Source organism: Talpa europaea (genome assembly GCF_964194135.1).
Source record: "Talpa europaea genome assembly, chromosome: 14".
In the NCBI taxonomy this organism is placed as follows: Eukaryota; Metazoa; Chordata; class Mammalia; order Eulipotyphla; family Talpidae; genus Talpa; species Talpa europaea.
The window spans coordinates 28,014,195-28,154,720 of NC_140082.1; the positions used below are offsets into that span (position 1 = coordinate 28,014,195).

The following is a 140,526-nucleotide window of genomic DNA, read 5'->3' on the forward strand; positions in this document are numbered from 1 at the left end:
ATACAATACAATATAGTAATCTTACTGATGAAAAGTTCTGATTAATAACATTGAACATTTTTGCAAGACTCCTAAAGGACTGAGCAGAATAAGAAGATGGTAATCTCTAGAGATGGAGAAGCTTGGATTTGCTGAGTGAGTTTGGGTAAATTATTTAATCTCTCTTGCTCTCTGTTTGCTCACTGAAAATTGGGAAAGTGTAAAGTATACTTTTCAGGCTATCGTGTGAATTAAAAGTAATATGTATATAACTGCCACAGCCTGGGGACTTTCAATAAACAGTAGTTACTATTGTTGCAAATGAAAAAATCTTAATATAAAAGTCACCTTGCTTTTTGTTTTGCTTACCTTTTAATTAGGACTGTGCTAACTTTGGCAAATAACTCAGATTTTGTGGGGCCTCTTGGCTGTTCTGAGATGCCCAAGGCTGTTTACTGCAAGAGATGGTGCCAGTGTCTAGTTTGAGAGCAGATTAGATGAATTTGCGTTTGAGGAAGCCCAACCCTATGAAGTCCCGATTTGAACTTTGGCAACACTGGGCATTTCTAAGCTTTAATTGTTCATGTTCAGATAAAGGAGTGTATTTATTCCGTAGAGAGTTTTAAGGTTTGATTCACTGATTTTCATGTTTTTAGGATTTCCCCCTAACATCAGGAAAAACTTCAAACATAAAATTTTAAATAGTTGTACAGTGAACATTCAAAGATCTGCCTTTTAGATTCAAGTAATGGTTTTGCTATATGTGCTTTATCACAAATCTATCCATCTATTAATCAATGGATCAACTGATTTTTAACACATGCAGTTGCAGTGGTGTACTGTTAAATGCTTAACAACCGGCTCTTTACACAGAAAAATACCCTGATTTGTAGCATCTGTTGTCTCTGGGATGTAAATACTCCCACTCTGGCCAACACCAAGTTGCCAAGGTGACATCACTGACTCAGAGCAGGAAAGCTGCTCCGGCACTGGCTCCCCCCAGCCTGTGGGAGCCTTCTCGGGGGCACCACTGTAGAAGTTGTGCCTTTAAAAATCCTTTACCATTTTCATTTTCACTGAAGTTAGCGCAACTCTTAGAGACACTTGTCTCCCCTCCCTGCATTTCATGGAGTCCTTCACCTTTAAGACCATCCTCTGGGGACAGCTGACAATCCAGGTGTTCTTAGCAACTCAATTGGCTTGCAGCTCTGTGTTTTCCCGAGGGAACAATAAACCTGATCCCTGAGTCTGCTTCAGAGGAGGTGGTATTAGCCCATATAAAGATGAAAGGCCCTAGCAACAAGAATGAAGTCTTTCACTTTTTACAGAGCGGACCACCCTTTCATTATCTGTCACATATTTTAATTTTGAAAGATTGGGAAAGGAAATCAAGTGCTCACATATAATTTCTAGAAGAAATCCTCATTTTTATTTATTTATTTAAATTTTATTTTTATATTCCCCATACAATTGCAACCCCCTTATTTTGACCCCAATCCCTCCTTTCCCCGCCCCCACCCCCCATAGGTTCATAGTTGTTTGTCAATTTTGATATTTTCTTTCTTATAGTTATTCTTTTTCCTGTTCCCTTGTTTAAGTTTTCTAGATTCCTGCTATAAGTGAGACCATCCGGTATTTTTCCTTTTCTTTCTGGCTTATTTCGCTGAGCATGAAATCCTCATTTTTAGAAGAAACAAGTTAACCTGTACCCTAAAACTACTAAACTGCTTCCTATCACTGTATGTTAAGTTTTTATGAAAATCCACAGTAAGGGGAAATTTTGCCTGACTGCCTCTGTGAACAGACTGTTAAAAGGCGTAGGGCTTACTCAAAGGCAAAACGAGGTGGACTGGCACCTCTGGGTGATGCGGCCACAGACACGGCCAGGGGAGGACTCTCCAGGGGCTGGCAGAGTGTGCTGGGATGACGGCGGAACAGAAAAGACTCACTACTGCATGATAACAGGCACAAGCAGAGGACTCGGGAACACAAACAACTGAACAACTATCTGCTTGTGTGGGAAGCTTTACAGGGAAGGCGACATTTGGGCTGTGTCATGATGACAGATGAGAGAAAGAGGAGGAACAACAAGTGAAAAGCTGAGAAAGGACCTGATGTATCTAGAGGTTGCAGAGGGGCTTGCAGCGGCAAGAGCCAAGAGTGTGCTGATCACTGGGAGACCCTGGGAGGTGGAGACCAGAGGTGGGTGAGGCCAGCTGGTGAGAGGCCTGGAATGCAGACCTAATGGGCTCTGATTGTGTAGAAGGCAATTGGGAGCCACAGGCTTTCTAAATCAGGAGACTAATTGATTGCCACTGAAGGGTCATTCCAGCAGTGCTGTGGAAAAGATCAAAAGGCATAAGAGAAGAGAGACGGGAACAGGGCTGTGGCCTCGGGGTTGCATTCCACTGATTCCCTTCACTGCTCTTGCTTGGCCCCCATCCCACCACCCTGCTTTATTTTCTCCTCCCTTTCCTGGTCTCCCTCTCTCTCCTTCCTATCCCTTACCTACTCTTCTCACTTCTTTACTTATCCTTCCTCCTCCATGCTTTCTTCCTGAGAAGGCCAGGCAGCCCTAAACCTAGGGCAGGAATAGATCCTTCTGCCTCCTGTAGTATTTCTTCTGAAGAAAAACTTGCTGATGAGACAGTATGTTTCTGGAAGATATTGTCTGTATTAATAAAAGAAATAATGAACTCTGGCAAAGCTCTAGCCTGCAAGGCTTTGATGGACAAAGCCTGGATATATTTAAGGAGTTTGGCAAGCAGTGTTTACAGAATTAGGGCCTCTTCTAGCTCCTAAATAAATGCATGCTTCCAAGGCATGCCATGGAATCATCTTTTAATCCCCTGGCATTTTGCCTGGCATCATCCTCAAGTCCCACCTTGTCCAAGACACGCTCCACAGTAGTGAAATTCCATGATGCAAAAAGTCTGCAATATTCACTGTGGCAACTCCTTGCTGGTTTCAACAAGTATGAAAACCTTTCAGCAAAATAATAAGCAGCAGGAGGTGAAAAAGCATGCTTAGTGACCATGACCATCAGAAGTGCTTCTCACCTGTACAATTTCAAAAGGTCCAGCATAGTCCTAAGTTCCTCAACAATTAGAAATGGTATCACTTAAAAAAAAATCAAGTCCAATATGAGTGAAAAATGGGCCATCTATCATGAATAGTACAGTGAAAAAGTAATGGGCAGTGTTTTTATGAGGATAGGATGCAAAGGGCACACTGTTCATTTGGCAGGAGTCTTTTTCAGACATACCCAGGAACACAGACAGTAATCACAATTGATGATAACAAATGAAATTTTTCTACTTAGCTTTGCTTTTCTGCAGTCTGCAAGCTAGTTGTTGTTGCATAGTAAAATATTCTACAAATCAATGACTTATAACAGCGACTACATCATCAGATGATCTATCTCAGATGTCTCTGGGTCAGCTGGGAAGTTATGCTAATCTCAGCTGGACTCTCCCACATGTCTGTGGTTAGAGACATGTGATAGGGTTCATGAAGAAAGAGATGAACTAAGAAAAAACTGGCCAGCTTGCAGGTATTCTTAGTCACTTTTATTATTTCCTCAGCTATTGTCTTCTGCCCCATTTTTTCCTCCTGGAACTCATTCATTCTTTTTGGGACTCCTATTGGATGAATGTTGAAACTTTTCATTCCATCACCTATGTCTCTTTTTAATTTTATTTCTCTAAAAGCATTCTAGGTTATTTCTCAGATCTATCTTCCTATGCATCAAATCTCTCTTTGGCTGGATCAATAATTTACTAATTTCTGAAAAACTAGAGAACAGTAGGTCGGGTCCTTCATGTAGCATCCTTTCAGAATGCACCTTCATATTTCTGGTATAACAGGAGCTTGTTTGACATTTCCTTTGGAGTTCTGTTGCCTTTTTGTCAAATTCCTATCATTGCTTCTTTCTGTAATTTTGTCCACTTCCCCATCCCCACTTCCTCTTCAAATTATAGTATTCATAGATGAAAATAAGAAGAAATATTCAAATATGTCCCAAGGTCAAGTACTCTGTAGCACTTCACATAATGCATAATACTCTTCCACTGACAGACTGACTCAAGTAAGACTTTTTCATTGTAATTAAGTACCTTCAAGTTTTTCACTACATATTTGCTAATGGCTTACAGAAAATACCTTTAGTCTATCCCTTATTACATGTAGTTTTAAATTTCTTATTGCTTTGGTCTAAAAATGTACTGTATAAGCAGAAAAAAAGGATTATACATCTATTCTTGATTATATCCATAAGTGAATCACAAAGCCAAATGGTTCCATTTATATGAGGTACGTAATCAGTTCATAGCTAGATAAAGTAAAATAATGGTTGCCAGGGACTGTAGGGATGGGGAATGGGGACTCATTTAAAGGATATAATTTCAGTTATGCAAGATGAAAAAGCTTTGGGAATTGCTTGCCTAAAATATTAATATACTTAACACTATTGAACTGTATACTTAGACATGTTAAGATGGTAACACATCTTACCACAATTTTTCCCTCTTTTCTTTTTTTATATTGAAGAAATACTGCATTAGAGCACTATATACGTTTCTGGGGTGCATCATTGAGAATCAACATGTGAATATACTATATTAAGTTATCACAATTTTTTTCAAAGAAAAAGTTATAAACATTTAAATAAAAGAAGACCAATTATACATCTATGGCCTACGTAACGTAATAGGAGATGAGACAAGCAGGATAGGAAATTCTCAAGTGCCTCTTTTAACACACTGATAGCTACTTTACGGTATCCTCTTCCCACAGATAAATCTTGAATGCTAGATTCCAGAAAATACCACTTGGTTCCAATTCCTCAAACTCTGGGATTAACCAGAGAAAGCAAAAAATTTGTAGAAACTGATTTTTCTGTACATGACAATAGGATTTAGGCACCTTCAAGGTCATCTACAAATTTTTTTCTCCTTCAAACAATTAATGATGATAAACATTTGTGTTATACAATACCTCATTCGGTACTGAACAGACATCTGGGCCAACTTCTTCCATCCTGTGGAACAGATGTTCCTGGTTGTCATTGTTTTCTAGAGTTTAACTGGTTTTTGATGACCTCATTTTATTTCTCCAGCATTATTTGTTTTCTTATTCTTTTTTGAGTGACTCTTAGTCAAAGCTTCTGGAAAATTCAAATAATATATGTCTGCTGAGTTTCCTTTGCTTCATATTTTTAAAATCTTTCAGAGTGCCCTTCTGATAGGTTACAGTATGTGATTTGGTAGGCGTGCTGCTGGCCAGGATCCTGCTGGCTACCCCACTGGGCTTACTGTTACCTAATTCTTCATAGGGATGAGACATTTCTTCTTATAGGGATAAGCCACAGAAAACTCACTGATCTAGATTTACCTTTATCCTAAAATTCGAATTTGGAGGCTTCTGGAGACTTTCAATCTCAGCAATAGCTGCAGTTGGGGAAGATAGTATTGGTGTTTTGGCCCCATTTTGGACATCTTACAGAAGCTTAGCTGACCAACATCAGCTGATCACTAAAAGGCTGATGGACTTTGAAAACATACTGCATGCAATGAGATACTTTTATCTCATTGCATTTCAAGGGCAGAGTCTTCTTTACGGGGAAAAGGGCCACAAAAAGCCCACAGTAACTTCTTTTTTTGTTGTTGTTTTTGTGACTTCTTTTTTTTTTTTAATTAATAAATTTTATTTTTATATTCCCCATACAGTAACTTCTGCAGAAAAAGAAGCCTCACCAAAATTTTCAGGTGGCTTTTTGAAGTCTCTTTTTTCTCACTGAGCTTTTCTGATAGCTATCTTCCCACTGCCTTTGCAAAAGCACCTTTTAAGGCTGTCTGTGGCCTGGCGGGACTTTTGAACACTACTCATTACAGGAGAGCAAAAAAACGGACTGCTGTGTACAGACCACGACAGCAAACAGGAGTCTGAACTTCAGACTGTTTTTTATTTGACCACCTATGCTGTGCTTCCTTCCTTCCTCTTTTCAGCAGAGATAAGGGAGGCCAGGTTCAGCCCAAAGGCCACCCACCTTTGCTTGGATGGCCTAGGTCAAGACAGTCAGTCACTTGGGAAAGCCAGACTGGCTAACCTGACAGTGTCCCTTGCTTCCAAGATGGCTGTTGTGTTCTGAGGCAATTCTTGTGTTTTCTAAGGAAAACAAGGGCAACTCCAGAATTTTCTGTCAAGAGTTCTAGGGCTGTCGGAATGGCGAGGTGGGAAAGCTGGAAGCACTCTGTTTTGACTTTGGCTTTGATTTTATATTGTGTTGGACAGAGAGATGCAGATATATGAAATGGAATTTTTAAAAGTATGTGTGTGTATGTGTGTGTGTGTGGGGGGGGGGTGTCTTCTGCAAATCTGTGGCCTTGGCATCCCTACTCCTGACTAAAAACAAATCCCTGCGTAGGGTTTACATGTAAAGATGTAAAATGTAGTGGCCTATGTTCCAAAAATGAAGGCTCACAGGATTTGGAGTGCGCACGTTGCAGCGTTCAGATTCGAGCCCTGAGCCGAGGAGGTCTCAGGCTTGGAGCTTTTCAGGCTCGCGGGGTGCGCGGGGCGCAGGCCCGCGACCCCCCAACGCCCCTCCCCGAACCCAGGCGAGGGGAGGCGCGCGGACCCCTCTCGCTCTCCTCAGCCCTCCCAGCCGCGGTGGGCGGGCCGCGGCGGGGCGGGGCGGGGCGGGGCGGGGCGGGGCGGGCCGCGCGGGCCGGGGCTCCGGGCTGAGACCGCTGGCGGCACTAGGGGGAGCTGCTCGCGCCGCCTTCGCCGCCGGCCCCCCACGCCCGCGGCCCGGAGCGCCGCCTCCCCAGCCCGCGCCGCCGCGATGGCGGAGGATAGCGAGTCTGCGGCCAGCCAGCAGAGCCTGGAGCTGGACGACCAGGACACGTGCGGCATAGACGGGGACAATGAGGAGGAGGCCGAGCACGCCAAAGGGTAGGCGGGCGGCGCGCGGAGGGGCGCGCAGGGGCGCGGGCAGCGCGCGCGCCGGGGCTCCGCTGGGGTGCCGGATCGCGGGGCGCGGGAGGGGCCGGGGCCCGGGCGTGGGCTGCGGCCGGCGCCCAGCCGGTGGCGGGGTTCGGCCCGCGGGGGAGCGGCGCGGTGCGGTGCGGGCGAGGCCCCGGGGTGGGCGGGGAGGCGCGGGGCCCGGGGACGCCGCTGTCACCTGCCGCGCGCCCGGCCCCGCGCGCCCCCACCCGCGCCCGCGCCGCGCCGCCCTGGCCGGCGTGGGACTCGGGGCACCGAGGGCGGCCGCGCGCCGGCCCTTTGTGACGGCCGGGGCTGTGGGAGCCCCCCTCCTGCGCTCCTGGCGTCCCCCAAGTCCTGCCAGACCCTCCCCCCTCCCCCCCGCCGCCTCTCCCGGAGAGGAAGGGCTGGTGTGGGGAGCGGTGTGCGAGCAGCCCCCGGTGGCTCTGGGCTGCTGGCGGGGACCTGCGGAAAGTTGTGTTTCCCGGGCGGCGGCCCCATCCCCGCCCCGCGCCGCGGGGGGTAGGGGGCGCGCAGGGGGTCCCCCGCCCTGCAGCTGCTGGGGGCGCGCTGCCCTGCACCGCGGAGCGGGTCTGCCGGGCTCTCCGGAGCAGGTCCCATCCCCTGATGGAGACTGTCTGGGGAGGCAGCTCGTGCAGACCTGAGCGGAGCCTGCTTGCAAAGCCGGCGTCTGAGCTCCGGAGCTGCATGCGCCAAACCTTTAACCCCTGATCAGGTTTCTTATTCCCTATCACTGGCTCCCATTCGCCCCCGCAGACTTGATCTACTCTCCCCTTGGAAAAGGGATTGCTTCCGGTGAAGGGTGGCATTGAAGTTCTGTTTTTAGAAGCGTAGTGGGGTGAGGGTCATTTTGAATGAAGACTGGTGTCCTTGAAGCTGGGGTTTGCATTTGTGTTTTGACCCCGTTGGGTTTAAACTGTGCACTGGCACAGAGCTTATGGCTGCCCCCTTCGAAGTGAAATTTTGCAGACCATGGTGGACTGATGAAGAAGTGGGTCAGCTCAAAAACATGATAGGGAGGCCCTACACAGATGGCTTATTATTCAGTTCATGGAGAAGGTTCTGTAAATGATTGATGATTTCAAGTGTAAAGCATTTGCAATTTGTTTAAAGTCTACTTGAAGATTTAAGGAAGGAACTTTAAATGAGCTTATAATATGTTATAAAATATTAAAGAGAGGAAGGAAAAGAAAAGCTGACTAAAGGTATCTCCCGTTTGCGATTGCTTTCTTTTATTATTATTATTATTTTTGCAGTGAGTACTTCCGTGGCAGCTGCAAGTCCCGACTGTTGTTATCATTCCAGTCTAGGATATATTTTTAAAGGAAGGAAAGGAAATTCTCCAGAAATCTGAGCCTGAGGCCGGTTCATGTAGTGATGGAAATTTACCTATGATGGATAGCTAAATAGGGATTTTTTTGTTTGTGTTTTAAACAATAGCACTAATGCTAGAATTGGGCTCTGATGCAGAGGTGACAGATCACCCCGATAACTTAAGGACTTGTCCCTCATGTTTTTTGGAGAGACCATGGACTTCTGTCTTCATCTACTGTAATTTTTATTTATTGTTCTTCATTCTTTTGACCGTTTGATTAGCACGTCTTTGCTTACATGATCAAGAATGTGCATGGCACAAAGAATTACTCAGCTGTGTGCTCATTGATCCTGGCTTGCCCCCAGAAGCCTTGCTGTGTGAAATTCCCAAATTAACACCCAAAGGAATCTCCAAGTCCCCTTCACAGATTTTCACTTTTGTACATTAGCACATTAATTATATATTAGCACAGTTACTCACATTTTAGAGATGTCCAATGGATTGACATTTTTTAACCAAGAACAGATAACATGATAACAGCTTCTAGTGGGAAGAAGTTGATGTGATGGATTTATGGCAGTCTGTATTACACATAGAGATTAATAAAAAAACAAGTTGGTGTGCTTGTTAAACTGCTTTTTTGGATTTGAATTTAGATGATATCTGCAAAATTTGGGGAGTGGTTGTGTTTTATTTTGATTGTGTTTTGATGGTTTGCCTCAGTAGAAACCTGGATTTTTTTTTTTTAAGTAGCTCAAGTTTGTAAATGTTAAAACTTGAAAGACTCCTCTTTTCTACTTGTGGCCTCTTTATTCTCCACTAGTTTAAGTGAGAGTCTTTGAAAGAGTAAGTAGGTAAATGATTCAGCTTTTATTATTTTTTATTTTTATTTATATATTTTTTACATTGTCATTCATTCTGCTCTCAGGTGTAATCCCCATAAAATTACCACCACTGAGATACCTGTGAACTGTCACCACAGTCCCTTGTGCTCTTCTATCCCATGTTTTGATCCCTCTCTTCCCCCTTCCCCAACTAAAGGCCTCCAATTTATAGTTTCCCTGCTATTTCGTCTCCACCCACCCCCATCCCTTGTTTGTTTTCATTATGTTCCTCCTATTAGTGAAACCATCAGATATTTTTCTCTTTCCTTTGGACTTATTTCACTATCATAATCCCTTCCAGCTCCATCCATGTTGCTGGGAATGGTATGAGTTTTTCTTTTTTGATTGCTGTGTAGTATTCCATCGTGTACATACACCACATCTTCTTGATCCAATCATCTGTTTTTGGGCATGTAGGTTATTTCCATATCTTAGCTATTGTGAATAGTGCTGCAATAAACATAGGAGTGCAGGTTTCCTTTCGAATTAATGTTTTTTGTGACCTTTGGGTAGATTCCTAGAAGTGGAATTGCTGGGTCATATTTTTAGTAGCTTTCCATATGGTTGGACTAGTTTGCATTCCCACCAGCAGTGTTATAGAGTGCCTTTTTCTCCATATCCTTGCCAGCATTTGTTGATGCCAGTTTTTTTTAATATGTGCCGTTCTCACTGGTGTGAGGTGGTATCTTATTGTGACTTTGATTTGCATTTCCCTGATTATAAGCAACGTTGAACATTTTTTCATATATCTGTTGGCCATTTGCATTTCCGCTTTGGAGAAGCATCTTTTTAGCTCTTGTGACCATTATTTGACTGGATTGTTTGCTTTGTTTTTGTTGAGTCTTATGAGCTCTTTGTAGATCTTTGAAATCAGTTCCTTATCAGTTGTGTGGGATGTAAATATTTCCCCCCAATCGGTAGGGTGTCTCTTTGTTTTGGTTATTGTCTCCCTTGCTGTACAGAAGCCTTGTAGTTTGAAGTAATCCCAGCTGTTTATCTTTTCCTTCACTTTTGTTGCTTTGGGGGATGAGTCTTTAAAGATGTTTCCTAGATGTATGTCATGGAGTGTTTTGCCTATGTTTTCTTCTATATATTTTATGATTTACGGTCTTATGTTCAAGTCTTTTATCTATTGTGAGGTTTTTTTTTTGCACGTGGTGTGAAGTAGTAGTCTAGTTTCATTCTTTTATATGTGGCAGTCCAGTTTTCCCAGCACCATTTATTTAACAAACTGTCCTTGTTCCATTGCATATTCTTTGCTCCTTTGTCATAGATCAGTTGTCCCTATATGTATGGCTTTATTTCTGGGTTTTCAGTTCGATTCCATTGGTCTGTGTGTCTGTTTTATTCCAGTACCATACTGTTTTAATTATTATGGCTTAGTAGTATAGTTTGAAGTCTGGGCATGTGATGCCTCCATTCTTCTTTTTAGTCAGGAGAGCTTTGGCTAGTTGAGGCTTTTTGTGATTTCATATGAATTTTAGCATTGCTTGTTCTATTTATTTGAAGAATGCCATTGAATTTTTATTGGTATTGTGTTGAAACTGTAAATTGCTTTCGGTAGGGTGACAATTTTGATAATGTTAATTCTTCCAGTCCATGAACAGAGGATGTCTTTCCATTTCTTTGTGTCTTCCTTTATTTCTTTTAACTATTAAAAGCTTTACCTTTTAAAGCAGAATTGTCACTTTGAGTCCACTAGGCATGGGTCATTTTGCAGGCAATAATTTACTAAATAGTACTCTTGCGGCCTCAAAGAATTAATGTATCCCTACAGTTAAGAACAATGCATTTACTAAATGTATTAGACATGAGTTGAAACTGGGATCACAGATAAAATGAAAATACCAAATTATATTATGTAAATGTTATGGCATATGCTTTCTTTTTTCATTTTCATAGAATTTCCTTTGTGAACTTAAAAGAATATTTCATTTTTTTGGAAAATACTGAAAGTCCATGAATAAAATATATTTTATGTTCAATTAAATGCAGTGACTTACGTTTAATCAAGAGCAATGCTTTTGGATTATAAACTTGAATCTCACTATCTTATTTTTCATGGAAAATATGCTATTTGTTTAACTTTTTGGTCAGTCCAAATATGAAAGTGCCATGCCATTTAAAAAATTTAATGAATTCCAAAGAACATAGGGAAGAGGTTGTGAGTTTTAATTAGTGAAGACTGTTTAAAGAAGTATGGTTTTCGTATCTTCAAACAATATGCAGCAGTTAGACCTAGACTAGTAGAGGATTACCTAGACAGAATCTTTAAATAATTCCTTTAACACATGAATAAAGAGTTTGAGGGAACTTGAAAACTTTTGAGCAAATTCAAAATTATAAGATAGTCTTGTTTAATACTGTTATTTTCTACATAGGTAAATATTAACCTCAGTCCAAATTTTTTTTTTTTTTTGCATGAGTTGTTATAAATAGTACTGATTACTGAAAATTTCACTTCTCCTATGGGTGACGCTGACACTAAGAGGTTACTTATAGGATGACTTCCTGAGGAACTATCCCAGGTGGGTTTGAGGTTAGGTAGCTAGTCAGGGATCTTTAATAATCCTCTCCATTTGATGTATACGTGTCTTCTGTTTCTTTTTTCTGAAGGGGTTGGGAAAGCCATTGAAGGCAGGGAAAATTGTTGAAAATGTGGATGAAGTTTGCCATCTTCTTATCCTTGCCTATTAATGTGCATCTTCTCTATAAGTAAAATACACTGGATAGTGGTCATCACTTATTCTGCCTATACCCCCACATGAAGCACCGTGTTATTCAGTGTTAAAAACAGTTGACCTAAATAAAATCAGGGTTTATGTTGGTGTTTAGCGTTTGTGGACCTGAGTCCTATTGTGAATATGTGGAATATCCTTATACCAGTAAACGATTCTCTGACACCAGCTGGGTGTCCAAGAATTCATCTCAATTTGACACTGTCTACCAAGGAACAACTTCAGGTTCCTCAGGTGAAGGGCTCAGTGTCTCCTGATGGCCCTCCACCCTCAGGAGCCAGTTGCTGTTCCCTGTGCTTCTGACCATACTGCTCTAAATCAGAGGTTCCCAGTTCCCACACTCCTCAGGTTGGATTTATTTATTAGATCAGCCCACAGAATTCAGGAAACCCATTTACTCACTAGATCACTGATTTCTTAAAAAGAGAGTCAGGAATAGCCAGATGGAGAAGATACTTAGGGCAAGAATTGGGGATAGGGTATGGCACTTCCATGCCAAAGCCTTCAGGACCCTGTTCTGGGGTTTTGATGTAACCTCATCATATAGACTCCTCTGATTAACCTTGACCTTTAGCAATTAAACTCCACCTCCTCTCCCCTCCTGAGTGAGGACTGGACTGGAAATCCCAACCCTCCAAACCCTGGTAGGCTCCACTGGCACCTTAGATGCAGGCCATAAAGTCACCTTGTTCACATAACAAATGACACGCCTATCACTCTGGGCAGTAAGGAAATTGCAAGACTCTTGGGAGCTGTGAGCCTGCACTTTTGGGTAAAGACCATATAAGTATCAGAATAATTACTTTGGTCATCTAAGTGAAGAAATGCATATATATTATAAATTAAAGCACCACTTTTGGCAACAAAACCAAACCTCACCAACACTGGCTTTCAGAATGCTTCTTTACTAGACATATTGATGTTGTACATCTTGCTAAGAGAGCTTTTTTTCTCGGCATTTACTGTGATCGGAATAAGAGGCAGCTACCAAGAATATTCATATAGGAAATAAAACAAACATGAATATGTCTTTGTTGGCAGATTAATGACTAAATTATTTCCTGCAGTAGATATTAGTTTTAGTGTTTGAGAATTATTCCCAGATGTTTTTATGATTTTTTTTTCCTTGGGATAATTAAAGATCTGGTATTTGTCAAAGATTAACTTTGGAATTCTTTTAACAAAAAACATAATCTTTTTCCTTCTACTCTCTATCTAGGGAAAAAAAAATGAAATCCCTGTGTGTGATGTGACTCCTGTAGACTTTATCTGTGGCTGTGAGAGTTTGTCCTTAATCAGCTATGAGGAATCACTGAGAAAATGCAAAAAGTGACTGACTCTCAATGGATTTTTTTCTTGTGATAGAAAATGATAGAATAATTCAGAGTTGTAAAAATGGAGCTACCATACGACCCAGCAGTTCCATTCCTAGGGATCTACCCAAAGGACACAAAAACAATGATTTTAAAGAATACCTGTACCCCTGTGTTTATTGCAGCACTATTTACAATAGGTAAAACCTGGAAACAACCCAAATGCCCCAAAATAGATGACTGGCTCAAGAAGATGTGGCATATATACACAATGGAATATTATTTTTTTTATTATTTTTTATTTTTGTTTGTCTATTTTGTTTATTTTTTCAAAGAACCATACAGTGGAATATTATTCAGCAATCAAAAAAGATAAACTCATGCCATTCGCAGCAATGTGGCTGGAACTAGAAGGAATTATGCTCAGTGAAATAAGCCAGAAGGAAAAAGAAAAATACCGGATGGCTTCACTTACAGCAGGAATGTAGGGAAACCAAATAAGACATCAGTGTAAAAAAAAAATAACAGTGCAAAACACAACAAAGCAAAAACAGACAATTATAAATAGGAGACATCCTGCAGGGGAGGAGGAGGAAGAGGCATCAGAGGAAGGGAGGGTGGGAGGAGCATCAGGGACTAAGGTGATGGTACACAGGTGCATTGATGAAGGAAACTCTATGGGGACTACACCTGAGGGGGTGGGGAGAAGCAAATATTGTTTAAAAATGACCAATGATGTAAAAAATAAATAAAAATGAGAGATTTAAAAAATGAGAGAGATTTTCATTTCCTGAAAAAAGAAAAGAATAGTTCAGAGTTGTGCTTTCTGAAATTTTAATTTGTTATCAACTGTATAACTTAAATGTAAAGGTCTGTTAACAGCCCTTGCCCAAGGAGCCTCCTCTACTACCGGAAACTGACTTTGCTTACTTTGTTTGAAGTGATCTCATGTCTGCTCAGAAGTGTATCTGAAATGGTGATACCACCTTGAACCCAGACAAACTTTTTCCAGAGCTTGGCAAAGCTATAGAAAATTTCTAAGTATAGGGCACATCCTTTGCCATCTTGAAACATAAGTATTCATAATAAATACAAATTAAAAGTCATTTACTTGGTTAAATGGGGGATTAGAACCAAGTTTTGTACCAAGTTCAAGAAAGAGGTAATTGATAGGTGTGTTGTTATTTCATTTGAAGATGTAATTAGCTTTTACTCATTGTGAGAGTGCTTATTAAACATACTTATTAAAAATACAAACAATGAAGTATATAGAGAGTGAAAACACCTGGTTGTCTCTATTCTAGAGATACTACTATTGACAGTTTAATCAACTGACATTTATATACGTGTATGTGTATATAAGTGCATATTTAACGTAAATAGGATCATACTTTGCATGGACTTAGACTTTGTATTTTTCACTGTCTGCTAGAACTTTCTGTGGTGGTGGAAATGTCCAATACAGAGGTCACTAGCCATTAGAAATGTGGCTAAAAAAAGATGTAAGAATTATATAAAATAAAATATTTAAATAAAAAAAAGAAATGTGGCTAAAGGGACTAAGGACCTGAATTTTAATTAATTTCAAATTGTATAGCTCTATGGGGTTAGAGCTATTATATTGAACAATTCAGGTCATATCTTGCCTTTAAATTGTATAAGCTTTATGGGACTCAAGTATCTCTTTATTCTTTCCTTGTCTTTTGCAGAATATGTCAAGTATTCATTCTTCCTTTTTTTTTTTTTCCTCTAATGTTTAGAAGTTCTATAGCCTTCCCCCCAACCCCCTGGATGTTCTGAGTTTTCCTTCATTTGTATTTCCTAGGTTTTGTTGAAATAATCTGGAATCTTAATTCCATTTGGCTTCTTTTATTTTTGCATCTTGTTAAAACTTTTTTCTTAGTTATTACATTATATTACTATATTCACATCCATATTATCAAAAGCTTTTTAGATTTTCCTGACAACTCTACTGGTTTTATTGATTGCCATGATTCCTGGTAAGTGTCATGCTCTCCTTTTCTTCTTTTGAGTACTTGTAATGTTTTTCTTATTATGAATACAAGTATGCAGATGATATGTTTTCGGAATTCTTATATATCTGAAGATGACTTTTGTTTTATCATCTTTGCTGGCAGGCATAAACCGTGCCTGTAAATCTGTAACTCTCACTCTCCTTTAAACTTTATGGAAATAGGGCCTCCCTAGGGTGCAGAGATTTAAGGGTTTAACCTATGAAGCTATCAGCAGCCACTGCAGTATGAGTTCGATCGCCAGCCAGGAAGCTACCCACATGGCACAGCAGACCTCTCCTGTCTCACCTGCTGCTCCCCTCAGCAGTTTATTTCAGTTGATCTGCCTGTTCTATTCCCCGCTCTGTCTCTGGTGAATCCTTTCACCCCCCCCCCAAAACCTCAGGCCTGTACCCCAGTTCTTGTCTGCATAAATAAATAAATCTTTAAAAAAAATAAACTATGGAAATAAACATTGTTTTATTATTTTGTAGCACTTCAATGGTACAGATGTTTCTCTGGCAACCTACTTCTCTTTTGTAGGTAACCTTGTTATTTTTCTTTACATTGACTTGTTTTTTAGTCTAGAAGTTTGTAGGATTTTATTCCTGTCTTTCTATAACGCAGTATTTTCCATCTCCTTTTAACTGCTAGGATCATTCTTTTCTTTAATAGCGAAACAAAATGACTGAAGCGCATACATATTTATGAGAGTTTGGGGGGCCTGATGTTTCCCTGGTCCTCCAGTGTGTCCATGCTGCCCTCTGCCCCCCATCACCTAGCTTCGAATGCTTTGGACTCTTCAAATGCTTTGGGCTTTTAAACTCTCTTTTCCTTAGACCACTTGACTCTTTGTGGAATATAGTTAATCTCTTTTCTCCTTCTTCCCCCTTCATACACACACCGTTTTCTGAAGATTTTGTGAATAATAAGGGGAGGGGTTAGATGGTTGCATAGGACAGAAAACAACTTCAAATTCAACATCAAGCATCAGTGTTCACCAAAAGGGATATATTAGTGTCCGTGCCCCCCACCCCAATACACTGTAGCTTACCACAGAACCACCTTCCTTTGAGGTTGTTCTATTAATTGTCCCACCTCTGTGTCCTCTCAAAATCCAAAATCCAGCTCAAAAGTCCTTTCCTGAAGCCTTCCATGGTTGTTATAACCAGTGGTGATAACCCCTGTCAGGGGCCTGTAGCTTTCACTGAATGTCCCCTCACCTGGTTCCTCCCTGCCGGCTCCCCACAACCCCCAGTCATCTTCTCAGGCAGACCCTAGCTGGGTGACAGCATCACATGCTGAAAAGTGGGGATCAGAGTCCTTGTGTCTATTGCTTAACGTGTGGGTATAACACCTCCACACACTGCCTCAAATAAAAAGATTTTAAAACATATAGCAGGAAATAAAAAAATAAGTAAAAAAAAAAAATATCACAGGTTATCTAAAAAAAAAATATATGACCCAACTTTATTAGAGTTGGGGACCAATTCAGGAGTTCAAGATTTATCCATCTCTAGCTTTTTCTCTTCCCTCCTTTCAGGCAACTACTAACTGCCTGCCTGAAGAACCTGTTTTTAGTTCACATTTTTTACGCAGAAGGAGGAGCATGTGGGAGATCATATTGGGTTCACCCTGGTAGTGAGGCCTGTGATCAGAGGTTGTTTTCAGAGAGGGAGGTGGGAAGCAAGGCTGGCACCTTCAAACAAGTCCAGGCTGGCTGCACAGGGACACCACTTGCAGCCTCTTGCCCCTGCAGTACCTGGTATATTGCACAGTGGTAGCTTAATATAAATTTGTTGAGTGGATTCCAGTGTTCTTAATCCCCACTGACAAATTAATTTCTAATTAAAAAAAAATTCCCCGATGTGCATTATGAACATGTGAAGGGTTTTCTTTTTCTAATCCTAATTGAATGAACTTGGATTGTACAATTTCCAGTTGTATTCCATGCTGAATAGGACCGAACATGGTAAAATAAAATAATAGCTAATTTTTTTGACTCATATGTGCTTTGAACTTTGCATATACCCTTTTTTCCCCCCACTCACTAAATCATTACAATAACCTACAAAGAAACAGGCTTATCCAAGTTGAAATAACTTGCTCGAGTGACAGATCAAATTCAGAGATCTTGAACCTCTCTCTGTCTGACTGTAAACTCTTGTCTTTGTGATAAAAACTGCATAGTCTCATGGACCATGAATAGATAAGACAAAGAGTAATTTGTTTGCTAATGTTTCAAGCCCACAAAACATAGGTTACCCCTTGAGGGCCTTTGAACTCAAAACTCACTGGTGTAATGGGAACACTTGTCAATGAATTTTAAAAATAAATAAATGTATAATTTCTTTGTTTAAAAAAATATTGCACCTTGATTATAGAGACACATTTTGGGTTTCTCTTTAGGTGTGTTAAAGGACTACATTAAGTGCTTGTCCATAAGTTCTTGGGAACTGTCACTTGAAGTGAAAGGATGTATAGCGAGACCAATTTTACTATAAGCTAATGGATATAAACAAGAGTTAAGGGATATAAACAAGAGTTAAGTTTGGTGAATTTCTGCTTACAAAACACCAGCACACTCTAAAATGAAGGCTCCAAACCCTTCTAATATTAAACAATTTGTGTTCATTCTTTCATTCTCCAACCTACTCATTCCAGTTCAGGATAAGGGAGGCTGGAGCCTCTCCCAGCAACTTGGGGTGCAAGAGGACACTAGCCTTGGACAGGAAGTCTTTCATCTTGGGGTGCACCCCACGCACCCACATTCACTGGGCTTGGAATAGTTGAGACACTCTGGTGATCCTCACATGCACACCTTTGGATGTGGGAGGAAACCGAAGTTCTCACAGAAAACCCCACAGCCAGGGGAGACATGAAACTCTGCACAACAGTGACCTGGACTGGGAATGGAATTTTTTTCTCATCAGTATTATAATGTTGAACCAAACATTATTCAAAGACATGCTGCACTATTACTTGGAGCATCAGCATAATTTGCAATGAGTTATTTTTCTTTTACGTTTCTTTCATGGCTATCTCATCTCCTTTCTGGTTCAAGCTTTGTAGCTGCAGCCTCCTTCACTTGGCATCTCCCCCAGGTGCTCCCCGCCCTTCAGCACTGTGGTCCTTCAGACCTCCACAAAGTCAGTTTCCTTAAGCAGCAAAATGGGTTCAGGAATCTGTTGTTGAGCATCTCTGGATGGTAGCGCTGTGAGGGCAATCAGCTGCAGCACATGGTACCCCAGCTCTACTGCTCAGCCTGTTTTGTGTTTGAGTTGGGGTGTGCTGTGACTTCCTGTGAGTGGCCCCTCACAGCAGAAGGAGGAAACCCAGCACGTAATCACTCTCTGGGGTCCCAGACTGAGTTGGAATTTTAACTACAGTTTCTATGTTGTTACCACATTGTACTCTGTTACTGGCTTGAACACACATACCAGGGAAATACCAGCTCTTTATCCCCAAGGCTATAGTCACTCAGTGTTCAGGTTCACATAGTACTTTCCCAGAAGATGTTGATTCAGTTAATATGAAATTCAGTTAATATGATTCAATTATATGATAATATGATAGTTTCTACATTTAGGTGTTTTTTTCTTCTGGAAGGGGAAGATGCTTGTTCTTCACTACACGTTAGGTTTTCATAAAGTTTATAAAAAGCAAAGAACCAGTGAAAGTAGAAGTCTGTTTGGTTTTTCCAAATGAAATTTTTAAAATAATTCTTTTTGCAAAAGCACATAATTTTTTCATATAGAACATAGAATGTATCATCAAAAAAAAGTCAGTGCCTGATGTCTTTGTATATACATTTCCCCATTCATAGGTATTTACAGAAATGCAAATACCCTATACTTGTTCTAGAAATTCCTATAGATGACTATCTACTGCTTAGTCCCCTGTTCTTGGGCATCTATAAATACAATAAATATATTTTGAGGGAGAGAAAAACCATATATAAATTTTACTGCAGTATATTGTTTTAAGGTTTGTATTTTATTGTTATTGTTTGTTCATCTTATTTGACTTAATTTATAAATTAAACTTTATCATAGACAGGTACATACGTGTTGGAAAAATTATAGTATTTAGAAGGTTCAATATTACCTTCAATTATCAATTCAGACATCTGCTAGGGGTCTTAGAACATATCCCCCACCAGTAAGGGGGGACTCCTATATAAAAGATGAAGTAAAAAATGAAAAACTGATATATAGGGGAATTCTGAAATAGGCATATAACTTGAAAAGCACATCAAATTGTTAACTTTGCTAGCACGTATTCATATTATTCACTTTAACAATGCTAATACTGTATTGAAGTGAATGTCAGCCAGAAAAAAAAAGGTGGTTCTTTTTTTTTTTTTAACTAGTTATCTATCTTCCTTTCAAAAACTCCAGAAGGCCCAGAAATGAGAAAAACCATAAAAGTAAAAGTGGTGAATATCAGCTCTTCTATCAGAAAAACATTTGTGAGCCGGGTGATAAGAGACTGTAGGATATAGTGTAATTCTTCACTAATTTGAAACATCACGAAGATATACTTTATTAGCTCTCTCAAGTCTTTTGTTAAAATATGATTTTTCTACTTGTTTTATTCATCTTTCATCTTTTTATTCCTGAGGTACATAGAAGTAAGCCGTTAGGAGATTTATACGTTGAATAGCTCACTTATATTTGGTCTTTTAGTTATGTGATCTTAAAGATATAAAGATATATTAAATTTATTTCTTGCATTTTAAATATTCCTCATTTATTCTGATCTTCTCTATCTACAAAGATAGGTCTCACTTAATAAGCTAATGAGTTTCTGGCCAATGAGTATTGGTAAAATTTTAGTGTATGCAGTAACATTAACTCTTATTGGCAGTAGGTCTTTATGGGAAGTAGCTACCACAATTGAAATAATGAAGCAGTCATGGAAAGAGAAGGCTAAGGAGGCTCGTAGAGATTTCCCCACATTTAGATGAAATAACTAAAAACTTGGAACAACCCAGTATCTAAAAGAAAAGTGGGGGATTATCTAAGGAACTGTAGGCCAGATGCCAGCAAAGGAAATTATCTAGTCTTCTTGGGTTGAATCCAGGCTTGTTCAGCCGCTGCCTTGAGTTAGCCACTCTTTGCTGCTGACGTCCATGTAAATATTGCAATTGTTGACTGGTCCCATGGTGACCTCAACCCAAAACTTCAGAGCTTCAGGTGGCTGCTGCCACCCATCTCACTGCTGACCTTTGTAATGATCTCTGCCCTCACTGGGCATGATCTTCAGGGGCAGTTTAAGCTCTCAGTTTGCCAAGCACTTATCTATGACTTGCTGCTTTGACCAGAGATGGCATAACATTCACAAAGCTCTGATAGATATTCCTACATCAGTCCCAAGAAGAGAAGGAATTGGAATGATGCTGCTGAAGCAGTGGGGTAGCAAAACTCTTGCTCTAGGTCATGCCATGCAGAAGTCAGCTGAATTCAGCTGGTAGGTTGACTGCTTGCTCTGGGTGGTGCATTACACTGTGGGAAAAAAAGAGCGAAGTCGATGCTGAAATTGCATAGATGAGCTACTGACAATAACAGGCTCACTCATCTTCAAGAAGCTAAACTGCAGGTAAAATCCATTATTGAATTGGTGGCCACGTGATCAGTATTTCTCACTTGGATGCAGCAGTCCAGCATGTGGGCAGTTCAACTGGAGAATGTAACGGTGCCTCCCCTGGCTTCCTGCCGCTGGCGGAGTGAGTTCCTTCTGTCAGCAGGGCTGTGACACACCTTTGGGTCACCTTATTGCTTTGCATAAGCTGTACCAAAGCCTGCTCATTTATTTTTCCCCTTGTTGTGCCTTTCCTTTGATTAAAATGATTTGGTATTCTAAATAGAATACACAATACTAAAGATTACAATCCAGTAAAAGACAACTAGACTAAAAAATGTTCAAAGATAGTGAAAAAAAAATCAAAGATCAAGAATAGGTAGTTCACACACACACACACACACACACACACACAAACACCTTAAAAATTGCCAACAACCAACTAAAAAGATGTTTGGCCAGTGGAGAGGCATAAAAGAGAGGCCATCTAGTGAAGTAATTACCTGAGTTCTGGAGCCAGGAGTGCTGGGTTTGAGTCTTGGCTCTGCCATTATTGGACATGTGACTTTTAGTAAGTCACTTCTCTAAATGGGAATGACGAGGCCCCCCTAGTGGTACTGGGGGTTAATTCTCAGCACTATGAAGTTATCCACAGCCACTGCAGCATGAGTTCAATCCCCCACCAAGGAGCTAACCCACATGGCACAATAGAACTCTCCTGTCTCGTCTACTGCTCCCCTCAGCAGTGTATTTCAGTCAATCCACCTCCTGTTCTTTCCCCACTTTCTCTGGTGAATCCTCTCACCCCCTGCACCTCTGGCCTGTACCCCAGTTCTTGTATGCATAAATAAATACATTTTTAAAAAATGGGAATGAGTCTCAAAGTGACAGTTTACAAGGTGGGTTTCTGTAAGGGGGTGGTGGAGTGTCTGACACATGGTAAGTGCTCTAAATGTCAGCTGCTGGGAGGAGGGGGAGGAAGAGGAGGTTCTTCAGACTGCTTGTATGGGTTTATATTTCACCAGTAGTACTTGAGCATTCCCGTCCCTCTCCTATTCCCAATAGTAGTAAAGTTTAGAGCATTTGGCAAATCAGTAGATTAAAAAAGTAGTATCTGAAGTTTTCTTTTAATTTGCCTTACTGTTGGTGAGGTTCAGCATCTTTTGCTAAGTTTATTGATGCGTAGGGCTTCCTCTCTCATGAAGCAGTTATTCATATGCTCAGTCCATTCTTCTCTCAGTCTTTTGTCCTCTTAATATTGATTTTCCTTATTGATTTCTCATTCATGTAGCAGATATTTATTGAGGACCTTTTATATGCCAGACACTGTCCCGCATGCTAAGCATACAATGGAAAGTACATTCTCGTTAGAGGAGGACAAATAAATAATACAGTTTAGCCAAGGATAAGTTATATGAAAAAAGGTAAATCATGACAGTCGTAGTAACAGGTAACATTGATGGAGTGATATCTGTGGCCTGGCTTTTCTAATATTGCTTGTTGAAAGATTAATTTTTGCAACTATGGAAACTGAGGCACAGAGAGATTAATAGGCTCCAAGTCACACAGCTAGGAAGCAGCAGAGTCAGGTTTCAAGACCAAGTAGTCAGACTCAGCTAATGCCTGCATTCCTGGTCAGGATATTATGTTGCCTTCCTAGACTACTCTGGAGATAAAATGTGAAGGGGAAAAGAACTTTTTCTATCTACTGACTGTTAACACTTTATAATGTGTTCATGTAAATATCTTGCCTCCTTCTGTAGTTTTAGAATTTCATTGATAGTCATTTTGCCACCACATGTTTAGTTTTGATGCGGTTAAGTTATCCCCATTTTACCTTATGGCTTTGGGCGGGGGAGGTCTTTAAGAAATCCCTTCCTTTATTGGCATTATGAAGCTTTTGTTTTATTCTTTCAGTTATGCATTCAACAGATTGTCTGTTATATGCCAGATACACTATTCTAGACCCCAAGAAGACATTAACTAAAATGACAAAAAACACTGTCTTCAGTTTTAAGATTTTATTTTCCAAGCTTGGATATTAACTTACTTGTAATTTGTTTTTGTGATTTTTGAGAAGTAGCAAATAAACTTTTCTTCAATTAGGAAGTCAATTTTTCTGATGCTCATTATCAAAAAGTTCATTTTTTCCCAGTGCTGATTTATGATGTAATCTTTATCATAGATCAAATTCCTGTATGCCTTGGGTTGTTAACTTTCTATTTTATTACACTGAAATGATCTATTTGTCTGTTCTTGATCTATGTTGTATTTTAATTATGTTCTAGTTGCAAAGAGCATTGTGATTATTATAGACAGTTTAGAAAAATGTATGAAAGTGCAACAAAGATTAAGATCACCTATAATCCTACCATTTTCTGTGCAGGAAAATGGAAATCAGGGGAAAATTTTTTATAAAATAATTCCAATATCAAACTCATATTTCTTGTGGGGAGGAGCTGAGTGATTTTTGTGATGAAATCTAAATTTCCTGTCTTTGGGATTCACATACCATAAATTGAACTGCTTTGATGTTGTTCTTATGCGTTTTATTAGGTTAAGCAGCTATAGCAAATAGACCTGGACCTGTAACTGCTCAGTGCAGTGGAAGTTTTCTTCTTATTCATAAGATAGTACTGGGCAGGTGTTCAGATGGGTGGTAAGGGTCTAGCCTTCCTCTGTCAACCAGAAGCTACGTTTCTCCAACCCATGGTTCTTCCATCCTCTGGTGTCTCATCCTGCACCTGCCTCCAGTCATTAAAGGGGAAGAAAGACCCTGGAGGGGCATACCTAAGAGGCCTCAGGGCAGCAGGAAGAAGAAAACATCACCTCTATTTTGCAGGCAAGCTGGGAAGTGTAGTGAAACTGTGAGCACCAGGAGAAAGTGAATATGGATTTTGTGAACAACCAGAATTCTCTGCCTTGCTTGTTTCTCTTGGGGCAACTGCAAATCTTTACGTGATTATATTCCTTTGTTCATTCCACAATGTCTGTCAACTCCTTGAATACTTATTCAAAGAAATTAGCTGGGTGCACTTATTAAATATTTGACATTTCCATAGCTGAGGGGGAATTTATTGGTTTACACGTGGATTTGAATATGCCAGAGATTCTCTCTACACACAGCCTGAAGTATCTGCCCTAGCTGAGAGAATGAGAATTTTCCTGTGGATCTTTCATGAATGAATTCTTAGGGGAGCAGAAAATAGAACTTCTGTTCCTAACATCTAAGAGATCCTAAGAGATCTTTAAGAGGGGGGCCACATGGATTCTGTGACAAAACTTCTATGGTTTAGTACAGTTAACTCTAGAACAACATGGGGGGAGGGCTTCTGACCAGCCCCTTCCCCAGTCAACAATCCGTATATAACTTTGGACTCCCTCCAAACTTAACTACAGTCGTCCCTATTTGGGTGGACCCTGGTTTCAGGGCTCCCAAGGATACTCAATTCCCTTATAGTTGACCCTCCCTATCCTCAGGTTCCCAGTCAGCCAATGTCCAGGATTGATTGAACTCATGAATGCATAACCCGCTGATAGAAAAAGATACCATTATCAGTAGGCCCAAGCAGTCCAAACTGCTATTGTTCAGGCGTCAGCTGTAATCAACCATCATCAGAGAGTTTGAGTGAGTTTTTCTTCATTTCCAAAAACAGTCTTCTCAAGCAGCATCTCCTACCCAGGCACTGTGGTATCTCTTTCCATGGTGTGTATCTCCCTACAGAGCCCCTGGGTTCTGCAGGAAGCGGATCATAGGCAACCATAGTCCATTTTTTAATCTACTCAGGCCTCACCACCCCGAGACAAGAATTTTACCTGTTAGTTTTTGACAGTTCTGTTGAGATTCACATACCCTAAAATACACCCATTTAAAGTTTGTTATTCTGTGGTTTTTAATATATATTTACATAATTGTGCAACTGTGTCATCACAATCAATTTTAGAACATTTCCATCACCCTATACGGAAACACACTTTCTCCAATTCTCCCCAATCTGTCTAGCCTCTAACAAACAATAATCTATTTTCTAGCTCTACAGATTTGCCTATTCTAGGCATTTTATGTAAATGGAATCATGCTGTGTGACCCTTTATAACTTTTTTCACTTAGCTTGTGTTTAAGGTTCATCCATGTTTGTAACATATATGTACTTATTTTGCTGAATAATATTCCTTTATATGGATATATCACATTTTCTTTATTCATTCACCAGATGATGGACATTTGGGTGGTTTCCACTTTTTTAGGTAATGATGCCATGAACATTCTTGTGCAAGTTTTTGTGTGGATATATGCTTTCATTTCTCTTGATTATATATCTAGGAGTGGAATTGCTGGCCATGTGGTATCTTTATATTTTTTAGCATTTTTAGGAACTGCAAACTCTTCCAAAGCACCTGCACCATTTAACAGTCTCACCAGCACGGTGTGAGGATTTGGATTTGTCGACATCCTCGCCAACACTTGTTTTCGTCATTGTGCTTATTGTGATCCTAGTGAGTGGAGGTAGTATACCTGTCTGCTCTCACTCTCAGAGCCTAGTCTCTTTGAGCCTTCTGAGAAATGCACAAACAGCTCTCTCTCATTCAAGGGTTGGGAGCTCTGTTCTTATCACTATATAAATACTATCAGATATGTATGGGAATTTAGAGGAGATGATGACTGATTAATTTAGTGCCCATTTCTGTAGTTCCCTGTCAGTTTATTTTTAAAATTCAGATGAGAGAGAAACAAAACCTTTGGCAAACTAGAGTTAACAAAAAAGATTGTAGATTCTCTTTTATGCCAAGAGAAGGTAGAGTAATTTACCAGAACAGTTGTGGGTGGTTGTTTTGGTACAGTATCAGTGAACTCCCATATGTAACCTAGTGGGAAACTTCACTGCAGGTGTCTTGTTACAAATGTTAGCATTTATATTGTTATAAATGTCTTGTTATAAAATAGGTGATAGAGACATTTTTAGGGATTTTTTGTGAAAATGGTCTGGTATTTTTATTTTTTATATCTAGATCCACTCCAGTGTCATGAGTTTAATTTGTCTGGTTTTTTTGGGGGGGGAGTGAGGTTGGGGGGAAACACTTAAATGTTTCACACTTAGGGCAAAAATTCCTGGATTCTTCATTGTGGAGATAAATTTCCACCCAGTTGGATTGGCGTCATATCAGTGATAACCTCCCGGTCTATATCCATCCTGATAAAAGTTTCTTGGAAATTTGGAGATACCTTAAAAAGTAGGTATACTGGAGAGAAAAATATGTGATTTCCTGGACTCCTACTTGTTTCTAGAAAAGCCATAACCAGCAACAGTTAAAGAATTGAGGCAGGAAAGGGATAATTTCCTGGGTTGCAAGGCCACGGGCATGTCCTCTATGATTTCTTTACCACTACACTCCCTGGCACCTGCTATGATAGTGGACACTGAATAAAGATATGGTATTGGCCCAAGAGACTTTATCCTCCAGGTAGACAGTGCCGCGGACCAGCACAGCAGTAGACGATGAGGCCACCTCAGGGTTGAGAGAAGCGTGCAGGGTGGTCAGGGCGTCGGTGAAAGAAATGACAAACAGACACACTTCAAGAGTGAAAATCTGAGTGTAATTTTCTTTGAGTTTGTGACCAGTATATATGTTTTCCAAAAGCACAGGAACAACGAATATCAATGAAATCAGCTTGCTCATGGGCTCAGCCTATCACCATCCGGGTGGTGATCTACATAATAAGCAATGACCTTTATAGAAGAAAGAAGGAAGTTTAGAAAGACAATAAGGGATTAAAGTTTGTAGTTCTAGAAAGCCGGGATAAGGTTTTTTAGCATTCTTGTAGTGGTTCCTGGTGGTCGTTATCTTTTGATAAGCTTCTGTCTTTTCAGGGAACTTCCGCTGTACTTCCTCTGCTTCAGGGTGTTTTGCTGTTCTCCCCCTGCGCGCTGGTTGCCCAGCCGGACCTAGGGACCGTGGTGGAAAGCCATTCCTAAGGGTCACTGCAGGGGGAGGTGCAGGAAGACAGAAATGTAGCTTTCAGAGCTATTTTACCCTTGACAATGTGTGATTGGATCCACCTCAAGAGCCAGAATTATTCATCATTCATTCAATGAGCATTTGTTACTAATTCAAATCTGATACCAAACACTGAAGCATTAGCGATCTTAAGGATACAAGTATGACTAACTTTATCTGGTTCCTCACACACCCAACACAACTGTGATAAAGAAAGAAAAAGGAACATGGAGTCATCCTGTGTCTGGGTAATAACCAGATAGAACTAGGAGGCTTTGAGTGTCAGGTCCCAGCACATCCAGGCACCCTGGCAGGTTGGGACATATCCAGATGCACCCACAGCCAAGAAGAAAGTGAAACCACTAGCAAGCCACAACCAGTGTTGAAAATTGACCAGTCATCGCTTAACATACTTATACTAATCAGAATTACACTGACTGAAAGCCTCATTTGCATACAGCAGAGGCTAGCCCTGTACTTTTGCCTATTTAAGCAAGGGCTGGGAAAAGCACCTTGGCCTTTCAGCTCAAGTGTTCCTTGGGTCTCTGTCCCCCAGACTGCAATTCTGAAGCCCCAAATAAAAATAAACATTTGCTGTAATACAGGAGCTGTGACACTTCTACTGTAATCAAACAATAAAATGAGAAATATAACATTACTGCTGTCACGAGAGCTGTAACTCTTCTGATGTGACACCTGAGCACTAACATTTGAGCTGTAACCCAGTTACTGTAACTCAACCAGACTTTGGTATCTTGGTCAACAAATGCATAGATAAATCACAATCATAGTACAGCAGCTTGACTGCTTTGCAAGTGCCAGCCATGGGCATTTTGAGAGAGGAAAGCCCAAAATACTCAGAATCCTAAATCAGAGAATATACAAACCATACTTATCCACAGCATATTTTTTGCTGTTGTATCTGGCTGCAATATGTTTGTTTAAGTCCAATTGCTAGTTAGATATTTATGGGAATCCTTAGCCCACCAGATGATTTTAAATATAAATATCACAATAGTACAGCTTTGAGTCTACTATGAAAAAAACTGTTCTTTGATATGGGAATGCATTACTATTTTGAGACCACTAGGGTACTATTTGGTGGGGTCTTAATGTATCTCAAAAAATGAGCACTACTTTAAGATAGAAATCTATAGCTCAGACATAATGTCAAACAGTTTTTCTCGCTGTTGAATATACCTTTCATATTTTGACTTTATGGAGAAATAAATTTATTTTTAACTAAAAGTTTGATTTTAATACATGAATAATACTAATGCATGATGGAATAGAGATTAGATGACAAAACTAGCACTTTGTTGGATACTGTGTGATGTGGTTAAAACAAACGAATACACATAGTTCTGTTGCTTAAGTCAGCAACAGTTCATCTCTCACCCATACTCCATGCATGCAGGCAGGGTCCTGAAAGGTATCTGGGGTCAAAGCAGAGGAGGGGCTCCATCCCTTCTGGATTCTGTCATCTTGACATGGCTGCTGGGAAATCAGCAAAGAGGAAAGTGTCAGGTCTCAAATGCTTTCAGCCAGGAGTAATACCTGTGACTTGTACTCAAGTGACTGAGCAAATTGCCTGTCCACTGGCTTCGAGGGGACCAGGGAATGTCCCCAGGATAGCAGATTCGGAAATATTTGTGGTTTGCTTGAAACGGTCAGTGAGGCACTATCTTAGATTTCCCTGAGGTCTCAACAAAGGGTTTAAATGGCCCCACAAGTTTTTACTTTTTTTATTGTTCTAAGACTATTTTTTTTAAAGATTTATTTATGCATACAAGAGCTGGGGTACAGGCCAGAGGCACGGGGGTGGGGTGAGAGGATTCACCAGAGACAGCGTGGGAAGCAGAACAGGCAGATGTACTGAAATACACTGCTGAGGGGAGCTGTGGGCGAGACAGGCAAGGTCTGCTGTGCCATGTGGGTATCTCCCTGGCCGGGAATCAAACTTATGCTGCAGTGGTTGCAGATAGCTTCATAGGTTGCGTCTTAACCCTTGCACCACCAGGGAGCCCCTAAGACTATTTCTTAATATGTAAATTCTTTGCCTTCTTGGAAATACTGGGCATAAGGAACAGTTTTTTTTAATCTAGCAAGTACTGACTGTGTTTATATATTCTGTAGCCTCTGCTTAAAAGCTAAATAGCTCATTCTTCAATTAATCCCCCTATTTTTCATTTTATTTTAGACAGTTGAAAGAAGCCAGCTCTTTGAAACAATGACTGAGAATTTCCCCCAAATGAATGTCAGATATATGCCCAGAAATCTTGTAAGTCCTACTGGACCTGCAAGTCTAATAGTCCGATTTCTATCTATCAGTTGTCCTTGGGGACAGTTTTATAAACATTTCTCTACTACATAACCAGGGTCCTCTTCCCTCCATTTCTTTGTATATCTTTGTGATCAGTCCCTTATCAGTTGACTGGAATGCAAAGATTTTTTCCCAATCAGTGGGGTGTCTCTCTGTTTTGGTTAATGTCTCTTTGGCTGTGCAGAAGCTTTTCAGTTTGATGTAATCCCAGGTGTTTATCTTTGCCTTCACTATCACTGCTTTGGGTGATGCATCTTTAAAGATGTTTCGGAGATGTATGTCTTGTAGTGTTTTACCTATATTTTCTTCTATACATTTTATGGTTTCAGGTCTTATGTCCAGCTCTTTTATCCATTTTGAGTTGATTTTTGTGCATGGCGAGAGGTAGTGGTCTAGTTTCATTTTTTTGCATGTGGAGGTCCACTTTTCCCAGCACCCTCCATTTCTAACAACATTCCCTATCTTTTCCTCCCAGCCCTCACCAGCAGCTTCCTCTAAGCCATCAGGCTTCTGTTAACATTCTCCTCGGGGTCTTTCCACTTGGTCTTAGAGCCAGTGAAACGTGTTTTGGGTTTTTGTGACAGCAGCCCTCTGCTTTCAGTACCAAATTTCTGTTCCGGTTTTTATTGTTGTATAACAGCTCATCACAAACCTGGTGACATAAAATAACTGTCACTTTATTATACTTTCAGGTGATGTGGGTCAGGAAAAGGCAAATTCTCACCTAAGGTTGGAAGTGCAGTTGCTGTCAAATGTTGCCTTGGGCTGGAGTCATCTGCAGACTTGTCAGAGCTGAGGGCTCCTCCGCTGCCAGCTGCTGCCTAGGGTTGGCACACTACCAGCCAAGCCTGTGGTTTCAGGGCAGTCAGACTCTTTACCTGGCTCCTGGCTGCCCCCAGAGTGAGGATCAAAAATGAGCTAGGTGGAAACTGAGTGATCTTTTGGTGACATACCTTCCCAGATTCAAAGGGAGGGGAGGAGACCCCATCTTTGAATGGGCGAAGTAACAAAGAATTTGTGGACATCTTTTAAAACTGCTTGCACCTGGAGCAGCTCTGGCAAAAAGCGAAAATTACCTCACTGTGTAATTGTATCCAATATGTGAGCATGTCTGCCTCACATTATATCTGCTTGTACTGTGTGAATCCTATAATGACAAGTTATGTTGTAATGGTGCTTTCTTATATTTATGACTTTTTCTTATGTAGGGCCACAGCATTTCACAGTGTACTCATTTTATTCCTAGTGAATTAGAAAGCTAAATATTTTTTCCAAAAGCCATAGAAGTAATAGAGAAAAATGTATAGTGGGATATTAATTTAATTCTCGAATAGGGACAACTTTTCTAAGCAAGATTTAAAAGCCAAGAAGCCACAAGAGAAAAATTTTAAATAGTAGGCTCCATAAAAATTGTAAATGTCTGTATAGGAAAAGATACAATGAATAAAGATGAAAGCTTAAAAATAAACTGAACTGGTAAAGTATTTGTAATATGAATAATGTAGAGAAAGTAGGCAGTGTAACATAAGCTTAATGTAGCATCTCTCATAATTTATTAGAATTAAGGGAAATAAAGTGCCCAAAGTAAAAATACTTAATAAAAAATAGGTTCTCGCTGTGATAAAAACACCTACATGACTCAACCCCTATAACAACAGAATTAAAAACAAAAGCAGGGCCTCCCTACTGGTGCATGGGGTTAAGCAACACACTATGAAGCAAATCCGCAGCCTCTGCAGTGCGAGTTCAATTCCCGGCCAGCCAGAGAGTACCCACATGGCGCAGCAGACCTCGCCTGACTTCGCCCGCAGCTCCCCTCAGCAGTGTATGTCAGTTAATCTGCCTGTTCTGTTCCCCACTCTGACTCTGATGAATCCTCTCACCCTACCCCCCCCTCACCTCTGGCCTGAACCCCAGTTCATGTATGCATAAATAAATAAATCTTTTTTAAAAAAATACTATAAAAATGTAAGTTAATACCAGCAATAAAAATTAGGAAGTAGAGAAGAGGACGTTTTAAAAATGCTTTTAGCTACAGTGTGTCTAGAAGGATATGAAAATAACTGAAAACACCAATTACCTCTTGGAAACAGAACTGGAGGGCTTGGGGAATAGTGGAGGAGCCTCCTCTGTTCATATTATATTCTTTTGAACATTTAGGATCTTATACCACATGAACGTATTATTAAAAATAATATTTAAGTTTAAAAAAATAAAAGTGCACCCACAAATCAGGTTTTTTTAAGAATGGCTAATAGGGAGGGCCTCCCCGGTGGCGCAACGGTTGAGCGCTGGGTTGCGAAGCTGCCCGCGGCCTCGGAGGCGCCGGTTCGATCCCCGGCTGCTCCCCGGCCACCGGAGGAGGGTCCCACATGGCGCGCAGACCTCTCCTGCCGCCCGCTGCTCTCCTCAGCAGTGTACTTCGGTCCTTCTGCCTGCTCTGCTCCCCGCTCTGGCTCTGGTGAATTCTCTCACCCTCCCGCGCTTCTGACTGTACCCAGTGCATGTATAAACAAAAAACAAACAAACAAGCCAGCAAACAAATAAATAAAGCATGCGTCTATAAAAAAAAAAAAAAAAAAATTTAAAAAGAATGGCTAATAGGGAAAGGATCTAAATGAGCAACTTATGGGAGAATATGAATTATCAGTGTTGCATATGAAAAGAGGTATAACCTCACCCCTAATTAAAGAAACATTAAATCTGTCGTACAATGAGATTTCTTTTTCAAGCCTGTCAGAGATGAAAAAGAATATTTCATTTCTGGCAAAAAATGTGGCGACATTGATGTTATTTACTATTCTTTGCTCCTCTAAGGTATTTTTTCCTCTGTTTCAGGATTCTTTATCTATTTTTTTAATATTTGATTTTCAATAGTTTGAAAATGATATGCCTAGGTGTAGGTTTTTGAGTATTAATCCTGCCTGGTGTTCTCTGAGCTTTTTGGTTCTGTGGTTTAGTGTCTGATACTGACTTAAACTTGGAGAAATTCTCAGTCATTATAGTTTCAAATATTTCTTCTGTTCCTTCTCTCTTTTCCTTCTGGTATTCCCATTATATAGATGTTACACTTTTTATAGTTGTTCACAGTCCTTGGATATTCTGTTCATTTTTTTCAGTCTTTGTTTGTTGTCTTTGCTTTTTAGTTTTGGAGGTTTCTGTTAATGTTTTCATTAACAGGATAATGTTATATCCTCAAACTCAAAGATTTCCTCAACTGTGTCCAGCCTACTAATAAGCGCATCAAAAGCATTCTTCATCTCTATTACTGTGATTTTGATCTTCTGTCATTTCCTTTTTGTTTTTTTGCTTAGGATTTCCTTCTCTCAACTTACATTGCCCATCTGTTTTTGCCTGCTGTCTCCTCTATCCATTTAGAAGCCTTCGCATGTTAATCACAGTTGTTTTAAATTCCTGGTCTGATAATTTCAACATTCCTGCTATAGCTAGTTCTGATGCTTGCTCTGTTTTCTACACCCACTGTGTTTTTGACCTTTTAGTATGCCTTGTTATTTTTTCTTGATAAATGGACATAATAGTCCATGTAAACGGAACTATTATGTTTAGTTATGTATAGGAAAGGTGTGGGGGTGGGGTGGGGAAAGAGAGGCTTCAAACTTTCCGGATCCAATAGTTTTACTGAGCTCATGCCTCTGAACTATGAACTTCTCAAGTGTTCATCAGTTTTCTTCTCTCCACTTAGATGGGACAGGAAGCTAGAGCTGGCTAGAATTAGGTATTTCCTTCCCCAGGTCTGTTATGCTTTGATGATACCCTAGCAGGTAAGGCTACAACTAACTTGACAACCTTGTTAAGAAGAACAGAGTGTTTTTGGCTTAATTCAAGATGATTCCTCTTTGACTTCCCCATCTGGAAGAATAATGGGATTATTCTCTAGTATTTACTTGTAAGAATCTGGTTGAGCTCCTAGAGGTAAAACAAGTGTGGGAGAACCATGTGAGGATCCCCCTGGGAGTTTATAATTCTCAGGCTTGCCCACACTGCACCTGCAGCAGTTCAGTGACTACAGTGCAGGCTTTCCAACAAGGGCTCTGATTTCCCACTCAGGTTTCCTCTTTATGTCTCTGCTACAGGAAACCTCAGCTCCCTGTATTTATAGGGGCAGCAGTTTGCCCTATGTCCTCACCTCTTTTCGGGATCCAAGAAGAATTGTTCATTTTTCAATCTGTTCAGCTTTTTACTTCTTGTTGGAGTAGAGTGGCAACCTCCAAGCTGCTTGTATGCAGAACCAGAAACTGTCAGATTTATCTTTGGTAGAGTGGGACTTGATATAGTTTTTAATAAAACACTCAGAATTATTTATTGAGACCAAAAAATGTGCATGCCTTTTGACCTAGCATTTCAACTTTGGACACACCTGTATGAATGTACAATGATATATCAGAATATTGCTTTTATAGCAACATTTTTAATACAGAAATAGTTAAATAAAAATGATGTGTCTACCCAAGGGAGTGCTCTCCAGTTGCTGAAAAGAAAAAGACATAGTTTGGTTTATCCTGACATGGAAAGACATCCAAGGTGAATTGTAAGTGGAAGGGAATAAAAAACAAGTTTCAGAATGGTATGTTTGAAATTCAATTTTTATGTAAATTTATAGTAAAAATGAGGGCATGCTTAGAGAAGAAAGAGAGTTTTGGTAGAATATATGCCAGGAAAACTGCTTGTTGCCTTTAAAAGACAATGTTATAGGGTTGTCAATATATATTAATAACATTTGAGTCTTATTCTATTATTTTTTTTTTAATTAGGTAAAAATTCAAGAAAGTAGGTAGGGACAAATAGGACTGATTGAGAACAATAGAATGGAGCTGATAGCTTCATCATTTTTCCTTACATCTAACAATAATGCAAAAATCTCTGACTCTAGATTTTAATTTACCTTCTGTGGGAATACAGAGGAATGGGCCCGAATAAATGCAGATGTGAGATCTCCTCATGTTTCATTTGTACTTTCAGAAATTGACAGCCCTAAGATGACAAGAGTTTCGAGCAGAAATGTTCTGTCAATTAATGTTTTGGCCTTTTTTTAATGTAGAGGGTTTTTTATTGTTAATTCTTCTAGTGAAAAATCTTCCTGAGGAAAAATATCCCCCTCTGCAGAGAAAGAGTTTCTTTGGTTCAGCTGTATCAAGATTAATGGTTTGTTGTACCCAAGAGATGTTTATAAATGGAAATTTTTATAGCATGCGTCTCTAATAAGAGGCTCACTAAAAAGTAGATTATTGGAATAGTGAAAATTGTGGGAGCTGTTTCACTTCTGTTATAAAATATGGTTTATAGCTACAATTTTCCTGCTTAAATGACTTCTAAGCACCTGTGATGATTGTCAACTAATATTCTTCCAAATTACTTGTCCTGTTAACTTCCTAATCTTACTGAATTTTACCTCCCATTTATATCCTGATGGTTTTTTCTTCTTTCTACAGTGTTTTTCTAATTGATTGGCTGTATTCAATTCAAATTTTGCATGATGACTTTTTGTTGTTTTACCTTCTGTGAATTTCCTAACAGAAGTCCTGGAGGGGATTTGGGTGCCAAAAAGAAAAAGAAGAAACAGAAGAGAAAAAAGGAGAAACCAAATTCCGGAGGCACCAAGTCAGACTCAGCATCTGACTCCCAGGAGATTAAAATTCAGCAGCCTTCAAAAGTGAGAGCCCTGTGTTATTTAACCTCTGTGGTCCCCCTGCACGAGAGAGCGGGTTTGTGAGTTTAGTTCTGTTGAATCCCAAGGTAGTTAGGGTTTTGTTGTGACCATACCGAGTGGCACTAGTAACGAGGTTATTACAGCCTCCCTAAACTGGCTGTGGCACCCAGATAACTTAGAGGTACATACCGTTCTTTTGTGTGGATGTGGATTCTGCCTGTATTTTCCCCCTCTCTCAGTTTTGAATTAGTATTTAGATTGTAGTTGTAGAAGAAAGCCTCAATGTGAGTTTCTTAGGAGGTTGTTATTTTTTTGCTTTTTTTTTTTAAGTTACACTTAATATTTGATTACTTTTAGTTCAGAAGATATTCACATTTTAATTTTTCTGGGTGTCTGTCTAATTACCTGAATAGCACAACACCATCTGGCAGCAGATTTCAGCGGGAGCAGTCACGGGTAAGTCTTATGTTGACTTTGAATCAGACCAGTCTTCAGTGGCCATTCTTAAATCCATTGCCAAGGGTGGGAAATAGCTCCTGACACTCCTCCTGAAGAAACACCCGCTTTAAAGCAAACCACAAGCTGTGCGGCTGGGCCCTGTGTTGGCAGATGGCCAGCCTGCTGTGTGGTCAGTGGTGCAGATGGCAGGCGTCGCTCTCTGGGGGGCCAGCCCCAGGGCCCCTGACTATGAGCAGTCTTTTTCTGCTGCTTAGGGAAGCACAGAGCCTTCTTGATGCAAAAACACAACAAAACAAAACCCTCACAGCGCACAGGGGAAGATGGAATTAGAATTATAAGGGAAGAAATTGTCTTGAAAGTTGTAGCTCCGAGTAAGTTGTCCTGTGGTATGATGGGAAGAACTCGTCCCAGCCCATCCTGGCTCCGTGGCTCTCAAGCTCTGTGTCTTTGCACCAGGTTCTGCCCTCAGCCCATCCTCATCTGCAAAAAGGACATGATGATCCCTTTTCATCAGCTTACAGGACTGTTAGGAGGTTGCAATTAGATCATTTTATTAAATTACTTTTACAATTAAGGCACGGTACACATGGTAGTTATTACCATTATGCAAGTTTTGTGGGGTTTAATTTTTTTCCTGTACACAGTTTACACTGTCATGAATTAAGTCTTGTAGGTAGTGGTGGTGTTGTTACCTATTTAACATGTAAGGACCAGGAATCACTGAGAAGGAAAATTACTTGCCCCAATTTTCCCCCCCAACTACCTTTGTGGGGTGAGAAGAAAAGGGAGCTTTCCTCCCTAGCTTTTCAACTTGGTTCTCAGGTAATATTTTATCCACCAGATGTAATTTCTAAGGTAACGCATATAAGGTGTCCCATCAGCTTGCAAGATAATTTTCCATTTTTTAATGTTGCTCCATCAGATAAATGCGGTGTTACTTATATGCAGTTGTGGCCATTTCCTGTGCTTCTGTCATCACCATCAGCTTCACCCCATCTCTACACCCTTCATGACCTGGAGTCCTTCCCCTGCCTCTGGTCACTTAGAAGACTGTAGGAGCAACCAGGGCGGGAGACACAATTAGCATTATGTGGTAGAGAAGCTCTTTTCTTTCTAAATTAAGAGCGGGTCAAAATTGTTTTAATGTGGGCTTTTCTCCATTGTATTTTTTAAAACTAAAGCATCTTTCCCTTAAGCTGATTCCAGCTCTAGATAACATCATAAATTATAGTGAACTGTGTTTAGAGAATATTCTGGCATAGACTCAAGAACCAAAATAAAACATTTGTCTGGATTCTTGTAGACTTCTTAGTGGTAGAGGACGTGGACTTTTTTTTTTTTCCAGGCTATTAACATTGGAAAATAATGGGTAGAGTGTACAATTGTTAATATTCCCCAAGAAGCAAATGTGGGGGACTATTACCTTATAGGAATATAGAAGTAGGAAACTAATGCAGGGTTGATATACATTCTCACCTTGCCTAACACTAATTCATTTCTCCTCAGGTGGTGTCACTTCGGAAGGTGAATGGATAGGTTTAAGGATTTATCATAACTGAGTTTTCCTTGTGACTTGTCACCATGAACTCCAACCTTGTGCTTACTTAAATTTACTTTAAGAAAGCGTTTAAATAGTGAGCATTGGGATATAAATATTTCATGAATGGTTGTTCATGAATGCTGGCCAGCCTAGTGAGGCTAGCTCAGTGGGGTAGAAACCACACTAAGTCCACTTCTTGGAATTGGAATCATTGGCTCCTTTGGAGCAAAGATGCTGATTCATGTTTGTTGCAAAACAGTCTGTGTTTGGTATAATAGTATTAGAGGATCTAACTCAAGGGTCAGAAAAGGAGAATTACCATGACAAATTCAGTGCAGATGCTGTAGGTGTATTTTTGTGAGGCTGGGTTCTCTTTTGCCTTTTTAAAGACAAATAGAGACACGTTCAAGCCTTATTGTTGAAATATGCTGAGCAATTCCCATTTAAGATGTAGGTTTCCTAATAGAGTGTGTTGTTGGATATTCAGATGGTCATAAATTTCATTTTACTAAAATCAGTTACTTTTTTATTGGAGATCGAACAAGAGAAATCTAAAAAAAAAGTACTGTGTGGTAACAGCAAAAGTAGCTTGTTGAGTTAATATGTATAAGTGAGATTTGACCCTTACAATTTAGACCTTAATTCAAATATAAGCTAAGCAGTTCCCATGGCGGCAGTACTGTGTAGTCAGGACTGCTAGACTCGTCCATGGAGACAGTGAGACTTCAACCCGTGTCCCTTAGAGTCCAGCACTTGATTTCCTTGAATCATGTTAGTGGCAAGAATCCTAAGGAAATCTAGTGAGTAAAGAATCACAGGACATTCTCTATGAAATAAATCCTGTTTTCTTGATCAAGGGGGAAGCTGTCAAACTCATTATATTGTAGAAGCTGCAGTCATTGCTTTGTGCTTCTTCTAATCTTTATAAAAATCAAAAGACAAGCCAAAAAACAAACTACCAACAAACTCTGTTTTGTACTGGGTCAAATGGGCAAGCTTCCAGGTTCAAGAATCTGCTCCAGACCACAGACTTCAGATTTAAAGTTGAACTAAAGTCCAGAGCTGCTGTTTATAAATCATCGAGGGTCCCTGGTGTGTTGACTTACAGGAAACCCAAGGGCTCTGAAATTCCTCCTAGCCACCTCTACACTACAGTGAGGCACATGCTCTATGTGGCATCAAAATTATGAAATGAGGGCTTCCATGGTGGTGCAGGCGGTTGAGCACAGAGCTGTAAAGCTCTCTGCAGCCTCTGCAGTGTGGATTCGATCCCTGCTGGCCAGGGAGATACCCACATGGCGTGGCAGACCTCGCCTGTCTCGCCTGCTGCTCCCCTCAGCAGTGTATTTCAGTCAGTCTGCCTGTTCAGCTCCCCTCTCTATCTCTGGTGAATCCTCTCACCCTCCCACACATCTGGCCTGTGCCCCTGTTCTTGTATGCATGAATAAATAAATCTTTAAAAAAATTATGAAACGAATTGATTATTTCACATATTGAGAAGATACACTGATTTCCATATTCAGACATACATATTCCTCTCCCATTTCAAGTATAGTCTCATGTTCAGTGTATTATTTTGCTGCTGGAGGAATTTTTTTTTAAGCTGAGGAATCTTTATTGATGACACAAATGTTGGTTTTGAGGGGAAAACTTCAGAATTTAAAGCTGTTGTTAATTTTATAGACTGAAACTATGTTTTACATAAAAAGGAAGTTAGTTTCCAATATGTTTTGAGGAGAACAGGCTCTGGTTACCAAGGACCTGATTGATGGGGCCTGCTCACCCCTGTCCTTGGAAGGCTTGTCTCTGGAGGAGCCTGAGCTGGGGGGCAAGGTGAGGCCTCTTTTTAGGTTTCCTTTCTTGACTAACTTCCTTCCCAGTTCAGCACTAAGCACAGCTTTCTTTCTTTGTGTGTGTGTTGTTGTTTAGGAACTAAAATTTCCCTTATCTACCTAGTTTCCATTCTGGAGGTTATTTCTTTTGCTCCCCCCCCCCCAATTCCCCCCTTCACCTTCCCATTGCTGCTGCAGAGCTTCCCCCTGATAGTGACACCACGGCTGGTGGCTCGCTGGCTGCTGTGTGATAGAATGCGCGCTTTGCATGTTACTGGGGGTTGCCTTTTCACCCAGACAGTGATCAGGAGAGGGCTGTTTGCAGATGGGTGGGAAAATGAAGCCAAGGGTATTTGGATTTACTTTAAATTTCCCAAACTGTCAGTGCCCCCATTGAAACTGTAGAATAGTTGTTATCTTTATATATATACATTTATATATACATGAGCATATCCAAGTCCAAGGTGCTGGCCAGCTTATAGGAGGGTGGTTAATTTTTTCCATGCTGTAGTCTCCTAGGCAGATACACTTGTACCTGCTCCAGGTGTTGAAGCAGTGGCGACTTCCTCATCTTTTGTGTCTCTGTGTCTTTGCTGTTATAGAATCCCACCTTTCCAATGCAGAAGTTGCAGGATATCCAGAGAGCAATGGAGCTGTTATCCGCATGCCAGGGCCCCGCCAGGAACATTGATGAGGCTGCCAAACACAGATACCAGTTTTGGGATACACAGCCGGTACCCAAACTAAGTAAGCTTTTCTGCTCACCCATTCCCCTTCCAGAAAACCAAAGCTAGATTAACAGCAAACAAAAAGCCCCAAAGGGACTACTTCACTTATGTAAGTTATTTCATACCACAGATTACAAATTAACAGAAAAGTAGTATTTTTCTTCTTAAAATATAAATATTAGGCAATAATGTTGGCTTTCAGTGATTTTTTTTAGACTAATTCCTATCCCTATTTTTAAAATCCTGTTTTCCTATTTTAATATTAGTATATTAAAAATATCATGGATATAAAAAAAGAACATGTCCCCTAGCCCCTATTTTTTGGTGCTGTACTTTATGGAGTTTTTTCTATTTATACATTTTTAGCATTTTCACATCTCAGTTATTCTGAAAGACATAGCATTTGCCCTGTTAAAATCTTACTGAAATGGAAAATATTTTGTGCAACAGTAGATTCTGACACTCACAATGGTGTTAATTATTACCAGTGCAGGAATGTTCCAGTGTAATAGGGAGTTGGAACATACTGGGAAAGCCTTTGTTGTCAGGACTTGGCATAATGTAAGAATTTTGATAACTAGGCCTCTTTCTTCAGTGATTTACCTGTTCTATTTTACTTAGACTTTTATCACTTAAGTGTCTACAAATATCATTTATGGTTTTTCCTTCATGTTATGGGAAAAAAATGTTATAAATACCACAAAGTGTTTAAAAATATATTACAATCTAAACCTGTTACTGTGTTTTATGTTTATATTATTTCCATGTTTTTCTTTCGTGATTGTTTAGGTTCCAGAATCAATAGAGTATATAAAGGATCATTTGCCAGCTAAAACTCTTAATAGCCAGCTATGTACAAATAACTTTAAGAAATATAAATCAGCTTTAAGAAATATAAATCAGCAACAGTCAATCTTTGTGCCTTCCCATAATACCTTTCAAACGTCATTAAAGCTACCACTCTCTCCAACCCATGGCCACCCCAAGTAGTTTAAGAAGCCTGAGCTTCCAAGAACGAAGGAAGAAAGAAGTTATCTGGTCTTTTTTTCTTTTAGGCTTTAGAAATGTATTTGCTAGTGGAGGGAGACACTAAAATAAATTTATAGAACTTTACATAACATTAGTTGAGTGGCCATCAGCTCTAAAGAGGTACAACTCTGTGGATCTAAGTGTATGGGTTTTCTGAATACTCCTTAGCAAGCTTCTGGGGGTCTTAGGTCACTGCCCCTGGAGGAGAAGGTGCTTCCAGTGCACCTGACCCCAGTGCCCTGCTTTGGGGAGATAGCCTAAGTGCTCACTACATATTGGCCTTAGCCCTGAATTCTTCAGGATTCACCATTCCTAGAATACTTGGTAGGCACCTCAGTTAAGGCAATGGCCAGGTGTGTGGGGAAAGGCACTATGTGAAGCAGTTGCTAGGACTCTGGCCACTTGGACTAACTTGAGGAACCCTAAGCTATCATATGAAGATGAGCTGGTAGTGGAGATAAGAGGCAAATAACAAAGTCAGGGATTAGAGAAATAAACACACCTTGTGACTTCCACCTGGTCTGTGATGGTAAGAACCTATGGGGGTCATTCATTCAGATTAAATACCAGGCACCAGGTACATACAGCAAAACAGTAGTGGAAAAGTCAGATGATAAATGGTGGTGGGGGGCGGGGGCGGGGTGTGGAGAGAGGACAGAGCCCAGGCAGGAAAAATCTTTGGTCAGGAAAGATGTAGGAGGAAGCAGTGCACACACTTATAGCTGACAGAACTCAGGGACCTGCCATGGCAAGGGCAGGGAAGGGCCCCTGCAGAGGGCGATCCATGTGATTGAACTCTGGGGACCAGGGTGGGCTGGGTGTGCGAGGATGGTCAGGCAGGTAGCGGTCATGTCAAAAGCCTCAGATTTACAACAGCGCTGAGAAGCTGTGGAGAAGAAATAAGAAAAATTGCTCAAGGCTGTGATGACTTGAGGGGCACTGCCAGCAGTGCAGATGGAGAGGAGTAAACACTTCTGAAGTTAACTTTAGATTTTGGGAGGGGTCAGAGGTCACCGCAGTCTTCCATCCCCAGTTTATAGTGTTGCAGTGTAAAAAGACAGCCACTTTAAGACTGTGCTGTTAAATCCGAATTGTATACAGTGGTGCTGTCTGTATGATTAATGTGTAACCTAGTAGTTGAAACTGAGAAATCACGATCACTTCATGATGTCCACTTTGTCATCGGGTGACAAACAGGTTCTTTTCTTTCCTGATGAAATAGAAGTGATTCTCCACCACTGCTAAGCTACCCTGTTTTATTCCTTAGGTAACTGAAATAGTTACATATTTTAAACATTATATTAAGCCTGAGGGTCCTAAATATGATTCTCTTTCACATAGCTGACCAATTTAGATGGTTAGAAGACTTTATAATTGAATATTCAATCTTTTTGTGTTTTTCTCTCCCTCTCTAGATGAAGTAATAACATCCCACGGTGCGATTGAAGCAGATAAAGACAATGTGCGTCAAGAGCCATACTCCTTGCCACAGGGTTTTATGTGGGACACTTTAGATTTGGGCAATGCTGAGGTGGTGAGTCAATCTCTTAAATTCAACATCTGCATTTACAAAAATTGTTCGAGTTGGTTCTGAGCACCATAGATAGGACACTTGTTTGTTTTTGTAGCTCAAGGAGTTATACACCTTGTTGAATGAGAATTACGTAGAAGATGATGACAACATGTTCCGCTTTGATTATTCACCTGAGTTCCTGTTATGGTAAGCCCCCATAGTCAGGCCTGCCGTGGGTGGGGGCTCCAAGTTCACCTTGTGTGCGTTCCTGTTTTCTTGGGCACTAATTGGCACCTGCTCTCTCTGCCTGCATTATCTTCAGGGCTCTGCGTCCCCCTGGCTGGCTTCTTCAGTGGCACTGTGGGGTCAGAGTGTCTTCAAACAAAAAACTAGTAGGGTTCATAAGTGCCATCCCAGCAAACATTCGGATTTATGACAGGTACGCATTAAAGCTTGTCCATTTTGTGTTTAATGTGTTGTTTTTCCAAGAATTGTAATTATAATAGCCTTTAAAAATGAGTAAATGCAGACTGTTGATAGTGGTAGAGGTTGTGTGGAGCAGAGGCAGGGTGAGGGTTAAATGGGAACTCTGCTTTTTGACCACGTTGGCTTTAAACCTACAACTCCTCAAAAAAAAAAAAAATTATTCATTTTTTAAAATCTTGGATGGTGAAAAACAACAAAAGACCATCTCTCACTTTTTCTCTGTTTCTATCCATCTACTTTTCTCTTTGTCTCTCAATCTCATGCATGTGTGTACACACACACACACACACACACACACACACACACACCCCTATGTATATGTATGTACCAGAATAAACAAATTCATAAATAGGTATTTTAGCTTGATTTCAGAAAGGATAAAAAAAATTTAGGGGTAAAAGTGTTTGTATCTATGATAAATACGTTGCATTTTTGCTCTGGGCCTCCAGCTCAGAAAGTTAAAGATCAATCTATGGAAGTGAAAGATTTAATGCATAATAGGTCTATTAACATTTCACTATATTGGGTTAGCTTACTTTCTGCTGAAAACGTTTGAGCTCAGGGCATATTGTTTACCAAATTAAATGCATGCATCTCTGGAAGGAGAGCTGGAAATGGGCTGTGAAGTTCTAGAGGCTGAATATAGCTCAGAAAAGCATCAGCTCTGGTCTGGGGGAACCTTCAGGGATCCTCAGAATTGTATCTTACCAGATTTTGCATCTGGGACTCCTAATTAATGCCTTAATTGTATATATTCTAGGTAAAAATGGATACAGAAACTTTGAGGCACCTCTGATCCAGTTTCTCAATCGAAAACTTAATAAAAACCAAAATCCTGAAATTTATTTAGAACCAAAGGGCTGTGTCTTTATGGCCTAGTATTATAATCATTTTGGCAGGGGATTATAGGGAAGAGTGTATCGATCTGAATTTGTGAAATGTCTCAATAATAGAATGTTTTCCTTAAATACTGTGTTAAAGGGGGTCTTTCACTTTATTAGTCTTTGAGATTTTGTGAGTGTTGTCTTAATTTTTGAAATGTTCTCATCTCATATTTACTCTAATTTTTGACCCCTTTTTTAGTGTGAAGAAGATGGTTGAAATCAACTTCCTTTGTGTTCATAAGAAATTGAGATCAAAACGGGTGGCCCCAGTGTTAATTCGAGAAATAACCAGAAGGGTGAACCTGGAAGGGATTTTTCAAGCTGTTTATACTGCTGGAGTGGTCCTTCCTAAGCCAGTGGCCACATGCAGGTAATAGTACCACATTTTACCTGGATTAAATGTGTTGAACCGCACTGCCGGCTACCCTCCTGTGAAACTCAGAGGGATTTTGTCTTACCCCTGATTCTGTAGCAGAGATGGAGACTAGAACCAAGAACTACTGAGCCAGTATTCTTTCCAGCATGTCATACACTACTTGGTGATAAAAGTTTTTAACATTTTCCTGCTAATAATGCTGGCTCTCTGTTTCTTTTTCTCTTCATTTTGAAAGACAAGTGCTATCTCTCCTTTGGAAAAACCCAAGGCTCTGTGTGCTTGAAACATCAGGCAATGCTGCTATTTTCTTTTCTCTCCAAACGCTTACTTTTAGACCTCAGGAACTGTTCCGAAAGTTCAATATACAGCAATTGAGAAATTGTTTGCTAAGAATGAGAAGGTGGACACTCTGTTAGGATGTCTTCATCTGCTCTCACCAAGATTTCAGCGGTTAATCCAGTGAGAAAATTTTTTATCACATTGTCACTTGATTGACCTATTTTTAAAGCATCAGAATGTTTATCTCCCTCCATTTTTATTAACGCAAGATGAAACTTCTGGTAAACATAGTGTAAAAGGTAAAACTGTAAAATTACTCTTGCCTACTGAGTTATTCATAAATAGGATATATGACTTCATAGGCATATTTTAATATAAAAAATCATTCATCCTGATACTTCATCTGGAACCACTTAAGAAATTTAAGTTTCTTTCTCAGTTGTTTTCTTTTGTGTGTATTATATAAACATGAAGCCTCCACATTTAGGGAGGATGATTTCATGTTTTTATACTTTTTGTTTTGCAATCTATGGAGTTATTGATGGAAATTGGAAACTGGGCACTATGAATATTTCTTTTTTGTTTTTAAGACTCCTCTTTGTAGATAGAGATAAAAAGTCCCAAACTACAAATGAACATAACTCAGAATGCAGGATGTATGTCAGAGGTATAAAATGACTGATAAAATAATTGCTTAGAAAGAGGCTGACCATCCAGCACTGTACTAGGACAATGTAGGTGTTCATTGAGTGCTTCTATGACATTTAATGTACACTGATACCAGAAGTAAAAGCTTGTAGAATTAGAAATCAATCATATCTTTAAATCTTTATTGTATTCCAGATATTGGCATCGATCACTAAATCCCAGAAAATTGGTAGAAGTGAAATTTTCTCACTTGAGTAGAAATATGACTTTACAGAGAACAATGAAGCTATACAGACTTCCGGATGTAAGTAAGAATGATTTGCAGTTTTTTGAAGATATAACAACTGAAGTTTTTAATGTAGAAAAGAATTTTTTTGCAGGAGTCTTAAAAAACTGACTCATGTCTGAGGAAGTGAATTTGTAGCTAGAAGGATTACATAAGACTACATGGGACTCCGGGGTAGGAAAATTTGGGATGCTCATTTGGAAATACCAATTTTTTTTAAAGCTTTTTAAGATAACTTAGTTTGTGATGGGGTGAGCTTGAACCCAAGACTTTAAAGTTTTGAAATTTTGAGTATGTGTTCTATTAAGGAAGAGAGAAGAAAAGTCAGCTTTCTGATGACAGCTTAAGTAGTGGAAGTAAGGGGGAAAGCTTTATAGAAAAGATCTGGGGGAGGAAATAATGTCTCATTAAATTATCATTTTTTTTTTAAAGATTTATTTATTTATACAAGCACTGGGTAGTGTCAGAAGCGCAGGAGGGTGAGAGAATTCACCAGAGCCAGAGCTGGGAGCAGAGCAGGCAAAAGGACCGACGTACACTGCTGAGGGGAGCAGCGGGCGGCAGGAGAAGTCTGTCGCACCATGTGGGACCCTCCTCCGGTGGCCAGGGAGCAGCCGGGGATCGAACTGGCGCTGCAGAGGCTGCGGGCAGCTTTGCAACCCAGTGCTCAACCGCTGCGCCACGGGGGAGGCCCTATCATATGTTTTTAACTAGTAAATTTCCAATATGAAAAATTGTCTTTTAATATGCGAAAGCTTACATGTGCTTCCCAGCCTTGGCTTTATTTGGAGCTTGGATGATGTAAAAGTTTTTTGTTAGCATAAACACAGCTGTTGAAAATAGCACATCTGCTGTGGGACGGCATCAAAGCACGGCTTAACTGAGGCCTCTACTTCCAGGTCTCCCATGAAGTTGCTGTCAAGGTATCTGCCACAGCTGGGTCTTACCTGGAAACTCAACTAGAGATGTACCCTCTTCCCAATTCATATGCTGTGGGGCAGACTTGAGTACCTTGTGGACACTTGGACATAGGGGCTCGGCTCCTTGGAGGCTAGAGGCTGCCTTTAGACTTGGCCTTGGGGATTCTCCATGGGGCAGCTTATAACATCGCAGCTGGTTTGATCAAAGCCAGTGACGGCAAATTCTACTGCAAATCTGCTAGTAAGATGGAATTAAAAACCTTTTTGTAATCAATTCACAAAGTGAGATCTGGTCACCATTGCCATATTTCATTGGTTAGAAACAAGTCACAGATCCACTCACACGCAAGAAGAGAGCCTCCCAAGGCCGTGAACACCTGGCGGTAGCCATTGGCTGGCCTATCTTACCTGTCCACCACAGAGGGGATCTTTGGTTTTGGTTTCTTCTGGGTTCTTATAAAGTCTACCTAAAGACAGTCTCCAACTGACAGGTAGCAAGGAGTTGAGCCCCTCTTTCCAACTGTCCACAAGGGACTCAAGTGCGCCCATGGCCATGTGAGTTTGAAGTCGTCCATTCCTGGTGGAGATCCGCACCCCCCCCCCAATATTTTAAGTGATAGAGGGATTTTTGTTGATTGTAGACATGTTCCTCTGGAATGTGATGGGGACCCCACTTGTAGGCCTTTCTGGGTTCACTTCCCTGTCCCTTTTGCCTCTTCACCCAGTTGTATGTTTATCTATTGCCTGTAATCGGTGGCTAATTGGATGTCTTTTTCCTGATGACAGACAATAATCAACTAATTTCTGAACATAGCCTGAATTTAACAAGGAGATTAGTGGGGTGAAGGAAACCAGATATTAGAAATGTCAGGATCATCTTTCTTGGGCTTCACAAGCTGGCAGAAGCTTCAGAAGGCATGTTCTGTCTTAGCTGTTGCTGGAGACTCTGGGGGAATAGCACTATTGAACTCACTGCCCCTTTGTGAGACCGAGGAGAAAGAAGGGGGGTAGCTCAAAGCAGATGAAAATATAGACTCTAGGCAACAAGATGAAGAAGGGTCTGTGTGACTTGAGGAAGATGGAGCAAGACCTCAGGTGGGACCACAGAGGTGAAGGTGACCTGTGACTAAAATGGAGAAATAGGAGGATGTTAGGGAAGTCACACTTGTCATCATGATAATTAAAATTTTCTGATGAGCATTTTTTTAAAGCTAGAAACAATTTCTTATAGTGGCCAACATCAGGGCATCTCAAAGGAACAGAGGCACAAATGGCAAAGAGAAAAGGGGGTCTGTTTTAGGCTAAGATGAAACACCCCCTTTGCACACACTATGGACTGTCAGGGTCCTCCTTGCCAATTGCAAAATACTTTGTTATATGTGAGTTGAAATAACTTGAATGGTACCTACTTTTTTCACTAGCGGCCAATGTTATTTTATTGTTATTGGAAAAGTCATGATGCATTTTTTTCTGTTTTAATATGTCATGACTTTCCCAACAACCCAGTACTTTGATGGCCCCAAATTTCAGTTTTTTTGATCCTAAAGATCTCTAAATTGTGTATAAGGAAACTACCTGTTATATGTAGGTTGCCTAAAATGGAATGAAGAATAAGTAGTTTTAGTGCCTCTCATTGGTTTACTCCATGATTACAGGTTAAAGTGCTGAAAGTTGTTTTTCCTAGACTTTATCCTTTCTATTTTCATACAAGAACCAATGAACTCATAGATAACAAAGTTCGAGCCATGTTGTTGTGATGATTGCCTCTCCCTGACCCCACTAAATTGGGATGTTACAGAGCTTTCATAATTATCATTCAAAATAGATTCACAACAACCTTTTGAAGTTGGGACTTTTTTTTTTCTGCTCAAACCTCTTTTTAATGTTTTTATTATTTTTTTAGTTTTATATATTTTTTACATCATTTTTCATTTTTGCACAATGTATGCATTTTCATCTTGGTTATAGTCCCCATACAATTTCCAACCCCCCCTTGTTTTGATCCTGCTCCCTCCTCCCTTCTTAATGCCATTTTTTTTTTTTTCCTGAGAAAATAAACAATTTTATGCAGGCTGACATGTGGACAAGAGACTGGTATTCAAAAGTGGAGGACCTGGGCAGGCCTGTTCGATCCTTTGCTTCTGCCACCACAATTAACACAACCCCTGTGGGTACAGCACAGCACTACTGATTGATGTCTCGCTTGACAGTGATTAGAACGCAGGCTAAGACAGGAAGAGGCTCAAAGATGACTCACGGGGAAAGAAAGATGAAGAGTAAATCAAAATGAAATTAAAAAGAGTGACTGTAGGAAAAATGAAAGTCCCCTGTCAGAGATTTAGAAGGTGTGTCCTTAGAAGCCGGACAAGGCAGCGCTTGCCAGGCCGCCGCCTCTCACCAAAGCTCACATGGGCACTTCTCGCTCATGGCAAGCGGTTGCCTCATTTAAGAACATTTTGTACCAGGAAGCATAAAAAGAACCTTGTTGAATGTAACTTTTACCGAATAGATTGACCTCATTTTCTGATTCGTCGCTACTGTTACTGCTTCAGGTCTTCACAGACTTCTGACTATCAGAGTTAACATTGAGCGAGTTAGCGTTCTGCTAGATAAGCACATCCATAGCTTCAGGTATGATTCCTGCTCCCTGGGAGGGCAGGTTGCTTCTGTTTCACAGAAGAGGACATCTGATTTGCCTGGAGTCTTCCATTTAGGACAGAACCATCCCGGAGCCCATACCTTTAGCTTCTGTTAGCTAACATACTGACATTTTTCCAGTAGTGACATACATATACCCTTTAAACTTTTTTTTTTTTTTAATAGAGGCATGTTTTATTTATTTATTTGTTTGTTTTGTTTATGCATGCACTGGGTACAGTCAGAAGTGCGGGAGGGCGAGAGAATTCACCAGAGCCAGAGCAGGGAGCAGAGCAGGCAGAAGGACCGAAGTACACTGCTGAGGGGAGCAGCGGGCGGCAGGAGAGGTCTGCGCGCCATGCGGGACCCTCCTCCGGTGGCTGGGGAGCAGCCGGGGATTGAACCGGCGCCACAGAGGCCGCGGGCAGCTTCGCAACCCCCCACTCAACTGCTGAGCCACCGGGGAGGCCCAGTGACATATATATATACCCTTTAAATGTCGGTTTATTTTAGTTTTTGTTGAACATTTCCAAAGCTGTAATTTTCTTGCTGTCAGTACGCTCCAAGGTGAAGGATTTTGAAGTAGATAAAAAAGACTAACCTTGCATTTTCTTTCCACCGTGTAAGAAGGGTCAGCTTGCTGAGACACCCTGAGACACAGATGTTCTAGATTTAGCAGCAGTGATGATTTTTTTTTTAGTGTATGGTAGCATGATGTTCCTTTTTGAATCAGATAAATAATTTTAATTATTATCTGCAGCTCTACTCTGGAGTTTTGGCTCTAGAACAGTTCATGTCGCATAGCTTGGCACAGGTCAACACTGCTTCTATTCGTTAATAGAAGTCTAGGTCTTATTTTCTCAGGCACGGTGTAAGCAGATTTTACACAGATTACAATGTATAGCGTCTAATTAGTGCATAGTAGTTGAGTCGTGGGAAAGCATTTCTGATGGAGTACAGAATGTGCCTATTCTCAGTTATGGTAATTTTTTTTTTCTTTTTCTTGAACTCTCAGAAAATACTGCCACTTCTACTATCTTCCTGATTTTGCCAAAACTTGCCATTTTTATCTAGGCCCTAGTGTTCTTCCTGCCTCTTCCTGAAGACAACAGCTATCGATTGAGTGCTGATTTTACATTTTAAAAATTATTTCATGTCCTGTAGATTTCTTTTGGGAATGTACGTGCTTCTGATGTTAGAAACAGGCAAATGTAGGCTTTGAGATCTATAGAAGCCATTGTTAAAAATATTCTTCCAGTTTTCTAGAGGGAAAAAACCTCATTTTTTTTTAAAGGTTTATTTGTTTATGCATACAAGAACTGGGGTACAGGTCAGAGGTGTGGGGGATGAAAGGATTCGCCAAAGACAGAGTGGGAAACAGAACAGGCAGATTGACTGAAATACACTGCCAAGGGGAGCAGCGGGCGAGGCAGGAGAGGTCTGCTGCGCCATGTGAGTAACTCCCTGCCCGGGGATCCAACTCGTGCTGCAGTGGCTGCAGATAGCTCCATAGGTTGCATCTTAACCCTTGCGCCACCAGGGAGGCCCCTGAAAACCTCATATTTTTTATAGCTAATTTAGTCTGATTTTCTCTTCTGCTTTAGTGTTTCTGTAAGTTTGTTTGATGTGCTTATAAATTGACAAGCTTATATATTTTTCTCCCTGTCTGTCTGCCCAAATATACTGTTTTACTAAGTTTTCTCTATCTGAATTCCACTACCCTTAATTCTGACCTTCAGAGACTTTAAGATAGCAGTTCTCAAAGTGTGTGGTCCAGGGACCTGTGGAAGCACCCTAGCTTCTTTCAGGGGTCTGTGAAGTCTGCACTATTTTTATAGAAAGATGAAATTTGATTTTTCACTTTCATTATCTTATGAGTGTAGTGTAAAGTTTTCCAGAAGCTATAAGGAATGTATACTTGCATATTCTTCCATTTTAAAATTTCTAGTATGGTAAATATAAATAGATGTAACCCACATAAACAAATCTCTTTGGGAATACACAATAATTTTAAAGAACATAACAAACCAAGAATTCTAGACGAAAATATTTGAGAACTGCTTTAAGCATGTCTGCTGGGCAAAAGATGTTGATTTTAGTGATTTTGCCATATGAATATTCAATGAATAAGAATTGTGCTGCAGAAGAATATTTTGCTTAGAACGAAGCTGGCAAGCTTTTTATTTCTGAATGTTCTCTTTTAACATATACCATGTGTCCTGTAGCTTTCATTAATTGAGTTGCTTGATGTTGTTGATTTGTACTGAAACAGTAACAAAAGAAAAAACAGTCTAATATTGAGAAAGGCTATTTAAGATTTACCAAGGTCATCCTCATAGCAGAAAATAGTTTTTTTTAATGACTGGAGTATACATTCCAGGCAGTTTTGGACTTCCTACTAACATTTAGAAATGTATATTTATTTCAATGGAAATCACATAGGCTTTCCCTTCTCATGAATTATAGTATAGAAATGCTACCAAATGTTAAAATTGATTTGGAGGGAAACTATACATACATATATACACACACATAATTTTAATGATACACGTGTGTATGTGTATGTGTATAGTTTCACACCTACTTTGCATATAAATGCCGGGCCATAGAAGTGCCCCCTCTTCAAAGCTGACCTGACATTGACCATGTCTCAGCCTCTACCTTATTGGGTAAAATGGTAGAGGTACAAAACAAAGGAATTCAGTCATTTACTTACCACATATTGAGGCCATGGTTGGCTGGAAGCTGGGACTGGAAGACTTGTCTTTGACTTTGAGATTCACAGATAAAATGTAAGTTTGAGTTCTCTATTAAATGTTAAGAGAGGGCCTCCCTGGTGGCACAAGGGGTTAAGATGCAACCTATGAAGCTATCCACAGCCACTGTATCACGAGTTCGATCCCCAGGCAGGGAGCTACCCACATGGCGCAGCAGACCTCTTCTGACTCGCCTGCTGCTCCCTTCAGCAGTGCTTTTGGTCCATCTGCCTGTTCTGTTCCCCACTCTGTTTCTGGTGAATCCTCTCATCCTCCATACCTCTGGCCTGTACCCCAGTTCTTGCGTGCATAAATAAATAAATCTTTTTTAAAAATAAAATAAATGTTAAGAGCTTAAATTCTTTCCATTTAGAATAAACTACAGATACACTATTATGCTATAAATTACATAAATTGTAAATGAATAGCATTAGTAAATACTCAGCGAAGGATTCTTGGATCTGTAAATACAAAGAACGCATCTCCCACCTCCTCCCCCTCACTAATGAAAAATCAATCAGTAGTCTTTGTCACTGAGCCTTAGAAAACTCAGCACAACTCCTAACATCAATCAGAGCCAGAACTCAAGATGAAAACTTATTTTCTGCCTCGGGCATCTACCATACTGCTAGTGTGGGACATGCAGGAATTTTAATGATCTAATTTTACAGATACTTTCTAATTGTAAAATGCTTAGAAATAATTTAGCACAGAAATGGTAGGTAGCAATATTTATATACAAGTTGTTTATCACTTAAAATTTATCTATTATTTAAAAAAAAAACAAGAAAAGAAAAATTGTATTTCTAACTTTTTATTTGTACAAAGGAAATATTTGGGTTTTCTCATTTCTGGGCTCAAGTGCTCTGGTATCTGCATAGTTTTAGAAAGCTAAGTGACAGGCCTCCCCCGTGACGCAGCGGTTGAGCACTGGGTTGCAAGCTGCCTGCAGCCTCTGCAGCGCCAGTTCGATCCCCGGCCCCCAGGCAGGGGCCCCACATGGCGCCCAGACCTCTCCTGTCGCCCTCTGCTCCCCTCAGCAGTGTACTTCATCTGCCTGCCTGTTCTGTTTCCTGCTCTGGCTCTGGTGAATTCTCTCACCCTCCCACACTTCTGACTGTACCCAGTGCTTGTATAAATAAATAAATAAATCTTAAAAAAAAGAAAAGAAAGCTAAGTGACATCTGGAGCCGCTGTAAAGACAGGTACTTGAGCAAATCCTAATGGGGACCTGTCCTGACCTGTAGCATTTTTTTTTTTTTAATTCCTCTGGTCTAATAGTAAAAATTGTGGTGCTCTGGAGTAATGGAATCAAATGCCTATCCTGATCACCTTTTACTGAAAAAAGTGGAATGAGAGGCCAGGACCAGTGGTTAGCAGCTAACCTTTAGAAACACTTGGCCAGCGACATGCCTGCCTTTTCATTCTGACCAATATGATGTTCTTTCCTTTTATTTCTGTTGCTTATGAGAACAAAATAACTGCATTCATTTCATGGGCTGTTGAATAAAATAGGTTTCTCCACTGTTTTCAAAATGTCAGACAAGGCAGTTTTAAAACATAATATTCCAGAATGTGTGCTGAGATAGTCCTGCTGTTAAAATTCTTGGCCTTAGTACAGAGATCTATTTGGAGTGTTCCCTTTGACTTTGTTTGGGGTCATAGCAATACTGACGCAAGCCCTGGCACACACAGATGAGAAGATACAGTTCACTGTCTAGCTTATGTTCTGACCCGGGGCTTCTCCAAGTTTAATGTATATATACATCACCCAGGATTCTTGTTAAACTGCACATTCTGAATTGGAAGGTATGAGTTCTGACCATAGTGCTGGTCTCCGATCACACTTTAGCACAAAAATTGCATTCCTTTTATAGTTAAACTTACCCATTTGTTTTATTCTCACTCCAACAAGGTCACGAAGACATCAGGCTTGAGACCGATGGAACCAAGAGATGTCAAAGCAGTTCGAGAATTAACTAACAGTTACCTGAAGCAGTTTCACCTAGCTCCGGTGATGGACGAAGAGGAAGTTGCCCACTGGTTCCTCCCCCAGGAGCACATTATCGACACGTTTGTAGTGGAGGTAAAGATAAGGCGATAAGAAAATGCAGTGAAGTATGAAAATAGTGTGCAATTGAATTTATTTTCCAGAAAGATCACAGAGTGCCCATCTCCTTCCTCCGTGACGTATTTGTTTCTATGCCACATTTCTGCTTATACTGAGAGAACCAGATTTCCTTCTTAGAATTTCTGGTGCTGGATAAGAATATACTTTTACTACATATTTATGGGAAATCAGGATATTTTTCTGCTGTTACTGTGAGGATTAGTTGCTTTTCTTGGTTTGGAAAAGGCCAACTTGAATGACCTTTTCTGAGGTGAAATTGTCCCAAAGTTTAATATTCCTTTGATTTTGCAAACTGATTGGAACTGAACTACCCTTGGTTGATATAGCATATTTCAACCACTTAACTAAGTTCTTGTTCAAAGGAAGGAGGGAAAAAAAGAACAGTTTAGGTTTTCTGATTACCAATTAGGTGAATTTAAAATAGGGCTTTTACAAAAATTTTTTTTTAAGCCTGGAAAGGTTGTTCAGTGACATTTCAGCTGGATATTCTTTGTTGAGTTGGAGTTGGGTGGAAAAGTTGGGATTTAATCTGGTAAGTACCTGGAGGAAGGAAAAGAGTGAGGGGGCCAGTTAGACGCTACTGTAACAGTTTCCATCCACCATCCCTTTGTGAGCGGTGAGCCAGAAGTGTCTTTTTGGCATTTTCAGAATGTTAAGATGACAGCACAGCCAGGGCAGTAGCGGTTGGAGCAGGCAGGGTCAATACATAGGACACCTCTGGAGATCAGCTAAGTAGTCTTGCTAGAGTGGACATCTTTGTATGCAGAGCTTAAAGCATTTGTGTAAGTGTGTTCAGGGCAACCGTTTTCAAAGCTTTGATCTCAGGGCTTCTTTACTTTCTTAAGAATTATTGGGGCCCCAGTACTCCTTGTTTCTCTTGTACTTGCAGTGACAATCACGGCTCGAAAAAGGGCTCTGATGCAATACAAATGTCATCTTAAAACCTGAACTTTTTAAATAATTCCTTGCAGGTTTCCTTTAAACAGTAAACCTGGCCAGAATACTTACGTGATTATTTTAAATCAATTGACAAATAGAAACTAAAAACTTAGATGACTAGAGTCCCTGGCTAGTGATGTTTAATTATTAGGAAGATAAAGTTTACTGGGTATGTATTTGATTTCTAAAAAATTCAATTTGTAAACAACTGTTAAGAAAATAATGCAAAAAAAGTAAAAATAAAATTGGTGTGGTATGTAGAAAAAGAATTATATGATTATCTAGTCTGCAAAAAAAAAAAAAGGTCATCTTTTTGGGTGTTACCAAGATACAGTGTATAGTCATCTCATTACAAAAGCCTAGGCCAGCCACAGAATAAGAGCTTATTGTCCTAAGTTCAACCATCAAATCTCACCACATGAATTGGTGATCGGATTTTTTCTGGTGAAATGTCCACCCACAGAATGAACTATCAATTTAAATATGATTAAATTCAAACCAGATGACCTTTATAAAAGCCTCTCAGGCACTGCTGGGAGGAAAATGGTAGTGTAAGAACCTCAGCTGCCATATTCTATGCAGCAGCTGATTTCACTACTTAAAGTACTGTCTTTCAGTTTGATTTAGACATCCTCTGATGTATATCTGGGAACTTCACTTTAGCAAAGACATGGTTCTCAAAATTACCAGTAACATGTTTTCCAAATGGAACTCAAGCTAAACTTCTTTCTTGGCTTTGAAATCTCTCTGTGAAGTTAAAATCATTTAAGCAAGCCTCATGATACTACTATTGGCAACACTGGACAAGATTCTGTTTTATTATGTGATCCCTATCATAGAATAAAGTTGATTTTCTTTGCCAATAAAAAAAGAATTACTGGCCATTTCAGTTCACAAATTGGGTACAATTATTGGTTGAATTTAGTATAATAAGCTCAGCCAAGGAGCTTTTATTGTGAATATATGTACAGATATTTATTATATTCAAAATTAAAACAAAAATTTTAACATTATTTCATTTAATTGCACCATAACAATAATAAGCCCATTACTTGTTACCTAAATTACATATTTTGAATGAAAAATAATTATTTTCTAAAATAATGAAGCTGGTGAGAAGAAAAGCATTGTTTTATATTTTTGTACATCTCTTTAAATGTCTTAATAGAAGACAAATGGGTTCTCACATCTGTTTCTGCTTTCAATCTATTATGGTATATTGTTTTGGTTAGAAAATGTGAAAAAAAATCCTTCACAGAAGTATTGGATATATGGGAAATAATGAGTATTTTTAAAGCCTTTTCAGATAATTGTGGATATTCTCATATCGAAATCGTGTTAATGTATTTTTCATACTCGGTTAGATTAAAATCCATTGATGTAGCTTGTTCTTTGAGTTTTACCAACATGTGAGTTTTCAGTGTCCCTACATTGATCCTATGGAAAATATTGTTCACTGAATTACATAAATATTCCAAACATTGGTGTTTCAATATATATTAAAAAAAAATCATATTCACTAAAGAAAATACCATTGTCATCAGAAAAGTATATAATATACCTCACAGGGGTAGATGCAGGTTCTTCCAAACTTTAACTTGTTCCTGAAGGTCAAATTTTATCATTGGCAGCAAAAACCTACCTGTTTTTTTTCCTGGAAGTAACAGACTCCATTCATTTTCTAGAAAATGTGCACCTGAGTCTGAATGACCATGGTTTGCCAGTCCCACTTTAAAGTGGTCTTCCATGAAAAAAAATAGCCAGTCCAGTTCACAAATCACTGGCCTGAGAGCCTCTCCTTGGGACAACGTTTATGTTTCATTGTGTACTTCCTTCCATAACATTGTACAGATTCTAGGAAGATACGTTTTTAAGGTTTGAAAAAAAGGTTAAAAAATTTCTAAGTCTTTATTGCAGATATGCTTACGTGAAAACTTTTTAACCACTCATGTGGTATTGAAGATTAAAATGGCCACTGGCATGGTTTGGCCCTGCCTTGTCTTGTGCTGAGGCATCAACAGCTATGCCCACCACTGCTTCTGCCCTCTGTGCACATGTCCACATGGTGACAAGACACATAACTTCTCAGTGCTATCACAAAAACAGTGTGACCTCAAAGACTTCTGAAAGGTTCTTGAGTACCCACAGGGGTTCATGGACCACATTTTGAAGAGTGTAGAGTCAAACACACCTTCAACATTACTAGCCATTGCTGAGTACTCCCTGAAGTATCTCTTAGCAGTGCCAGGGAGATCCTGTGTCCTCACATTTTCACTAACACTTGAGTGACATCAGACTTTAAATTTAGGCCAATGTGGGTGGATATGAATTGGTGTCTTGTTTTAATTTTGCATTTCCTTATTACTAATGAATTTGAACATCTTATAAATCTGTTAACCACTTTTATTTCTAATATGAGTTTACTGTTTATATACCTTATCTATTTTTCTTCTGTTATCTTCTTGACTTGTAAAAGCTTTTCTGTATGCTGAATACTAATACTTTATATTGTGGTCCATTTCTGAGTTCTCCTCTGTTTCATTTATCTCTGTGAATATTCCTCAATACTACATGGTCTATATTACTTTGTTGTAAGCCTTGATATCAGATAGAATGATTCTTCTCACTTTATATTTATTTGTCAAAGTTGTTGTGGTTATTATATTTCCTTTGCCTTTCCATATAATTTAGAATTAGCTTGTCTTTGTCAATAAAATTTCTTGCTGTGATTTTGATAAAAATTACATAAAGATTAATTTGAAGACATCTGACAGGTCTTCTATCCATGAACATGGTAAGTCTCCATTTGTTTAGGTCATTCATTATTGTTTTATAGCATTCTGTAATTTTCAGTATCTAGATCCTGCATGTTTTCTAAATTATATGTAAGTACTTCGTTTTCCTTGGAGTGTTATAAATGGCATTGTATTTTTTACTTCAGTTTCTGCATGTTCATGGCGAGTATATAGAATTGATTGCTTTTTCTATATTGATTTTGTATCCTGCAACTTTGCTGAAATCACTTTTTAGTTCCAGGAATTTACTTGTAAATTTCCTGGGGGTTCTACACAGACAACCATGTCATCTGCAAATGGGACAATTTTATTTCTTCCCTCCCATCTGTATGCCTTTTCTTTCTTTTTCTTGCATTATTTCAGGGATTAGATCTTCCAGTATTTGGTGAATAGGAGTAGTGAAGGTTGACATCCTTGCCTTGTTCTTGACATGAGGGGAAAAGCATTCTGTCTTCTGCCAATAGCCTTAAACCATGATGTTAGCTCTGGGTTTTTTGTAAGTGCTCCCTATTAATTTGAGATAATTCCTAACTTGCTGATATATCCAATGTTTCTTTTGCTTCAATTGATAGGATCATGTGGTTTTTCTTCTGTAACCTGTTGATGTGGTATATTACACTGACTGATTTTTTAATGTTTGACCATACTTGCATACCTAGAAAAAAATCTATCTGGTTGTGGTATAGATAATTCTTTTAATACATTGTTGCATTTAGAGTTCTAATATTTTATTGAATATTTGTTAAGTTCACACAATGTTTTAATTTGTATTTATTCTTTGTATTGTCTTTGTCTGATTTTGCTATTAGGAGTATTCTAGCCTCAAAAGAAAAAAAAAATGAGTTGGAAGTGTTACTTCTGCTTCTGTTTTCTAGAAAAAATTGAATAGAATTGTTAATGCCTCTTTCAACATTTGTTAGCATTCTCCAGTTAAAACCATATGACCTTAGAGAATTTTTTATTAAAATAATGAATTTCTCTAATGGTTAAAGAATTATTAAGATGATTGGAATTATCCATACCATAACCACATAGATTTTTTTCTAGGTATGCAAGCACAATCATACTTTCAGAAATCAATTAAGTTCATTTTGACTGAGTGGTTTTTGAGGAATTAATCCATTTCTTCTAAATTGTCAAAGGTATAAGAGTGAAGTTGTTCATGACATTACATTATTTTTTATTGGTTTTTTAAGGGATATCTAGAATGATATCTCTTCTTTTATTCCTGATATTGACGATTTGTATGTTCTGTTTTTGTCAGTCTCACTACTGTTACACTGCTTTTGCTGATTCACCCTTCCCCGCAAAAACTAGACATTGTTTCACAGTTGTTATTGATTTCTTTTCTAATGGATATTTATTTATTTATTTCTGCTGCTTTGGGTTTATTTTGCTCTTGTTTTTCTTGTTCCTTGAGAGAAGAAATTAGATTTGAGACCTTTTCTTGTTACATTTAAGCATAAAATTCTGCTACAATGTTTTAGGTGCATCCTACCTATTTTATTTATTATTTCGCATTTTCATTCAGTTCTGTGTATTTTTTAATTTCCTTTGAGACTTCCACTTTGACTATTATATTATTTGAAGCTTTGCTATTCAAGTTTAATATATCTAGAATTGTCCTATTGATTTCTAATTTGTTTGGAAAACACACTGGGAATTCATTTCTGTTGAGGTTCTTGAGACCCATATAAGGTCTATCTTGCTGAATGTTAAAAGTGTTTTCTGTTATGTTGGGATGTAATGTTTTATCTATGTCAACTTGATCCTGTTGTCTGTGGCATTCATATTTGCTATATCCTTGCTTACTTTCCTCCTAGTGGCTTTGTCAGTTGATGAGAGGGTGTGGAAGTACATTGTTGAGGATTGGTCTGTTTTTCCTTCCAGTGCTATCAGTTTTTCTTGATGTATTTTGAGGATCTTATTTAATACTTATATATTTAAGACTTTTATGTCTCCCTAATGGATCTTTTTATCTTCATATAATGTACCTCTTTGTCTCCAATAATTTTAGCATTATTGTAACACTTGCTATATTATTTTTAGTATCTCACTTCAAAATGCTTTGCACAGTATATCTTTCTCATTCCTTCTACTTTGAAACTGTTAATGCCATTTAAAGTAAACAGCATATAATCGGACCGTATTTCTTTAGCCACTCTTCAACCTTTCTTTTGATTGCTGAATCTAGACCAATTTACCTTTGCTAATTATTAATATATTAGAGCTTAAGTCTGCCATACTAGTGTTTTTTATTTGTTCCTTCAGTCCTTTTTCTTTGCTTTGCTGTAGGCTACTTGAAATTTTCTGTATATTCTATTTTGATTTACGTGCAGTTGAGTAGTTTTTGTGATGTTCACTCTGGTTATTGTATTGTGCCTATCTGACTTTTTTGTGGTCTGATGGTCTCACATTTATCCACGTTTGACCACTTCAAGTGACTTCACTTCCACCTTGTCCCTTTGCCTTCTTGCCTTTTAAATATCTTGATATCTAATTGTGTTATAATTTTTATTTTAATATTCAAGTAGGTTTATAATCTCACAAAGAGAAGCATAGTATATAGTATATACCAGATTTCTCTTATTTTTATCTTCCTTCCTGATGGTCCAAGGTGCCTTCTTTTATTATTTCCATCCCAGTTGAACATTTCCTTTGGCTGATCTTAACAGAATGTCTGCTAATATTATCTTTTAGCTTCATTTGCCTGAGATTATCCCTATTTCCACTTCATTCCTGAAGGAAATTTTACCAGATATAGAACTCCCAGGTGATGGTTCTTTTTTTCCAGTGCTTAAATAATACTGAACCACCTCCCCTGGCTTCTGTGGCTTCAGGATAAGAAATTTGCAATCATTTGAATTAACCAATTCCCCTGACAGGGAATGGATTGCATTGTTGTGGCTACTTCCAAGATGTTTCTTTGTCTTTAGTTTTTGGAAATTTAATTTTGAGGTCTCTTGGCCAGAAATTCTTTGTGTTTACTCTGATGGCATTCACACACCACCCTGACTCTATTATGTCTGTGTGTTGCCTAACTTGAGGGTTTTTCTAGCCATTATTTCCTTTAGTACTCTTTGAGCCTTACATTTTCTCATTTTCTTCTGTGACTCCAGTGACATGAATTTTGAATCTTTTGTTATTGCCTCATAGATCCCTGAAGCTTATTATTTTTTTTTCATCTTTCTTTTTATTTAGATTGGGTGAATGTCACTGAATTCTTCTATCTTCTGTCATTTCTACTTTACTGGGCCCATCCAGTGAGGTGTTTTTGTTTTTAATTTGTTGTGGTATTTTTCAAGTTGAAAATTCTTGTTAGGGCTGAAAATATTGGTCTCTAATTCATCTGTAATCCTGAGCTACTAATACTAAGCAAAAGGAGTTACTTTAGCATAAAGTCTTTAAGTTCTTAATGTCTGAGAAAAGATTTGATGAATTAAAAGTACTTTTAAAAACCAGATATCCACCCTTTTTTGCTTCTCTGATAAAAGAAAAATGGTATGTATGTGGTCTCTTCAGCTATATAATTCGAACGTCATAGTTCGAATTACGTAATTCAAACACAAGACTGCAGCATAGGTCACCACAACTAATTAAAAAGCCCAAACAGTACTGGCTAGCTTCTTGTATTGAAAGGTATACCAATGAGAATGAAATGAATACCATCTTTTGTGTCCTTTTTAATTTTAATAGCTTCAGATTTTTTTAGTTATTCATGTTAAGTACATTTTGGTGTTTCTCTTTCAGAAACTTCCAAACTCTATCCAACTTCACTTAAAGCTGATAAAATTCTTGCCTTATGCCAAGAAAATGATAGATATAACACAGTATCTTTTAGTAGAAGGGAAGCCTCTAATCCCTAGCACTCTCATTTCTGCAAAAATAATCTACTTTTATCACTGTTCATTAAGTCTTGAAAGACTCATTAGTCAGCCATAGGAACCTGTCCTTTTACAAGAGTCTTATTTTTTAATAACTTTATGCAAATTTCCAACTTGCACTTAACATTGAAGAACAACTCTGTGCTCTTCTTGGCCTCTACCCAGCATACCATAAGGAGCCCTAAATCAAGGAGCAGTCTGAGTTGTCGCTTTTCATTCTGACAGTTACGGTACAAGTACTTTCAAAAAGTTAGCTTAAAAGCATGGCTAGAGTTTATTCAAGGAGATATTTACCTGACATTACCTTTGTTCTTTAGAACTCCACTGGTAAACTAACTGACTTCCTGAGCTTCTACACACTCCCCTCCACAGTCATGCACCACCCTGCTCACAAGAGCCTCAAGGCTGCCTACTCCTTCTATAACATTCACACGGAGACACCCCTGCTGGACCTCATGAATGATGCGCTCATTATCGCTAAATTGGTAAGCAGCTCACTCCTTTTTGTTCTGTGTGTTTCTCCAAGTATGTGTCAAAGTATATAAAATATCTTACTGTATTTTCTTTCACATGGGTAGAATTCATCTCAGATGTTTTTTACCATTAACTGTCAAAGGAAGAATTTTGATAAGCATTTGTTTTAAAAATTTCCGTAGCGTTTTTATCAATTCTATTGTAACCTAACCAAAAGGACATTTTGTACAAATTAGAAATGTTTAGCTTCATAGAATACATAAAACTCAAAAGGAATTTAAGAAAAATATATAATCCCACGACATAAGGAAAATGAGTGTTTCATTGCATAATTTGCAACAGTAAATTCCTAATTCAACTAAATAGACTGAATTTTAGAATTTTATTTTTCAAATTAAGAGGGTTATAAAAAGTAAAGGAATTTAAAATGTAAGGAATGAAATTCAAAACATGCCATACTAAATTTGCATTATTTTTCTGTTTCCTCATAGTAGCAATTGGGATAATTGTTAAATTCTTGCTACAAATAAACATTTTGCTTTAAAAAAAAAATTGAAATCAGCTGACAGATACATTTTGATGTTAATTATTAAATGAAAAAGCATTGTTCATGAGAAATTGAGAATAACACATAAAAATGATTTGTTTATATAGTATTCGATCATTAAAAACTTTTTTAAAAAATCTATTAACTTCTGGATCCCAAAACCAACATTATCCTCAGATTCATTGATCCTGTTGCTCCTTCCCCCAAAATGTTAGTACTGAGTTACTTAAGGTAAAAACCGAGAAAAAGAAATTTAAGTACTCGCTCGGTAGCACATTTTATACAGTAATAACATTTTAAAGAAATTTTACTTTTCTATTTAAATTTTACTACATTTATTTCCTAGTATCAGCTTAAAACAAATATACTATTTCAAGTCTTTGCAACTTTGGTTTCTTGGCTATAGCTTCAGGTAAATCAGAGCTTAGAAAAACTAGTAACAGTAGTGGAAATGGGACCTTCTAGATAACTCTTTCCTTTTAAAATAGGGACAAAAAGTCTCAAAGTACTAATAGATGGTTTTATGTCAGTATCAGCCATCATACCATATTTTTTGATTCACCATTTCTGGATAATTCTGCTGGCTCATTGCTACTGTAACAAGACAGTTTTGAACTGAATTCTTAACCTATACTATGTATTGCAGACATTAAATCTTACTATAAATGCACATTCAAGCTATTAATAGAGGAATTCAATGTTATGCTAAAATACATTATACAGAAAACACTAGTCCTTTGACATTTAAAAATGTAAATCCATTTTATATTGGCAGAAAGGATTTGATGTATTCAATGCACTAGATTTGATGGAAAATAAAACATTCTTGGAAAAACTCAAGTTTGGTATAGGAGATGGAAATTTACAATATTACTTGTACAACTGGAGATGTCCAGGAACAGAATCTGAAAAGGTAAGTGATGTCAATGTACCCTTTGTAACTTAATAAATAGAATATCCCATACTTACTCCCTGAGGATTGAGAGGTTTTCTCTAGTTTTGTTTTTTTTTTTAAATATAGATCTATTACACTATAATTTTGTTTACCTTTTACCTGTTCTTATTATTCCATTTCTTTCCTCCCTTTAGGTTGGACTTGTATTACAATAGATGGATATTTCTATTTCTGGGAACTCTGATGTCATCATTTGTTAATGTTCTATTTAATGATTCCTGGAACTGCCATTCCAAGGAAGAATAAAAGCACAATTTAAGTGAGACTGAAGTAGTAACAATCAGAAAAGATGGAAAAAGTCCACATGACCAGTTGTACACATTTCTAGCTAGAATGTTAACATTCGTCCTTTTCTTTTCCCACTGTTTATCCATTTGTAGGAGGAATGAAAGGGAACCAAGAACATATTCCTCTAGTTTTCAAACTTCTGACAGTCTCTTGATGAAGAGAAGGTATTTTTCCATTCTAGAAAAAGGGATTGTTTTTCTATGGACTGAACAGAAGTCACAGCATCATGTGAAAAAAATCTTTACTCGTGTGGAAATAAACTGATGCATTTCTATTTATTGATTTGTCCATGTAACAGAGCAAAGGATCCATGTGGAAAATTCTTAAATCACCTTACATGATATCATTGGGAACATGTATGGAATCAGCATTTCTGTAACTCAGTGATGAGTGATGGATGTTCAAGTAGAGAGCAGGATTAAAACATACTGGTGACTAGTACATTTCTCGAGAAACAAAATTGCCAAATCAATAAACACGCAAATCTGTACTTTGATCTTCAGCAGATTAATGGTTTGGTTCCAAAGCAAAGTTCTGTGCAGACACTGAATGCTCGCTGAAAGAGTATATACCTATGACTGACAAGACTTTGCTGCTGCTGCAGTTTCTTCTCACCATAGCAAGGTATATGAGGAGAAAAGGAAAATAAAAGCTCTGAAGTAAAAAAAAAAATGCCCAGTGGAATTTATTAGTGCCATCAGGACATTGATAGTTTGAATATTTTTATTACTTATGCAAAATTGCACATACTCCTTTATGCTGACTTTTAATTTATCATGAAGTGTCATGCTAATGGAAACTTTGTAAATAAGTATTCATAATTTTGTTACTGATGTGTTTTTACCTAGAAAATGAAAAACCAAGTTTCACTGTGTACATATATATGTATGTATATATTGCCAATAGTTCAAGGGGAAAAGATGTAAATGAGACCACATATACTGGCCTTGACTCAAATACCAGAGTAGATATTTCTTCCTGCCTTTATTGTACCAGTGCCTAGGCTGTTCAGTCCAGAAAAATGTAATTATTTTATGACAACATAATGGCTTTTCCTTTATGTTGTTAAGTAGTCAAATAAAACCAGTCGTATCTTTTATCAGGCAGGAGTTAGCAAACTATAGCCCATGAGCTAAATCCAGCCCATCACCTGTTTTTGTACAGCCCACAAGCAAAGGATGGTTTTTACATTTTTGAATGTTTGTGGGGGGGGGGGGGGTTGGTCAAAAGACTGTCATTTTGTGACACGTGAATATTGTTCAAAGCTCAAATTTCAGCATCCATGAATAAAGTTTTGTTAGAACACAGCCACACTTAACTCATTTATGTATTGCCTGTGGCTGCTTCATGCTACAAAAGGTAGAGTGAGACTGTAGTAGCCCTAAAGGCCTAACATTTATCATCTGGCCATTTACAGAAAAAAAAAAAAAAAAATGAGCCTAATTTATATAGTAAGGCATTTACTGCAGCTTCTTTATTCTGAAGACCTACCCATAGCTGATATCCCTGAGACTGCCACTAGAGGGCACACCTGCGCACAGAGTAGTGCATGCTAGGATGATTCAAACCCATCTCTACTGTTCTTACTGGAGACAGGCTTAATAAAGCCAAACAGAACCATTTCACTTAAACATTTTTTGAGACACCAGCCTTAAGTAAATGAGATTTTAACTTAGTCTGAAGTCAAAGCTCTGTTTAGGAATTATGTTCCACACATTTTTATGGCACAAAGTGTTACTCTAAGTAGGTTTACAAATAAATTGCATAATGGGTAGTCATAAATTTTGTCATGGACTTGTTTACCTCATGGTAAAACTGGCATTGTTTTACAGAATTTTACAGAATTCCAATTGTTCCATATTCTTTTGCTCACATTTAAAAATGACTAGCATATATAGCATATACAGCCTCTTTATAATTTAAGCATTACCAATGAACATTTAAAATGGAGAATTGGTAAAACTGCTTGTGTTTATAAAGTAGCTATTAGAACTAAATTTCAATGCAATATATAATGTCTCAATATATTAAAAAAAAAACTGTGCTGCATCTTTGTCAATAGTGAAAATGCATCAATAAAACTTCGAAGAGTGGAGATGGCATAATCATGAATCAGACTAAAATAAACTTGGCAATTGAATGCCTTCCCCCTAATTTGCAGAAAGTAACTTTTCCAAACATACTGTAAATAGCAGGCACTTTTAAATAGAGCATTGTTTAGGCTCCATTTCCTAAGATGAAGGACCCCTGTGATTGCACAGATTCAACCCTAAAACCCCAAGCTCCTCAGTTCATTGTTTGAATTCTCTTTCTGCTGCATTTCACCTAATCACATCTCCAAGGAAGTCAGTTATGCATGTAAAAGGGTGAATTCTGACTAGTCAAAATACCTTATCTGGCTTTTCCCAAAATATCAAACCTTTCTTTGCCCCATGGCCATGCATACGCCTTCCCACAAAGAATGCCATGTCAACAGGAAATATAAAATGTCATCTCTGAAGACAGTGTAGTGCTGGGCATTCACTATCTTTCCTGTATAACTGATGTACCTGCAGCTCAGATTCATCTACCCTGCTAGCTAGACCCAAGTGCTACCAGATACAGATGTTCTTACAAGCGACATACCAGCCTTTTAAGTGATTTATGCAAGCATGGACATTAGTTTCAATAACTTGTTTTGACATTCATACTTCTGAATAGTCTGCACTTAGTAGCAAACTTCAGTTTATCTGTGCTATATGGTCACCATGTCTTAGGCATTTGAGAGGAATGTTAACAAACTGTGGCAAGAACATGTGTAAAAGTAACTCATTTAATTAGTTTCAAGGCATCTTTATGAGGTGTCACTTTATAGCTGTATGAAATGACATGTTTATAAAAATTACTTCAAAGTAGATTTTTTACTTTTGGGTGGTTTCCTTTTCTTATTGGGGTTTGGAATCAGTTTCTTTATTTTAAGGGGTTGTAATACTGCCGCCTGCTGACCTTCAAGAAACTTTCTCTTATGTTTTGCAAGGTCTTCAAAGGAAGTTTCCAAAATCTCTTCATCTTGGCTTTCCAAAGGTTCAGTCTGTGAATCTTTGCTGAAGTCTTCAAGTCTGTCTTGAAGCCATGGTACAATCAAGCGGGGTATTCTGGGAATAATAGCTTTTACCTCATCAACAAAGTCAGTGTTGTTCTTTTTGAAGCCCAAGGCCAGGACACATTTTAAGCCAATGACAGGTGCGATTCTCTCACTGAGCCGAGGAACCTGCCCAGCAGGAACAGTTCTGCTTACACTTAACTGGATCAGGTGTGCAGTGATGAGCGCAGGTTTGACTGACTTACACACCAGCACTAAGAGCAGCTCATTCCTTTCCAGAGCCCTGGTGACCTCATTGACACCGATGGCCAGCTGCTTCCTGACATGGGCAGGAGTCCACCCAGACACCTGCTGATTATCTTCTGGCTTTTTTTCTTTCAGATCCTCATTAGTATCAACATCTATGCTAACCATGTCTCTGCTTTGTTTTTTTAAAAGAGACTGCTTTTTCTTTTTCTTCTTATCCTCAATCTTCTGAAGTCCAACTGATTTAAATCTGTCTTCAAGTGTCTGTAATATGAAATGCATATCCTCTCTTTCCAGAGCACTCCAGCAGATAGCATATGGGTTGTTCAGCGATGTCTTTACAGTTAAAGGTCTTGTCTTCCGAACAGAGCCCCTCCCTGGTGCTTGTGGAGCTACAGCCATTCTGAAAATCCTTCAGAAAACAGCAAAACAATAAACAAAAATTTATGTTAACTAGAAATGTATGTCTTAAGAACATTCCAGATGTACTCATTTGCTTGACAGCAAGCTCAGTAATATAGGACCAATTATGAGACCATATATTTAACCTGTAAGTAATTTCTATCCTACATTTTTCATGACTTTATTCACAATATGGGCAACATACAAATATTTCACGTCATTGCAATCAGTGAAATTCTATTTCATTCATTAAAAAATGTTCCATGTTTCTACTTGCTCATAATGATTTATCCTTTTATTGACTATGGTATTAATCTTATAAATTTGTTACCATTTTCTGAATTGCTCTCTGGTTAGGCTCCCAATATCCATTTAACAAATATTCACTGTGCAGAGTTCTAAGCACTGGGGTTGAGGTACGTACACCTGCACAATCTGTGAGGGCCCTCTAAGTCTCTGCCATTCAGAATTAACCAGGTATGATTTTTTTGTTTTAAGATACAGAACACTAATAATGCATATGGCTACTGATACTTTCATTCTGTCTCCTTTTCTAAGTCTGCCTTCCTCCAACATTCTGTGTATCTCGTGTAGTCCTCCTAAAACATTTACTACCCAGGTGGATATTCCCCTTTCCTATGGTTATTCCAAGCTGATTGTTCATTTGCCAGTTATGTGATGAAAACTAGGAAAATGTCATGAAATTTAAAGATACTTTATTAAGGGAAAATGGTAAAAGAGATTTCAATGGGAAAATCCTGTAAGCACTAGCTCAGATTATATCCTGCCTATCCTTCCTTGAGACAGCTGCCTTTCTCCATGCTCTCCTCGAGCTCGGAACCAAGAAGCAGCTTAACCAAAGCCAATGGAAGTGGGAAAGACTAAGAAGCAAGACAAACATGGTAATGGAGTTAGCTGTCTAAGCATTCACACAACACAGAGTAAATAGTTATTTACCAGGAAGGGAGAGCAAAGCAGGCATTAACTCCTGTCTTCAGAATCTAGTGGGTAAGAGAAGAACCAAGTAGCACATATAAGCTAAACCTTGGACCATATAATCTGAAAACATATCCAAATGCCCTATATGCCCATAGAATCAAAAGCAAACTTCTTAAGGTGCTACAGAAGGCCTGCATACTCTGGTGCCCAACAGCAAGCCTCTCTCTTCACACACAACCACTGCATCCCTTAATATTTAAGGAAGAGACATGTTTCTCATCTCCATGACTGGAAAACTCCCACACTCAGTCTCACACCACCTTCTTTCTCATTTCAAATACTTACAGTGCGCCAAAGCAAAAATTAAGTATTGAGGGCCTCCCCGGTGGCGCAGCGGTTGAGCGCTGGGTTGCAAAGCTGCCCGCAGCCTCTGCGGCTTCGGTTCGATCCCCGGCTGCTCCCCGGCCACCAAAGGAGGGTCCCACATGGCGCGCAGACCTCTCCTGCCGCCCGCTGCTCCCCTCAGCAGTGTACTTCGGTCCTTCTGCCTGCTCTGCTCCCCGCTCTGGCTCTGGTGAATTCTCTCACCCTCCCGCACTTCTGACTGTACCCAGTGCTTGTCTAAATAAATAAATAAATCTTAAAAAAAAAAAAAATTAAGTATTGAAGTAAAACCTGGTCTCAGCTTAGAACATCAGAAGGTAATACAACAAGATGCAAAGGTCAGGGAACTGTAGGGCACTCAAGGAATAGATAGCAAAAGCTTGACCTAGTGGAGGGGGTCAGGAAGGGCCTCCTGGAAAAAGTGACCTTCAGCCCTACATCTGAAGAATGCCTACCAAATGAAGCACCAAGTAGAAACGGTATCCCAGAGAACAACATTAAAGGAAACGAAAGAGGTTCACTATCGCTGGGGAAGAGATGCTAGAGAAAAGCGGGTACTGGGCCTCCCTGGTGGTGCAAGGGGTTAAGCACCGCACTATGAAGCTATCCGCAACTGCTACAGGAGTTCGATCCCCGGAAAGGGAGCATCCCACATGGTGCAGCAGACCTCTCCTGTCGCTCCCCTCAGCAGGGTTTTCAGTCTCTCTGCCTGTTCTGTTCCCCACTCTGTTCTGGTGAATCCTCTCACTCCCCCCTCCACACCTCTGGCCTGTTCTTGTATGCATAAATAAATAAATTTAAAAAAAAAAAAAAGAAGAAGAAAAGCAGATACTGGCGACGGCTAGTGATGACCCCTGCAAGCCTCACAGCCGAGAAGAGACTAACTTTTAAAGCACGGCATGGTTAGAAAGGCGTTATAAAGATCTCTGTGGCTTCAGACTAGGCATAGTCTGACAAACTGGCAGCAAAGAGGCTCCCGGAGTGGTGGGATGAGAAATCGCGGTGACACGGCACTGGAGTTGCTGCAGAGTTGGACAGAGAGACATGCCCGTTAACGTCGTTAAGGGGTAAAATCTAAACCACTTCGTTTACATTTACAGCCGGGCGCCAGCGCAGAGGAAGGGCTCGGGCGCCCCCAAGCTCCGGATCGGGCGGCACTCGGGGAGGGCAGCCCCAGGTCCCCGTGGCTGCATGCACTCCGGACTAATCTCTACCCTGTGCCGCTACCTCCTAGCGCTTACAGACTTGACCACGAAGCTGACACAAGTGCAGATGATCTGGAGGTCGCCTCCAGTTTTCAAGGGCCAGGGTGGGGTTTTATTTTACTATTTCTTGTGCCTGAAACACTCTCCACGCCACAAAGATCGCGGAGGGTGAGGCCAGGCCGGGAAGCGCGTGCTGGCGGGGGTGAGCAGACGCGGGAGGCGGGCGGGTCCGCGGGAAGCCCCGGAGACCCCGCGCGCTCCCAGGCTTCGGCCTCCGAGCCCACCCGGCCATGCCCGCGGAGGCCTCGGCGTCCCGCGCGCCCGCCCCTACTCACAGTCGCCACGGCGCCGACTCCACGGAGGCCGCGACGCGCGTGCTCAGAGCCCGCGCCTTCCAAACACGGTGGGGGGGGCGCAACCGCTCAGAGAACCTCACTTTTCAGCATTATGCGTTAGGTCACTCCCCAAATGGAAATGTCGGGCCGTCGTGTCGCACAGTCCCCAAGCGACAAAGAACAAACCTATAAACACTGTGAGGTTGGGCGCCCAATATGGCGTCACAGCAGCAGCGCGCACGCGCAGATAATCTCGCGAGAGTTCGAGGTTGCCACGGTAACCTGTCTCTTTCCCCACTCTGGCGGGGAGAGAGGGGAGCAGCCGACGCTTAGTCTCCTGGAGGCGACTTCGCTCTCCGAGGCACAGCTGCCTTCAGACGCAGTTTCTGCCTTTCTGCGCCGGGCAGGCTTAGTTTTATTTCTCTCGCTTTTCTCTTTGGGGCTGAGCTAAGGAACGCAAAACTCCAGTAACAGTGGCCCCGTCTCCATCAAATCCCAGCCGAATTCTCAGCCCCATGAAAATAAAGATAAATGGGGAATGAATGGGGTGCTTTGAGGAAACCTCATTGTTACAGACAACAATGTAGGCAATCCTGAGTCCCCCGGAAACAGACGTGGAAAGGCTGTTTTGAGTTCTCTGACAGTTCAGCAAGCTCCTCCAAATGTCTGCTATGGATATTGCAACCTATGCAGAAACTGACAGCTACGAACGGAATCACTGGGAAGGCATGGGCAATTATGAAACAACTGAAGAACATTTTCAAGCTTAGGGACCTATTGATTTTCTCTTGGCAAGAACTAGATTGCTTCCGATCTTGATGAACCTCCTCCCTTTCCAATGCACTCCTTCCTTTGCCCCTTCTGTCTTTGCTCCTTTTCTAAATCTCTTCCCTGATGGTTTGTTTTTTGTTGTTTTTTTTTTTTTTAGTTTGCTTTCTGTATTTGTCATTTTCATCACCTACGCAGTACTTAACTGGCCATAAAGTAACAACAACAACAACAAAGCAAACTGTTGCTTTGGGTCCAAGATTATTTTTGCGGGTTACACAGAGTAACATAACCAGTAGGGAGATTTTTTTTTAATCTCAGAAAGATTGAAAAGAAGGAAGTTATATCGAGTTTCAATGTGACAGTGGGTTTTTATTTCATAAAATGAATAGTATCAAAACATGGCCATGAATTTGCACATCAAAGACATCTTTACAGACACATCACCCAAAGCAGTGATAGTGAAGGCAAAGATAAACAGCTGGGACTACATCAAATTAAAGAGCTTCTGCACAGCAAAAGAGACAATAACAAAAACAAAGAGAAACCCCACCAACTGGGAGAACATTTTTGCACACAACACTAATGATAAAGGACTGATCACAAAAATCTGCAAAGAGCTGATGAGACTCAGCAACAACAAAGAAAATAATCCAGTCAAAAAATGGGCAGAAGAGCTAAAAAGAAACTTCTCTGAAGAAGAAATGCAAATGGCCAACAGACATATGAAAAAATGTTCAACATCACTTGTAATCAGGGAAATGCAAATCAAAACTACCATGAGATACCATCTCACACCAGTGAGAATGGCACATATTAAAAAAACTAGCAACAACAAATGTTGGCGAGGGTGTGGAGAAAAAGGAACTCTTCTGCACTGTTGGTGGGAGTGCAAACTGGTCCAACCACTATGGAGAGCTGTGTGGAGATTTCTGGACCTACTAAACATAGAGCTTCCCTATGATCCAGCAATTCCACTCCTAGGTATTTACCCAAAGGACACAGAAACATCAATTCCAAAGAACACCTGCACCCCTATGTTTATAGCAGCACTATTTACAATAGCTAAGCTTTGGAAACAGCCCAAATGCCCAAAAATAGATGACTGGATCAAGAAGATGTGGTACATATACACCATGGACTATTACTCAGCATTCAAAAAAGATAAACACATGCAATTTGCAGCAACATGGATGGCGTTGGAAGGGATCATGCTCAGCGAAATAAGCCAAAAAGAAAAAGAAAAATACCGGATGGTCTCACTCATAGCAGGAATCTAGAAAACTTAAATAAGGGACCAGGAAAATGAATACAAGAAAGTGAAAATCAAAATCAACAAAAAACTATGAACCAGAGACACTTTTTGGGGGGTGGGGGGCGGGAGGAGAGGGATTGGGGTCAGAATGGGGCGTTTGCAATTGTATGGGGGAATATAAAAATAAAATTTATTATTTAAATTAAAAAAAAAAAAACCAAAACATGGCCATGAACTGTTAGGGGGAAAAGGATGTCCTAAAGCTAATTCCATACAGGCTTTGTGAACTCCACCCCCACCCCAGGCCAAAGCCAAAGACACTGGGAACTCCAAATCCCAGCACCACCAAAGGGAAGGTGGCTGGGACCTGAGGGTGGGGTTAAGCAGCCACGTTGGTATAAAGCCAGACACGTGGGCTTTGGAGGGGTCCCCCATTTTGACTCTCCGCCAGCTCCCAACGTCTGGCCAGCTCGGAGAGTGCTTTTTGGGTTTCCAGGTCTGCGGATAGGGTAGGACGCATTAAAGACTTTATTTCCCTATTTTCTCCCTGAGTTGTACATTTTCCTTATTTCCTTTTCCCTTATAAATAATGTGGAACCAAGCATAAGTATTCTTAGCCATTGCTTTGTCATTTTGTGTGTAACTGCCATTTTAGAATTTCAGGTCTTGCAGGTCTTGCTGTCCCGGGAAAAGACTGCATTCCAGAGATAGTTTGGACCCTCACTCCACCCTTACTCTCTGGTCACCAATGAGGGTGAACTTGCTGTAATTGGAGCTGCAGGTTGGAGCTGCATCTTGGCCTGGCCAGTCAGCTTAGAATGATAGCCTGGCAAAGTTGGAGAACGCATCCTTGTAGCCAATGAGTAACTGCCAGCATAATTTAACCTTATTAAAAGACCCCTGCTTCCTTTGTTCGGGGCTCTCGGTATCTGCCACTGCGTTGGTAGGTGCCTTGAACCCGGACTCGAGTCTGAAATAAACTCCCTTTTGTGTTTGCATCAGCTGTCTTTGGGTTCTCGGAGGCTATGCTCGCCGAGTCCGCTAACCTTGGGCACAACAAATAAACCTTTTATTAACCTTTTGTGTATGCCTGTAGTGGAGTATTAATAAGTCCCTTGTAAGCGCGCAAGTGAGGACCCACAGCCAGGCAACCCGTTCAATATCGGGGCTGCCCTATAACAGAACCACCAATGTTCTAAAGTAGCCTCTCGTTTTTAAGCTGTAAGGCAGATAGAGACACACATGTCTAATTGAAATACCAGAGTAAGAGAAGGAAATGTGTATAAATTGTTGCCCCCCTAAGGTTTCAGATTTATCATTTAAGCAACATCTTGGTTTATGTTTGCTCTATGAAGATTACCAGCCATTACATTCCATGGATCTGGAGCCAGGCTGCCCTCCTTGAGATTCTAACTTAATCACTGACTAGGCATATGACCTTAGGCAAGTTACTTAATGCTCTCTATAAAGTGATAAAAAATAGTAGCTGTTGTTAGGATTAGAAGAGATCATCTTTGTAAGATACTTAACACGTGCCTAGCCAAGAAAGTGTTTGATACATGAAACTGTGATATATCCAATGACAACCTGAATTAAGAATTAAGTTAGAATTAACCATACCTAACTCTGATTTTAGTGTTGTGTTTTATTTTAAAACTGGCAATATAATTTCCTCAAGAATTTTGCTAAAATGAATAACTACATTTCAAAGGTAATTTCTCGACCATTTGTAGTGCACAAAGATTAAAACAAAAAAGAAAAAAAAAACTTTTCCCATGATCCAATTAACTCAAAACATGTTTCCTTTCAGTGTTGCCCTAATGAACAATTTGTATCATTAGCTGCTGGTGCTGCCTCATTTCCCAGAAATGATTATACACCTAGGGAAGCTGAAAATCAGTTGAAGATAACCCAGCAAACAAAGTACAAGTTCCATTAGCCATCTTTCCTTGAGAGACACCAGGGTATCTCCAATTTTTCAGTATGCATACCCTTAGCACCTTTGTCACAGATTAACATAGCTCACAATATCAGCATCAGCCCAAGGGAGCGAAACCCAGTATGCTGTCCTTTCCATTTCACTGGGGAACTGGCCCACTGGGAGCACTCCAGCCCCTCTGCAGTATTTCCCCTCAGTCAAGGGAGTGTTTTTCCACACAGTGCAACTCTCCCCTCCCTTGGGTCACCAGCCACTGCAGGCATGGTTTGCATGAAAGCCTCCCACCTTCAACCATGGCCTCCTGGTGTCTCTCTGCTATCGTTTCTTGTTCACTGAAGCATGAGTCTACTTCATGTCCCTTCTAAAGCCATCTGTCTAGTTTCTGATATCCAGGAGGTGTTCCAGTTTTGCCCAAGGCACAGGGCTTTCTGGGTGCAGTACTCCACAGGTTAAACTAGATGATTGTCAGGGGAGTGAAGCAATGAACCTCCCACCTTGGATCAATGTTCTATTTCTTAAACTGCTGATAGATTCCTAAGAGTGTGCCTTTTACTTTTTTTTACACATATGGGTGTATTTGTTTATAATCAATATTTAATAAACTAGTTTAAAAGTCCATTCAAATTGACTCACTCCCTAAGGGCTCCAGAAAACTGAGTTTTTAACTGTACCAAGTCTATTATCATTCTAGCTGGACAGAGGACATCAATGTTTCATTGTATCTTCTCTCTTGCTCTTAAATCAAGACACCCATGACTCTGGCATCTCAATGGGGGGCAACACAAAAGAAGAAAGTACATTGAAAAGAGGTATTCAAAGAATATTCAAGATTTAGAGAATAAAACGGAATACATTGTAACTTCCCTCTCTTCATCTCCTGATTTCTTATAATGACTACAATGCCCAAATATCTCAGCTGCAGATAAGACACTGACATTGACCCTGAGTGCAGAATTTCCCAGCTGAAACACTGATAAGACTCTCTCCAGCTGAGAAAGCACACACTATTCAGAAACTGCCACTTGCTTCTGGTGCCTCAATGTGCATTCTCCATGACCATGAACTTCAAAAATTAAAAAATCCTGTCCAGCATTTTATTGATTTTTATTTCATCTTAACGATTTCAGCATGAAAATATTTTTTCAGAGGAAATCCAATAGATTTACAAGAAAAGTAGCAACTATTCTTACGATAAAGTTTTAAGCAAAACCAAGCTAAAATGTTTTGGGCTCCTTCTCCTTCACTTGCATTGTTAAACATTGTTGCTGTGTTATAAGACTCAGATCAGTAATTTTTCTCCCTGAGTTTGTGCAGGTTCTTCCAGTTACCTTTCTCCAAGAATGCTTTTTAATAAATGAATGAATGAATGAATGAATGCATCGAAATCAACTCCTCTTATGGCCAGGAAGTGTGACTCCAGTTCTTAAATAACTTAGTCAAATGTGAATCACAATCCAGGTCTTTGGGTCTTTGGGTCTTTGATCTTTGGATGTGTGTATCTGCAGACTTGGAGTGACATTGGGTTTATTCTGGAAAACAGGATCAAACTGAACAAGCATATAGTCCTGTGCAATTACCATAATTGAAAACACGTAGGGATGGTTGCTTGTTTAGAACGAGAAGAGACGGTTCAGACTACAGGACTTCTTTTTTTTTTTTTTTCATATATGAAGAACTGTGCCAGTGATGGGTGGGGAGACAGGCGAGGACGGAATAACCGCAGGAGTTTCTGCTCTTTCTAAAGCAGAAAGATATATTAAAAGGGAATCCCAACTGAGGTCGGTGCCCGAGGGAGACCTCTCTGGATTTCCTGCAAACAACCCCTAGAGAAAGAATTGGGGAGCTGGCCAAAGCCAGAGAGGAACTCATTTAAATCCCTTTCCCTTTGCCTTTCCAGCCCCAGCAGTGCACGCCCTCCACAGCCCTCCCACCCTTGCAGCGGGACCCCAGCGGGCCCTGGGGAGGCTGGGGTACCACTCACCATCAAGCACCACCCCCCACAGCTCGCGACCAATAGGAGCAACAGGCGCGCAGCCAATGGGAAGCCGGCGGGCGGAGATGCTCTGCCCATTAAGGCACTGCGGGGTCCAGGCTTGGTGACCCAGAGCCCGGGGTGTGGCGTCCGCTGGCTGCCGACACCATGTCCCTGCAGGTAAGCGCGGGTGTGGACAGGCAGGCCGTGTGGGAGGGCAGCTACCCGGAGGGAAGCGATCAAGGGGGGCGCGGAGCTGGGGTGACTTCTGCGAGTGGCCGCGCGAGCAGAGGCGACCCCCCGGCAGCGCCAGTCTGCCAGCTGCTGCCGCCCGCGGTCCAGGCCCCTCTGAGCGGGTCGCGGTCTCTCCCAGACGCTCCCACCCTTCCCCAGGTCCCCATTATTGCAGTGTAGACTGCACGGATGCCATCTGTTGACTGCGAATCGGGGCTCCCTATGGCAACTCTTGTGAGCCCCAGGGGCTGATTAAATGCCAAGTAGGCACAAGCCCCCGGGAGGCCCGACACCGGTTGCTGCTGGGAGGATCAAACCGAGGCAAGCTAGCTGCAGAGGGTGTGCCTAACCTTGACGTCATGTATAAAGCAGCCCACAGTCTCCTAGAAGGACACTTAGAAAAATGAGGCAGGGCATGTGTCCCTTGTCACTTGCACCCATGTTTCTCAGACACCCTTAGGGATGGATAAAGGAACCTGACCTTTTTAAAGTTTATGTAGATTGGAGATCCTGATCTCCAGTTTAGGAGTGATTTTTGATCATCACAAATAGCTGTTCTAGTTGTGCTATTGTCCTGTACTTGACACTAGATGGGAATTTCATCTCATCTATTTTGCCAAGATTAGTAGGATGCTGGGTTACAATGGGGTTATCTGCTTTATCTACCAGGTTTTTGGATCTGTGGATGGAAAGTGACTCTGGCATTGGACAAGGAAAATGGGGGTGGGCTAGAATGCTTTCAGTCTCTTATTGGATACCCAGGCTCCTGAAAATAATTCCTGTTTATTCCTGATTTAAAAACAAATAACACCAGATAAAATACAATTTATGTTTTTAAAGTGTGAGAAAGAAAATTTCTGTTACGAAAAATAATCACTAAAGCCCTTTGTATACAAACTAAGAGGTTGAAGGTTAAGCTTCTAAGAGTGCCCAGGCTCCATGGAAGACTAGTGTATTGAGTGTTTTGGTCAGGCGTTCAAAGGTTCATTACTCAATATATTTGCATACAAAGTTTCTAGGCAGCCAGTTTCTTTTCACTAATCAGCTCTAAGTTGGTTAAACAACTTCTTTTTTGGGGGGAAATCAGTTGAAATAGATCTTAGGCATATTTGTCTCAATATTTAAAGGATTCTATACAAGCAGTTCAACTAAATCAGAATTGCTAGTTCAGCAATCAGAAACTAGCTAGTCCACTAAATAGGTATAAATAATACTGATGTTGAATCTGTGGGCAAAGCGGCACTGAAGACAAATGCCTGGGACAAGGATATTAATTGGCAGCAAAGCCATTGCATATAGCAAAGTATAGATTTAGGAAGAAGAGAGAACATGTCCACAAGAGTCATCAAGAGAACTGCACTGAGGGCAGTGCCATTAAAAAATATATCCATAGGTTTACTTACAAGAAAAAATGTTTTAAAATCTCTCTGATATAATTGTTTCTTTCTTTTTTTAAGAATCATTTGATGATCTTAATCCAGTTCCCCTCCCTGTACCCTCTGTGTCTTGATCCAAGATAGTGGCTGAGTTTCATTCTTTTGCTTGTGACTGTCCAGTTTTCCCAACACCATTTGTTGAAGAGACTGTCCTTTACCCCACTATAAGTTCTTGGCTCTTTTGGTGTAAATTAATAGATCTTTTACGTTAATTTCTGGGCTCTTTATTCTGTTCCTCTTGAGACAGGGCAAGCTAGGGTTATTAGGCAGTTTTAGGGACAGTGCAGGAGGGGAACTCTGAAAAAATTCAGGAAGGCTTCAGAGATAAGGACGAGCAAGGAAATGAAACCAATTCCACTGGGAAAAACAAACATCCTAGCACCACAGATAATCTTGTTAAGGATGGCTCTGGTTTTCTTCAGATGATAAAATAAAGTGTAAAGATGCTCACCGGGAGGGCTAGACCATAAAGATAAAGATGTAACAAATGGGGAAAGACAAACCTGTTAGATAAGGAATGTGAAGATCTCCCACTCAGTAGCAAATTAAGTAAAACAGCCAAAAACTGACCAATCACAAAGAGACTGGTGGAGCTTTAGAATAATCAGGGAAAGAAAGTATATATTCCCTGAGACACAACTTCACTTTGGCTTCCTTGCCCCTCCCAGGCCTGGTTCCCTGGCCTGGGAGTCCCACTTTGTTTCTGCTCTTTTTCTCCTCAATAAACTTTTTTTTCTTCTAAACAAACCTGCCTTTGCTCGCTTGCTTGCTTGCCTGAGCGTCTGCAAAGTTCCTGCTGCGGCTTTGTGAGATACCAAGCCGTGGGGGGTCTAGCGGCTGGGGCTCAGCGCTGCCCCTGCAGCCTGGAATCCGTTCCTGGCTGGGAGACTAGGCCTGACACTCTGACCTATATATCTGTATTTATGCTAATACCACTCTGTCTTGATGGCTGCAGTTTTATAATATAGTTTGAGATCAGAATGCATGAGGTTTCCAGCTTTGTTCTTCCTCGAAATAGTTTTGGCTATTTGGGGTTCTTTGTAGTTTAATACAAATTTTAGGACTACTTTTTCTATTTTCATGAAAAATATCTTTGGAATTTTGACAGGAACTTCACTGAATCTGTAGATTGTTTTGGGTGGTACATTTTTACAATATAAATTCTTCCCAATTCATGGTTTGAAATATCTTCCCACTTGTGTCTTCTTCATGTTTTAAGTATAGATAAATCGAACATTTTTGGTATTAAGAATTTCATCTATTCTTTATTTATTAGTCCTAATTTCTCCATTTCTTGTCTATAAAAGGTAAGTGCCAGGAGATAAGTCCATGAATTAAAATAAGTTAGGGTAATTCTGAGGGAACCAGGACAGTAATAGTTCACTACTTCTTTTTTTTAAAATGTGGAACGCTTCACAGATTTGCGGGTCATCTTTGTACAGGAGCCATGCTAATATTCTCTGTATCGTTCTAATTTTAGGATATGTGCTGCCGAAGCAAGCACAGTAGTTCACTTCTATTTGAAGTCTACCCCCTCCTGTTTGAGTTCAAACCGCTTGGTGGTAAATGCCTTCCCCAAAGTGGACTGGTTTGCTGAAAGTCAGCAAATGTACTATGTGCCTCTCTTTTATTTTTGTTTTAGGATGATTTTGATAGAATTGCACAAGATGTGAGGAAGCTGAAAACAAGGCCAGATGATGAAGAACTGAAAGAACTTTACGGGCTCTACAAACAGTCTATCATTGGAGACATCAACATTGGTATTCTTTCTTTTTAAAAGTAATAATACTACATTTGAACACTGCTTGTAGAAGCATACAGTTAAAGGTAAACTTGAAAATACATCTATCTTCTTTTAGCAGGGTGTCCGGTTATGATGGATCTAAAAAGAAAAGCTAAATGGGAAGCATGGAACCTCAAAAAAGGTTTTTAATTCTTAAATTAAACAAACTTACTTAATTTCCCAGTACACCAGTCAGTGAGATATCTGTTTATATCTTTCTAGGGTTGTCAAAAGAAGATGCCATGAGTGCCTATATTTCTAAAGCAAAAGAGCTGATAGAAAAATATGGAATTTAGAATTCAGCATGAGAAAGTTTTCCTGTGGAAGCCTTCGTAACAGTGTCATGACCTAACATTTAGGGGAGAAATGCACTTTTAACTCTTCACATATCATGAATGTTTTTGCTGTTTACATGAATTATACTCCTTAGAGATATGCTGAAGCTACATATTTAATGAAATTTTACTTGCTAAAACCAGATGATGTTAAAATTTCTTTTAAAAAATTATTGCTCTGGTAATGTATTTACAAAAACATTAACAATGGCTTTTTCTTTGGGCTTATCTGTTTTTCTCTAGTGAGTCCGTATTACTGGTGTAATCAAAAGTCTTACTGGTGTAAGAAGCAATAGCAAGACTTTCTTTATTGAACTGTGTAGCTTTGGGTTTACGTGATGAAGGGCCTTGGGGATCACAGACACACCTGATTCTAATGCTCACTCTATGATTTATTTATTAGATGACCCGAGGCAAATTACTGAACATTGCTCATCCTCATCTGTACAGTGGGGGGAAAATATCACTCTCACAAGAGTGTAAGAATTTAATGATATTGGGCCTCCCTGGTGGCACAAGGGGTTAAGATGCAAGCTATCCGCAGCCACTGCAGCACCAGCCCAGGAACTACCCACATGGTACAGCAGACCTCTTCTGACTCGCCCGCTGCTCCCCTCAGCAGTGTATTTCAGTCCATCTGCCTGTTCTGTTTCCCACTCTGTCTCTGGTGAATCCTCTCACCCCCCCATACCTCTGGCCTGTACCCCAATCTTATATGCCTAAATAAATAAATCTTTAAAAAAAAGAATTTAATGAGATAACTGTAATTATTCTACCTTCATTTTAAAGCAAAAGCTATATAAAACATAGCGATAAAAAAAAAACCTAAAAAATTTTAGAAATAAATTTATGAGTCTATCTATAGTTCTTCAAAGAAAAAAAAGCCACCATAGAAATGTCAACTATTGTTCTTTAAATTTTGACATTTAAGGCAAATCAAGAAGATCAAACAGAAATATATCTAGTGATAATAAACTATACAAATACTCTACCTCTTACATTTAGTTTAATAAGAGTAACAGTAGAATCTTGACTATCAGATTGGCCCAATTCTCAATCATTTTTGCCAGTATACAGACACTCTGATGGAACATAGTCTCATTTTAACATTTCTAAAATTCGTGTGAATCCCACAGGATAAAATTCAAAACAAAACAAAACAGTATGATTCTATCTCTGCCTAAGGGTTTAGGTCTGGCTTGGTTTGCTCAAAGAAGAATAGTTTGATTTCATGTGACTTTATGAAACTCTATATTGATTAGATGGATTTTCAGGGAATTATGTGGAGTGAAGCAAGGTTATATACCATATGGTCCCATTTTTGTAATATTCTTGAAATAGCTAAATTATAGACGTAGTGGACAAGTAGTGATTGCTGGGGCAGGGGTGGGTGATAACTATAAAGGCAGCAGGAGGGGTCCTGTGGATAGGGGGTGTTTTGTATCTTGACTGGATCAATGTTTCACATGGATCAATGATGTTACCATTAAGGGAAGCTCAGTAGCTCTGTATTATTCTCAGAACTACATGTGAATGTACAATTATCTTCAAATAAAATTTTTAATTAAAATATATCTAGCTTGTTTTCTACTTGGAAAGCTTTAGAAAATGAAGATGATTCTCATCTCTACTAAGTTTTGCCAAAAGATGTTCAGAAATCAACAATGAAGTCAAACATGCAGATCCAACAAAACAAAGATCTCAGCAGTGATAGTTCTGGTCTCTGCCAACCAAGGGCTTGGAAACTGAGCTGTTGCCACTGGGACTTCACATCCTCCACATGGAAGGGCAGGTGAGAAAGCCCTTCTAAAAGCTTGGTGGTGGCTACACCATGAAGTTCCTATTAGCAGATTATTAACTAAAAATAGTTCAAATGAATAACCACAATTCCAAATTACTTTTGTACCAATGCTTCTATAAGGGAATCCTGGAAATCGTATCAAACCAAAGACTAAAGCATAGCACAAAGTATTAAACATTTAACTTAATTTGCTTGAGGCTATTTTTAGCCCAAATGTATGTAACTTCTAATTCAAAGCTCTTCCCAGTAATGAATTTTGAATTATTTGGACTTGCTTAAAAAGGTATGATAAATTCAGAAGAATACCTCCTGTATACATCTTTAATATTATTTTGAAGACTCTGTGTATATGATTTTAAAATTTTAATGAAGAGATGAACCCAGATTATTTGGTCACAACATAGAAATTCTATAACGTTCTTATATAAAACTTTGTTAGACAATTTAAGCTGTAGGAAACATCAGTTACATCAAATCATGGAGTTTATTGTGAAGACCCATAGGAAACAAGGAAATCAGTGATTGAGCCATCAAGATTTCAAGAGACAAACACAGTTTGGGAATTACATGAGATTGCAGGATCCACAAAACCCCAAAGACGTGGTTCCACTTCATTCCCATCGGTAGGCTCTGTGAATCCTCTTTGTAGTGTTCTTCATTACTATGACTCAACTCATCCCGACTCAACTCATCCCATCTCAACTCATCTGCTTTTTTTCCCTTTCAGTTCTTGTATGTTTTCCAGCTAGTCTGTTTTGTCCCTATCATACTGTGTCAGAGTGAAGCCGAGACAATGTGTCAGGCGTAATGCTTACCCCTGACCACTGCACAGGCCAGGGCCAGACTGCAGACTTTGATTAGAAGCAGGCTGACAAAAAGCCACCAGGCAGTGGATGTTAGCCAGGACCCTAGGGGACAGCCGGAGCTCTCAGGCATTCATTGGCCAGCGCAGGTAACAACAGTGGCTCACAACTATCTTATCTGAACAAAGCACTAGGTCACATTTTCTTACTAACAGAATGACCCTACATTTCAAAAGATTTGATCAAACTTTAAATCACAGTGTATTGACTAAACAATAATGTCAGGCACCTCCCTTGTCTTATCATTTTCTCTATTAAAAAGGACTTAAGGGAAAAGATAATTTGCTAAGCAGATGTTTGGGAACAAACTTCCAACAGACTAGACGCAAATAAGATTGTGATATGAAGATTAAAGACCCTGCCAGAAGTAGCTTTCACCCATTTATCTTTTGTCCCCAGATCCATAAATGGTAGAGAAGCACACTTATGTGTAACAAATCATCCTGACAACAGAAACTATAATTTTTCAATTTTTGAATAGAACCAATGAGATACTTGTGAAAAATTATGCAGAGTATCACATATTGACTGATTATTTTAAGAAGGAAAAGATATCTAAGAATTGACAAGCATCCACAATTCTAAACACTTGGTTATGTAATTCTTGATGAAGGTCTCATTGGCAGAATCCATAAGATAGAAGTGATTTCCTGGAAGCACATGACAATGAAAACTTCCGCTTGTTAAATCTTTCCAGGCTAAAAATAAAAATAATTATATTTAATAACAAATAATAGAACCACCAACAAAAGATTTACTTCCAGATGTCACCCATAAAATCTGCTATCAGAGGTAGAGTTACTTCCAAGGTCTCATGGTCTATGGGTCATGTATTTTTTATTTCTCTAAGACCTACCCCTATTAAGAGCCTGCCTTCTCTTATTTTACACATGACCCACAGCTCTCCATTTATAGTAAATAGAACGTGGGCCAATTTTCTACTTTTTGCTAGTTGACATTGGCTGAAAACCATCAAATATTTCAATAAAAGACCCAAAACTGACATAATTTTACCTTTGATATGATTTATTTTATCTTCAGAGCCAGTAAAGCATGTTACGTCACAAGAAAGGACAGCCTCAGAGGAAATATCAAAGCTGTAAAAACAAGAGTAACTTAGTCACTTTTCATAATGTACATGCCAGAATCTTTCCCTGTCAACAGCGTCACTTAAATGAAACATAGGATGCCCTCACTTCTTTCCCCTTTGCAATATCTATAATGTAAGTATGTTTCATGAAGGGGGCTTCTCCTTGTAACAACCTGAGCGTCACTATGGTCCAGGCTATTTCTCAAGATCTTCTGGCTTCTGGAACAGTAGAGGGTGCAGGAGGATAACACCTGGGCCCTAGTCCTACTCGAGGTGCCTCTGTCATCCCCCCAAACCAACTACTTCTCTATTTTCTAGCTCTCTGTATTCAGGCAGAGGGTCGCTGTGAACAGGACCAAAGCAGGTTCATGCAAGCAGGGCCCTTGAGTTGCTTCTATTCTATTCTCAGTTTAATTACAGCAGCAACAAACATTTATTGAACTAGGTGCTAGGGACTGTGATAGCCACTAGGGACACGTGGATAAACCAACAGCGCCCTTCCTCCCACAGCTCAGAGACTGGGGAAACATACTAATGAAATAATCAGGCGACTAGAGAGATGTGAAAGTGCTACCAGTTCACGGTCATCTGCAAATGCTTGACGGTGGGAGTGGGTTGGGTATCAAGCAAGGTCCCCACAGGGAATGGCAAAGCTATACAGGCAGAAGAAAAGATGGAACAGAATGATCACAAACTAATATGAGGCGCTGTGATCGATAAAAAGCATTAATTAGAGACTAACAAGTGATTTCTTGGAGGGAGGCTGAGCGGGAGTGTAACCTGTCTGTGCATGCCCAGGTGTAGCCCAACCAATCTCTTCCTAATTCTCTTCAAAGAGCCGGTTTATATTCTCTTTTCCCAAACTGTCCCTCACGCACGAGTCGCTCTAAAAAAAAAAAAAATGCCTTGTCTCCTTCACCTACCGCTAGCGCTCTCTGGTGAATTCTTTCCCTAGAGGGCGAAGGACTCGCTGTTTGGAGTTGAGTCCCTGGAAAAAATTCCCTCGTCCATCTGAGGACCAAAATGAAGGCAGGTACCCCAGGTCCTGAAGCTCGCGCTGCCTGCCCGGCCCTGACATGCTAAGTGGCCCCTCCAGGTGTGCGGACCCACCCAGACCTGTGAGTAATGAGCATCCTTACTTGATTTCTGTTGTTGAACCGGGGCTCCCGGATGGACACCCTGGAACGTTACTTAAAATTTAATTTAACAAAGTCACATCAAGATCCTTTGGAAGTGAGTTGTTTGTTTTTAAAAATTGCTTACGGTTTGGGGCCTCCCTGGTGGCACAAGGGGTAAAGATGCAACTTATGAAGCTGACTGCAGCCACTGCAGCACGAGTTCGATCCCCGGCCAGGGAGTGGCCCACATGGCGCAGCAGACCTCTCCTGACATGCCCGCTGCTCCCCTCAGCAGTGTATTTCAGTCAGTCTGTCTGTTCTGTTCCCCACTCTGTCTCTGGTGAATCCTCTCACCCCCCACACCTCTGGCCTGCACCCCAGTTCTGTATGCATAAATAAATAAATCTTAAAAAAAAATTGCTTACACTTTGGGCCACAGTGCCCCCTAAACCTGACCTCATTTAGTCCTCTCTGTAACACTTGGAGGAATTATTATTATCCTTTCCTCTGACAGAGACACGACTGTTACTAAAACTTGCTCTCAGCCTCAGAGGCAATAAGCCAGAGCTAGAGGGTGTTGAGCCTGGTAAGCAGACAGTGCAGACAGCATGTTGAACTATCGTGTAAGGTTTTATTACTAATAACCAACTTTTTCTAATATTTATTACATCATCCTTCTTTTTTTTTTTTTAAAGAGGCATGTATTTATTTTTATTTATTTGTTTGTTTGTTTATACATGCACTGGGTACAGTCAGAAGCGCGGGAGGGTGAGAGAATTCACCAGAGCCAGAGCGGGGAGCAGAGCAGGCAGAGGGACCGAAGTACACTGCTGAGGGGAGCAGCGGGCGGCAGGAGGGGTCTGCGCACCATGTGGGACCCTCCTCCGGTGGCCGGGGAGCAGCCGGGGATTGAACCTGCGCCGCAGAGACCGCAAGCAGCTTCGCAACCCAGCGCTCAGCCCTTGCGCCACCGGGGAGGCCCTCATCCTTCATTTTTTACAATGTATGATTTCCCCGTGAAATTCCCATCACCTGTTTACCCGGTGTAGGGTAAAGAGAATGTCAGGCTTTTCTGCCCTTCCACTATCAGGATAGATGATGGATCCTTCCGGTCCTGAATGCATGCCTGATGGCGGGCACCTGGAATAGGGTGTGGGCATAGGTAGATGGGATTCAGCTGAGCTAAGACTGTGCTTTTTTTTTTTTTTTTTTTTTTTTTTAGACTGTGCTTTTTAAGGGCGGCATCACGGGGGGACGCCAGCAGCACCACCAGCAGCAGCAGTAGCAGCAGCAGCACCAGCAGCAGCAGTAGCAGTAGCAGCACCAGCAGCAGCAGTAGCAGTAGCAGCACCAGCAGCAGCAGTAGAACCTGAAAGAGAAGCCGAAGCAGAAGCAGAGAACGCCAGAGAGCCCAGATAGAGTGAAGACTTGCTGGGGGCTGGGAGGCTGCCAGCCTCCCAGCCCCCCAGCCAGCACCCCTGCCTGCCATATGCCTGGTGAACCCCAAATAAAAAACCTGCAAAACTACTGAGGACTCTGACTCCTCCTTTACCCGGTCTGCATGGGATCAGAAAACCTGCACCGTGTCCAAGTCCTGCCCTTACACCCGTCCACCATCACCATCGTCCCTGTACTCTCCTCCTCCTCTATAAAATGTCTCTGGTCTGTGGCTGCCTGTTGATTTTGATTTTTACTTTATTATAGTCTCAAAACCAACTTCTGCATACATTACTTTAGTGAGTGCCCACAGTAATGTGGGTTATTTTTCAATTGAAGGGGAGATGTCTGATTATGTTAAGCCGGGAACACAGACAGCCTAAACCTATACGAATAACATTTGGACAAAGATGTTAAGGGTCACAGTAGAGACGTGTGGATAGACTCGAGGCACTCAGGAAACTGTGGGCTTAGAAATAGGTGGGCATAAATGGAGGGACATGTAAAACATGAGCAGGATTGTCTCAAAATGCTTCAAGTCCAACCCACTTTTTGTAGCTGTGTAAATGTGTAGTCAAAGGCACTGCCTTTGGTGGCCCTTTGCCCTATTCCAGGCTTTGTGGGGCAAATAAAAGAAGCATAAACCCAAGAGTAGGGTAAGTGAGAAAGTATCAGGCTTTTCTGCCCTCCCACCATCAGGATAGATGACGGATCCCTGCGGTCCTGAATGCATGCCTGATGGCGGGCACCTGGAGTAGGGTGTGGGCATACGTAGATGGGATTCACCTGGGCTGAGACTGGTCTTATAAGGGTGGCATCACGGGGACACCAGCAGAGAGCAGTACCATGAGAGGAAAAGACGCAGAGAGAATGCAAGAGAACGCCAGAGGGCCCAGAAAGAGTGAAGGCTTGCTGGGGGCTGGGAGGCCTGCCAGCCTTCTGGCCCCACAGCACCCCTGCCTGCTGTGTACCTGGTAAATCCCAGTAACAGCCTGAAAAGCCACCGAGGACTCCAGGACTCACTCCTTTACCCCATCTGCTGGATCAGAAAACCTGCTCCATGTCATTCCTGCCCCTACAGTCACATAGGTTTAAATTCTCAGGAAGGCTTTTGTAGGGTAAGGAAAAATGTCAGGCTTTTCTGCCCTCCCGCCATCAGGATAGATGATGGATCCTTGAGGTCCTGAATGCATGCCTGATGGCGGGCACCTGGAGTAGGGTGTGGGCATAGGTAGATGGGATTCACCTGGGCTAAGACTGTGCTTTTAAGGGTGGCGTCACGGGGATGCCAGCAGCAGCAGAAGCCGAAAGAGAAGAAGCCTGAAGCGGAAGCAGAGAACGCCAGAGAGCCCAGATAGAGTAAAGATTTGCTGGGGGTTGGGAGGACTGCCAGCCTCCCAGCCCCCCAGCACCCCTGCCTGCCACGTACCCGCTGAATCCCAATAAAAGACCTGCAAAATGCCACTAAGGACTCTGACTCCTCCTTTACCCAGTCTGCATGGGATCAGAGAAACTGCACTGTGGCCATTCCTGCCATTACACTTTACAGAATGTTAGGACACTGTGATTTATAAAAAATACATATTTTAACATTTAGGCGACCAAAATATATGTTTGTTTGCATATTTGATCTTCATCCACAGTTCCTGACCTTTTGGGAAGCACCTCAGAATGAGGACTAGTTGCCATCAGAACCAACATTTAATTAGAATGGTTAGAATTTACAGTCCCACCCATCGACCTCTGGGGAGGGGAAAGGGGCTTGAGATTGAGTTCAGTTGCCAATGCCTGTGATTTAAACAATCAATCGTGCCTATGTAATGAAGCCTCCACAAAAGCTCAAAAGGAGAGACTTTGGAGAGCTTCTAGATTGTTGAACACGAGGGGATTTGGGGAGTGGTGCCCCTGGAGAACATGGCTTGCCCCATGCATCCCTTCCATATGGCTGTTCCTGAATAATATTTCTTATAATAAATCAGTGACCTAGGTAATAAATGGGTTTCCTGAGTTCTGTGAACCATTCTAGCAAATTAATTGAACCTGAGGAGAGGGGGCCATGGGGACCTCTGATTTATAGCAGTTTGATCAGAAGCACAGGGAATAGCCTGGGCTTGCCACGGGAGACTAAGTCGTGAGGCTGTGGAATCTGGTGCTATCTCCAGGTAGTGAGAATTGAGTTGATACCCTATGGTGTTCCAGAATTGCTGGTTGGCTTAGGAAGCCCCCCTCCCCCGCATCTTGGAATCTTTTCCAGGAAGTCTAAACAGAACCCATCAAGCATCACTACAAATATCTCAGAAGATAAAAGAATGGACAGGTGATATGGAACCAGATGAGCTTTGGGACAAAATTCACAAACAAGCAAAGCTCTCCTCCTCGCCTGGCTCACCACCTCTCTTAATAAGTAGAGATCTGCTTCTAAAGACCCCTCTAAGAAAGTGAGAATGTTTTGGTACTAATTTACTCACAAATAGTGATGAAGCATGCATATCAAACTGTTTATTTTTTAGACAACTAGGCTCTATTCGTACTTCGTTGATAGCATTTCTGTGCTCCTCTCTAAGCCAATAAAAATATATAGGTGACCCCAAAAGAAATGGAACCAAACTCTTACAGTGTTGATTTCCTGTATAAGCAGCTTCAGAGAACTGCCAACCTACATTTTCTATAGATAATTATCAAAAAAGCAAACCACTTGCCTTAGTTACTTACTTGTAATTAGCAAACAATTGCGCATCTGCCACCAGTTTGGGCATATACTGCTGGAGAAGTTCCTTGTCTTCAAGAATATGCTTGGGAGTGCCTCCAGAATCTTGAATGTATTGGTATAGTTGTTCTTCTGTTAATATTTTACCTTCCTTATTGTCATTCGGGGCCTTTAGCTTGAAACATTATTTCATATATTGCTTATTCATGAACTGAAAGCTACTTATCAGTCATTAAATCAAGTTTTGAAAGTGAACTTTAATCCACAGTTTCAGAAGGACCTATGTCTTTTTAAAGGCAGGGAGAAAAAGTCATCCATAATTCTGCTGTCATAATACCACCCAAATAGCCCTTTAGATTTGGAATTCCAGTCATTCAGGGCCTTTCTCCAAACAGGGAAGGAATATCAAAGGTACAGGGAGACAAGGAGCAGCTTTAAAAGTTAGGGTGGGTCTAAAATCTTGGCATCATTGTCCCCTTTGGTGATTCAAGCATTCTTTCCTGGCTCTAATCCAGTGAATTAGCTAAGAGTTGATTAAGTTTTCAGCTGACTCAATAAAAGAAAAAGTGTTTTGCTTTTTCTTCAGTTCAGAGATGGTAGGGACAGTGTAGGCAATGACCAGGGAATGGTTAAAATGCATTTCAGCGAAAAGAAGAGGCAATCACAGTGAAAGAGATTTGAGGGACTTTTCACTAGCCAGTAGTATTTCTTTTTTTTTTTTTTTTTTTTTTTTTTTTAAATAAATTTTATTGTTATATTCCCCATACAATTGCAGCCCCCCCATTCTGACCCCAATCCCTCCCCTCCCGCCCCCGCCCCCCTAAAAGTGTCTCTGGTTCATAGTTTTTTGTTGATTTTGATTTTCACTATCTTATAGTTATTCATTTTCCTGGTCCCTTATTTAAGTTTTCTAGATTCCTGCTATGAGTGAGACCATCCGGTATTTTTCTTTTTCTTTTTGGCTTATTTCGCTGAGCATGATCCCTTCCAGCGCCATCCATGTTGCTGCAAATTGCATGTGTTTATCTTTTTTGAATGCTGAGTAATATTCCATGGTATATATGTACCACATCTTCTTGATCCAGTCATCTATTTTTGGGCATTTGGGTTGTTTCCAAAGCTTAGCTATTGTAAACAGTGCTGCTATAAACATAGGGGTGCAGGTGTTCTTTGGAATTGATGTTTCTGTGTCCTTTGGGTAAATACCTAGGAGTGGAATTGCTGGATCATATGGAAGCTCTATGTTTAGTAGGTCCAGAAATCTCCACACAGCTTTCCACAGTGGTTGGACCAGTTTGCACTCCCACCAACAGTGCAGAAGAGTTCCTTTTTCTCCACACCCTCGCCAACATTTGTTGTTGCTAGTTTTTTTAATATGTGCCATTCTCACTGGTGTAAGATGGTATCTCATGGTAGTTTTGATTTGCATTTCCCTGATGACAAGTGATGTTGAACATTTTTTCATATGCCTGTTGGCCATTTGCATTTCCTCTTCAGAGAAGTTTCTTTTAAGCTCTTCTGCCCATTTTTTGACTGGATTATTTTCTTTGTTGTTGTTGAGTCTCATCAGCTCTTTGCAGATTTTTGTGATCAGTCCTTTATCATTAGTGTTGGGTGCAAAAATGTTCTCCCAGTTGGTGGGGTTTCTCTTTGTTTTTGTTATTGTCTCTTTTGCTGTGCAAAAGCTCTTTAATTTGATGTAGTCCCAGCTGTTTATCTTTGCCTTCACTATCACTGCTTTGGGTGATGTGTCTGTAAAGATGTCTTTGATGTGCAAATCACGTAGTGTTTCGCCTATATTTCCTTCTATATATTTTATGGTTTCAGGTCTTATGTCTAGTTCTTTAATCCATTTTGAGTTGATTTTTGTGTATGGTGTGAGGTGGTGGTCAAGCTTCATTCTTTTGCATGTAGCGACCCAGTTTTCCCAGCACCATTTATTGAACAAACTTTCTTTGCTCCAATGCATATTCTTTGCTCCTTTGTCAAAGATTAGTTGACCATAAATCTGTGGGTTTATTTCTGGATTTTCTATTCGATTCCATTGGTCTGTATGTCTGTTCTTGTTCCAATACCATGCAGTTTTGATGATTATGGCTTTGTAGTATAGTTTGAAGTCTGGGAGTCTGATGCCTCCATTCCCTTCTTTTTTTTTCAGGAGAGCTTTGGCTATTCGGGGTTTTTTGTGATTCCATATGAATTTCATCAATAATTGTTCTATTTCTTTGAAGAATGACATTGAAATTTTGATTGGAATAGCATTGAATCTGTATATTGCTTTTGGAAGGATGGCCATTTTAATAATGTTTATTCTTCCAATCCATGAGCAGGGGATGTCTCTCCATTTCTTTGTGTCTTCTTCTATTTCTTTTAACAGTGTTTTATAGTTTTCTTTGTATAGGTCCTTTACCTCTTTTGTTAGATTTATTCCCAAATATTTGATTTTTTTTGTTTCAATAACAAAAGGGATGGTCTTTTTGATTTCTTCTTCTTCAGATTTATTGTTTGTGTATAGGAAGGCTACTGACTTTTGCGTGTTGATTTTGTATCCTGCCACTTTACTGAACTGATTGATGAGTTGAATTAGCTTTTCTGTGGAGTTTTTGGGGTTCTCTATATATAATATCATATCGTCTGCAAATAGTGATAGTTTGACTTCTTCTTTTCCTATTTGGATTCCTTGGATGTCTTTCTCTTGTCTTATTGCCCTGGCTAGGACTTCCAGTATTATATTGAAAAGCAATGGTGAGAGTGGACATCCTTGTCTTGTTCCAGATCTTAATGGAATTGCTTTCAGCTTTTCACCATTGAGAATGATACTGGCTGTTGGCTTGTCATAGATGGCCTTTATGATGTTGAGGTATGTTCCTTGTATCCCAAGAATTTCAAGGGCTTTTATCATGAATGGGTGTTGCACTTTGTCGAAAGCTTTCTCAGCATCTATTGATATTATCATATGGTTTTTATATTTCTTTTTGTTGATGTGTTGGATAACGTTGATTGATTTTCGGATGTTAAACCATCCTTGTGCCCCTGGAATGAATCCAACTTGGTCGTGGTGAATTATCTTATGGATACATTGTTGGATTCTGATAGCTAAAATTTTATTGAGGATTTTTGCATCAGTGTTCATTAGGGAGATTGGCCTGTAGTTTTCCTTTTTTGTGTTGTCCTTGTTCGGTTTTGGTATTAGTGTAATGTTGGCTTCATAAAACGTGTTTGGTATTGTCCCTTCCTTCTCAATTTTTTGGAAGAGTTTGTGAAGGATAGGCACTAATTCGTCTCTGAATGTTTGGTAGAATTCATTTGTAAATCCATCAGGTCCTGGGCTTTTGTTTTTGGGGAGGTTTTTTATTACCATTTCAATTTCGCTAATTGTAATTGGTCTGTTTAGGTGTTCTATTTCTTCTTTATCTAGCTTTGGGTGATTGTAGAGTTGTAGGAATTTGTCCATCTCCTCTAGATTGTTGAACTTGTTTCCATATAACTGTTCATAGTAGTTACTGATTATTCTTTTGATTTCTGCTGTGTCCGTTGTGATTTCTCCTCTTTCATTGATGATCCTGTTTATTTGTGCTTTCTCCCTTTTTTCCTTTGTGAGCCTGGCTAGGGGTTTGTCTATTTTATTGATTTTTTCAAAGAACCAGCTCTTGGTTTCATTGATCTTTTGGATTGTTTTTTTAGTTTCAATTTCATTTATTTCTGCTTTGGTTTTTATTATTTCTTTTCTTCTACTGGTTTTGGGGTTTTTTTGTTGTTCTTTTTCTAGATCTTTGAGCTTCGAGATTAGGTTGTTTCTTTGCGTTCTTTCTTGTTTCTTGATGTGAGCTTCTATTGCTATATATTTTCCTCTTATTACTGCTTTTGCTGCATCCCATACATTTAGGATATTGGTGTCCTCCTTGTCGTTCAATTCAAAAAATTTTTTAATTTCTTCTTTGATCTCCTCATTAGTCCAATGGTCTTCCAGTAGTGTGGTTTTTAATCTCCATGAGGTAGGAAAGTTCCTTGCCTTCTTTTTATGGTTTATTTCTAGTTTGATGCCTTCATGGTCAGAAAAGATGGTTGATATGATTTCAATCTTGGTGTATCTGTTGATGTTTGTCTTGTGCCCCAGTATGTGATCGATCCTGGAGAATGATCCGTGTGCGCTTGAGAAAAATGTGTACTCCGTTTTTTTGGGGTTTAGTGTTCTATAGATGTCTGTTAAGCCCAATTGCTCTAGGTCCTTATTTAGAGCTTTAGTTTCTTTACTTATTTTTTGTCTTGTTGATCTATCCATTGTTGATAGTGGTGTGTTGAAGTCTCCCACTACGTATGTGTTTTCTCTGATGTCTGTTTTCAGAGAGGACAACAGTTGTCTGATATATTTTGGTGCTCCTTCGTTTGGTGAGTATATGTTAATGAGTGTTATTTCTTCTTGAAGTATTGTCCCCTTGATCATAATGTAGTGACCCTTGGGGTCTCTTTTTATCTTTTTGAGTTTGAAATCTGTTTTATCTGATATAAGTATAGCTGTTCCTGCTTTCTTTTTTGGTCCATTTGCTTGTAGGATTGTTTTCCATCCTTTAACTTTGAGCCTATTTTTATCTTTTGTAGCTAAATGTGTTTCCTGGAGACAGCAAAAGGTTGGGTTTTGTTTCTTAATCCAGGCTGCAACTCTGTGTCTTTTTATTGAAGAGTTTAGTCCATTTACATTCAGAGTTATTATTGATATGTTAACATCTGTATTTGCCATTGTGTTTGTCTTTCCTTTGATTTTATTTATTTATTCTTTTAATAACTTTTTTTTTTGGCCTTCTTTCATTGTTATTCGTCCCTCTGAGGTTCTGGCTTTAGGACTCCTTGTAGTATTTTTTGGAGTGGGGGTTTAGTTGCAATGAAATTCCGGAGTTTCTGTTTGTCTGGAAAGGTCCATATTCTTTCTTCAAAGAGGAAGGAGAGCTTTGCGGGATAGAGTATTCTTGGTTGGCATCTGTTTTCTTGGAGTCTGTTGACTATGTCCCTCCACTCTCTCCTTGCCCGTAGTGTTTCTTCGGAGAAGTCTGATGTCAGCCTGATTGGTTTTCCTTTGAATGTTATCTGTTTCTTCCCTCTTGCCAGCTTCATTATTTTTTCCTTGTCCTGGATTCTTGGGAGCTTTACTATTATGTGTCTTGCTGTATTTTTCCTTTCGTCGTGGAAGTTTGGTGTTCTTCTTGCTTCTTGTATATCAATTTTCAGCTCCTTCTTCACATTTGGGAAGTTCTCTTCAATTATCTCTTTGAATATTTTCTCTGTTCCTACATCTCTCTCCTCTCCTTCTGGTATTCCTATAACTCTTATATTTCCTTTCCTCATGGAGTCAGATAGTTCCCGAAGTCTTTCTTCGTTCTTTTTCCTTCGTACTTCTCTTTCCTTTTCTGTTTTGGTTCTTTTTATTTCTATGTCTTCAAGATTACTTATTCGTTCTTCCATTTCATCTATTCTGCTTTCATTGCTTTTCCCAGAATTCTTTAGTTCTTCCATTAATTCTTTGATCTCCTGCATTTCTTTTATTTCCCTCTTTAGGGACTCAATTTCTTTCTTCTGACCATTGTTTTCCCTCTCTAGGGACTCAATTGCATTCTTCTGATCGTTGATTATTTTTCCCTTATCATTGTTTTCCTTTATGACTTCTGTCAGTTTTTTAATCACGGCAATTTTAAATTCTCTTTCTGGAAGGCTCAGAAATTCTTCCAAGTTATTGTCTTTGCAATCTGGGGGCTGGCTTTCTTTTTGTGGTGTGCTTTTTCTCTGGAGAGTTGCTAGGTTGCGTGTGGTTCTTCTCTTCCCTACTGTCTGTTTTCTAATTTGCCGTATGCGTTGGGACAGTGTGTTGTTGGGACTGGCCGGCATCTTGGGTGGGCTTCTCTGTTCCCCTCTGGTTCTTCCAGGAGTCATCTGTCAGTTTCAAGCAGTCTTTACTGGAGAAAGGTCCCTGTTCTAAAATGCCGATGTAGGGACACACTCCCCTGTGCGCCTGGTCTGCCCCGGCGGTGGGTTCCTGCTCCCCTCTGGGCTTGGACTGCAGGCCAGAGGGGGTCTGGCGTGGGCGAACTTCCCCCGCTCACCTCTTAGCCAGTAGTATTTCTACATCTTCACTGCATAGGAAAATAAGAACTTGGCCCACCACCCTACATGCCCTCCATTTCCTTGCTCTCCCCCACCCCTCCCTAAGGAGAATGAATTTACTTACATGAGGAGGAACTGCACTTGACACAAAGAGATGTACTGGTTGTAGCTTGTATTTTTCTTTTAGGTATAATGCAGTCATAAAAGAAATATAGGATCCCAAACTGAATTTGGGAAAGAAAAAAAGTAACAGTTCAGGAATACTCATTGTTAATCCATCAAAAGTTGATAAGAACTAGTATCATAGAAAGCACAGGAATGGTCATGAAATAGTTAAAAGAAAAGCAAAGGTTGAATAATACTCCAATTTATTTGTAAAAGGTATATTTTCAATTATGTATATCAACATAAAGTGTTTCAAGATGTCGTAGATAATTCAGTCTAAGATTTAGTACTGATTTCTATAGTGTCTTGAAATTAATTTAATTTTCCTTTTCTCCCTTGAAGATTTCATCTCAGTATGTCCTTGGTAGTTAAGTATCAGCAGTTCTCCAAGTGTGGTCTAGGGACATTCAGGAATTCCTGAGACACTTTCAGGTAGCCCATGAGGTTCAAGTTATTTCTAGGATAGTACTAGATATTATTTGACTTTTTATTCTCTTATGAGTGTATAGTTGAGCTTTCCAGGAGCTACTAGACATGGGATATATAACAGTCTGAATACAGAAGCAGAAATGAGAATCCAGCTGCTTTCTATCAATCCATTCATTTAAAAGATTTGCAAAGGTTTAAAAACAATGCCACTTTTTTTTTTTTTTTTTTTTTTTTAAGCAGTTGCAAGGGGCAGGAAGGGCACAGTGCAGGATCTCTATGATTCGAGCAGACGGAGTAAAGGAGGAGAGAGTCCTGGAGCCCTCGGTGGCTTTTCAGGCTTTTATTGTGATTTACCAGGTACATGGCAGGAGGGGTGCTGGGGAGCCGGGAGGCTGGCAGGCCTCCCAGCCCCCAGCAAGCCTTCACTCTATCTGGGCTCTCCGGCCTTCTCTGGTGGCCTTGTTCTCTGCTGCTCTAGTGGTTCTGCTTCTGCTTCTCTGCTCTGCTTCTATTGTGGTTCTTCTTGTGGTTCTCTGCTCTCCTGTTCGTTCTGTTGCTGGCGTCCCCATGACACCATCCTTATTAATGCAGTATGAGCCCAGGTGAATCCCATCTACATATGCCCACACCCTATTCCAGGTGTCTACCATCAGGCATGCATTCAGGACCGCAGGGATCCATCATCAATCCTAATGGCGGGAGGGCAGAAAAGCCTGATATCATTGACTTACCCTACAGTAGTCCTTTACATAAAAATGTATGTTTATGTCAGCATGTAATTGGGTTATTAATGTTATTTTAAGGTAAGTTAAATATATTTAAAATTTCCTAGTTTTTCAATATGGTAAATATGGACAGATGCATTACATATATGCAAAATATATATTTAAAAAGTTCATTGAGGTTCTCAATGTTTTTTAAAAGTATAAAATGGAGAGCTGGCACTAAAAAGTTGATAGACATTATGTAGACCAACATTTGGAAAATGTGTATTTATATATTTGAGGGGGGGGGGAAGGGGAAATTTAGTTCCTTATTCACTGCTGATGGAGTATAAATTGTGAGTAATTTGAAAATATCTATCAAGAACTTTGTGCATATCATTTAGCTGAAATTCTGGGAATTTAGCCTAAGAAATTTCTAAAGGATGCATCCTAAATTTTCTACAAGAATGTTCATTGATGTGTTGTTTATAACAGAAAAAGATAAAAATAACTCTTAAGTCTACAAAAGAAGATTAATAAAACAAGTCATGATGCAGTGTACATGTAAAAATATAAAAGATGTCCCAGAGTAATAAGTGGGGAAGAAAAGGTAGGTAAACATATAAAATAGAACCTCATCATGTTAAAATGCTCTAGGACCACATGAAACTTTGAAGTGCTATTATTTGGGTAATGTGATGATGGATACTTTTTATTTTTCATTTTTTTGTTGACTATATCCATAGATATTACATTTTATTTATTACATCTATATCCATAGATATTATATTTTTGTTGACTATATCCATAGATATTACATTTTCAGTAACCAAAATGTATTCTAGACAATGCACCAGTCATTTATGATCATTATTCATTTAATCTTCACTAGTAGGGACTCTTAGTAAGTTAGCCTTGTAGATGAGAAAATCAATTCAGAAACCTGAGGATTTTACCTACCAAGTAATAGGCAGGTAATCCAGGCTTTATGATCCAACCTCAAAATTATACACTCTAGTTTAAGAAACATAATATATATAATTTTAAAAATAAAATGGAATATAAATTGCTGCTAGAGTCCTGAGTTTATAAGTCTTCATTTTTGCCCAGAAGAAAAGAATGTGTAATTTTTTTTTAATGCTTATGCATTTATTAGTTGTTTTTACCATAAAGACAAAGCAATTCATACATAATGACTTGTTCACTCCATCCATTTAGTGTGCTGTATACAAACCAACCAGGAATAAAAAGATTTCTGCTTAAAATATACAGTACACTTAGAAACACATCTGTCATGTAGACATATTCAAAAGCTTATGAATATTACATTTTACATTCCTCTTCTTTAGAGACAATCTTTTCATCCTAGTCTTAGTTTATATCTGTTCTTATTACTAAAGTCGCTTACATAAGCACATATTTGTACTTGAAAGGAACAATACATTTCCTACAAAGCTAAGGTGACATTTTGAAAAGAATGTGTAATTACTATACAAACGGCAATTGTAAGAGTGTGACTGGTCATAAGTACCCATTAGCTTGAGCCTGTTTTCTAAAGAGAAGAAGCCAAGAAAGGCCCAGGATTTTCACACTCCTTCAAGCAAAGTTTCAATTAATCATACCACCTGGAAGTTATGGTTCTATGGTCCCTGTTGCACAATTTCTTTCAGTCTGACTTTCTAGTTGGAGAATAACTGTATTGAGTCGATCATCCCTTCAAGCAGTGATGAAGTTATGTAACCAATACAAAAGTGTGCGTATCATAAAATTAAAAGAACATTAACCACGGGTTTATAATTAAAGAAACATCCTCAAATATCTTTTAAAATAGATTATAAATACCTGTGGCCAAAAAACGCAAATGGTTTATCCTGGAGAATTGGCAGCAAAGCACAAACAATTTCATCAAGTACCTGGTTCATGTCATTTGCAAAAGGTTCGTCAAGTCGAGATTCTCTTCCTGCAAGTCTTATGGCATGCACTGAAGATTGAGAACCACAAGTTAATGGGTGCACACAGTAAGATATGGTGATGAAAAAAGAGCATATGTATCAACATGTGAATAATTTCACACACAAAAAAAATGGTAACAGTCAAATCTGGTGAAATAAAAGCTTAGAATTTTCTGATTAAAAAGATTACACATCTATATGCAAAAAATAAATATCTTGACATAGTCCTTATATACCTTCCACAAAAACTGACTCAAATGGACCACAAATACAAAACCTTAACACTTCTAGACGATAACATAGGAGAAATTTATGTAAACTTGTTTTTCGCAATGAGTTCTTACATTTAACAACTGCATGATTTATGAAAGAAAAAATTAATAAGTTGGATTTTATTAATATTTAAAAACATCCATTTTGCTACAGAGCCTTTTAAGAGAATGAAAAAAAAAAAGCCACCAAATGGAAGTAAATATTGCAAAACACATCTGACAAAATTCAAAGAACTCTTAAAGCTCATTAATAAGAAAACTAACAGTCCATGGGCAAAAGATCTGAACAAACACTGCAGCAAAGAAGATGGCATGTTAGCATAATCAAATACTGACTCAGATGGAGAGCAACAGGAATGCTCATCCACGGGTGGTGAAAATGCAGTATGGTGCAGTTATTTTGGAAGACATTTAGGCAGTTTATCTGAAAACTAGTAATTTACTGACTGTACAATTCAGCAGTTGTGCTCCTTAATATTTACCCAAATGAGTGAAAACTGAAGCCCTAGCATGCAACAAAAACTTTCACATCATTGTTTATAGCATCTTTAATTATATCATCTCCAAATTAGAAGTAATCAAGACCTCCTTGAGTGAACAATTAAACTGGTGTATTCATAGAATGAAACATTTTTCAGCAATGAAAAGAAAGGCATTAAAAAACTGAAAAGTAGAGGAGAAACTTAACTGCATGTTGCTAAGTAGAAATCATATGTATGTATGTATGTATGTATGTATGTATGTGTGATTCCAGCTGTATGACATTCTATGTGATTCTAACTATATGACATTCTGGAAGAGGCAAAACTACAGACAGTAGAAAGGTGCCAGTGATTTCAGAATAGAGAGTGGAGGGATGAATAGGTAAAGCACAGGTGACTTTTTGAGTAACAAACTAATTCTGCATCAGATTATAATAATGGGGTCTCTGGTGGCACATCGTTAAGGCACGATGAAGCTATCTGCAGCTACTGCAGCACGGGTTGGATTCCCCTGCCAAGGAGCTACCCACATGGCACAGCAGACCTCTCCTGACTAGACCGCTGCACCCCTCAGCAGTGTATTTCAGTCAGTCTGCCTGTTCTGTTCCCCACTCTGTCTCAGGTGAATCCTCTCACCGCTTCCCCCCACATACCTCTGGCCTGTATCCCAGTTCTTGTGTACATAAATAAATAAATCTTTTAAAAAATGTAATAATGGATTCATGTCTTTTTGCAGTTGACAAAAATTCATAAAACTGAGCAACACAAAGAATGAACCTTAATGTAAACTGTATCAGGTAGTTAATAATGTATCAGTTCTGGTTTATCAATTATAACATGCATACCACGCTAATACTAGAGGGTAATAATAGGGAAAACTGAAGGGGGGGATATATGGGAACTCTGCAATATCTGCTCAATTATTCTTTAAATCTAAACCCATACTAAAATAAAGTTTATTAATTATTTTAAAAGTACATGTTACTTGAATAGTCCTATTAATTACACTGAATTTATAGTTAAAATTGTTGCACTCAGAAAACTCAAAATCCAAATTACTTTCCTTGCCAATGTTCTCAACACTTCAGGAAGTAATTATATAAATTCTATAGTTCTTCCAGAAAATAGAAAAGGAGGAAAAGCTTCCCCACTCACTTTATGAGTCCATCACTCCCATGATATCCAAACAAGACAAAACCATTCCAAAAAAGAAAACCAGAATCCAGTATCATTCAGTAGCCCTGAACAAAATAGACTCACGGTCATTTTTCCACGAAGACACTGAGGAGAAATTCCAATTACTCCGAGACTGCCATGTTTTCATAATGAAAATAGTTTGATATTGGCATGGAGAGAGGCAGAAAGACCAATGGAACAGAAGAGAGATACCAGAAATAAGATTGCATATAAGAGGAAACTCAAATTTATAACTGAGCTGACATTTAAAATCTGAGACATATAAACCTCTCAATGAATGTTACTAAGTCAATTTGGTGAATTTATAGATCACTTTTAGAAAATTGGATATCTAGCTCACACCTTATGTAAAAGTCAGATGAAAAAATGCTTAAGGGCCTCCTGGGTGGCGCAGCGGTTGAGCACTGGGTTGCGAGGCTGCCCACAGCCTCTGCAGCACCATTTTGATCCCCGGCCACTGGCGAGGGTCCCACATGGCGCGCAGACCTCTCCTGCCACCCGCTGCTCCCCTCAGCAGTGTACTTCGTCAGTCTGCCTGTTCTGCTCTCCACTCTGGCTCTGGTGGATTCTCTCACCCTCCGGCGTTTCTGACTGTAGCCAGTGCTTGCATAAATAAATAAATAAATCTTTAAAAAAAAAAAAAAAGCTTAAGAATTGTTGATAATAGGGCTTCCTTGGTGGTACAAGGGGTTAAGACACAACCTGTGAAGCTCACCACAGCCACTACAGCACAAGTTCGATCCCCTGCCAGGGAGGTGACCCACATGGCGCAGCAGACCTCTCCTGGCTCGCCCACTGCTCCCCTCAGCAGAGTATTTCAGTCATCTACCTGTTCTGTTCCCCACTTTGTCTCTGGTGAATCCTCTCACCCCTCAAAACTTGGCCTGTACCCCAGTTCTTGTATGTATAAATAAATAAATCTTTAAAAAAATTGTTGAAAATAAATAATAATTTTGTGAGTTAGGGGTAGGGGAGACTCTTCAAAACAAGTCATTTAAACGTACAAACTTTAAGAGTGATAAACTTGACTAAATTAAAATTTTAAACTTTTGTGACTCAAAAGGCAACACATAAAAAAGAAAGAAGTGAGAAAGACATTTTAAACCACAAAACATACAAAGAGGCTGGCATATACAAAGACTGTCTACATGTCAATTAAAAAAAGGACAAATGGGAAAGTAGGCATAAGAAACTAAGAAGAAACTCACAGGAAAAAACCATAAATAATGGGACTGGTGGGATGGGGGGCTGGGAGGAAGAAGGTATAGAAATGGCATCAGAGGACGCTCCGTATTTGGTCCTAGCAGAATAATCTACAGAAGTCCAGACTCTGAGCTCCGAGGATCCCATAACAGGGGATGGAACTAGAACATCTCTGGACATCCAACACCAATGCTGACCATGACACAGAGGAAATTCAACTCTAAACAACAAAGGTGTGTGGGAGAGGCACTGGACAGCCTGGGCACAATCCATGGTTGATAGCTGTGTTCCCACAAGGTAGTAGCTGGGAGGGCAAAGCTGTTTAATGTGGGTCTAATCCATGTGGGGAGATGTATGTGATAGTGTGGGAGTGAACCAGGTGGAAAGGGTGCCTGGTGAAGAAGATAAAGCACTGAAAAATATGACACCCCCAACCCCTCACCTCCCTGGAGGCCTCAGTGCATACTGTGAAACATCACTGCAATGTCAATAAGCAGTGCAAAATTGCACTGAAGCTGTACCCACAGACTGTAGACCCGTGTCTGAATTCCAGAGAAGAGGGCTGTCAGTGCCAAGAGCGGTCTCCCCACCCCCTCAGCCCCTGCACCCACACCTCCACACACAGTGTTCACTGGTTAACTCCTCCTGGCCCATCTCTCACCCCTAGACAAGGTAACTTAGCCCTCAAAGAGGTAATTAGTTTTCCCTAACATACAGCACCATCTACTGGAAATGTAGAATCTCTGCCCCAAGACAATTGAACAGATAACTTTAAAAAGGTAATAATGGGGAGATGTAAAAATACTGGCACCTTGAGTCCTCAAGGGAATGAGAGAGAGTGAGAGCAAGAGCGCCAGAAGTCAAGCACAGACATGGAAGAACTTTACTTCTCATCAGATACAGACGTCAAAATTGCCATGATAGGGCCTCCCTGGTGGCACAAGGGGTTAAGCACTGCACTATGAAGCAAACCACAGCCTCCGCAGCACGAGTTCGATCCCCGGCCGCCAGGGAGAAACCCACATGGCGAGGCAGACCTCTCCTGTCTCGCCCTCTGCTCCCCTCAGCAGTGTATTTCATCAGTGTGCCCGTTCTGTTCCCCACTCTGTCCCTGGTGAATCCTCTCACCCTCCCCCACATCTGGCCTGTACCCCAGCTCTTGTATGCATAAATAAATAAAACTTTTTTAAAAAATTGCCATGATAAAGAAACTCAAAGAAATGAAAGAACAGATGAAGATTTCTTGGCAATTAGAGTGCTCCATATGCTCAATATGGATATTAATTCTCTTGGCAAGAATCTTGCCCTGGTTTGTTTAAAACAATGCCAACTGCATGCTGGATAAACATTACAGACTCTTCCAGCTTTGGTCACATGTATGGGGCATTCCTTTGTGAACAGTGCCCATTGCTTTCATGTCACCATATCATCCTTCTTGTAGATTTGCATGTATGTGACTAAAGGAACAACTCCATGTTTTCTAAAAGGCCTAGGAAATGTATAGAAAGGGCCTCTCCTCTTTCCCTTTGTGTTGGTCATTTTAACAATTTATGGGAAGATGCTGGTTCTTACCCAAAGGTGTTTTACTCATTTTAAAATATGATCTATTTAAGACAAAACAGTAAATATTTACTTGGAAGTAAAATGTATGGCAACAACAGCAAAAGTATAGGAAGGGGAATGGAAGTTTGCATTTATAAGGTACTTAGATTTTATGTGAAATAGGATAACATATTGAAAGAATCAGGCTCCTCTAGCAAGCAGGATTTATCCGTGGGAAGCAATGATGGTTCAATATACACAAATTTTTCTAGGTCTAATAGTAATAGCAAAATAAATGTAACAAATTCTAACTTTAAAATTATAAACATCACTTTATTGTAAAGAGCAATCTTTAATACCTATTATTATTGATTACCTATCAATATAAAAAATCTTTACCATGCTTCAAAATCCTATATGTGCATGAAATCTGACCTTATAAGTTGGTTAGATGGTGATGAAAACTAACATACCTTCCACCGAATTATGAATTTTTTGCCCCCAATTGGCAAAATAAACTGAGCCGCCTCCTGACCAGGGAAAGCAAATCAGTCTAAAAAGCGCGTCAGGGTTTTGGTATAAGCAGTTCACAACTTTTTCATTCCTAGGGAGAAAATTCAAATATATATAACGTTATACATATCAATTAACTTGTCCAAATTAATTAGTTCTGTTTTAGTGAAAATCTTTATTAATTACAAGAATATGCCCAACTATAAAGTGCCAATTTTTCCAGACCAAAAAATGTGGATTTTTTTTGACAATTTGAATATATAAACTTTTGGGAAATGTAGATGAAATACTCAAGTATCTATTATAACGATTAGAAAGTAGGGCCTCCCTGGTGGTGCAGGGGTTAAAGACAGTGCTATTAAGCTATCACAGTCACTGCAGCACGGTAAGATCCCTCCTATCCCCTGCCCCTGGCTGGCCAAGGAGAAACCCACATGGCACAGCAGACCTCTCCTGTCTCACCCACTGCTCCCCTCAGCAGTGTATTTCACGCAGTCTGCCTGTTCTGCTCCCCATTCTGTCTCTGGTGAATCCTCTCACCCTCCATAGCTCTGGCTTACACCCCACTCCTTGTATGCATAAAAAAATAAATCTTTAGGGGCCTCCCCGGTGGCGCAGCAGTTGAGCGCTGGGTTGCGAAGCTGCCCGCGGCCTCTGTGGTGCCGGTTCGATCCCCGGCTGCTCCCCGGCCATCGGAGGAGGGTCCCACATGGCGCGCAGACCTCTCCTGCCGCCCGCTGCTCCCCTCAGCAGTGTACCTCGGACCTTCTGCCTGCTCTGCTCCCCACTCTGGCTCTGGTGAATTCTCTCACCCTCCCGTGCTTCTGACTGTACCCAGTGCTTGTATAAACAAAAACAAAACAAACAAACAAATAAATAAAAATAAAAACATGCCTCTATAAAAAAAAATTAGTTCAAAATCATTTTTAAAAAAATCTTTAAAAACAAACACTTAGAAAGTATATTTCAAATGTACATATAAAGTGATATAAATGTTAATTTAGAAATTCTCTTTTTCAAAATTCAGGGAATAGTTTTATCTAATCAGTTTATGGGCAGTTTGATCTCAGTGTCTTCATGAGCCACTTTTCACATCATCTACAAATTTTCCAGGGTACATAATTTTTGTTCCCTTCTAAGTATAATGTCACTAAAAATTTTATCCCAAGATCCAAATATCCATTTACCTGGTATTAAGATAATTTCTTAAAAAAATTCATCCTATATGTAAATGTTTGTGTTCACCAAAATTCAAACATTTCCTAAAAACAAAATCTGTTTTGCCTTTTTAAAAAATTCTTTAATTTTCATTTTGGGATTAAATTTGTGCTCTTCCATATGTGCACATGTTCCATTCACCCTCCACAAAACCACCCATGTAAATATCCCCTTTTATTCCTTCTATACCTTCCCTTTTCCCCCATTCCCTCTGGTAACCTTAAATTCTTTCAGTAAGTCCAAGATGTATTACTGTTATATTTTTGCCTATGTATGTTTTTTTATTTATATTCCACAGATGGGTGGAACCATCTGATATCTTTCACTTTCCTCTTATTTCACTTAAGATAATCACTCAAGATCCACCCATTTTGCCACCAAAGCCCCTACTTCATCTTTTTCGTGGCTGTGTAGTATTCCATTGAGTATATATTCCATAATTTCTATATCCATTCATCTTTTTTTTTATAACTTTTTTTTATAGAGGCATGCTTTATTTATTTGTTTGTTTGTTTGTTTGTTTATACATGCACTGGGTACAGTCAGAAGCGCGGGAGGGTGAGAGAATTCACCAGAGCCAGAGTGGGGAGCAGAGCAGGCAGAAGGACCGAAGTACACTGCTGAGGGGAGCAGCGGGCGGCAGGAGAGGTCTGTGCGCCATGTGGGACCCTCCTCTGGTGGCCGGGGAGCAGCCGGGGATCGAACCGGTACCGCAGAGGCTGTGGGCAGCCTCTCAACCCAGCGCTCAACCGCTGCGCCACCGGGGAGGCCCTCCATTCATCTTTTGAAGGACACTTAGATTGGTTCCATGACTTGGCAATTGTGAATAGTGCTGCTATGTACATAGGCATGCATAAATATTTTCATGTAGAGTTTTTATATTTTTAGGATAAATACCTAATAGAGGTATTGCTGTATCATACTGAATTTCTGTTTATATTTTCTTAAAAAAATCTGCATACCAATGAGAGTCTGTGCCAACTTGCATTTGCACTAACAATAGATGAAAGTTCCTTTTTTATTACATCCTCACCAACATTTGTTGATTGCATTCTCCCCATTGTATGGCTATATCACTTTTGTCAAAGATTAACTGTCTATATTTATGTGAGTTTATTTCTGGGCTTTCTGTTTTATTCCATTAACCTGAGTTTCTGTTTTTGTTTTGATTATTGTTCCCATGTAATATAGTTTTGATACTGGGCAATAAGGGGCACTAAAACTGGCCAAGGGTAGTGCCAAAACAGTTTACCACCAGTCACTATCTGAGTTCTTCACCTGTGTGCACAATTGGAAAACTACTCAGGATTAAGGAGCAATAATGTGATTTATTTAATAAAGGAAAGCAGAGTCCCTGAGGCCACAAGCACCTGTTTATCCTCTGCCAAAGCAGTGTCCAGTGTTTTGAAATCCTGAACAAGAGGCATCTAAGATGACATCTTCCAGCCACTGAAGATGTTGAACTCCTGAACAAAGGCCACGCTCCCAAAATGGTGTCTTCCTGCCACTGAGGGCCTGGAGCATGTGGTAATCAGACAGTAGGGCAGAATGGAACTCAGAACTGTAACGGGTGGCTGAAGCCAAAAGACTGTTACAGGTGGTGCCCCTGGAGGGGGTTGCTGGTGAGGACAGATAGCCCCAGGGAAAATGCTAAAAAAAGTATCACATTTTGGGGTGGGGCAACAGATAAAAAATATAAGGTCTACAGAAGTCTTTCAGTTATTCAGTCTTCAGGAATTCAAGGTTTTTGGATCTTCAACATTTGGGGTCAGCGGATTCCAGCCCCCACAATCCCAATTTTCCAGAAGACTGTTGTATGCCTCTGAAGGGGGAGGCATCCAGCAGCCAAGCTTGGAGAGGACAAGTTCAAAGACTTTGCAAGTGCCAATTGACTGAAACTGTTACTGGTTTTGCTGCACATATAGCGTGGCAAAGAAGGCAAAGACCTGGAGTCGGGCGCCTCGCTAAGCTATTCACATAGCCATTTGTTGGGTCATTTGGCTGCTGCAGCTGCTGTCTTGAGTTTCACTTGTCTGGTGCTGTGTTGGGGAGTCCCGGCAATTCCATAAACATCTCCTGTTGTGTCTTCTGTTGTCTTTGTGAGTCGAAACCTGGCCTAGAGTCTGGCTGTCTCGTGCTCCAGGTTGGCAGAGATAGGAAGATGCCATCTTGGACACATGACCTATTGTTTGGGAGAGGAGCTCTGTATCCACAGTGGTGAAAGGATGCCACTTTAGTTTTTTTTGTTTAGGACTGATAAACACTGGACACTGCTCCGGGTGATGTAAAGGCCATTTTTGGGCTCAGTAACTCTTTGTTTTTTCCTGGTTTGTTAAATAAATCCCATTATTGTGCCCTGAGCCTGAGTAGTCTTACAATTGTGCACACAGGTAAAAAACTCAGACAGTAACTGGTAAACTATTTGGACAACGTCCTTGTCCAGTTTTAGTGCCCCTTGCTGCCCTGTATCAGAACGACAGCAGAAGACGCAATGAGAGAACCTCACCAGAACTTGCCAAGAAAAGCCAGCATAGTAGTCAGACAAATAGCATTGGAAACAGCAGCTGCAGCAGCCAAATGACTGGACAAATGGCCCACACTCATAGCTAAGTGGGGTGCCCAGCTCCATGTCTTCACCTTCCCCATTAGGCTGTAACAGCAGCAAAGTTGGGAATAGGTTCAGTTACTTGAGTACCTGCAAAGCCTCTAAACTTTTCTCTAAGGTTGGCTGCTGGAAGCCTCTCCAAGTGCTTCAGAGACCTGTAACAGCCTTCTGGAAAATCAACATGGTGGGGACTTAAATGGCTGACCCCCAAATCACTGAAGATCCAAAAATACTGAATCATTGCCAAAGATGCTGAAAAATGCCAGAGGCTGCTTCTGCTGTCCCTTATATTTCCTATCAGAGCCTTCAGCCTCACCCATGCTGTCTCCATATTTCATCTGAGGCTATTCATTCTCACCTGCACCACCCTCCAGGGGACGTCACCTGTAACAGCCTTTGGCTTCATTACCCCATTATGGTTTGAAGTCAAGAAGTATGATACTTCATTCTCAATGGTGAAAAGCTGAAAGCAATTCCATTAAGATCTGGAACAAGACAAGGATGTCCACTCTCACCACTGCTTTTCAATATAATACTGGAAGTCCTAGCCAGAGCAATAAGACAAGAGAAAGACATCCAAGGAATCCAAATAGGAAAAGAAGAAGTCAAACTATCACTATTCACTGATGATATCATAATATACATAGAGAACCCCAAAAACTCCACAGAAAAAACTAATTCAACTCATCAATCAGTTCAGTAAAGTGGTAGGATACAAAATCAACATGCAAAAATCAGTAGCCTTCCTATACACTAACAATACATCTGAAGAAGAAATAAAAAAAAAATCCCTTTTATTATCGAAACAAAAAAAATCAAATACTTGGGAATAAATCTAACAAAAGAGGTAAAGGACCTATACAAAGAAAACTATAAAACACTGTTAAAAGAAATAGAAGAAGACACAAAGAAATGGAAAGACATCCCCTGCTCATGGATTGGAAGAATAAACATTATTAAAATGGCCATCCTACCAAAAGCAATATACAGATTCAATGCTATTCCAATCAAAATTTCAATGTCATTCTTCAAAGAAATAGAACAATTATTGATGAAATTCATATGGAATCACCAAAAACCCCGAATAGCCAAAGCTCTACTGAAAAAAAAAAGAAGGAAATGGAGGCATCACACTCCCAGACTTCAAACTATACTACAAAGCCATAATCATCAAAACTGCATGGTATTGGAACAAGAACAGACATACAGACCAATGGAATTGAATAGAAAATCCAGAAATAAACCCACAGATTTATGGTCAACTAATCTTTGACAAAGGAGCAAAGACTATGCATTGGAGGAAAGAAAGTTTGTTCAATAAATGGTGCTGGGAAAACTGGGTCGCTACATGCAAAAGAATGAAGCTTGACCACTACCTCACACCATACACGAAAATCAACTCAAAATGGATTAAAGAACTAGACATAAGACCTGAAACCATAAAATATATAGAAGGAAATATAGGCGAAACACTACGTGATTTGCACATCAAAGACATCTTTACAGACACATCACCCAAAGCAGTGATAGTGAAGGCAAAGATCAACAGCTGGGACTACATCAAATTAAAGAGCTTCTGCACAGCAAAAGAGACAATAACAAAAACAAAGAGAAACCCCACCAACTGGGAGAACATTTTTGCACCCAACACTAATGATAAAGGACTGATCACAAAAATCTGCAAAGAGCTGATGAGACTCAACAACAACAAAGAAAATAATCCAGTTAAAAAATGGGCAGAAGAGCTAAAAAGAAACTTCTCTGAAGAGGAAATGCAAATGGCCAACAGGCATATGAAAAAATGTTCAACATCACTTGTAATCAGGGAAATGCAAATCAAAACTACCATGAGATACCATCTTACCCCAGTGAGAATGGCACATATTAAAAAAACTAGCAACAACAAATGTTGGCGAGGGTGTGGAGAAAAAGGAACTCTTCTGCACTGTTGGTGGGAGTGCAAACTGGTCCAACCACTATGGAGAGCTGTGTGGAGATTTCTGGACCTACTAAACATAGAGCTTCCATATGATCCAGCAATTCCACTCCTAGGTATCTACCCAAAGGACACAGAAACATCAATTCCAAAGAACACCTGCACCCCTATGTTTATAGCAGCACTGTTTACAATAGCTAAGCTTTGGAAACAACCCAAATGCCCAAAAATAGATGACTGGATCAAGAAGATGTGGTACATATATACCATGGAATATTACTCAGCATTCAAAAAAGATAAACACATGCAATTTGCAGCAATATGGATGGTGCTGGAAGGGATCATGCTCAGCGAAATAAGCCAGAAAGAAAAAGAAAAATACCGGATGGTCTCACTCATAGCAGGAATCTAGAAAACTTAAATAAGGGACCAGGAAAATGAATAACTATAAGAAAGTGAAAATCAAAATCAACAAAAAACTATGAACCAGAGACACTCTATGGGGGGTAGAAGGTGTGAGGGGAGGGATTGGGGTCAAAATAAGGGAGTTGCAATTGTATGGGGAATATAAAAATAAAATTTATTATAAAAAAATGAGATATTTGTAGTTATCTCTTTTTGAAAATGCTGAAGTCTTTTTTCAAGGAGTGCAAAACCCTTCAGTAGGACCTACCTCAGTTTGGCAAAAACTATGTAGTGACTTTTCTGAACCTCATTTTTGGGGAAGCTATTGAAGAATCTAGAATAATTACTTGAATTTAATATTTCTTAAAAATAATACATATTTTTAAAGTCAAGAAGTCCTACTGCAGTCCATTTAAAATTTTTACATTTTATTATGTTCAGTAAAATAAGTCAGAAGGAAAAAGAAAAATATCGGGTGGTTTCACTTACAGCAGGAATATAGGGGAACCAAATAAGACATCAGGGGAAAAAATAACAATACAGAACACAACAAAACAAAACAAAAGCAAACAGACAATTGTAAACCAGAGACATCCTGCAGGGGAGGAGGAGGGAGAGGGATCAGAAGGAAGGAGGGAGGAGCACAGGGGACTGAGGTGATGGTGCACAGGTGCATTGGTGAAGGAGTGTATTTCAGTGGATCTGGCTGTTCTGCTCCCCACTCTCTCTGGTGAATCCTCTCACCCCCCACACCTCCGGCCTGTACCCCAGTTCTTGTATGCATAAATAAAATAAATCTTTAAAAAAATAAAATAAAACTCCAGTTATCTGAAGAAAAAAGGTCTTCATACTTCTATATAAAAAGAACTAGTCCTCATGTGATGATTCAAAAATTCATTCTTAGCAAATACAACTCAGAAGGCATTACTGGTGCACCTGAATCTGTTTACTGTGATTATATCAAAACTTGTAAAACCACAAGTTTCCCTGCATTTCCTCCTTTTACTTGTCCCACACACTCTGTTTTTCTATATAAGGTATAACACTACTGACTGCAACCACAAAGGATTCGAGAATTTTTCTTCCATCTTCTCTACTCCAAGCATGGATATTTCATTGATACAGTTTTAAGTGCCCACCAGACACAGGAATCTGATTTTTGGAATTAGGTAACATCATCATCTATAAGATGTGCTTATTTGACTATTGAAGAAACCAAGACTCAGAGACATTAAGTCCCTTGTCCAAGGCCACCCAGCCAAATCAGAAATTCAAACCTAAGTCCTGTTCATCTAAAAGCTACATTTGAACTTCGCCCTTTCCCCATATTCTCAGTATTGGTATGCAAATAGATCACTAAGTGGCAGGAAGCAGAAACTTTGGATCAGACTATCAGCCTATCTCCCTTTTGGTGTGTAAATTGAACCTCACCTGTCACCTCTCCTGAACCGCATGAGTGGATCAGTCAAATTATGGGATTATAATTTCATTTAAAAAATCACCACCAATTCAATACCATTTTACATAATAGTGCCATTGTCAAAGCCTTGTACTATGAGAAGTGGCTGCCAAACAACTTCTATGAGTAGCTCCTTTCAATCTAAGGCGCAATCTTACAAATGTGGAGTGGTGCAACACCTGGTTTGGGGAAGAAGAAGGTTGCACAGGGAACAACATACCTGACTGTTCCAGCTTTGCTTGTTTCCATGCTATGAGGAGATGGTGTAAAATTGCTAGTTTCAGCAGCCTATTGACCTACGAGGAATCACTCACTACCTCTTTAGTGTAAATGTTCCGATCAGCCTTGCGCACCAGATTTCTATTTGAATCTGTTGACTTCTTTTACTGCTTCAAGCCCTGTTAAAAAAAGAAGAAGAAGAAATGGTTTAGAAGCAATATAAATTATATGATCCAAGAATAAGGAGTCACCTGCCTCAGTAACCAAACCTTTGGATGTCATACAGAAAGACAAAAGTGCGGCATTTCTAGACTATAGCAACTAAACAGCCCCGTTGGCAAAACAAGCAGAAAATACTCAGCACCTACTAGAACAGAAATTTATCATCGAAGGAGATGATAATTTTTTTTAAGTCTGAATGCAGTAGTTTTCTAGATACTTATAAAGTCATTCTCTTAAATCTTAATAAAGTTAAGGAATCTAATAAAGATTCCACTAATGTGTCATATTTCTAATTTTTATTAGCTGCAAAAGAAAGAGAAGAAAAAGTAATTACAAAAAGGTCTTTCACCGATAAAGGTCTTTTATCCTTTTATATTCTAGGAGTGCCTCAGAGGCTGTGAAGCAGGGCTATCAAGTCAACCTGTGAATCTCAGAACTGCTCCTGGGATCACTGGTAGATCCCTCCACTACCACAGACTTTATAGTTCGACAAACAGAAATACTTGTTTAAATTAAGGGCTCAAGTCCAAGTGGGTGGAGGAAAAAAATAATGGCCCTGGATAGGATAAGTCCTCAGAAGACCCAGTTGAGTAACTCATAAGAATTTCACTCACATTTTGTGCTTTACCTCTTACGTAATGATAAACATTTAGAGATGGTATAAAGAAATTTATCACATGAATGGCTTGGGAAATTGAACAGTAAAAGCAGATGACAAATTCCAAAACATTGAACAAAGAATACATGAATTAGAATATTATTTGTTTATAATAACAACTAAAAATAGCAAAAGATTTAAATAAACTACACATGTATCAGAGTTGTGAATGTTCTGCTAGGTCACTGCCTGTTCTAGCAGACAGAACATCCTCTCCTTGAACTTTGAATCAGAGCACAGCCATCCTGCTTTGCGAAGCAGCCACGTAAGAACCTGTTTTTCCCAATCTGCCATCAAAGGTCAAGGAACCAGATAAAATGAAATACAGATTTTTGGTGTCTACAACTGAAGGCTGTGAGTGAAAGGATACAAAGCTTCGAAAAAATTAAGCTAAATGTCTCTAACCTAATTGAAATAGGTATAGCTCTTGTTCTGATGTAATTTTTTTTTTTTTTTTTTTTTGACGAGGCACACTGATGGAAGCGAAGAGTAGAAAATATAGGATGTCAGCTTCCCAAGGCCAGAAACTAGAGGTAAGGGCAGAAATGATTAAATGAGTTGTTAAAACAAAGATCTGGAGGCAAAGACGGGTGGTAGGGATATGGAGAATTGCCAGTCATTACAAAGAAAAACCCCAATCCTTGCTAATTAACTCAACCAGATCTTAGAGGTGATAGATTCCACAATAAAAAAAATTCCACAAAGGACACATCCTCCCCTGAGACCCACAAGAATGCTACATAAGAATACCCCTTGCTCTGAAAAACACAGCTCTCTGCCTGCCGTTGTCCCTTCAGGCTCCTCTTTTGTCCTTTCTGTTTTTCCTAATAAACCAGCCATTGCCTGTTTGTGTCTGTGCAAACATTTTCAGACAAGGAAAGTTGCTCAAAACAGACCACCCTAAGATAGGCAGAGTTGGCCCTCTCAAGATGCTCCACTCTGGCAGGATTCTTTTGAGCTGAAAATAGTGAAGAACTCTGGAGCTAAAAAAAAGCTCTACAACCTTTGCTCTACGCCTAATCCAGGAAGCTATCATTGGTCCTCTACAACCTTTGCCCTACACCTAATCCAGGAAGCGATCACTGGTCCTTTTATTTATTTTTTTAAGATTTATTTATTCATGCATACAAGAACCGGGGTACAGGCCAGATGGTCAGAAGGGTGAGAGGAGTCACCAGAGATAGACGGGGGAACAGAACAGGCAGACTGGCTGAAAACACTGCTGAGGGGAGCAGCAGGTGAGACAGGAGAGGTCTGCCGCTCCATGTGGGTATCTCGCTGGCTGTCCGACTAGGATCGAACATGCGCTGTAGAGCTGCAGACCACCTCAACTGCCTGTGTCACCAGGGAAGGCCCTCACTGATCCTTTTAATGTACTAGAAGATTGTGGTCTGGAGTCACCACCCACTATGAGATCATTTCCATCTAAGAAAGACATCTTTAGGGTGAAGGGGATGTCATCTGCTCCTTGTCATTTGAAGTCCTCTCCCTCTCTCCTTAGTGCCCAGTAGGCCCCTTGCCTCATCCCATCGTTTAGGATTTAGACTCCTTTCTCCCTACATCCAGGACGGGATCCACATAATCATTGTTGCTCCCATGTACAGGTTATTAAATTAATCCCCCCACCCTGCTGCCAACTGCCCAGTGCTATTTTTGATTACTTGAAACAGCTAGAAAAGGACCAGAAAGATTGGGAATTTTGCCCTGGGCACTGACAGAAGTAAAACCTAAATTTGTCACTAGGCGAGACCCTTTTTAAATGAAATAAAGGAAATAGTTCGGGCAAAAAGTAAATGATCTCAGATGAAAGATCTGAGATGCAAGAAGGAATGAAAAGTAAAGATGCTGGTTAATATGTAAGCAAGTGTAAATGAACTCTGATTGCACAAAATAGTAATTGTAATGTCTCGTAGGCATACACACACACGCACACATATATATGTACGCACTATTCACAGAAAGGATGATGGTGTTATTTTCCGCATTTTGAAGATTTGAAAAAACCTAAAAAAACACAGAGAGGTTAAGTAACTGACTAAAAGGTACCTGTTGGCAGGGTGCCAACTCAGGCAGTCTGCTCCAGTTGTGCTGTTTGTGCTAATGCATCCCAACATTGGGCTGAGACACTAGCTCCAACAGCTAGTTCAGACCCTGCGGAAGACAGGATCTAGTGATTTATGGGATGTGGGGAGAAAGAGTGCCCAGGTTTCTGGCTTGGTCCGCAGGGTGCATGGTGGTGTCATTTACTAAAATAAGACATGCATGAGGAGGAGCAGATGGGGGGTGGGGAGGGAGGTGGGGATGTATTTAGCTTTGGATTGGTAAATCTGAGTTACTTATGGAGTCTTCAAGGGGAGTTTCCCAAAAAGTCTTTGGCCATAGGCATCTAGGTCTCAAGAAAGTGTCTAGAATAGATTTAGGGTTTGTCTATATCAAGGGAAGTTGAAGCCAAGGTGATCAGTGTTCTTACCGGGGATAGGAAGTGGGATCAGAATCTCTTCCAAAATCAGATGTGTTGTATGGCTTTCTTTCTAGAATAACTGCCCCTGCCTAGTTATTGTGTCAGTGTGAAGTAACATTCTGTGCTGTGGGGTTGTGGATCTTCCCCCCAAAACCCACCAATGGACTCAGAGTCAGTGGATTTCAGGCTAGGCGTTACAAGAAAATGGGCTAGGACAGAGTCCTAAGGACTACGAGTATTTCAATGGCTGAAAAGCGTACTTAGATGCGGAGACTGAAAGGGGGGATGAAAAGCAGAGAACTGGGCCCCTCAGGAAAGGGCCTCTTTGCAGAAGCATGTACCCCACATAATAGACAGAGTGCACATAATTGCATAGGACAGTGTTGGATATGCACAAATCCAGCTATAGGGGATTGCTAAAACTCTAACTTTTCTGAGTTACTATTCCTTCGTCAAGAAGTTAATAAGGGCCTCCCCGGTGGCGCAGCGGTTGAGTGCTGGGTTGCGAAGCTGCCCGCGGCCTCTGCGGCGCCGGTTCGATCCCCGGCTGCTCCCCGACCACCTGAGGAGGGTCCCACATGGCGCGCAGACCTCTCCTGCCGCCCGCTGCTCCCCTCAGCGGTGTACTTCGGTCCTTCTGCCTGCTCTGCTCCCCGCTCTGGCTCTGGTGGATTCTCTCACCCTCCCGTGCTTCTGACTGTACCCAGTGCGTGTATAAATAAAACAAACAAACAAATAAATAAAATATGCCTCTATAAAAAAAAAAAAAAGAAGTTAATAAATTTTGGGGACCTCCCTGGTGGTGCAAGGGGTTAAGCGCAACCTATGAAGCTGTCCATCGCCTCTGCCACACGATTTCTATCCCCAACCAGGGAGCTACCCACACGGCGAGGCAGACCTCTCCTGTCTCGCCCGCTGCTCCCTTCAGCAGTGTATTTCAGTCAATCTGCTTATTCTGTTCCCCACTCTTGTCTCTGGTGAATCCTCTCACCCCCCCACACACCTCTGGCTTGTACCCCATAAATAAATAAATCTTTTTTAAAAAAGAAGCTAATAAATTTTGTAAGAGTTGCAAAATAGACAGCTGGCGTGATTGGTTAACATTCTTAAAACCATACTTTCATCACTCCTTCCACAAACCTTCCTATGACATTAAAATCTGTTCTGTCTCCTGAAGTCTTTTCAAAATCACTCACATTGCCCAAGACTCCTGTGTGGTGTGGTGTGTCATAATTGGCCTGGGGGACTGGGCTGGGCAAGATCTCTCCTGAACTCCTGACCAGAGATGTTGCTGGCCTCTGGCAGTTTGTTTTGGCTGTACAGAGAATGCTTACAGCTCTTGCTCGCAGCCAAAGTTTTAGGTAAACTGTGTAAAGGACAGTGCTCACAATGGTGAGGCCACTTACATTTAATGACCCTCAAATATAGAGAATTCAGGCCAAGGTACTTAGAAGAATGTAGGATTTCCATACCGTTCTTTTGCCCCACTCAGACTTTCCACTAGATGTGAGCAGCTCATGAGACATGGGTTGGGCCCAAATACTAACATAATTACAGTTATAATTAGTAGCAATTAATAGCAAGACAGCTGTAACTTCTTGCTCCTCTCTCTAGTCCCTCTCTACCTCTTGTCCTCTCCCTTCCCTTCCTTCTCTTTCTTTTTTTTTATTTTAAAGATTTATTTATTTATTTATACAAGAAGTGGGGTACAGGTCAGAAGTGCGGGAGGGTGAGAGGATTCACTAGAGACAGAGTGGGGAGCAGAACAGGCAGACGGACTGAAGACATTGCTGAGGGGAGCAGCGGGCACGGCAGGAGAGGTCTGCTGCACCATGTGGGGTTCTCCCTGGCCAGCGGGGAATTGAACTGGCGCTGCAGAGGCTGCGGACAGCTTCGCAGTGTGGCTCTCAACCGCTGTGCCACAGGGGAGGCCCACTCCTCCTTCTCTTTCTTCTCCTCTTGTCCTGCATCTCTTCCTTCCTTTCTCCTACTATACTTCTTACTATACATATGCTAATAATGATAAAGGGCAGAATCAGTGATGCTTTACCCTGGAAGTTAAGTCATGAAAGGATTTGACCTTCATTGTCACCCACTATCTTGATTAAATAGATCCAGAAACCAAAATTCATGAATTAAGAAATTAAATAACCAGAGCCTCCTTGGTGGTGCAAGGGGTTAAGCACAGCACTATGAAACTATCTACAGCACGAGTTAGAGCCCCAGTCAGCCAGCGAGCTACCCACATGGCACAACAGACCCATCCTGCCTCGCCCACTGCTCCCCTCAGCAGTGTATTTCAGTCAGGCTGCTGTTCTTCTCCACTCTGTCTCTGGTGAATTCTCTCACCCTCCCAACCCCACACCTCTGGCCTGTACTCTAGTTCTTGTATGCATAAATAAACAAATCTTTAAAAAAGAAAAAAAAAAGAAATTAAACAACCACTGATCTCCAGCAACAATTTCTGCTATATATAAAATCCACAGTCAGTAAAACTGTTAAATGACATGAACTCTTTCCTTGCTTGCTAGGTATCAGAATGAAGCTTTCCCAAGAGACAGAAATATAGGACCAGATGTAGTTACCATTCCCTGAAGGTAAGAAGATGGTGACTTTCATGCCTTCTAAGAAAATCTTCAGAAATTATTCCCTCTGCTAGAAATGGCAATGGTGAGAAATCTAATGCATCCAGTGCTTGAGCAAGTAAATCACCCCCGTCTTGGTGGGATGGTTTCTATTTTGCCTGGTTTATTTATGTTCTGATCAGAAAGTCTCATTCTAAGAACCAGGCAAACTGTCTTCACCTTATGGCATCAAAGTCATGAGCAAATAAGAGGCAGTAAGCCGGATGAGTATTCAGGTGGTTCTCATTAGTGTAAACACTTCCTAACTCTCTTTTATAGATTATGTTCAATAATGAAAGGATTTTAGGTAAACCATTGAAAATCATTCTGGAGCTCCCTGGTGGCCAACGGGTTAGGCACTGCACTATGAAGCAATCCACAGCCTTTGCAGCATGAGTTTGATACCTGACCGGCCAGGGAGAATCCCACATGGTGAGGCAGATCTCTCCTGTCTCGCCCACTGGTCCCCTCAGCAGTGTATTTCAGTCAATCTGCCTGTTCTGTTCCCCACTCTGTCTCTCGCAGATCCTCTCACACCCCATATCTCTGGCCTGTACCCCAGCTCTTGTGTGCATAAATAAATAAATCTTTAAAAAAATTTTTTTTAAATCATTCTGGAAAAGGCATAAAGTAACAGCATTAATTAAGCATAACTAAAATACATTTTCCCATGCAAAAAGTCTAGGTAGCTTTAGTTTAGAATGAATAGAAAAGCTATAGTGTAGACTTTGAAGCCAAGCTCTCTGGATTCATATGTGACTCTACCATCTAACCAGCTCTGTGACCTCCAGACCACTAATCTCCTTACTTATTAGGTTATTGTGAGAATTTGTGAGTCTCAAATGTTAGCTATAGTCCTTTTGGTTGGAAAGATACACCAAAAGTGTAATATATGGTGATATATTTTGTGTTTGGTGATGAAACCATGGGTTACTTTTAATTTTCCTACTTAGAAAAAGTTCTTAATGCTCTTCAATGAGTTTGTACCATTTCCAAATGAAAACAAGAAGAAAAATATTTTCAGCATATCCCACTTCATTCTGGTAATAAATTATTGTTATCTTTATACTATAGACCTCTATTAACAGCTTTAAACTAGAATCCTCTTTTGTTAGTAATCAGTACAATGTAATACTCATTTGGCTACCTAGCCATCTGGATTAGAACCATAGTACCAAGAGATGTAAAGAAATTAAGCTCGAGATTTCTGTCTCCATGAGTTCATAGTCTGATTTTGTGGGGTGGGGTAGGAAGATAATAAAACATATCTACAACAGCTTTGGATAAGTGCTAAAAGAAAAAATTCGGTGAGAACTTGTCCGGGGCAAGGCCTCTAACTAAATAAGAGGGAGTGAGAAAAGCATTCCTCTGAAGTGAGATGAGGTTAAGCAAAAAAGGAAGAACAGGAGCAGCTCAGCCAGGGTGGATCATAGGAAGAATGTCGACCAACCAATGAGAAGGCTGGTTTGTACAAGTGTTATAGAGCAACCCCAATATTAAAACGGGTTCCTGGCTGTGGGTCCTCACCCGCGCGCTTTAAAGGGACTTATGAATACTCTACTACACACACACACAAAAGGTTAATAAAAGGTTTATTTACAAGAGAAAAGGAAATAAGGAAAATGTACAACTCAGGGAAAAAATAGGGAAATAAAGTCTTTAATGCGTCCTACCCGATCCGACGACCTGGAAACCCAAAGTCACTCTCAGAGCTGGCCGGACGCTGCGAGCTGGCAGAGAGCCAAAATGGGGGATCCCCAAAGCCCACATGTCTGCCTTTTGTATCCACCTGGCTGCTTAACCCCACCCTCAGGTCCCAGCCACCTTCCCTTTGGTGATGATGGGATTTGGAGTTCCCAGTGTCTTTGGCTTTGACCTGGGGTGGGGGTGGAGTCCACAAAGCCTATATGGAATTAGCTTTGGGACATCCTTTTTCCCCTAACAATTCCCCCCTTTCACTTTTTGCCACCATTTCCATGGTGATGAAGATCGAATATATGGAGGTTGGGATGCAGTCTCAGATGAACATTTTGTCAGGTTCCAGTGTGAAAGAAAACCAGTCTCTCCAGGTATTTGTCCATTGTGGAAAGCAAAAGTCCTCCACTCCAGGAAAAACAGTTTATCAGTTTAAGCCAAAAAAAAATCTGGAGGTAGCCAAAACAAGACAGCAGATATGTAAAAATCACAGGAAAAAAAATCTTAAAATGGTTCAACCGATGTAAAACACAAATTTTCTCAACCTTGATCCCAAACTTTTAACAGCATAGCAAAAGTTTGCAAACTAAATCTACTTTTTAACCATTTTTCCTATTTTTGCATAAAATCACAGGGCAGAAAATAACTAAAAGCAATTTTTTAGCTGGCTTTGTTGAAATACTCCATACAGGATCAGAGCGAACCGGTGGCATCCAGTCGATGTATGCTTTAGGTATAAAGTTGGTCTCATCAGACTCCACCTGGGCTTTCCTCTTCTCGAGGGTACCAGGGCATTTTCGTTGGCCGGGTTGTCCAGTCCTGCCAATGGAGGCAAGCTTCCTCACCTTCTTTGGAGGTCTCTGGAACCCTACAAACAAGGCAAACAGGTTCTCCTCTTCTTGGTTCAGCTCTTTTTTAATTTTTTGGAAGAACTCCACACAAAGCCACACAATCAAACTCACGTCCAATTTTTTTGCTAAAACAGACAAAATCCCTGTGGAAGTTATGCAAAAACAGACTCTAAGATAAGTAGCAAAAATTACTACCACTATTTGTATGCTGTGTTGGTATCAAGGGGAGAGAAAATGTGACAAGTTAGCTTCGCTGGAAAAAAAAATTGTAACCTTGCTGCAGATCCTTGTTACTCAAAACAAAACAAAACAAAAACTTCGTGGATTCAGGACAGAATGCATAAAAAATTTCCAATATTATGTCAAAGAAACCTTAGTAAATGTCAGGTGTATTTTCAGGTCTATTTAGTCCTTTGTAGGAAAGTTTTTTCTCTCAAACAGTTCCATCAATAGGAATCTGTTGAGACCTTTTCTCCCTATATTTCCAGAAACAATTTCTGTAGATGTGAAACAATTGAATTATACAATCTTACAAGGTGACAATCACCATTGACAATTTACATACATACCAGACACTGAGAGGTTTTTTTTTTTTAAATACACATTTTAGAAAACTACTGTTAACATTTTGTACATACCAAAGTTTTACCATTTTCCCAAGTGACAATGCTTCCCTTCCAGTTTTACTCCATTAGGTAAAAGCCAAATAGAACAAATTCATCTAATGCCTTCCCAGGAGGAAAGGGAGAAACTTCGTGGAGTGTCTCAGGAACTCTACTAAGGTTCCACAAAATTTCCTTGCATCAGTCAAATGACAGGCCACCAAATTTGTACTTGAATTTAGATTTCTGGGAAGCTTTGCCATAAATATCAGAAAATTAACAGAAACAACAATATTCAATCTCTATGAAGGCACCGGCTTAGTTCAGTAGCACAATGTTGACAATCAAACCATAACTTTTTTTGTTTTTCTCATAACTGGAGACTCTCTCTTTTTTTTTTTTTTCCCCAACGTCTATGGGCACCATGTATACCAATTTGTCAATCACTGGAGGTCAAGACGGTTAGACACAAGGACATACAGACAGACAACATATAGACACAAAGAGCTCTTTAGTTACCATTCATCACGCGTGGTATATCCCATACAACTGCAGTTTGTCTGATAGGCCAAAGTAACAATAAAAAAAAAAAAACAAGCAGAAAAAAAAACTTCAAAGTAAAAAAAAAAAAACAAAAGTTGATAGGAAATAACAAAATCAAGATTAAAAACCTTTCTATGTAAAAAAAAATACGGTCAGCATATGCATGATCCTCGATGTTATTTCACATCTCCTAAACTTTGAAAGGAAGAGATTGGTTAGTGTTGGAGGCGGCCACCCTGCGTAGTAAGCAGAAGGGCCTTGACCCAAGTCTCTAAGGCATGTGAAAACACATGTGTCTCGGAGGAAAACCTCTGAGTGACAGGACTTGGTGTTGAGAGCCTGGAAAGTGACCTGCGTGGAGTCGGGCTTCTACATCTCCACAGTCTGAGAATAACAAAATGGAGAGATCCTGCGCAGTAAGCAGAAGGGCCTTGACCTGAGTCCCTAAGGCATGTGAAAACACATGTGTCTCGGAGGAAAACCTCTGGGTGACAGGACTTGGTGTTGAGAGCCTGGAAGTGAACTGCGTACATCTCCACAGATTGACAACAACAAAATAATGAGCGAACTTCCCAGGCTCAGGCTAGGAGGCGATAAGATTATGTGTGTGAGAACTAACCGCCTGGTATCCTACTGTCTGAAGTAAATAGATAATAGTAAGAAAATAGACTAATCATTCATACGTGTTATCATTATGTGGTATGCTTTGATGTTACACCTGCTACAATTAAAATAGTATATAATAAGCACTAGGACAATAAAGATTTGCTGCATGCTGGACATGACAGTCCCCCATGTCTGATTTCCTTCACCATCGCGGGTCAGGACTCACTAGAAGTCCACAGGTTAGAGCATGTTAGTTTTTTTTCTCAGGGTTTCTTCAGAAAAAAAAACGAGTTCTTGGGTATCCTGCAACAATAACTGGAAAAGAAGTCAGTAACATTCAAGTTTTTTTCTGTTTCTTGAACAAATATCTCAAGTCTTCAATGGGTTCACAAGACCAATGGGACTTCGTCTCTGGGTCCGTTCCTTCTGGCACTTTCTTAACTCTGGAATGATGTACCCAGGGTTTCATACCTGCAAGTTTCAGAGAAGTATGTGTGCTTAGCAAAACGTCAATTGGACCAGTCCATTTTTCTGACAGCTGGTTTTGGGCATCCCCACTCTGCCAGGTCTTCAGTAAGACCTGATCTCCAGGTTTGAAGGGATGCAATGGTTGATCAGGAGGCATAGAGATCCTTGAGTTTGCAAAGTTATGAATTACTGCCAGAACCTCCTGGATGTGTTTCACATATTGTGTGATCCGGCAATCTTGAGCTATTTCCGGGTTGGCTTTTAGAACTGAGGCCTGGAAGGGTCTTCCGAACACAATTTCAAAGGGGCTTAATTGTAGCCCACTTCTAGGTGCCACTCTTATGCGGAGGAGGGCAAGGGATAGTACCTGGTCCCAATGAAGCTGTGTTTCTTGGCACAGTTTTGCCAAGGTTTTCTTTAAGGTGTGGTTCATTTTCTCCGTTTGTCCAGAAGACTGCGGTCTCCATGCAGCATGCAATTTCCAGTTGATCTGTAACGCACTGCTTACTGCATGAGTAACGTCAGAGACAAATGCTGGCCCATTATCACTCTGGATAGAGTCTGGCAACCCAAAGCGAGGAATTATCTCCTTCAGCAGCTGTTTTGCAACCTCGGAAGCTTTTTCCGTCTTTGTGGGAAATGCTTCCACCCATCCCGAGAACGTATCCACAAAAACCAACAGGTATTTGAAGTTGCCTGCCATGAGAAAAGGTGAGGTTGTGGAGAGTTTGAAGAAATGTCCTCTTTAGGGAGAACCAGTAGGATTTGGGGGCCAGGAAGAGCATAAAATCAATTCTGACCATCAGATTTAGGGCCTGGGCTACTGAATGTTCCTGAAAGGAAAGAAGAAATACAACAGCAACAGTCAAGTGATAAATTAACAAGTCTCTGAAGAGACTTCTCTGTCTCTGAGAAGCAAAAAGAATGCAGCCTTACCTTTGATGCCTACTCGAGATAATCATGAGGAGGTTTTGGGTGGTTCAAAGTTTCTTCTTGCTTGGCTTTAGAATTTTTCTTGTGCTCCTGATAAAGTTGACGCATTTTATATGCCAAGTGAGTTGCCAGACAGCCTGTAGAAATGCTGTGTGAAAAAGGACTCTGGGCTCAGCATGGGGTGAGCTGAGGTCACATGAATGTGCAAGGGCCAAGGAGTAGAAAATGTGCAACTGGTCCAAGTGAGGTTGTTGCCAGCACTGTCAAAAAAGAACATGCAAAGCTCTTCCAGAGAGTGAGGCTGGAAATAATTGCAAGAAATAAAACTTCTAGAAACTCTGGTGATCTTCAGCTACTCAACTATTATCATCCACATCTGAATCCCTGCTACAGTAGCCTTTGAACAGAAAGCTGTCTTTCTGCAAGCTTTGGATATTATGATATATTTGCTGTGTACCCTCAAAGCATGTTCTCCTATAAATAAATATAACCTGTTTGATTTATCTACATAGTCTTTTATCAATCTAAATCTATCAGAGGATTCTCTCAATATGGCAGCTAGACAATATTTTCCTTCCTCTATTTATTCTTTATTTAAATTTTCCTTCTTTTATTCATTAGCAAACATTTCCTGTATCAGGCACTATGCTGAGGACTGGATACAAAAATGAATAAGCCATTATTGCTGCCCTGAGCAGCAAATCTGAGTAAAATCTGAAATTTATATGGTGAGACCTGGTAAGGTCTAGACTAGATCTGTTTTGCTCAGGTTTCATCCTTCAGGATTCAGCTTATGTCCCAATCTCTCCAGAAAGATTTCCTTAATTTCTCCAGCTCATTTTTCTTCTCTATTCATATTCTGGCATAAAATGTGCCACTGGACCCATTGTTCATTTCATCATGAGTTTATTTTATCATCTCAACTGGATTGTAAGGTTGTGTTAGTCAGGGTTCTCCAAGATATAGGACTATAAGAGATGCAAGGAACCTCTTTTAGGGAGTTGGTTCAGTTTTATGGAGATTGACAAGTCCCAAGATCTGTAGTCAGCAAGTTGGAGAGCCCAGAGCGTGAGTTCCAGCCTAAATGTTGGTAGCCTCGGGATGTGAGAAGAGCTGATATTTTGGTTTAAGTGTAAAGGCAGCAAAACTCTATTGTCCTAGCCCAGCAGTCAGACAGGAGGAGTTCTCCCTTATTTGAAGGAAGGTCAGCCTTTTCATTCCATTCATATCTTTAGCGAATTGGATGAGGCTTACTCACATTTGGGAGGACAATCTGCTTTGCTCAGTCTACTGATTCAGTGTTTAATCGCATCCAAAAAATGTTCTCATCAATGCACAATACTGTTTGACCAAATATCTGGGTAGCCCAGACCCCAGTCAAGTTGGCACATAAAATCAGTGGTTATGAATGAAGGTCTAACAATGTTGCCAGTCCCTTTAGAAGCAGTAGCAACTGACTAGTGTCCAGTCCCCCGAGACAGGCCAGCCTAAGCTCAGTCATGGAATCTGGGAAACGTTTTCTCAGTGACTGTGCCAGTGATGCAGTCCTTTTATTTAACTTTTAAAAAATGATTGTTGTGACTCAATGTATTAATCATATGAATTTCTGCTACCTGGATTCTGGGCCTTGCCTGCTCATGCTCACTCTGATGACTCTAGGGAAAAATCCTCCCCCTTGACTTTTTTTTTTTTTAAAGAGGCACGTATTTTATTTATTTATTTATTTGTTTGTTTATACAAGCACTGGGTACAGTCAGAAGCGCGGGAGGGTGAGAGAATTCACCAGAGCCAGAGCGGGGAGCAGAGCAGGCAGAAGGACCGAAGTACACTGCTGAGGGGAGCAGCGGGCGGCAGGAGAGGTCTGCGCGCCATGTGGGACCCTCCTCTGGTGGCCGGGGAGCAGCTGGGGATCGAACCGGCGCCGCAGAGGCCGCGGGCAGCTTCACAACCCAGCGCTCAACCGCTGCGCCACCGGGGAGGCCCCGTGACTCTTCCTGGCTTCTGGTTGCTAACAACTCCTGGCATTCCTTGACTTGGAGATGTATCACTCCAATTTCTGCCCCTGTGTCATGTGGTTTTCTACGTCTTTTAATTCTCTTTCTTTTTATAAATATACTAGTCTTCAGATTTAGAGTCTACCTAATCCAGTATGACTCCTAATCCAGTATCTAAACATGATTTCATATTCAAAGACCCTACTTTCAAATAAGTCACATTCACAGGTTATAAGGGTCAGGACTTCAACATATATTTTTGAGAGTGAAATTCAACCCACAGCAGGTGATATTAGAATATCCACTGGACACAGTGTCACCCAGGATCAGCCTGAGACCTAAAACAAAACGAAGTAAAACTATGGGCTATAAAATACATGAATTAATGAATGTTGAACTATATGTCTATGACAAGTCATAAATCTATTTCACTAAAAGTTAATTTTGGGGGAAAAAACTTAATTTTTATATTTGTAAAAGTATTTATAAAATACTATGTGGCCGGGCCTCCCCAGTGGCGCAGCGGTTGAGCGCTGGGTTGTGAAGCTGCCTGCAGCCTCTACAGCGCCGGTTCGATCCCCAGCTGCTCCCCGGCCACCAGAGGAGGGTCCCACATGGTGCGCAGACCTCTCCTGCCGCCCGCTGCTCCCCTTAGCAGTGTACTTCGGTCCTTCTGCCTGCTCTGCTCCCCACTCTGGCTCTGGTGAATTCTCTCACCCTCCCGCGCTTCTGACTGTACCCGGGGCTTGTATAAATCAATCAATCAATCAATCAATCAAATAAATAAATCTTTAAAAAAAAGATTTATTTAAAAAAAAAATACTATGTGGCCTAGGGCCTCCCCTGGTGGCGCAGCAGTTGAGCACTGGGCTGCAAAGCTGCCCGCAGCCTCTGCAGCACCGGTTTGATCCCCGGCCGCTGGCGAGGGTCCCACATGGCGCCCAGACCTCTCCTGCTGCGCCCACTGCTCCCCTCAGCAGTGTACTTCATCAGTCTGCCTGTTCTGTTCCCCGCTCTGTCTCTGGTGAATTCTCTCACCCTCCCGCGCTTCTGACTGTACCCAGTGCTTATATAAATAAATAATCTTTTAAAAAATTAAAAAAATACTATGTGGCCTAGATTTTTGACACTGCTCTGTCATTCCCAGAAAGCATGAGCATTTGTCAAAACTTTGAAGGGAAAATTTAAAATTCTTTTAAATATAACAAGAAAAAAAATTTTTAGAGTGGAGAATGATGCGTTTCAATCTGTTGCATGTGATATGGATGGGACCTCCAAAAGTAAGAGTGTCAAGGCTTGCAGAGTTCCTGCAGTGGGCCTTTCTCTTCCCACACATGCTGCCTACAGATGCCCAAGTTTGCAAGGCTAGTGAGCTGAAGTCATGAACTAGGAAAGCTATTCAGAACTGCCTTGGGCAATCCTCCTGTAATTAAGGACTGACTGAATTAAGTTATCCAGACTGAACTGGGTACTCTGGGAACAATGGGAAGCTATAATGGGGATACTAGGAAACATACCAGAAAAAAAGTTGCACTTCAGCCTTGGTAGAAAACAGCCCTAGCAGGTCTGTTAGCAGTAGCCCAAGGGATTGAATTTTAGATTCAAGCTTCCTAATTAAGACAACACACATCAAGAAAAAATAAATATTTGCCATCTTCCCCTTTCTACAGAAGATCCTCTTCATCAAAAGACATGAAGAGAGTAGACATGATCACTTTAAGACCCTTGCCTGGAGCTGAGGTCAGCAAAGAAGGTTATACATCTGCCCAATGACTCCTAGCTGAGCTTTCCTTTCTCTTTTGCCTATGTGCTTTGGCATATTTAGCAATCACCTGAATATGTGCTGTATGTCTGGGGTCACTAAGATAACCTCCCGAGTTGATGATTTAAGAGAGGGCTCAGAGGATTCAGCATATAGCTGTGCCCATGGCTATGATTTATTAAAGGGAAAAGATACAAAGCAAACCAGCAGAGTGAAACAGAGCAAGGCAAGGCACATGGAAATGAGAGGAAATGAGGTTCAGCGTACAGAGTGTCCCAGCAGAGTCACACAGGATGTGCTAAACTCCTCCAGCCTGTGTCACAATAACACCTATGGAATGTCTACCAGGGAAGCTCATTAGACTGGTGATACAGGTACCCCCTGCCTAGCAAGTTTCAGACTTCTAGGCAGAGTGAAAGCAGAAGACACCATACAGTTGAGGTACAACGAGCCACTCTTATAAGGAATGGTGGGAGCTCTCCTGAAATCCAAGTTACCAGGTGCCACCCAGGAACAGCCTGGCAAAAAAGCAAAGTAAAACAAGCAAATGAAAAAAATAGGCTTTCTGAGGATTGTAATTTTAGCCCTGCTATGTTAATTTTTTGCTGCACACTGCTACTTTTGGCCACCTCTGCCTGCTTTTGCCACTTCAGGAGAAACACAACTTGAGGCCATATGACCTCAAAACAGTCAGATTACCCTCAGACAGGCTTTTTTAGAGAACCTTCCCTAGCAAATGGCAGGTGTCCTAGTTTCATAAAGTTGTCCCATAGGAGATTATCTCAGTCAGTCACTGATGGGAGGAATACAAGTTTCAGATAATGCCATGGTGATCTTCATAGAAGAGCTTGCCATTTTGGTTTACATTTTGGATTATATACCAGAGCGCCCAATGGCCCTGCTGTGGTTTGCCTTAATAAGCTGGCCAACAGCCTTTGTCAGACACCGTTTCTACATAATTGCAATTAGATCTTGCTCAAGGTGAACTGTAGTACCCCACATGCGAGGGATGCTTCTCATAGCCATGCCTAAAATGTCTTTGTATGTACTAAGTAATTTTATGCAATGCAGACCTGATAGCGGCAGTCAGGAATTGGTTGAATTTGGGTTTGGAATCCCATAGAAGTCAAGAATCCAGGGCAATTGTTTTCATGGAAAAATTTTGCTTTTGCATTTCTAAAACAAAAATCACTGCCTGTGTCCCATCTACAGTATAAATGGAAAAACTAAGTTTTTCCTTCCTGTGGGGGAAGTTTTCTTAACTTCTGAGCTTTTGCTTCTGGTGACCAAGTGGGTGGATCTTTAGCCCCACATCAAGCAATTCTCTTCAATACCAGTTGGGTATCCTCCAGCACAACTCAATTCTGACACTATCTACCCAGATTGCATTAGAGCCTACACATAAGGGCTTAAACTTATAAGAACTTCCCTCCCATTCTCTTATCACACATCCTTCAGGTGCCAATTGCAAGCCCAGGTTAATACTTTTTTCTTTTGCTTATTGCTATGGATCAGTTGTTCCTATTCACAAACCTTAAGGAAACACTTGCATTAACAGTTTATTAAAGGATGTGATAAAGGGCATAGATGAACATCCAGATGAATGGGCACATAGAGTAAGGACAGGAAGGGTCCCAAGTATAGGAGAGTCTGTCCTCCTGGAGTTGAATGAATTTGTGAAATTACATTTACGTGATGTAGGCTGAAGCAATGAATTTGTCAGAGATAATGACAAGTTAATATAAAGAAGCAAGTCTTGGGCCTCCCCGGTGGCGCAGCGGTTGAGCGCTGGGTTGCGAAGCTGCGCGCAGCCTCTGCAGCGCCGGTTCGTTCCCCGGCTCCTCCCCGGCCACCAGAGGAGGGTCCCACATGGCGCGCAGACCTCTCCTGCCGCCCGCTGCTCCCCCCAGCAGTGTACTTCGATCCTTCTGCCTGCTCTGCTCCCCGCTCTGGCTCTGGTGAATTCTCTCACCCTCCCGCGCTTCTGACTGTACCCAGTGCTTGTATAAATAATAAATAAATAAATCTTAAAAAAAAAATTCCTATTTAAAAAAAAAAAAAAAAAGAAGCAAGTCTAGTGTATCTCCCTGCTGGTGCATGAATGTGTGTGCCCACACACATCAGAGGTTCTCTGAACCCCCAACTATTAGGCTTTTATGGGGGCTTCCTCATGTAGGTAATGAGCAATTTTTCATTGATTCATCATTTCCAGCCTTTCTGTCTTCTCTGAAGGATGGGAGTGCTGAGAATGCCAAGTTTCTAAACATGATTTGGTCTTTCTGGTAACCAGCCCCCATCCAGGAGCCACTGAGGAAACCACAGTCACCTCAATAGAACAAGAGATACTCCATGATATTTGTCAGACTGAAGAAGCTCAACTTTGAATTGGGAAGACTAATGAAGTTCATGGCACAGATTGTTCTGGAAAATGGGAAGCTAACTGGATGGACAGGATCTCCTATCCAAAAGCTATTTAATGTTTTTTAGCCAACCCAAACCTATTTGTAATTTGATTATAAATGGTGACAAAAACTTGTATCATTGAAATAATAGTTTACAGTGAAAAGGATGTCTTTCATCTAATCTCAAGCATTCAACACGTACTCATTTCTCAAAGAGAGACTCTTTCCATCTTGAAGAGTAGTAATTATTGGCTTTCGCCCTGATTAGCACACACACAGACTGTTTCTGCTGAATGCAGCAGCGCTGGAACATAAGTTGTCCAGGTGGGGAACCCAGATGCCAACCCTCGATAAGGCTTCAAGTAAAAGGAGGTGATTCCAGAGGGAAAGAACCCTTGGCCCCGAGTCCAGGAAGCAGTGAGGAACAAATGGACGATGTTTTCCAGTCTGATACTGTCACCAGTGCCTAGGCTTAGTCCTGGGGAAACTGGGCACTGGTGCAAAACACAACTCAGGTGGATTCCTGGTGAGGTGCTAGGTTGCTGGGCCTTGGTACAAACAGCATCTCCACATCAGCCATTGGCTGAGAGCTGCTCCCATCACCTCTTTGCTGCTCCCTTCGCAGCTAGAGGCAAAGGGCTCCAGAGGCAAGAGAAAGGCCTCAGGCCACAAAACGCAGCTTCTGCAGTTCCCATGATGATCTTATAAAGCGGTAACCGCTGGGGGTTTGTGTGGCTGGAATACTGACATAGCTGTGACTAGCCTAACCATGGAATGGTTTCAAATGAGATCTCCTCCACCTCTCCTTCCATAAGGTTATTCTACACAGTTAAAATAGTCAGGAAGAACAGGACCAAAAGGAGTATACCTTTAATGCTTCTGCAGCTGTATCTTGGAACAGGACAGCATGATTAACAGACACCAAGTTTCAAAACTTCTGTTTTAAAACATGCCACTGCACGAATTATTTTGTAAAACTGCATGTATGTGATGTGTACTGAAACAAAGCAGTGACAAGACCTATAAAGCAGCAAGGCTAGTAGGCATAAATTTTCACTTTGTGGACTTCCTTGTCATCACATTCCCTCTGTTTGTTGTAGTAATAGAAAGTGTTGTCCCTTCTCTGAAGTTTCTTCACATATCCTGTCTCAGGCCAACGGTCTACCTGCACATTGGAAAAACCAGAACACATATACTGTGATGCCAGTTTTATTTTTATGTTATATTTTACTATCAACTAGTTAAGAGTACCACTCATAGTGAAAAATTAAAGTTAAAAATACCTGAGGGCTTAGAGTCACACACACACACACAAGACATCTGAGGTTGCAACCTTACACTGTAGACCTCATGCGGGGCGTCTCTCGAGATCCCAATTTTTACATTTAAATTTTTACTCCGGTGCTCTGCACTCAAGGTGAAAATGTTCAAACTCTTTCTTAGGTTTAAACAAATGATTTCAAACATTATTACTTCCTAGCCTCCAAAAATAATACCCCAGGAGGAAATTAGGGTGAGGTACAGGTTCCATTCTCAAAGGACCTAGCTTCAGATGCTGCCACAGTCACGAAAGGAAGCAGCTGGACAGAAACTACTGGAAGTGCCTATGTATTTCTTCACATCATGTTGCCAGGGCACTTGAGACTCAATTTGTAATAGAAATTTGAGGTCAGGAATATAGTTTTCGTCTTCTCCCCCCTCCAATCACAGCCCACTTTTTCCTTGGGTGAACTTTTTGTTTTCTTCGTGGCTTGTTTTATCTGATTTGGACATTTTCTTCCCTTTCTTTCCAAATTCATGTTGTACGTTTTTGATTAGTTCAATGAGTTTCTGTTGTTATATATGTTTTTCTTTCTGGATTTTGTGAGATACCATCTATCATTGTCTAGAAATCAAATCCTATTTTTCAACACCATCTACAGACAGCAGCTCTTGGCTTCTCCTAATAATGCCCCTTATAAAGCACAACTCTCAGCTGGAATAGGACTGCATCATGAATACAAAGGTATATACATCTTTTATTTTCTAACAACACATTTTCATTTTCTTATCTCTTTTATTTAGGAATTAGTAAAATAGGGAACAGCATAGCTGATAAGCTTTGAGAGGTCTCTGACATACATTCGAGAAAAAAGCATCACTTCCATCTCTCAGCTCAAGCCTGCCTTCTGTTGCTTGCATTACCCTCAGCAGGGGATGGAGGGTGTTTCCAAGTCACCATCTCTTCCTCGCCCACCTAGTGGATATTCCCCGGAACCATCTCATTTAGTATGGGATGAGTCTCCAAACAGCCTATTGGTTCTCTGCTTATCCACCTCCACACAGTTTTCATTTTATACCTTTGCTGTTTGCATAATTTTGTTCTTTGCTTTTTACTTGACCTGTTTTATCTAGGAACCAACTGTCCTCAAGGAAGGAGACATGCAAACACTCAGAACAACCACAGAGATGTGTGTAAAGACAAAAAACTTGGCTCAAACCCTTCAGAACACTGTATACAACTAAAGACTTACCAAACTGGGTGAATATTTGCTTCCCCTTCTTCTGTTGACTGTGGAACATGAAGTTCTCTTTGTCAGAGGTAGGGCTGCGGGGGAGGCAAGGACTATCTCCAAAAGGAAGCACTTTATCTTCCTCTAAATCCCTGGGCTTTTTTTTTTTTTTTTTTTTTAAGGCACATATATTTGATGTGCATTAGGATTTATTGTTCCTGTACTCAATATTCTCCAAGACAGTAAGAATGAATAAAAGCTATCATTTATTAAAAACAGTGCATTCACTAAACAAATTATGGAGTTCCACATTGTCAGGCACTTTAAACACATGATTTCATTTAATTCCTGGGACACGTTTCTAAAGCAGTACTACACTCACCGTTTCAGAGTTGAGCTAAGGGAAGTTAGGACCTTTGCTAAGGATTGCCCAGCTAGTGAGAGACACAGCCAGGAGCAAACCTGGGACAGAATGTCCACCCTGCATTCATCCCATCAGCTCGTTAAACTTCTTGGAATCAGGCGTTCACTTGTATTTTTATCTTCTAATGCACGTGGCACAAATATTTTGCACATTGCAGATGCCCAATAAATATTTACTGAAGTGAAATAAAGAATATTTCCATTTTTGCCAAATCATGTAATAAGTAAGGTGGCTCTTCCCTTCATCACCTGCATTCTTACTCTCATTTTCTCAGACTTTTGGGGACTTCCCTTTTAAGGAGGATCTTTGTGTTTTCTTAAATCTTATTTTATCTCAATCACAACAGTAAGGTTTAGGAGTGTGGATGCAGCCTAAACAATCACACTGCCTGTATGACCCTGAAGTATTAAATGGAGATCAAAAAATAGAATGAATGAATGAAAATAAAGAGATCTGAAAAATCCACACATGAATTAACAGCTAAAGACAACAAAAATAACTAAAAATTAAAAACCAAGGTAATGGTAAACACTGTATTGTAGCTCCAAACTCAGAAATTAAAATACATTTATGAATACTACTATACCATATTCACTAATCTTCTTAAAAACTGAGTCTCCTAGCATCTTGTAGATTAAATAAATGACAAAAAAAAAATCACATTGTAAACTGGTGCCATGTCTAGTCTAGTCTTGCCTAGTCTTTGGTCTAGTTTTTGTAAAACAAACCCATGTCTCTTATCTCTCAAGAGAGCCTGGAATTCATAACCAAAGTCAGGAGTTGTTCTCTAACAGATTTTTGTCACCTAATATTTAATAATTTATAGTTACTTATAATTCATGGTTAAAAATTTTAAGAACCTGGAAAGAAATAATATATAGCAAATGGACTATCTGATAACAGAATTACCTAAGTGAGGGAAAAGACTCCAATTATGGTCTACCATAAAAGATTAATTTAGCATAGCACATAGAAAATTCTTAATGTTTTGGGCCTCCCTGCTGGCGCAGGCGGTTGAGCGCAGGCTGTCCACAGCCTCTGTAGTGCTGGTTCGATTCCCGCCCCGGGGCGGAGCAGCCCATATGGCACAGCAGACCTCTCCTGTCTTGCCCCCTGCTCCCCTCAGCAGTGTATTTCGTCAGTCTCCCTGTTCTGTTCCCCACTCTGTCTCTGGTGAATTCTCTCACCCTCCCATGCATCTGGCCTGTACCCCGGTTCTTGTATAAATAAAATAAATCTTAAAAAAATTTTTTTAAAAAAAGAAAATTCTTAATGTTTCTGCACTGAGGGTCTTCCCCTAGTCTGGCTGAAAATCACTCTTCTGGGCTTCAGATTCCTATCAATAAAATGAAAGAGTTAGAGTGAAATTCCTTTTTGATTATTCTCTGGTTCTTTAACACTTTTATTTTTTTTTAGCCAATCAACAAAGTCATTTTGAGTTCATATTTGTAGAGGCAGGAATCTTACCATAGAAACTTGTTTCACTTGTTTATATTCGATTTCATCCCGATAACCTGCTTGTTGAAATCTGTACAGATTTTCTATCTCTTCTGACCATTTTTTGGCACGATGTATTGATTTTGGTTTCACATCAGAACTAGCCATGGCTATAGAGGTCTTATTACCAATTATCTCTGAAAAATGTTAAAATACATTAGTAGATAATAGTGACAATTTTGATAATATCTTTAAGAATGAGCAAGATTAATATTAAAAAATTTGGAATTAGGCCTCCCTGGTGGCACAAGGGGTTAAGTCTCAGGACTATAAATCTATACACAGCTATTACAGCACAAGTTCGATCCCCGGCCAGGGAGCTAACCCACATGGTGCAGCAGTCTTATCCTGTCTCGCCTGCTGCTCCCCTCAGCAATGTATTTCACTCGATCTACCTGTTCTGCTTCCCACTCTGTCTCTGATGAATCCTCTCACACACCTCCACACACCTCTGACCTACACCCCAGCTCTTATATGCATAAATAAATAAAATAAATCTTGGGCTTCCCTGGTGGCACAAGAGGTTAAGTACAGCACCGTGAAGCTATCCGCAGCCTCTACAGCACAAATTTGATCCCCAGCCAGCCAGGGAGCTACCCACATGGCACAGCAGACCTCTCCTGTCTCACCCACTGCTCCCCTCAGCAGTGTATTTCAGTCAGTCTGCCTGTTCTGTTCCCTAATCTGTCGCTGGTAAATCCTTTCACCCCCCGCACCTCTGATCTGTACCCCAGCTCTTGTATGCATAAATAAATCCTAAACAAAAATAAGTCTTTTAAAAAATTGGGATTGAGAATCCCATGAAATATATTATATTTAATATAATTCCAAGATTCAGACGGGTTCATGCTCTATTTTGGAAAGCAAATAAAATGGACCCTGAAACATACATAGAGAGATGTTTATTTCTTCATTTCTTCATTAAATAAAATGTATGCAGACTTATGATGTCCTAAATGCTGTATACCAATTCTAATGATCTAGGTAAGTGCTTAGTATACTTCCGAAACCACACTGTATTTTAACTGCTTAGTAGATTGTAAAAATATCTTACCACCATTTCATTTAATCATATGCAAAGCTGCATAATTCCCACCCCTTATTACATCCCCCCTCCCTCTCCAAAAAATCAATCTTCTGTTTAACAAGCAGTGGTTTCTTCTTCTTTCATTTTTAACTGTTTGAAGCCATCCCAATCACTGTGGTCTGTTTACTCAGGAATCTGTGGCCCAGCTCCTGTGATAGCCGAATGGGAGAAGACACACGAGCACAAGGTCCGCGAAGGCAAGGTAGCTGTCACAACACTGAGGCCAGTGATTTTAAAACCACGTTGGAGGTCACCAAGAGTCTCTGAAATTCAAATATTTAATTCCAGTTCCTATAGTTGTCCAATCACCAAATTTCTACAGGCAGCCTGTCTAAGACTTAATCTTGTACTTGTTTTCTTAGCTACTTCTTAGCTATTCTATTATCAAAATCTGTCAGGCATTTTAATCACAATAAAATGCTTAGAATTTTCACCACAATTCCTTGAATCCATTCTATAAAAATACACTTCCATTGGTTGGAATACATTAAAATCAGATCTCATAAAGTAGATCCTCGAAGTGAATTTGCAATTAAAAATTTTTTTCAGGGCCTCCCCAGTGGCGCAGCGGTTGAGCGCTGGGTTGCGAAGCTGCCCGCAGCCTCTGCAGCGACGGTTCCATCCCTGGCTGCTCCCCGGCCACCAGAGGAGGGTCCCGCATGGCGCGCAGACCTCTCCTGCAGCCCGCTGCTCCCCCCAGCAGTGTACTTTGGTCCTTCTCCCTGCTCTGGCTCTGGTGGATTCTCTCACCCTCCCGCGCTTCTGACTGTACCCAGGGCTTGTATAAATAAATAAATTTAAAAAAAAAAATTTTCAGTTATAATTATGTTATGCTCATTATGCTAAAGAGGTCAAGAAATGCATTAAAGTACAAAAAAAGGAAAAGGCAAAATAACATCATAACACTTAGAAATAGCCATCTTTACCATCAGGTGAATATCATCCCAAACAAATGATGAGCTAGAAGAACAGATTTAGAATACTATAATAAATGCTTTTACAAGTGTGATCAATTTAGCTTTACATGAGAGAGGAAAGAGATGGAAAGGAAATGGATAACATTACCGAATTTCAGATAAATATTTCTTCAATATGAAAGATGCAGCATAAAAGTTCCCTCAATGTTAATATAAAAACATAATGAAGGCTGTTGGGAGGCTAAGTCATTTGTTTGAACTCCATGTATAAATCACACACAAGTACTAATTAACTTTCTTCAATGAAAAATAAGAAAGTGGTTTTATTGCTTCTTCCAATACTTATTTTAACATTCTAAAATATGGCATTTATATTCTATTCCTAAGACATAATTCTCACAGTTGTCTGGATTTATTTAAATTTACCAGATTTAAATAAATTGAAAGCAAGTTATTTAAGTCACAGTTTTCACTCTGATATACGGTAACAATTACCTAAGTTAAGATATCATTAATATTGTTGCTTACATTCTTTCAAGTGTGCATATCAACATGTATAGTGACTGTACCAAAGAAAATTAAGATATTGTTAACATTTGACTAATTATCAATCATTATTAATTTAGGCTCAGGCTCATGTTAGATTTTAAGGTAACATGCTATTACGTTGTATATATATATTTATATAATTTATATAAATTTGTAATACCTGACAAAACAATAAATAAACCATATTTCAGTAAATTCTTTGTCCTTCATTCCATTCATTTGAATGGGGGGGGGTCACTACTTCATTGCTGTACAATATACTAGAAAAGTGACTTGGACATATGTGGTACAGCTCGATAATCTATTAACATATATACTCATATATATCTTATATATAATATATATTCATAAAAAGACACCAAGAAACATAAATGGAAGAAAGTGCACCCACTATATTAAAACTACTTTCGAAATCAGTCATGTTTTTATATGAATTTAGTGGCTGTATTATATTGCTTTTACAGATGAAGCATATTTTCTGAAAGTACTGGTACTGATAGGGCCTGGGAGGTGAGGGAGATCGGGGGAGACACTAAGCTGGTATCGTAGGAAATCTGCAGACACATACTTCTCTGGTCTGCCTGCTCTGAGTTAATTTTCCAGCCTAAGGACACGTCTGGAGGAGTGCAGGGTGCCAGTGCTATCTGAAGACCAGCTTCAGCACACTGGGACGATGCTGAGGACAGGAAAATCTTAAGGTGCTAATTTAATCTAATAGAAACCTTTGATGTAGTGAGTCATTTCAAACTCCCTTCTATGAGAAAACCCTTTTCACTCTGAAAAGTGCTTTTACTCTTAGTGGTATGAAATCCTAACAGTATTCGTGTCCTTTCTATTCCATTCCTTCCCCGTTTTTTTTTTTTTTTTGTTTTTTTTTTGTTTGGTTTTTTCCTGTTTCTATGTGCAGCAGGATAAGGGGGCGGTGGAAAACCTTAGCCAATGAATATCCCTGGGCTCTAGTTTGCTGAACTGCGAAAAGATATTCGTCTCTCAAGTCCTCACACGTCTAAAGTTTTGGGGATTCAGCTGAAAAACAAAATTGCTTCTCACCACAGGCCAGGGGTGTGAAGCTACACTTATGCAGCATAAAGCTCCTCCTTTCTGGGAGCACCCCCACCCCCACAAAGGACAAACGTGACTTCTCCGGTTCCTTAACCATTTTTTTTTCCTGCCATAAATTGCATCTGTAAAAATATGCATGCATAGGCTAAGCTGGAGAAATTAGTCTAGAAACTGGGGATCAAAATGATGGGGGCGCAGGAAGAAGTCTGAAAAGAAACCCCAGCATCGAGGCCCCTAAAGCCAAAAGAGGCGCAGGGTAGCCGGGAAGGTACTAGAGAATCACACTCTGAAATTCAAGAGGATCAAACAAAACCCCTCCCCAAAACAGGGAGCCAACTGGAAATCTGGCAGCTGGAGCAGCAGCAGAGCCAGCAGGCAGCCCCCGGGCGGAAGGGGCGGAGGGGCGGGGCGGGGCGGGGCGGGCTTCCGGGGCGGGCAGGCCGGGCCCTGCAGCGGCGCGTCCACCCACCGAAGGGTCCAGCTCGCGGGGCTTTCCCTCGCCCGACCTCCAGTCCTCCAGGTCGCCGGGGAGCCCCGTGAGGAGCTTGCAGGGAAGCGCGGCTGTGCTCGTCTTCCCCTCTAGGGATCCTCGAACTAGGCAGCGAGAGGCCAACTGTTGGGGCCTTGGCGACCCTAGCGTCTCCTAGCAACGCGTGGCCCCGCCCAGACGCCTAGCTCGCTCAGGCCCCGCCCCCTCGAGTGGGCCTTTGTGCGCAGGCGCGGGAGCTTGGCGGGGCTGGGGCGGGACCCAGTGTTGATCCAAGCGTGGGAAACTTGCAGGATGTCATCCTTGTACAGATGTGCACAGGGGCAGGTGTTATTTGCCCGCGTTTTCAAAGAGACAGAATCTTAAGATTGTGGCAGAGAACAGAGACCGTTGGTGTTTCTGACCCTGATAGTAGGTCCCTCCTTTGCCCTACCCCCTTCTCGTTTTGTTGGAGTTCAGCCAACCAACCAGGCGAGCATAGTGCCTGACATGAAGTAAACTTAGAATCAACGGTATCTATAATTATTTTTGTATAATTATCTTCATTATTACATTTAAAATATTGTATTTTCGGGCCTCCCTGGTGGCGCAAGGGGTTAAGCACCGCACTATAAAGCAATCCGAAGCCTCTGCAGCACGAGTTCAATCCCCGGATGGCCAGGGAGCTACCCACATGGCACGGCAGACCTTTCCTGTCTTCCCTGCTGCTCCCTTCAGCAGTGTATTTCAGTCTGCCGGTTCTGTTCCCCACTCTGTCTCTGATGAATCCTCTCACCCGCGCCATCTCAGGTCTGTACCCCAGCTCTTGTATGCATAAATAAATAAATCTTTAAAAATAAAATAAAATACTGTATTTTCTTAGATCCCCAAATGTGTTTCATCAGCCTGAATCGCTCTGAAATCTAGACTTGTATGGAGGTATATTCGACATTCAACAAAACAAACCCCCCTCCGAATGCCTCACCCCAAAACCTGCTCCTTCCACAGTCTTTCCCTTTCAGTAGGTGGTCCCTAGAGTCGACTATTTCTCTTGTCCTGGGTAACCATCTGTCAGCAAGACCTGTTGGCTTCACTGCTCCAGTCCAGTGGAAGCCACCATCATCCTTCCCTGCTCCTTATTATAATAGTGCCTAACAGGACTTTTTTGTCTCCCCCAATCTATTCGCAACACCGACAGCGTGATCCATTTAAAACACAAATCAGGTGATATCATTTGTTCTGAATCCTGCAACTGATTTTCAATTTATAGAGTAAAACTCAGCAAAACCCTACAGGATTTGCACACAACTCCTCCTCTTTGCTTTGCAGAACTGACTCATTTCCTCCAGTGACACTGGCCTCTTGGCTTTTCCTGACTTACCGCCACCGGCCTGGTTGTAGCTGCTCCCTCTGCCTAGAATGGCCTTCCACCATTAATCCCCTTGGCTGGCTTCCTCATCTAAGTTACAAATACACTTTTTAATATATAGTATCTCAATTGTAGACTTCTAGTGTGATGCTTTTTTTTATTTTTTAAAAGATTTATTTATTTTATGCATACAAGAACTGGGGCACAGGCCAGAGGTGCAGGGGTGGTGGTGGTGGTGAGAGGATTCACCAGAGACAAAATGGGGTACAGAACAGGCAGACTGAAATACACTGCTAAGGGGAGCAGAGGGCGAGACAGGAGAGGTCTGCTGCCCCATGTGGGTTGCTCTCTGGCTGGCCGGGGATGGAACTCGTGCTGCAGAGGCTGCGGATTGCCTCATAGTGCAGTGCTTAAACCCTTGTGCCACCAGGGAGGCCCCACATATTTGTCATCTTGATGAGAAAATATATTATTGAGCAAATTAATATAATAAAGATTCCAGCAGAACTTCCAGCCCACGTGCAATGAACATTCCAATGCAGGCATAATCAACAAGTTTGCTTACTTACAGCTCCTCTTCCCTTTCAAGATTCATGGCCAGAGCCTCAGCACTCTTATCTACAAGGTTGGGCAGCTGGCCAAGCTGGTCTCTCTCTCCAAGGCCATCCCTGAATGCCTGCATCTTTCCACCCTTGCCTTTCCCCACTTGTCCGGGGACTTTGCCACAAATGGCTGTGCCTGCTGAAAAACGATGTTATCAATGTAACAGATATGGAGACAGTTGTGTATAAAAGGAACCCTTGGTCTTCAAACTGATGCTCAGACCTTGCGGGGCTACCCAGGTCTGGAACATCATGCATGAGTAAACAAGCTTCTCCTGACCTCACCATTCCTGAAGTGACGGTTATTCTTCCCCTGCCTGGGTAAAAGGCTAGAATTTATTTCTACAACAATCTATTTAATCACTGCAATGTGTGTACAGTGCTATGCACCATGTAGGTCCTCAAAAGTGTTTGCGATTGATAATAAGTTGTCTAAGGAGACACACTAGGAAAACATGTAGTTAATGCCTTTGTAACTACCTGGTGATTCTCAATACTTTAACCAACTTTTTCATAAAGTTGCTTTGGTGGTTAAAACATTGCAGATAGGGCCTCCCCGGTGGCGCAGCGGTTGAGCGCTGGGTTGCGAGGCTGCCCGCGGCCTCTGCAGTGCCGGTTCGATCCCCGGCTGCTCCCCGGCCACCGGAGGAGGGTCCCACATGGCGCGCAGACCTCTCCTGCCGCCCGCTGCTCCCCTCAGCAGTGTACTTCGGTCCTTCTGCCTGCTCTGCTCCCTGCTCTGGCTCTGGTGAATTCTCTCACCTCCCGCGCTTCTGACTGTACCCAGTGCATGTATAAACAAAACAAACAAACAAATAAAGAAAGAAAGAAAAACATGCCTCTATAAAAAAAAATAAATAAAATAAAAAAAAAATTAAAAAAAAAAAAACATTGCAGATAATGGCCCCATCACCCTACTCTCCCCCCCACTTTTTATAAAAAGATTTTATTTATACAAGACCCAGGGTACAGGCCAGATGTGTGGGAGGGCGAGAGGATTCACCAGAGACACAGTGGGGAACAGAACAGGCAGAATGACCAAAATACACTGCTGAGGGGAGCAGCGATGGAGTCAGGAGAGGTCTGCCTCTTCATGTGGGTTGCTCCCCCAGCTGGTGGCACTGCAGAGACTGCGGACAGCTTCGCAGAGCTGTGCTCAATGTCCTGAGCTACCAGGGAGGCCCCACACCCCTTTTTTTTTTTTAAAAAAAGATTTATTTATGCATACAGGAGCTGGGGTACAGGCCAGAGTTGGGGGGTGTGTGTGAGAGCGGATTCACCAGAGACAGCGTGGGGAGCAGAACAGGCAGAT

The 140,526-nt window shown here is 40.4% G+C and overlaps 6 protein-coding genes across 6 annotated transcripts; 3 read left to right on the forward strand and 3 right to left on the reverse strand.

Moving 5' to 3' along the window:
• The first annotated feature begins 6,796 nt into the window (after positions 1-6,796).
• On the forward strand, positions 6,797-39,383 carry LOC311183797 (glycylpeptide N-tetradecanoyltransferase 2-like). The gene is made up of 4 exons (XM_084253414.1): positions 6,797-6,933; positions 34,685-34,820; positions 35,231-35,273; positions 39,251-39,383. The coding sequence occupies exons 1-4, from the start codon at positions 6,824-6,826 to the stop codon at positions 39,337-39,339; spliced, it is 378 nt and encodes a 125-aa protein (XP_084109540.1). The 5' UTR covers positions 6,797-6,823; the 3' UTR covers positions 39,340-39,383.
• A 461-nt stretch (positions 39,384-39,844) lies between these two features.
• On the forward strand, positions 39,845-63,070 carry LOC311184133 (glycylpeptide N-tetradecanoyltransferase 2; the record flags this gene model as incomplete). The annotated part of the gene is made up of 10 exons (XM_084254014.1): positions 39,845-39,881; positions 41,821-41,939; positions 42,034-42,125; positions 42,241-42,357; positions 43,488-43,658; positions 44,787-44,895; positions 53,106-53,276; positions 61,257-61,424; positions 62,736-62,873; positions 63,050-63,070. The coding sequence occupies 10 exons, from the start codon at positions 39,845-39,847 to the stop codon at positions 63,068-63,070; spliced, it is 1,143 nt and encodes a 380-aa protein (XP_084110140.1).
• A 3,014-nt stretch (positions 63,071-66,084) lies between these two features.
• On the reverse strand, positions 66,085-66,939 carry RPP38 (ribonuclease P/MRP subunit p38; the record flags this gene model as incomplete). Its single annotated transcript, XM_084254160.1, has 1 exon — positions 66,085-66,939. The coding sequence occupies exon 1, from the start codon at positions 66,931-66,933 to the stop codon at positions 66,085-66,087; it is 849 nt and encodes a 282-aa protein (XP_084110286.1). The 5' UTR covers positions 66,934-66,939.
• An 8,959-nt stretch (positions 66,940-75,898) lies between these two features.
• Positions 75,899-79,479, forward strand: ACBD7 (acyl-CoA binding domain containing 7; the record flags this gene model as incomplete). Its single annotated transcript, XM_084254015.1, has 4 exons — positions 75,899-75,910; positions 79,043-79,160; positions 79,263-79,325; positions 79,406-79,479. 4 exons carry the CDS (start codon positions 75,899-75,901, stop codon positions 79,477-79,479), a joined length of 267 nt encoding a protein of 88 aa, XP_084110141.1.
• Positions 79,480-82,737: 3,258 nt separating this feature from the next.
• On the reverse strand, positions 82,738-110,958 carry OLAH (oleoyl-ACP hydrolase; the record flags this gene model as incomplete). The annotated part of the gene is made up of 7 exons (XM_084254016.1): positions 82,738-82,880; positions 83,197-83,279; positions 88,540-88,709; positions 94,752-94,851; positions 97,768-97,906; positions 103,047-103,177; positions 110,930-110,958. The coding sequence occupies 7 exons, from the start codon at positions 110,956-110,958 to the stop codon at positions 82,738-82,740; spliced, it is 795 nt and encodes a 264-aa protein (XP_084110142.1).
• Positions 110,959-129,785: 18,827 nt separating this feature from the next.
• On the reverse strand, positions 129,786-133,294 carry MEIG1 (meiosis/spermiogenesis associated 1; the record flags this gene model as incomplete). The annotated part of the gene is made up of 2 exons (XM_084254341.1): positions 133,133-133,294; positions 129,786-129,914 (listed from the first exon to the last, which is right to left on the reverse strand). The coding sequence occupies exons 1-2, from the start codon at positions 133,268-133,270 to the stop codon at positions 129,786-129,788; spliced, it is 267 nt and encodes an 88-aa protein (XP_084110467.1). The 5' UTR covers positions 133,271-133,294.
• Positions 133,295-140,526: the final 7,232 nt, after the last annotated feature.

What these genes read in the sequence shown, in the direction of transcription:
- LOC311183797 (XM_084253414.1), top strand. Translation starts at nt 6,824, where the DNA reads ATGGCGGAGGATAGCGAGTCTGCGGCCAGCCAGCAGAGCCTGGAGCTG. An exon ending in GAGGCCGAGCACGCCAAAGG is followed by an intron (nt 6,934 to 34,684) that starts GTAGGCGGGCGG and finishes ATTTCCTAACAG; the next exon opens with AAGTCCTGGAGGGGATTTGG. An exon ending in TTCAGCGGGAGCAGTCACGG is followed by an intron (nt 35,274 to 39,250) that starts GTAAGTCTTATG and finishes TTGCTGTTATAG; the next exon opens with AATCCCACCTTTCCAATGCA.